The 144,179-nt window shown below is 39.7% G+C and overlaps 6 protein-coding genes across 6 annotated transcripts; 3 read left to right on the top strand and 3 right to left on the bottom strand.

Annotated features, from left to right (window-relative positions):
• Nucleotides 1-88,009: 88,009 nt before the first annotated feature.
• On the top strand, nt 88,010-90,065 carry LOC122052892 (probable glucuronosyltransferase Os03g0107900). Its single transcript, XM_042614631.1, has 3 exons — nt 88,010-88,823; nt 89,144-89,388; nt 89,466-90,065. Exons 1-3 carry the CDS (start codon nt 88,257-88,259, stop codon nt 89,947-89,949), a joined length of 1,296 nt encoding a protein of 431 aa, XP_042470565.1. The 5' UTR covers nt 88,010-88,256; the 3' UTR covers nt 89,950-90,065.
• A 497-nt stretch (nt 90,066-90,562) lies between these two features.
• LOC122052893 (protochlorophyllide reductase-like) lies at nt 90,563-92,411 on the top strand. Its single transcript, XM_042614633.1, has 5 exons — nt 90,563-90,703; nt 90,776-90,877; nt 91,082-91,604; nt 91,685-92,043; nt 92,109-92,411. The coding sequence occupies exons 1-5, from the start codon at nt 90,653-90,655 to the stop codon at nt 92,262-92,264; spliced, it is 1,191 nt and encodes a 396-aa protein (XP_042470567.1). The 5' UTR covers nt 90,563-90,652; the 3' UTR covers nt 92,265-92,411.
• Nucleotides 92,307-93,737, bottom strand: LOC122050794 (ethylene-responsive transcription factor RAP2-13-like). The gene has a single exon (XM_042611671.1). It carries the CDS (start codon nt 93,735-93,737, stop codon nt 92,736-92,738), a length of 1,002 nt encoding a protein of 333 aa, XP_042467605.1. The 3' UTR covers nt 92,307-92,735.
• A 924-nt stretch (nt 93,738-94,661) lies between these two features.
• LOC122052894 lies at nt 94,662-97,288 on the bottom strand. Its single transcript, XM_042614634.1, has 3 exons — nt 97,048-97,288; nt 96,751-96,956; nt 94,662-96,652 (listed from the first exon to the last, which is right to left on the bottom strand). The coding sequence occupies exons 1-3, from the start codon at nt 97,246-97,248 to the stop codon at nt 96,391-96,393; spliced, it is 669 nt and encodes a 222-aa protein (XP_042470568.1). The 5' UTR covers nt 97,249-97,288; the 3' UTR covers nt 94,662-96,390.
• A 149-nt stretch (nt 97,289-97,437) lies between these two features.
• On the top strand, nt 97,438-111,610 carry LOC122052891 (vacuolar-sorting protein BRO1-like). The gene is made up of 8 exons (XM_042614630.1): nt 97,438-98,253; nt 99,272-100,222; nt 101,149-101,238; nt 102,125-102,193; nt 102,810-102,950; nt 103,720-103,768; nt 110,586-110,689; nt 110,879-111,610. Exons 1-8 carry the CDS (start codon nt 97,585-97,587, stop codon nt 111,377-111,379), a joined length of 2,574 nt encoding a protein of 857 aa, XP_042470564.1. The 5' UTR covers nt 97,438-97,584; the 3' UTR covers nt 111,380-111,610.
• Nucleotides 111,611-113,636: 2,026 nt separating this feature from the next.
• LOC122052890 (protein TIC110, chloroplastic-like) lies at nt 113,637-131,555 on the bottom strand. The gene is made up of 15 exons (XM_042614629.1): nt 130,973-131,555; nt 130,635-130,694; nt 129,920-130,043; nt 129,750-129,818; nt 129,587-129,685; nt 128,172-128,238; nt 125,552-125,616; nt 123,331-123,425; nt 121,547-121,674; nt 121,367-121,467; nt 119,810-120,026; nt 117,632-117,786; nt 115,240-115,365; nt 114,173-115,138; nt 113,637-114,032 (listed from the first exon to the last, which is right to left on the bottom strand). Exons 1-15 carry the CDS (start codon nt 131,488-131,490, stop codon nt 113,784-113,786), a joined length of 3,039 nt encoding a protein of 1,012 aa, XP_042470563.1. The 5' UTR covers nt 131,491-131,555; the 3' UTR covers nt 113,637-113,783.
• Nucleotides 131,556-144,179: the final 12,624 nt, after the last annotated feature.

Here is a 144,179-nt window from a genome sequence, read left to right as displayed (position 1 = left end):
TTGGGAAATGATATTACTTATAGTGTGTGTTGTTGATTATAGAAGGAATCTGTGTCCTAGTTATCTAGGTAGAGAATGTCCCCAAGAGGAGCTCATAAGGATTGTCATGTTAAACCCTGCAGGTGGACCTAGTCCAACATGATAATAAAGTTGAGTGGTACCACTCTTGGAGCTAGATATTAATTAAGTGAGTTGTCAGTAACTTACTTAATTAGTGGACATTCGTAATCTTAAACACAGGGAGACTAACACACTCATGATAAGAAGGAGCCCATAATGTAATTTGGGATTGGTGCGGTAGTGCGATAATAACTCTTTAGTGGAATGAGTTATTATCGATGAACTTGAGTTGTGTGTTCAGGGTGAGCACAGGATACTCAAGCTCATCGGAAGGCCAAAACCAATTTCTCCTCTAGGTCCCTGTCGTAGCCTCATTATAGCCTCAAGTCCATCCAAATGTAAGGCTCTTCTTGGTGTCCAAGAAGGGGGTCAGACCAATGCTTGATGACCAAGCAATGGTCGGCCACATCCTCTTATAGGGGCCGACCCTATAGCTTGGTGACCAAGCTTGTAGGGGTCGGCCAAGATTAATTCAAATAGGAGGGGTGTTTTGAATTTTTAAAATCTTCTCTTTGAAGAAAACTATAAGTTTTAAAAGAGAGATTTTAATTTTTAAAACTTTCCTTATTTGAATTAGGCCACATGTTTTAATAGAGAGTTTTAAAAGTTTTAAAACTTTCCTTTTTTAACCATCCTCATGGTTTAAGAAAAAAAAGGGAAGATAAGTTTTAAAATTAAAATTTTCTATCATCATGTTAAAAAAGGAAATTTTGTTAGAGAAGTTTTAAATTTTTAAAACATGGTTTTAATTTTTTAAAACTTTCCTTTTTTAACTCTAGGAAAGAGAGCATGTAAAATTTTATAAGAGTTTTTCTTCTTGTAAAATTTTATTAAAAAATTATTATTCCTTTCCTAAATATGGTGGCCGGCCACCTTGCTTGGTGCCCAAGCAAGGGGCCGGCCAAGCTTAATCCTAAACCAAATAGGATTGATCTCAACCATTGATTGGTGATTGATTAAATCAAGAGGAAAGAAAAAGAAAAATAAAAGGAAAAAGGAAAAACTCTTGGATGATTTTATTTTTTGTAAAAGGTTTTTCCTTATTTGCCTTGGGCAAGTAATATAAAAGAAGGGGTGAGGGGGCTTCATGAGATACAACTCTTATTCTTTTGCTTGGGTGATCTCTTGGTGGTCGGCCCTCTCCTTTCTCCCTTTCCCTTTGCTCTCTTCTCCTTGGTGGTGGTGGTGGCCGAATTCTAGAGGAAGAGGAAGGACTCTTTTGGGTGGTGTTCATCTTGGAGGATCGTCGACCACACGACGTCCAAGGCGAGGTGAGGAATACGGCAGAAGATCTTGAGGTCATTAGCTTACAAAGAGAAGGTATAACTAGTATTTTTCTTCCGCATCATACTAGTTGTTTTTCTTTGTATGAATTCTAAATACAAGAGGCAATTAGATCTAGTTTAATTGAATTTATTTTTCAATTTTGTGTTTTATTCTTTTTTGAATTTGTGATTCGATTGTTCTTTTTGGTTAACCTAGAGTTATTTAAGAAAATAAATATTAGCTTTCCTTAAAAGGCTTTGCCTAGGCGGTGGTGGTTGCTCCCATATCCAAGAAGGTCATGTGCCTCGCCATGCAGTCCTAGAAGTCAATTTTGGAAATTAATATTTATGGAATTAATAACCTAGGTAAATTTGAATCAATAGTGTTAAGTTCCGCTTGCGATTCAAATCTAAACTATTAAGAACAGATAAGTTAAATTTGGAATCAATGATGTTAAGTTCTGTCTGCGATTCCTAATTTAACTTCTAAAGAACACAATAGGTTATTTAAGGAAAGGTTCGACACTTGTACAAAATTTTTGTACAGTGGAACCGATACATTTTCCTAGGATTAACCAATAATTGGTATCAGAGCTAGGGTTTGCCTCTGTGTATTTTTAGAATTCAAATAGGTTATGCACATGTCATATATAATTTAGGCAGGAAAATAGTAGAATGTGCTAACTCTTTGGTTGCAGGCTCCAACTATTATGGTTTATTGATATTGTGTGTGATTGGACCCTTGGACATGTCAAGGGCATTATTTGTGTGCATGATTGTATGTATAAAAATACAGCAAGAGCTGTATTATTATTTTTTTTAGAATTTTATTTTTGTTCGATTTAGAATACATGTACATTTCCTTGTGGAATATAGGATTGATATATGTAAAATTCTATTTTTGTTGCTGATCAGATTCTTGCGAGGCGTGGTACTTTTGGAGCACCGGAGGCGCAGCGGAATAAGAAGCAAGAAGGATGCGACAACTCGACCCGATGGCGGTGGCTAAAGATGGCAGCAGCTAGGGTTGGAGCATACTAAAGACAATGATGGAAAAGGCCATAATAGTTGGAAAATTAATTTCCAAATTTATTGCTTTTATTTACTGTGATATTTATATGCATGTAATGTATGCTAGGATAGCTTGAAAATCCTCATTTTTAAATAACTAAGTGGGAGAGGGATTTTAATAAATCCCATAGTCTCCATTACTGGTTTGTAAGTGATGCAACAAGCCTGCGTGTTGGCTCTGAGTGCCTCCCTCCACAACGGATGGGTTTGTTGCAGATCACTAGATCAAACTTCCTTTTATGGATGGTTATAGGAAATTATTTAGGAGCGTGTGATCTTCTCCAACTGAAGGGGCACAATCCTATTTAATGGACTTAGTATCAAGTAATGGTATACACTTAGACGCAGTCAATAGTATCCTCCCCAACGGAGTCACTGCTATTGTCTTGTGTGACCAAAGTGAAACCAACTATTAATTTTATTTATCATAAAGTTAGGATGACAAGATAATAAAATTAATGGGTCACACCCTCCTCTTACAAATGATGAATTTGTATACGTCCACACTAACGTAGCATGCAATATTCACGGTGATTTGAGGTGTTGATTAATTTAAAATAGTATTGTTTGAGGAATCAATATTATTCTAAATTTAGAGTCTTGACCAAAGTTTATTTTTGTGATTCTTAGGATGACTTTCAACCCACTAGCCATTATACTGAAAGAGAACAAACTTACTGGTCCCAACTATATTGATTGAAAAAGAAACCTGGACATTGTTCTTACTGCTGAAAGCTATAAGTTTGTACTGACTGAACCTGACGGTGACTCTACCCCAGAGGAGATTGAGTATCATAAGAAATGGGTAAAAGCTGATGAGATGGCGCGGTGTTACATTTTGGCATCTATGTCAAATGTATTGCAACATTAGCATCAAGATTTACCAATAGCTTATGATATAATGAACAATCTTAAAGAACTCTTTGGGCACCAGAGTCAGACTGCTAGGCAAGAGGCAATGAGGAAGCTAATGACAACCACCATGTCTGAGGGGACACCCATAAGGGATCATATCCTCAAAATGATGGCTTATCTGAATGATATACAAGTCCTTGGAGGAGAAATCGATTGGGAAACCCAGGTTGATATAATTCTCCAAACGCTACCCAGAAGTTTTGAGCAGTTCCGCCTGAACTATAACATGAACAAAAGAGAGTATACGTTGGCGGAACTTCTGACAGAACTACAGGCAGCAGAAGGAATATTTCGTCACAGTTCTCAGATTCACTATGCTGCTACTTCTAAGTCGAAAGGCAAGCGGAAGAAGAAGAAACAGGTCTTTTCAGCAAAGAGTGAATAAACCTCGGTGACAAAAGGCTGGAATGAAGAAGCCGAAGGGCAAGTGCTTCATCTGCAAGCAGTCTGGACATTGGAAAGCGGACTGTCCTCGTAGGAATCAGAACAATAAAGGTATATCTCATACTCTAGTAGTTGAAACATGTTTAGCGGTGTTATCTACCAACACCTGGTGTGTAGATACGGGAGCCACTGATCATGTCTGCAATTCTTTGCAGGGTTCCAGGAAACCCGGCGACTATTTGATGGAGAGATAACTGTCTACATGAGAAATGCTACTAAGGTGGCGGCTGTTGTAGTGGGAGACATCTACTTATCTTTTGATAGGAATAGAAATTTAATTTTAAGAAATTGTCTTTATGTACCCAGTTTTAGAAAGAATTTAATTTCAGTTTCTAAACTGTATTTGGATGGATATTCAGTCTCTTTTAGTAACAATGTCGTTATAAAGAGAAATAAAGTGATTATCTGTTCTGGTGCATTGGTTGGCAATTTATACACTTTAAATCCAATTTCTCCCACAAAGCAAAATATGGAAATAAATAACACATCTTCTAACTCTAATAAGAGAAAAGAACCTTCGGAAATGAATCAAACATATCTTTGGCATCTAAGGCTTGGACATATTAATTTAAGTAGGATTCAAAGGCTTGTAGCCGATGGACTATTGGGTTCATTAGAGTTGGAAAACTTTCCAACATGTGAATCCTGCTTAGAAGGTAAAATGACCAAGAGACCTTTTAAGGCCAAGGGGTATAGAGCCAAAGATGCGTTAAAACTGGTTCATTCTGATTTGTGTGGTCCTATGTCTATCCAGGCAAGAGGAGGTTATGAATACTTCGTCTCCTTTATAGGCGATTATTCAAGATACGGATACATTTACCTGATGCACCGCAAGTCTGAATGCTTTGACAAGTTCAAAGAATATAGGGCTAATGTGGAGAAACGTTTTGGTAAAAGTATCAAGACACTACGGTCTGACCGTGGTGGCGAATACCTCTTTGGAGAGTTTAGGAATTACTTATCAGAAGTCGGGATTCAATCCAAATTGTCTGCACCTGGTACACCCCAGCAGAATGGTGTGGCAGAACGAAGGAATAGGACTCTTAAGGAAATGGTTAGATCAATGATGAGTTATTCAGAATTACCGAATTCGTTTTGGGGATATGCTTTAGAAACAGCAGTGTACATTCTGAATATGGTACCTTCTAAAACAGTTCCTTCTACTCCCATGGAATTATGGAATGGGCGCAAGCAGTGGCTTCGGGCTGTACCAGTCAGAATTTCAGACTGTGAGCTATGTGTAAATCTGGTAGTCCTCGCCATGCAGGATTTCGATATCATTTTGGGTATGGATTTCCTCAACAAGCACAGTGCTTCAATGGACTGCCGCAGAAGGAAAGTGATCTTTAGTCCAGAAGGTGAACTATCCTTTGAGTTTACAGGGGTGCCGAAGAGGAAGACCCAGAAGTTCCTTTCTTCTCTCACAGCTCACCAATGTTAGCTAAAGGGTGTGCTGGTTTTCTTGCGCACATTGTGAGTACAGAAGAACAAGAAGGACCCAAGCAGGAGGAAGTTCGGGTAGTCTGTGAGTATCCCGAGGTATTCCCAGAAGAGCTACCTGGACTACCTCCCAACAGAGAAGTAGAGTTTGAGATTGAACTGGTTCCTGGTACCGGTCCAATTTCTAAAGCTCCATACTGCATGTCTCCAGCAGAGCTAAAAGAGTTACAAGAGCAACTTCAGGAGCTACTTAACAAAGGCTTCATTCGCCCTAGTCACTCACCTTGGGGAGCTCCTGTGTTGTTTGTCAAAAAGAAGGATGGATCTATGCGGATGTGCATAGATTATAGGGCTCTGAATCAAGTGACCATCAAGAACAAGTATCCACTGCCCAGAATCGACGACTTATTTGATCAGTTGAGAGGGGCAACAGTGTTCTCCAAGATAGACCTGCGCTCTGGGTACCATCAGTTGAAAGTGAAGGAAAGTGACATACCCAGGACAGCTTTCAGGACTAGATATGGATACTACGAGTTCGTAGTCATGCCTTTTGGTGTGACTAATGCACTGCGATTTTCATGATGAACAGAGTGTTCAGAGAATACCTTGACAAATTTGTCATTGTGTTCATCGGCGACATTCTAATCTATTCGAGAAGAGGAGCATGACACGCACTTGAGGATAGTCTGCAGACTCTTGACAAAAGCGACTTCGCTAAATTCTCAAAGTGCGAGTTCTGGTTAGATCAGGTGGCATTTCTAGGTCACATAATTTCTAAAGAAGGCATCCAAGTGGATCCAGCCAAAATAGAGGCGGTCAACAACTGGAGTAGACCCAAGAACGCCAGGGAGATCAGAAGCTTCCTTGGTTTAGCTGGGTACTACAGAAAATTTGTGGAAGACTTTTCCAGAATAGCCTCTACACTAACAGCCCTCACCAGGAAGAACAAGAAGTTTGAGTGGACAGATAAATGTGAGCAGAGTTTCCAAGAGCTCAAGAAGAGACTGACCAGTGCTCCTATCCTGACAGTTCCAGAGAGTGACAAGAGTTTTGACATCTACAGTAATGCTTCCAAGATGGGCTTAGGAGCTGTACTCATGCAAGAAGGAAAAGTCATAGCCTATGCTTCCAGACAACTCAAAGACTACGAGAAGAACTATCCCACTCATGATCTTGAGCTGGCAGCTGTGGTTTTTGCACTGAAACTCTGGCGACATTATTTGTATGGAGTTCAATGTAGAATCTTCATAGATCATCAGAGTCTTAAGTACTTCTTCACTCAGAAGGACATAAACATGAGACAGCGCAGGTGGCTGGAGTTGGTCAAAGATTACGACTGTGAAATCCTCTACCACCCAGGCAAAGCTAACAAAGTGGCAGATGCACTAAGTAGAAAGTCCAGTGCATCCCTGATGTCTCTGTCATCATTAGCCCTGCCACTGCAGAAGGAGTTGTCAGATTTTGGACTTGAAATTATTTATGGACAACTCTCTGCATTGACCTTAGAGTCAACCCTGCTTGAGGATATACAAAGAAAGCAAAGTGAAGATCCAGATATCCAAAAGATCAAGCAAGAGATACAAGAAGAAGGAAATTCGGAGTTTCGAGTATCAGATAGTGAAATTCTTTATCAGGGGAGCCGACTTTGTGTCCCCAATGATGAAGAGCTGAGAAAGAAAATTTTAGAAGAAGCTCATAGTACACCTTATTCCATGCATCCTGGTTCTACCAAGATATATCAAGACGTGAAACAGAGATTCTGGTGGTCTAGACTCAAAAGAGATGTAGCTAAATATGTCAGTACTTGCCTGACATGTCAGAGGGTCAAATCAGAACACCAGAGACCAGGAGGAGTTCTACACCCTCTTCCTATACCAGAGTGGAAGTGGGAAGACATATCCATGGACTTCATAACAAGTCTCCCAAGAACCACAAATGGATATGATGCGATATGGGTGATAGTGGACAGATTGACCAAGTCTACTCATTTTCTAGCCATCAAGGTGTCCCACTCTATAAAGCAGTTGGCACAGCTGTATGTTAAAGAGGTGATCAGACTTCACGTAGTTCCTAAATCTATTGTTTCTAATAGAGATGGGCGCTTCACTTCACTGTGTTCGGACCGCACTAGGCACCAAACTCAAGTTCGTAGACCTTCCATCCTCCTGATGGACAGACAGAGCGAGTAAATCAGATTCTAGAAGATATGCTCAGAGCTTGTGCACTAGATTTCAAGGAAAGTTGGTGCAAGTACCTGTGCTTAGCTGAATTTGCCTACAACAACAGCTATCAGGCCACCATCAAGATGACACCTTATGAGGCGTTGTATGGTAGGAAGTGCAGATCACCCATTTGCTGGCAAGAAGCAGGTGAAAGAAAAGAAATGGAAGTGGGCTGGGTATTGACGGGCGATAGATGAAACTACTCGGACTATTGGAAGATCGACGGAAATCGAGGCGCAGAGTAGACAAAAGAGTTATCTTGACACATCTGTGAGGCCACTTGAATTCCAAGTAGGGATTGGTCTTTCTCAAGTCGCTCCTATGAAGGGAGTGATGAGATTTGGCAAGAAGGGCAAATTAAGTCCTCGTTATGTAGGACCTTACCTGATCACAGAAAGGATTGGGAAAGTAGCTTACAAGCTGGATTTACCACAAGACATGTCAGCAATACATAATGTATTTCATGTCTCCCTGTTAAAGAAGTGTCTCCACGACCCTAGCCAAGTGATTCAGCCTCAGTCAGTGCAGATCCAAGAGGATCTTAGTTATGAGAGCAGACCTACACAGATAGTGGACAGAGCAGTCAAGAGACTAAGAAATAAAGAAGTGCCACTAGTGAAGGTTATCTGGCAGAACCAGAAGCACGAGGAAGTCACTTGGGAGCAGGAGGATAGTATGAGACAGAAGTATCCAGAATTATTCTAAGTTCGAGGATGAACTTTTTATAAGGTATGGGGGATTGTAACGACCCAATTTTCCCTATTTCGAGTTCTAAATGTCTTCAAAAATATCTGGAAATGCTTTTAAAATGTTCTAGAGATTTTTAGAAATTTTTAGAGTATTTTAACATAATTTTTGGAGTCGTTTGGTATTTTTACAAAACGAAGAAGTTTAGACAAAAATTGTGTAAGCCGAGATTCGACCCTTAGACCTCGGACAAGTCATAAGCATTAAGCAAAGCGAGGCAACCAAGTGAGCCGCGGGTCTTTTGTGAATATATATATGGAACGGAATGTATATATATGCAGTAGTTGGAACATTTAAAATAAATCGAAATAAAAATGGCGTGGCTGAGGGATTGAAGCCGAGACCCTGGACTCAGTTAAAACCCAGCCAACCAACTGTGCTAGCGGGCGTTTCTTATTAAAGAAGGAGAAATATTCTAGTTAATCAGTAGTTAATGATTAGAGAATAAATAGGAAGAAAAAATGGTTGCAGCCGAGACTCGAACCCGTGAGCTGCGCCTTAAGCAAAACGCAGCCAACCAACTGTGCCAACGGCTATTGTTAAATAAGGAAAGAACAGATTATATTTAAGGTATAGTTAGTAGTCGAATATCCTAGTTATAAAGGGAGTTTTATTTTCTCCCGTGACCTAACTTTCTTCTCTTCTCTTCTCTTCTCACGCGACGGCGTCGACTCCTGCTCGGGCGAAAACGCAGCACCTCCTAGGGCTCTGTCTCCGGCGCCGGCGAAGGGCTTTTCCGGAGGATCCTCAACCGTGTGCGATCACCATCGTCGAGGAGGATCTGTGGGCACAAGAAGAAGCCGAAAACTCAAGTTATCCGAACCCTAGAATCCTTCATCTTCTTCGGTTGTAAGTTAAAGAAGCAAGGTGAGTTGCTACTCACCTGCAGTAGGAGTAGTTCCGCGAGTCCTGATTTGCGAATGAGCTCTGATTTGGTATTTCTGCGCCTTCCTGTTGTTCGGCTGGTTTCCTTTGGGTTCTTGCGATTTTGGTGTTGCTGCCGTGGGTTTCAAAGAAGGAACAAGAAATGGTTTAGTTTAATTGAGCATCTAGATTGAATTAAATAACAAGAAATAGTTGCATATATATGTAGTTATATATAGTTCTGTATCTTATGGAAATGAATCTGCAAATGTTTAAATGCCATCTTGTAGCTTCATTCTCAGATTGAGATGCGGACATACTTCAAAATAGGTTGTGATTAACTTAAATGAATTTTAAGTTCATGTTTACCTTCGACTTGGGTTTTGTAAGCCTATAGCATTCAAATTGTCAATTAAGGTATAAGCTATGAACAAATGGAACAAGTTTTACATAAGTTTGAAGATCCCAGTAGGTTTTAGCTTGAGTTGGAGCTTGCTGTGAGGTTTCGGTTTTCTTGTGAATGCTGAGCAGGTAGCAACTTTATTTTAATAATTTTGGACATCCATCTTTAGAATAGCCTTTCTGTATTTCTTTCAGTGACAGCTTCATTAGCATAGGCAGCCCTCCTCCTTGTGTAGTTTTCCATGTTTCATTTAGTTCCTTAACAATAGCCTATGTTTGTTATCATGTATACGTGTACAGAAGTTTTCATTGCTATCAGTTGAGAATGTGCAGCATCTTAGTTTTGATTCCTCCTTGCTAATTATCATACATGAATGGCCCCTTATTTTGAGTAGATAGTTTAAGAAGTTTGTTAGTATTAACAAGTATGAATAGATTCTTATTATGTTAGTATGAATAGCATTTTAGTTAAATGTTCCTTTGCAATTAACTAGCACAAACAACAATATTGTACATTACAAGTTTGGTTTTCTTGCTGGTTTACTAAGCATGAACTAGACAATTTGTATGAAAGTAAGCAGTTTAGGCTTCTTTAAGTTCCAGCAAGTTAAATCTTTTGTTACCATGCTAGTATTCAGTTTTAAGATCTTATTTTTAGCCATTTAATTTTAAGCAGGCAGAATTAGATTTTTCTTGCTACTACACAAGCATGTTAAACTCTTCTAGAAGATTATGAGAAGTAATAAGTAAGAAAAGACCAAGGTCTTAAACCTGATCCTAAATTCCAGCATTTGAGGATTAGCAGCACGCAAGGTGCTTGAAGAAATGCCAAGGCATTTTATATTAGAAGAGCTAAAAGAATAACAAGTATAAGGAAGTTATAGTTAAAAAGAAAATAAGTATTTTATTTTTAAATGGCATGTAACGGACACAAGGTCCATTGGGTGGGCTCCTAGATCGCCCCTAGGCACAAGATCGCCTAGAAGTACCTTAGTAGTTTCGGGATTAGCTACCTCGACTCTTATTAAGGATGCGCGTAAATTGGTACAATGTCGGGCCCAAGAGAAGTTTATTATTATTTTGAAGTATAAAAGTATTAAAGTATAAGTATTAAGCGAGTGAAATAAAATACAGAAGGTGTTTAGAATTCAGTAAGTTAAGTTCTTTATGCTAGCATGATAGTATAGACTTGCCTTACATGTTTAGCCTTTCAGTATGTTTCTTTACTATTAGAAGAGCATGAGTTAGCTTACTGTTATTCACTATTTATGAGCATGATTAGCTATACATGTTTAGTATTTCAGTTAGTATGATTCCTTTATTGGTTTATGAGTATGATTAGCTATACATGTTTAGTATTTCAGTTAGTATGATTCCTTTGCTATGTATGAGCATGAGTAGCTTTACATGTTAGCATTCAGTTTTACCATGTTTTTATTTATATACATGCATATCGAGTTTTTTGTGAGTTAGATAGCGCTCACTAAGCTTTATGCTTATAGTTTGCATTTTCTCCTATTGCAGATAAAGGAAAAGCTAAAGTATGAAAGGAAGGCGACAAGGTGGTGGTGATGAAAATGTGTGATGGTTGGACTATGGGAAGATCAAGAGTTTGCTAAGGAATTGTCAAGACCTTTCTGTTTAGAGTTCTTTTTGGTTTTCCTTAAACGCTATTATGAAGTTGGGACTGTAATTGAGTTTATTCCGTACTTGTAGGCTGATATGTCCTATTGTTGGAGTTATATACTTGTTTACCATTGCTAGAATAGTTTCCTTTGAGTTATTGTGTTATTATTACTGCGTGGTTGTGAAAAAAATGTGTTCCAGCCACCTGTGGCTGAGTATATATTATTTGTATTGTTGATTTGGTCACCGGTACAAGGGAGACTCTGCCGAAATTTTTCGGTAGGGATTCCTCGTAGTTAAGTAGCGTACCGGTTAAGTAGGGTTAGTAGTTAGGTAACGGTCGCCCTTAGAGAGTAGTAGTAAGAAGGGTGGTCGTTACAGTTGGTATCGGGCGTGGTTGCTGGGTGCCAGGCAGCGACCACCATGCCTGCTCTCAGAGGCAGGCTGCTGAGCCTGGCACCCGATGTATCTGATTCGGTGCCGGACCAAATCAACAATACAAATAATATATAAGCGGCCGGAACACATTTTTCACAACCACGCAGTAATAAATACAATAACTCAAAGGAAACTATTCTAGCAATGGTAAAGCATATATAACTCCAACAATAGGGACATATCACCACAAGTTTAATAAACTCAATTCAATCATAATAGCTTTTATGAAAAGAACTCTAATCGCAGGTCTTGACAATTCCTTTAGCAAACTCTCGATCTTCATAGTCCAACCATCACACATTTTCATCACCACCACCTTTCGCTTTTCATACTTTAGCTTTTCCTTTATCTCTAATAGGAATGCAAACTATAAGCATAAAGCAGTGAGTCACAAAAACCTCGATATGCATGTAGTAAAACTGAATGCTAACATGTAAAGCTACTCATGCTCATACATAGCAAAGGAATCATACTAACTGATGTATAGCTAATCATACCATAAACCAATAAAGGAAATACTAAACATGTATAGCTAATCATGCTCATAAATAGTGAATAACAAGCTCATGCTCTTCTAATAGTAAAGAAACATACCGAAAGGCTAAACATGTAAGGCAAGTCTATACTATCATGCTAGCATAAAGAACTTAACTTACTGAATTCTAAACACCTTCTGATTTTATTTCACTTGCCTTTAATACTTTTATACTTCAAAATAATAATAAATCCTCTTGGGCTAATCCCGAAACTACTAAGGTACTTCTAGGCGATCTGTGCCTAGGGGCGATCTAGAGCCCACCCAATGGACTTGTGTCCCAGACATGCCATTTAAAAGTAAAATACTTATTTTCTTTTAACTATAACTTCCTTTATATGTTCTTTTGCTCTAATAAAATGGCATTTCTTCAAGCACCTGTGCGCTAATCCTTCAATTTAGGATCGTTTAAGTCGGTCTTCTCATAATCTTCTAGAAGAGTTTAACATGCTTGTGTAGTAGCAAGAAAAATCTAATTCTGGAAATTAAATGGCTAAAAATAAGATATTAAAACTGAATACTAGCATGGTAACAAAAGATTTAACTTGCTGGAACTTAAAGAAGCTAAACGCTACAAATTGTCTAGTTCATGTAGCAAGAAAACCAAATTTGTAATGTAATGTTGGTTTAAGAATGAGGAACATCTAACTAAAATGCTATTCATACTAACATAATAAGAATCTATTCATGCTTGTTAAAACTAACAAACTGTTAAACTATCTACTCAAAATAAGGGGGTCGCTCATGTATGGTATACATGATAACAAACATAGGCTATTGTTAAGGAACTAAATGAAACATGGAAAACTACACAAGGAGGAGGGTTGTTCTATGCTCCAAATGAAGCTGCCCGTATCTGCAGAAATACACCAAGGAAGGCCATTCTATACTCCAATTGGAGTTGTCCATATCTACTGCAAATACCACAGAAAATAAGACTGTTCGTGCCCCTTTCACAGCGCAAACCGAAACCTCACAGCAAGCTCCAACTCAAGCTAAAACCTACTAGGATCTTCAAACTTATGTAAAACTTGTTCCATTTGTTCATAGCTTATACCTTAATTGACAATTTGAATGCTATAGGCTTACAAAACCCAAGTCGAAGGTAAACATGAACTTAAAATTCATTTAAGTTAATCACAACCTATTTTGAAGTATGTCCGCATCTCAATCTGAGAATGAAGCTACAAGATGACATTTAAACATTTGCAAATTCATTTCCATAAGATACAGAACTATATATAACTACATATATATGTAACTATTTCTTGTTATTTAATTCAATCTAGATGCTCAATTAAACTAAACCATTTCTTGTTCCTTCTTTGAAACCCACGGCAGCAACACCAAAATCGCAAGAACCAAAAGGAAACCAGCCGAACAACAGGAAGGCGCAGAAATACCTTGCTTCTTTAACTTACAACCGAAGAAGATGAAGGATTCTAGGGTTCAGATAACTTGAGTTTTCGGCTTCTTCTTGCACCCACAGATCCTCCTCGACAATGGTGGTTGCACACGGTTGAGGACCCGCCGGAAAAGCCCTTTGTCGGCGCCGGAGAGAGAGCCCTAGGAGGTGAAGAGTTAGGTCACGGGAGAAAATAAAACTCCCTTTATAACTAGGATATTCGACTATTAACTATACCTTAAATATAATCCGTTCTTTCCTTAATTAACAACAGCCGCTGGCACAGTTGGTTGGTTGCGTTTTGCTTAAGGCGCAGCTCACGGGTTCGAGTCTCGTGAATCATATCCGGATATAGGGTAGTCCAACACATGTGCTGAAGGGAGATACTAACAAATTGGAATCACGTACAGAAGTTTGTCTGTTTGTGGGATATCCTAAGGGAACGAAAGGTGATTTGTTTTATAATCCTAAAAATCAGAAGATCATTGTTGGCACCAATGCTCGATGTTTAGAAGAAGATTATGTAATAAACCATAAGCCCATGAGTGAAATAGTTCTAGAAGAAATTAGAGAGGACACGTCAACTTCAGTACCAACAGTACAAGATGAAGTACCACAAGAGACTGCAACACGTGTTACACATGATACACAACCACAGACGGTGCCTCGTAGTGGGAGGTTGTAAGGCAACTGAGAGATTCATGTTTTGGGAGAGTCTTCGGACTTGATCCCTGGTGAAGATCCCCGGACATATGATGAAGCACTCAGGATATAGATGCATTATCTTGGCAAAAGGCAATGAATTACAAATATAGTCTATGTACTCTAATAAGGTCCGGAGCTTGTAGAACCACACGATGGTGTAAAGTTGTTGGATGCAAGTGGATCTACAAAGGAAAAGAGGGATGATGGGAAGGTAGAAACCTTCAAAGCAAGGCTTGTGAAAGGGTATACTCGAAAGAGGAATCGACTATGAGGAGACTTTTCACGGTATCATGCTTAAGTCTATCCGGATACTCTTGTCCATTCTTTGCTCATATGGATTATGAGATTTGGCAAATGGATGTCAAGGCGACTTTTAACGGAAGTCTTGAAGAAAACATCCATATGAAGCAACCAGAAGGGTTCATTGAAAAAGGCAAAGAGCATCTAATGTGAAAGCTTAATCGGTCCATTTACGGATTGAAGCAAGCTTCAAGATCTTGGAGCATCCGGTTTAATGAAGTAATCCAGTCATTTGGATTTATTCAGTGTCCGGATGAGTCTTGTGTATACAAGAAGTGTAACGGAAACGTGGTGGTATTTCTTGTACTATACGTAGATGATATTTTGTTAATTGGCAACAATGTCAAGGTATTATCGGACGTAAGGGTATGGTTGTCCAAACAATTTGATATAAAGGACTTAGGAGAATGTGCACACATTCTTGGGATCAAAGTTATAAGGGATCGCAAGAAAAGAATATTGTGTCTATCCCAAGCTTTATATATAGATACAATCTTTGCTCATTTTAGCATGCAAAACTCCAAGAAAGGTTTCTTACCTTTTAGGCATGGAGTAGCCTTATCAAAAGAGATATCCCCGAAGACATCAAAGGAGATTGAGGACATGAAGGCAGTTCTTTATGCTTCGGCTGTAGGAAGTCTTATGTATGCAATGCTGTGTACGAGACCTGATATCTGTTTTGCCGTGGACATGGTTAGCAGATATCAGTGTCACGCCCCGGGGGAGTCCCTGTCCGAAGAAATTTCGGCAGCACCTCCCCTGTACGAGTAACAATCTGAAACATTTATACAAAGCCCTCAGGGCCACATATACCTCGGCCAACAAGGTCAGAACAATAACAGTAATAAAAATATAACACAAAGTCATCCACGCAGTTTATATCATCAGCCTACTCGGCTGGAACAAAAATCTAAAACACAACAGAAAACTATAGAAAACCAAAATACATGACATGCTAGCCGGCTAGGCTTACACCACACCACAAAACACCACTCCGGAAACAAAATCGAAACACAAGCTAGATACGCAAATACCAAAGTACCAATGGACAACAACGAAGACAGATCTTCTGAGGTGACATGGGACCAGCAAGCAGGATACTCCAAGAGACACCAAAACCAACCTGGTACCTGAAAAAGATAGTGTCCACGGGGGTGAGTTCAACAACTCAGCGAATATCAATAGACATGCCTAGTAAGATATATCTAACAACAATAAACATGGAATACAGCTTCCTAATCATATATAGGAAATATGCAAAACTGAAAGGTAATTGAGGATGTTGTACTCACCAGGAACTCCTATCCAGAACAAAAAGGTCGTCAAACCAGATACACAATATGCCTCCTGTATGCATGTCAAACAAATGCATCCACCAAAATGCAGTATATAAGTGCAGCAATCACAAGCAAATAAATGCAATAAATACATATGGTGCCAATGACATGGTCACCCATGACGTCAGTCAGTCATCTCACACACAATGGTGAGACTGAGTGGGTAGGGTTGTGACAACCGTGCACTCTGACATCACTACCCCTGATGAGTGGCCGAGTGGACGGGATGCTGTCGGAGTACACACATACTCCTACCCCAAATCATAAGTGGGGGAGCGCAATGCTCTCATCTCTCGGTACACCATGACGGAGAGGGATCTCTAACATGTTACCACGCTGCGTCACACTACCCATGAGCGGACCAACGGAGCACCGAACAAAGCAAAACTGACGTGCTACCACGCTGCGTCACGCTACCCATGAGCGGACCAACGGAGCACCGAACAGTGATGAAACTGGCGATATGCTCTACAATAATGGAGCAGCCTATCGCGCAGCATCCAATCATGCGAATGGTGCATGAAACTAAGCATGACAATATCCTGAACCAAATCCACATATATATATATATAAATGTGTACCCTAGTACAAGTAAGTCAAATCCACAGATCTAGGGTATACAGGCCCTTTATGGTATAACAACCTAGGTCCTGAACATATCCACCTCCATAAAATATGTACCAACAATGTACATGGATCAAAGCAAAAGGTCTAGGTACACAGATCAGGAATGATATAAAAATATAAATACATATGTCAAATAATAAAAATCCAGAGTCTAGTCCTAAACTCAGTAAAGCATGGTATGTCACTTACTCTAGGAATTAAGGTAACCATGGCAATAATCATGAGGCATAAACATGGATACATAACAAACGACAAAAACAGAACATGCTATGGGTACCAAACCGTGACATACCAAAGGCAAACATGATCATTGCTTGTAGCTATAAAATACTATGCATATCCAAATGACAATATCATAAAAGATAAGTCAAGAGGTACCCGCCTCAAATAGAAGGGTCCAATCCAGTCCAAATCTGACGTCGAGATGCTCGTCTCAAATCAGAGTCCTGCGTCAAACAACATATAAATATTTTATTTAGCTAAATTCATAAAAATAGCTAAATAAAATCCCTAAGACTAATTTAGGGTAAAACCTTAATGACCTCACGATTGACCTACCTAAATTAGATCAAATGCTTAAGCAGGATTAATTACCCTAATCTCAATCAATCTATTAGCTTAGAAATCGAAACCTAAATCCACTACACATAAACAACTAATTAAAACCTTTAATGTAAAACATGATCTGCCACCTGTTCTAATACAATTAACCAACCATACTAACCATCTAATAATCCAAATTTATCCCTAATTGATACATAACACATACCTCAAGCTCAACCCAAACGTGTACTGCCTAAAGGAGGTCCAGTCGAATCCAAGGTGCTGCTGGATTAAAGAGCAACCCACAACACAGAATCTTGCTAAAATCTTTCCTCACCGATATCAACCGAATCAAACAGGAGGTCACTAATCAAGCAACCACCTTCTAGTCTCTGCCCGACAGCCCAAACACACCCCACTGATCAAAACAAAACCTCACTGGAAATCAATCGATGGAAATCACAGATCAACCAACAAACCAAAATCAAACAAGATCCTTGAATCCATAAACTTCTTGTCCCTACTTTACCTTGAGGATCACTGCCATGGCACGGGAACACTGGCGATGGACCAGCAGTGGCACGCAGAGACAAAGGAAATCAGACGATCGTGCGGAGATGGCTAGGGTAGAGAGGAAGGGAAGAGGGTGATGGCCAGCCCTAGGTGGCTGCGATGCCAACTCCTCTACGGTGGCGGTGCTGGGGTTCTGTGGTCGACGACACTTGGGCAGAGATGAAGAGAACGGTTGCCAACGTTAGGCAGAGGGGAATCAGGAGGTTCGACGGCGCCGTCGTGATGAAGAATGGATCGGAAAGGTGGCTCGACCGGCGGGGGCACTGGATCGGTGTCGGCGCTAGAGCACAGGGGAGGCCGGAGGAAAGCTAGGGCACGGGATACTTGCCAGCGGCCGGCGCTCGGGAGAGGAAGAGAAGGAGAGGCCGGCGGTAGACTGATATCTCTGCGGCGATGAGACAACGGCAGAGGAGAGGGAGAACTGTCGCGTGCGAAAGGGGACGGCGTCGCATGGGTTAGGGCACAGGAATAAGAGGAAAAGAAAAAGGAATAAAAGAAAAGGAGAAATAAAACTTTTCCTCTTTAAAATAGGGTAGCCTAAACAGGCTTTTCCGGACCCCGTTTTTATCCCCGTTAACTCGTCCGTACGAGCTCCGAAAAATTCCCGAAAAAATTCTAAAAATTCCGAAAAAACCCCTTATTATTATTCTCTATTTTCCGGTATTTTACAATCAGAGTAACCCTGGACAAGGGCATTGGACTGCGGTAAAGCATATATTAAAGTACCTGAGAATGACTAGAGATTATATGATAGTTTACCAAGCAGACGATTTGCTTCCTGTGGGTTACACGGATTCGGACTTCCAATCAGATAGGGACAATAGTAAGTCAACATCAGGCTATGTGTTTACTTTAGGAGGTGGAGCCATTGCATGGAGGAGTGTTAAGCAGAAATACGTCTCGGACTCAACCATGGAAGCTGAGTATGTTGCAGCCTCTAAGGCAGCAAAAGAAGTCGTATGGCTCAGGAACTTTCTAATGGACTTAGATGTGATTCCTGGTTTGCCCAAGATCATCACAATTTATTGTGATAATAGCGGTGCAGTTGCAAACTCAAAGGAACCACGAGCTCATAAGGCAAGTAAACATATAGAACGCAAGTACCACCTGATACGAGACATCGTCAAGCGAGGAGAAGTTGCCGTCGCCAAGATTGCATCAGAAGATAACCTAACAGATCTTTTCATAAAGGCCCTTCCGGCAAAAGCTTTTGATCGGCATGTGGAGGGGATGAGAATCAGATGTAAGGCAACAGATATGGCAGCTTAGTCTTTTAGTATAAGTGGGAGATTGTTAGAGTGTATACTAAAAGTCTAGCTTTTGTAAACATTTATTTGTTGTAATAAAAGAATCACATTGGTCAATTTCTGCATTTATTTGTTAAATGTAATTGTTCAATTAATTTATATAGTAGATAACATGGAGTATGGTGTCACACTCAGAAGATCATGTTGTCGTTTCTCTATGAATTATAAATAGTTGCTCGCGACTAAGATGGAAAGTAACAAATCATCAGTATAGTCGTAGTGTAATTAAGTATTAGTTTATCTTGACTAATAAATTACACTGATACACTTTAAGTGTATTGAGTAGGATCATTTAGGTAAGTTTTTTTTGTACAGACTTAGTAAAAGAACTAAACCTTAGTTATTATGGAAGTGTGTACTCTTAATCCTAATATAATAAACAAGCACATATATTTAATATTTATTTCTTTGACTTATCAAAGGGTGAGGTTTAGCTCGATAAATCAATATGCCCGATAAGTTGGGAAATGATATTACTTATAGTGTGTGTTGTTGATTATAGAAGGAATCTGTGTCCTAGTTATCTAGGTTGAGAATGTCCCCAAGAGGAGCTCATAAGGATTGCCATGTTAAACCCTGCAGGTGGACCTAGTCCAACATGACAATAAAGTTGAGTGGTACTACTCTTGGAGCTAGATATTAATTAAGTGAGTTGTCAGTAACTTACTTAATTAGTGGACATTCGTAATCTTAAACACAAGGAGACTAACACACTCATGATAAGAAGGAGCCCATAATATAATTTGGGATTGGTGCGGTAGTGTGATAATAACTCTTTAGTGGAATGAGTTATTATCGATAAACTTGAGTTGTGTGTTCAGGGCGAGCACGGGATACTCAAGCTCATCGGAAGGTCAAAACTAATTTCTCCTCTAGGTCCCTGTCGTAGCCTCATTATAGCCTCAAGTCCATCCAAATGTAAGGCTCTTCTTGGTGTCCAAGAAGGGGGCCGGACCATTGCTTGGTGACCAAGCAATGGCCGGTCACATCCTCTTATAGGGGCCGGCCAAGATTAATTCAAATAGGAGGGGTGTTTTAAATTTTTAAAATCTTCTCTTTGAAGAAAACTATAAGTTTTAAAAGAGAGATTTTAATTTTTAAAACTTTCCTTATTTGAATTAGGCCACATGTTTTAATAGAGAGTTTTACAAGTTTTAAAACTTTCCTTTTTTAACCATCCTCATGGTTTAAGAAAAAAAAGGGAAGATAAGTTTTAAAATTAAAATTTTCTATCATCATGTTAAAAAAGGAAATTTTGTTAGAGAAGTTTTAAATTTTTAAAATATGGTTTTAATTTTTTAAAACTTTTCTTTTTTAACTCTAGGAAAGAGAGCATGTAAAATTTTATAAGAGTTTTTCTTCTTGTAAAATTTTATAAGAAAATTATTATTCCTTTCCTAAATATGGTGGTCGGCCACCTTGCTTGGTGCCCAAGCAAGGGGCCGGCCAAGCTTAATCCTAAACCAAATAGGATTGATCTCAACCATTGATTGGTGATTGATTAAATCAAGAGGAAAGAAAAGGAAAAATAAAAGGGAAAAGGAAAAACTCTTGGATGATTTTATTTTTGTAAAAGGTTTTTCCTTATTTGCCTTGGGCAAGTAATATAAAAGAAGGGGTGAGGGGGCTTCATGAGATACAACTCTTATTCTTTTGCTTGGGTGATCTCTTGGTGGTCGGCCCTCTCCTTTCTCCCTTTCCCTTTGCACTCTTCTCCTTGGTGGTGGTGGTGGCTGAATTCTAGAGGAAGAGGAAGGACTCTTTTGGGTGGTGTTCATCTTGGAGGATCGTCGCCTACACGACGTCCAAGGCGAGGCGAGGAATACGGCAGAAGATCTTGAGGTCATTAGCTTACAAAGAGAAGGTATAACTCGTATTTTTCTTCCGCATCATACTAGTTGTTTTTCTTTGTATGAATTCTAAATACAAGAGACAATTAGATCTAGTTTAATCGAATTTATTTTTCGATTTTGTGTTTTCTTCTTTTTTGAATTTGTGATTCGATTGTTCTTTTTGGTTAACCTAGAGTTATTTAAGGAAATAAATATTAACTTTCCTTAAAAGGCTTTGCCTAGGCGGTGGTGGTTGCTCCCATATCCAAGAAGGCCATGTGCCTCGCCATGCAATCCTGGAAGCCAATTTTGGAAATTAATATTTATGGAATTAATAACCTAGGTAGATTTGAATCAATAATTTTAAGTTCTGCTTGCGATTCAAATCTAAACCATTAAGAACAGATAAGTTAAATTTGGAATCAATGATGTTAAGTTCCGTCTGCGATTCCTAATTTAACTTCTAAAGAACACAATAGGTTATTTAAGGAAAGGTTCGACACTTGTACAAAATTTTTGTACAGTGGAACCGGTACGTTTTCCTAGGATTAACCAACAAGACTAAGTACACCTGTAGGGTTTACATGGCAATCCTTATGAGCTCCTCAAAGGGACATCATCAACCTAGATTACTAGGATACAATTTTATTCTATAATTAACAACATGCCATATAAATAATATCATTTCCCAACTTATCGGGCCTATTGATTTAACGGACTAAATCGCACCCTTTGATAAATTAAAGAAATAAATATTAAGTATACGTGCTTGTTATTATATTATGATTAAGAGTACACACTTCCATAATAACAGAGGTTATGTTCTTTTATATAGTTAGTATAAAAAGAAACTACCTTAAATGGTTCTGCTCAATACACTTATAGTGTATTAGTATAATTTTATAGTCAAGATAAACTAATAATAAATTACACTACAACCACTTCAATGGTTTGTCTCATTCCATCTTGGTTGTGAGCTACTATTTATAATTTATAAGGAACTGATAACATGATCTTCTGTGTGTCTCCTCACACAATGTTATTTATAATATAAATTAAATGGACAACTACACTTGGCATAAATGTAGACATTTGACCAATGTGATTCTTATTTCAAAATAAATGTTTATACAAAAAGCTAGAATTTTAGTATACACTCTAACAATCTCCCACTTATACTAAAAGATTATGCTGCCATAAACGCTGTCATACATCTGATTCTCATCCCCTCAACATGTTGATCAAAATCTTTCGCCAGAAGAGCCTTAGTGAAAGGATCTGCCAGATTACCTGCTGATGCAATCTTGGTGACAACAACTTCTCCTTTCTTTACGATGTCTCGTATCAGGTGGTACTTGCGCTCAATGTGTTTACTCACCTTATGGGCTCGTGGTTCCTTTGAGTTTGCTACTGCACCACTGTTATCACAATAAATTGTGATGATTTTGGGCAAATTAGGAATCACATCTAAGTCCATTAAAAAGTTCCTGAGCCATACAGCTTCTTTGGCTCCCTCAGAGGCTGCCACATACTCAGCTTCCATGGTTGAGTCTGAAACACATTTCTGCTTAACACTCCTCCTTGCTATAGCTCCACCTCCTAAAGTAAACACATAACCTGAGGTAGACTTACTATTGTCCCTATCTGATTGGAATTCAGAATCCGTGTAACCCATAAGAAGCAAATCATCTGCTTGGTAAACCAACATATAATCTCTAGTCCTTCTCAGGTACTTTAATATATGCTTTATGGCAATCCAACGTCCCTATCCTGGATTACTTTGATATCTGCTAACCATGCTCACAGTAAAATAGATATCCAGTCTCGTGTATAACATTGCATACATTAGGCTTCCTACGGTTGAAGCATAAGGAACTGCCTTCATTTCCTCTATCTCTTTTGATGTCTTAAGAGATATCTCTATAGATAAAGATACTCCATGCCTAAAAGGTAGAAAACCTTTCTTGGAATCTTGTATGCTAAAATAAGCTAGGATAGTATCGATATATAAAGCTTGGGATAAACACAACATTCTTTTCTTGCGATCCCTTATTACTTTGATCCCAAGAATATGTGTGCATTCTCCTAAGTCCTTCATATCGAATTGCTTGGACAACCATACCATTACTTTTGACAACACTTTGATATTATTGTCAACTAACAAAATGTCATCTACGTATAGTACAAGAAATATCACCACGTTTCCATCATACTTCTTGTATACACAAGACTCATCTGGACTCTAAATAAATCCATAAGACTGGATTACTTCATTAAACCGGATGTTCCAAGATCTTGAAGTTTGCTTCAGTCCATAAATAGACCGATTGAGCTTACATACAAGATGCTCTTTGCTCTTTGCCCTTTGCAATAAACCCCTCTGGTTGCTTCATATGGATGTTTTCTATAAGACTTTCGTTAAGGAAAGCTGTCTTGACATCTATTTGTCAAACCTTATAATCCATATGAGCAGCAATAGATAAGAGTATCTGGATAGACTTAAGCATAGCTACTGGCGAAAAGATTTCTCATAATCCATTCCCTCTTTTTGAGTACACCCCTTCGTAACAAGCCTTGCTTTGAAGGTTTCCACTTTCCCGTCTGGCCCTCTTTTCCTTTGGTAGATTCATTTACATCCAATAGCTTTTACACCATTTGATGGTTCTACTAACTCCCAGACTTTGTTAGAATACATAGATTTTATTTCTGAATTCATTGCTCTTTGCCAAGATGTTGCATCTTTATCTTGGAGTGCTTCATCATTTATTCGGGGATAAGGTTCATGTTTACCTGGGATCTATTGGTGCAGTTAGCACTAACGATCTAACTCAGGTTTTGATGAATGACAAATCAGGTTAAGTTAGGTTTGTCGTTATCTAACACTCTGACCGAGTGTGCAGGCGAAGTCCAGACAAGTCGACGGGTTGACCAGATGTCTGGCACAAAGTCCAAATGGGTCGACGGGCTGACCGGACATTTGGCACGAAATCCAACCAGGTCGACGGGCTGACCGGACGCTTGGCACGAAGTCTAACTAGGTCGACAAGCTGACCAGATAGCTGGCGAGAAGTCCAGACAGGTCGAAGGGCTGACCGGACATCTGGCAGGTGAGTAAAGGTAAGTCACTGGAAGGGAGTGACTGTAAGGACGCGTTCTCGGGAAGAAAACATTAGGCGTCGATCCGGCTTAGATCCATTTCGGATATCTAAGTCGAGATCGTGACTAGATTCCGGTCTCGGAAAGACGGAATCTAAGTCATACTCTTGATATTGAATTTATAAAACTGTGCTAACACTTTGTTTTGCAGGAAACATATTATATATTTGCCTCGGACTAACCTTGCCTTGCAGGAGAAGGAATCTCTGGAGAAAGGTGGTCCAAGCGCCTGGAACAGGTTCGAGCACCCGGGTGGCAATTTTATCCTGATCACGTCGTCGCCACATGGAGCTCGCTGGGTGGACCTGCCACGTCTCACCAGGGCGCCCAGAAGGGATCCGAGGCGCCCCGAGCCTCATATAAAAGAAGAGTCAGGGGTGGAGCTCAGATCAACAATTGACAAGAAGATCGTCTACTGCTTGCTCTGCTACTTTGCGCTCTTGCAACGCTAACGAAGCTCCGACAACGCACTTTTTTCCTTTTCGTTTTATTCCTTTATCGGTATTGCTTTTATTTTCATTAGCATTTTCTGTACTTAGTTTGTAATAATTTTTGAACTGCTAGTGATTGTCCACAGGAAGCACTCAATGAGTGCGGGCCTTGGAGTAGGAGTCGACACAGGCTCCGAACCAAGTAAAATTGGTCTGTGTTAGCATTGCTTACTTTTTCCGCTGCGCATAACTCTTTTCGAAATAATTTTTCGTAATCGATATTCACCCCCCCCCCCTATCGAAACATCACGATCCAATAAGTGGTATCAGAGCAGGTACCGCTCTGATTTGGTGCAACCACCAATCAGACAAGGGGTGAAACATTTATTTTAATTTTTTTTGGCTTTCAGCTTTTCGCATATCTCCAAACTGGTATTATTACCTTTTTGGAAAAAAATTTCGTTGTAATTAAAACTAAATTGGTGCAACACCAATTTAGCTCTTTTTCATTATTCTTAATTCTTCCCGCACTACTAATCCAAGACCAAGTATTGGGATATCGTGTCTATTTGTTGATTTGTGTACAGGGAAATTATGTCTCAATTGGAAGGCTTCAGCACAGTACGTCCTCCTCTATTCAATGGGGATGATTTTTTGAACTGGAAGAAAAGAATGGAAGTGTACCTGAAGACAGACTACGATTAATGGTTCAGCGTCACAAAAGCCTACCAAGCGCCAGTCGACAACTCCGGAAATCCACTAGACCCAGAACAGTGGACTCCGGACATGAGGAAGAAGGCATCAATGGAGAACAAGGCGATTAACACACTACACTTCAGACTAACAAGGGAAGAGCTGAACCGGGTCGGACCACATCAAAATGCAAAAGAACTATGGGACAAATTGATCGAGCTGCACGAAGGAACCAGCGACGCTAAGGTAACAAAACAAGACTTGCTTCTAAATAGAATATTTAACATAAAAATGCAAGAAGGAGAAACGGTCAGCCAACTCCACACAAGAATCAAAGATATTCTCGACGAACTCCATGCAATAGGACACCAAATAGAGAACCGGGACTTAATAAGGTATGCCTTAAACGCTTTTCCACACAACAGCTTGTGGGCATCTATCGTAGATGCCTACAAGATCTCTAAAAATTTATCAAAATTAAAACTAGATGAGTTTTATGTGAATTAGAACTGCATGAGCAAACTAACATCGGGGTCGAGAAAAGCGTAGCTTTATTTGCAGGTTCCTCAAAAGAAAAGAAGAACAAGTCTGAACCTGAAGAAGATTCTGACCAGAACTCTGAAGATGAAGAACACCTGGTGAACCTGGTAAGGAAAATGTTCACCAGGAGGAAAAGAAGCTTCAGCAAGAAGGACCTTCAAAAGATCAATTCTCCAACAGAATTGAGGAGTGTGACGTGCTTCGGATGCAACAAGAAGGGTCACTACAAGAACGAGTGCCCAAGACTGAAGATCGACAAACCGAAGCCGACCAAAAAGAAGGCCCTCAAAGCGACGTGGGGCGACTCCTCCTCGGACGAATCAGAAGCAGAAGATCAGAAGCACCAGAGCCACCTCGCGCTGATGGCCCGCGAAGCAGAGTCGGAAGACGAATCGGAAGATGAGTCCGAACTCGAATCAAGCCACGAGTCCGTACTCATTTCCGAAGGTTCCGAAGAGGTATTCCTAACCTTAAACCGAAAGTTTTTTAAAATTATTTCTTGCTTAAATAATAAGTTAGTTAAATTAGAAAATGAAAACAAATTGCTCCTAGAGGAAAATCAAACCCTCAAGGAACAAGTTGTAAATAATAAACCAACTCAAGATCTAACACTTGAGGAGGAGAATTCATCATTAAATTAGAAATCAGTAATTTAAAAAATATGTTAGAAAAATTTACTACCAGATCAAAAAATCTAGACTTAATCCTAAATAATCAGAAAGCATGTTACAATAAAACCAGACTCAGATATAAGTTGAACTCAAATAAACCTTTAAATCATTAATAACCCAATACAAACCAACGAATAAAGCTTGGGTTCCAAAAGCGTGTTTAACCACGCAAATAGGACCTAACCAATATTATATCCCTAAAGATAAAATATATTACGTAAAGTCAAATAAACCAAATCAAAAACCAGAATACAAACCTAAACAAAAAAATTTAAAATCTAAATATATTAGAACTCAACAAAACTTAAACTATCACCAAGTAAAATATAATTATAAAAGAAATAGACATAAACCTAGAACTAAAAATTAAATTAATAGCCATTAATTCAGGGGGAGGCTCTAGAATAGCTAGCACCTCCCTAACCAACCTACCCGGCAAGGTAACTAAGGACTAGTTAAAAAGGGTTCAAGTTTAACTTGAAAAATGGTACTGGTGAAATTTTGGATGATAGTACGTTAGGGAAGCTTAGTCTATGCATGTCAAGGAAGATATGACATCGACCTGGTGCATTTGGCTAAGTGGAACTGACCGAAGCTATCCTTTATAGATCCTAACCAGTTAGACTAAGATTTTGTGCTAAGTCCAGTAGATATGACTATTTGGAAAACCTTGAAGGCATGGTTACTCTAATGATGTCCGAGTGACTCACCATAGCCCAGAAGTTTATCCAGAGAACGCCTATTTGTTGAACCCAAAGCTAAACCTGAATCTAACACAAGTTAAAAACAAACCCTAAAACTGAACCTAATTCATCTTACAAAATTATAGGATTCCCTAATTGAAAACATAAATCGGGTGAGATGACTAAGGACTAAAATTAAATTAAAATTAAATTAAATTAAAAGTAAACTAAAATTAAATTAAATTAAAATTAAAATTAAATTAAAATTAAAATTAAATTAAACTAAAATTAAATTAAAATTAAATTAAATTAAATTAAATTAAAAATTAAATGTTTTTTAAAAGTAATTTTTTTTAAAAAAAATTATTTTTAAAATAAAAAAAATTTAAACTTAAATTATTTTAAAAATTAAACTTAAATGTTTTTTTAAAAATTATTTTAACCTAAAAATTTGTTTTAAAAATTAAAACTTAAATTTTTTTAACTTAAAAATTTATTCTTTTTAACTTGAATTTTTTTTAACCTAAAAATTTATTTTAAAAATTATAACTTAATTTATTTTAAAAACTTGTATATTTTTAAAATTAAACTTAATTTTTTTAACTTAAAAATAATTTTAAAAATTAAACTCAGTTTTTTTAACTTAAGAATTATTAAACTTAAATTTTTTACTTAAAAATTTAGTTTAAAAATTAAACTTAAATTTTTTTTACTTAAAAATTTATTTTAAAAAATTAAACCTAAATTCTTTTTCAACTTAAAAAATTTATGTTCTCTTAAAAATTTATTTTAAAAATTAAACTTAAATTCTTTCTAACTTAAAATTTTATCTTAAAAATTAAACTTAAATTTTTAACTTAAAAATTTCTTTCAAAATTAAACCTAAGTTTAACTTTAAAAAAAAAAAGGAAAATTGGAGTCAAAAACCAGGGGCGGGTGCCCCTGGTATACTGACCCGGGCGCCCGGAATGGATCTGGGCGCTCGGAACCCCCTATATATAGGGGGCAGGGGCGCCCCCTCCATTTGCACCACAAACCTTTCGCTTTTGTCAAGACTCCTACCGAGTTTTACTACGAAAGCATTTAAAATTAAATTTTCCCTCATTCTGTAGTTAGGACGTTGTCGCGAATCAACCGAGATCGTCAGTTCTAAAAATATTTTGGCGATGGCTCCTTGGTAAAATTCTTGTTCTCTATTTAAATTTTTTTTTTTTGCATGTTTGCTCTCTTAATTAGTTTACTGTCGCTTCATAATTTAGGAAACGTTCTAAATCTAGTGTTGGACCCTCCACTCCTAGCATTGATCCTAGGTTTCCCACTGACGAGCTTAGGATTAAGTTTGAGTCGACCATCTACATGGCCATTAGGACTAAATGTGTAGATAGAGCGTTCTTTTTACGCTCTTGCGCTCCAGCTATAGAGGCTATAACCCACTATAACTTGCGGAACCTTGTTGAATGTACTAGCCCAGTAAACATAAGTTTGTGTGCCGAATTTTATAACAACCTAGTGAAAGTAGACGACCTTACCTATACTACTAGGGCAGCTGGCACTGATATCACGCTGTCCCCTACTACCATCCGGGACTTTTTGGAGGTACAGTCATCCACCTGTCCCTTTCAGTACTATCCTCCCAGGGATCTACCATTTGGAGATCCCTATTCGCATATTACTCTTGATACGATTTATTCGTATTTTTTTTGGGGTGAGCGAGTACCCACTGTGACCCAGTTTAGGTCAGTTGCCCTTCGAGTCCAGGACTACGCCCTTTATAGGGTCTTAGTCTTTTGCATTCTACCATTGAACACTCGCGACATCGCGATGATGCGCCCATTCCACTCTTTTCTTCTCTATGCCCTGTGTCATAGGTTAGATATTGACATTAGCCTACATATCTTTTCTACCATTATTTACTCGGCCGGATACGTGACGAGTGGGCGAGTTCATATGCCCTACTGTCACATTTTGACAGCATATGTGTCCTCTTTGGACATTGATGTCACTAGAGGTGACATCCACTATATGACCGAGTTTGACATTATAGGAGCTAGGAACTTTTCCCTATCTAGTATTCATATAGATGGTGAGGGTATCATGACTTGGTAGAGGGGAGCACAGCACCAGCCTGACCCAGATGCCCAGCAGGAGGAGGCAAAGCAGGATGAGTTCTTTCTCGCACTGTTTCCTGACGAGGTCGATCCTACCCCAGCACCAGCTCAAGCCCCACGTCCCGCTCCTCGCACTCTAGCCGATCGAGTATCAGGACCAGAGAGAGCTATGTCAAGCCTCCAGCAGGAGTCCTCCGAGTTTCACCGAGACATATGGTGAGAGGTCTCCGACTTACGACGAGAGGTGCGACAGGAGGTCTCCGATCTACTACGAGATGTGCGGCAGGAGATCTCCGACCTGCGACGAGATCTACAAGAGGATGACCGGACCCGACATACTGAGCTGTTGGCACTACTTCGTTCTCTGGGTTCCGGACCACCCTTCATCATCTCAGTAGTTATATTTGTTATATAACTCTGTTATGACACTATTACAGATCTTATAGTACATCTTGATCTATTGATTATCACTTCAGATTTGATTGATTCTGCTTTAATTTAATAGACTAGGATTTTTAAAATTCAAAAACTATTTTAAAAATGACTGTTTTAAATTCTAGGTTAAAATTGTTTTTTTTTAAAAAAACTTTTCTTACTTTTAGAATTTCAAAACAATTTTAGCCTTAAACTAGAAAAATCCCCTTAGAAATCATGTTCCCCCTAGGACTAGTATTTGAGCATCTCACCAACACCCTAGGTTTACCTTACTTATGATTGACATACATAGAAAGGGGTGAGATGTATAGGCCAGTTACCTGGACTTAAGATGCTTATGTCAGTGCATCAAAATAAGTCTGGGCGTTAAATACCAAACATATATTAATCAAGTTAAGTTATTCAGTTTAGTCAACCGCTAACTGATTACAATGAACTTAACTTGACTAACCAAGTGAAAGCTGCTATCTTCTGATAGTCAGTAAGTACCTAATTGGTTAGATAGTTATTTTAGATGTCAAGTTTAGGGGGAGGATTAAATCAACACTTAGCACCAAAATTATTTTCTCCACCTTAAACATAATATATTTTCTAAATTTTTTTTTAGAAAACTAGCTTTTATAAAACTAAATTCTTCAATTAGATTTTATAAACTAAGATTTTGAATCTATTGCAAACTTAGTTTTAATCAATTTTGAAAAGTAAATAGTTTTTAAACTCAGCTTTGAAATTTTTTGATTTTTCATGTTTGAAAAGTGTTTCAAAATTGAAACTTAGTTTGAAAATTTAAACCTTAATCTTAAACCTTGGTTTTGAAAACTCATGTTTGTAAATTGTTTTAAAGTTGAACCTTATTTTGAAAATTTAAAAAAAAAAAATTTGAAATTTGAACTTAAACACTTATATATGAAAATTAGTTTGTCTAAAACTTAGCTTTCCTGAACTTATACTTGAAAATTAGCTTTTAAACTCTTTTTGAAAAATTCTTTTTGAGTTCATTTAATTTTGAAAAAAAAATTATCTTTAAAAAATTACTCAAAATAGACTAAACACTAAGTTATGTTGCTAAATTAGTTATTTCTCAAAACGTTAAAAGCTAATACTTAAAACAAGTTTTCAAAAGTTTAAACTCCCTCGAGTCAACTTAACATCATTTCTTACATTTTACTCTGTCTGAATTCTATTGGTTACTTGCTTATGTCCTTCTTTGATGAATGCCAAAGGGGGAGGGATAGGTGGTTAAGTTAGTTAAGTTAGAGCAACTAAATTCAAATTTGAAAAACTAACTTAAACCTTAAAAATCAAAAATCATGCTTGATTTTTGCATATATTTTCACTAACTTAACCAGGTTGTCATTCCATCAAAAAGGGAGAGATTGTTGGTGCGGTTAGTACTAACGATCTAACTCAGGTTTTAATGAATGATAAATCAAGTTAAGTTAGGTTTGTCGTTATCTAGCACTCTGACCGAGTGTGCAGGCAAAGTCCAGACAGGTCGACGGGCTGACCAGATGTCTAGCATGAAATCCAATGGGTTGACGGGCTGACCGAACATTTGGCACGAAGTCCAAGCGGGTCGATGGACTGACCGGACGCTTGGCACGAAGTCCAGCTAGGTCGACGGGCTGACCAGATAGCTGGCGAGAAGTCCAAATGGGTTGAAGGGCTAACCGGACGTCTGGCAGGTGAGTAAAGGTAAGTCACTAGAAGGGAGTGACTGTGAGGACGTGTTCTCGGGAAGGGAACATTAGGCGTCGATCTGGCTTAGATCCATTTCGGATATCTAAGTCGAGATCGTGACTAGATTCCGGTCTCGGAAAGACGGAATCTAAGTCATACTCTTGATATTGAATTTATAAAACTGTGCTAACACTTTGTTTTGCAGGAAACATATTATATATTTACCTCGGAATAACCTTGTCTTGCAGGAGAAGCAATCTCTGGAGAAAGGTGGTCCGGGCGCCCAGAACAGGTCCGAGCGCCCGGGAGGCAATTTTATCCTGATCGCGTCGTCGCGCACGTGAAGCTCGCTGGGTGGACCTGCCACGTCTCACCAGGGCGCCTGGAAGGTATCCGGGGCGCCCCGAGCCTCATATAAAAAAAGGGTCAGGGGTGGAGCTCAGATCAACAACTGAAAAGAAGATCTTCTACTGCTTGCTCTGCTACTCTGCGCTCCTGCGACGCTAACGAAGCTCCAACAACGCACCTTTTTTCCTTTTTGTTTTATTCCTTTGTCGGTATTGCTTTTATTTTCATTAGCATTTTCTATACTTAGTTTGTAATAATTTTCGAACTGCTAGTGATTGCCCACTGAAAGCACTCAACGAATGCGGGCCTTGGAGTAGGAGTCGACACAAGCTCCGAACCAAGTAAAATTGGTCTGTGTTAGCATTTTACTTTTTCCACTGCGCATAACTCTTTTTGAAAGAATTTTTCGTAATCGATATTCACCCCCCCCCCCCTCTATCGAAACATCACGATCCAACAGGATCAAGTCCGAAGACTCTCTAAAAAACATGAATCTTTTAGGTTGCCTCACAACCCTCCCACTACGACGATGCACTGTCTGTAGTTGTGTATCATTTGTGATATGTGTTGCAGTTTCTTGTGATATTTCATCTTGCACTGTTGGTACTAAAGTAGACGTGTCTTCTCTCATTTCTTCTAGAACAATTTCACTCATGGGCTTGTGGTTTATTACATAGTCCTCTTCTAAAAATTGGACATTAGTGCTAACAATGACCTTCTGATCTTTAGGACTATAAAACAAACCACCTTTTGTTCCTTTAGGATAACCTATAAGCAGGTGAACTTCTGTATGAGATTCCAACTTATCAGCATCTCCCTTCAGCACATGTGCTAGACTACCCCAAATCCGAACATGACTCAAACTAGGCTTATACCCGTTCCATAATTCTGTGGGAGTAGAGGGTACTGATTTAGAGGGTACCAAGTTCAGAATGTACACTATCGTTTCTAAAGTATATCCCCATAACGAATTTGGTAATTATGAATAACTCATCATCGATCTAACTATTTCCATAAGAGTCATATTCCTTCGTTCTGCCACATCATTCTGTTGAGGTGTACTAGGTGCAGACAATTGGGATTGAATCTCAACCTCTGATAAGTAATTTCTAAACTCTCCTGAGAGGTACTCGCCACCACGATCAGACCGTAATGTCTTGATACTTTTACCATGACGTTTCTCCACATCAGCCTTGTACTCTTTGAACTTATCAAAGCACTCAGACTTGCGGCGCATTAAGTAAATGTACCCATATCTCGAATAGTCATCTATAAAAGAGATAAAATATTCGAAACCACCTCTCGCCTGGATAGTCATAGGTCCACACAAATCAGAATGAACCAATTCCAACACATCTTTTGCTCTATACCCCTTGGCCTTAAAAGATCTCTTGGTCATTTTTTCTTCCAAGCAAGATTGGCAGATTAGAAAGTTTTCCAACACTAATGAACCCAAAAGTTCATCGGCTATTAGCCTTTGAATCCTACTTAAGTTAATATAACCAAGTCTTAGATGTCAAAGATATGTTTGGTTCATTTTCGAAGGTTCCTTTCTCTTATTAGAATTAGAAGATGTGTTATTAATTTTCATTTGTTGCTTTGTGGGAGTTATTGGATTTAGAGTATACAAATTGCCCACTAATGTACCAGAACAGATAACTACCTTATTTTTCTTGATAACCACTTTGTCATCAAAAGAAATAGTATATCCATCCAAAACAGTTTAGAAACTGAAATTAAATTCTTTCTAAAACTTGGTGCATAAAGATGATTTCTCAAAATCAAAGTTCTATTCCTATCAAATGATAAGTAAACATCTCCCACTGCAACAACCGCCACTTTCGTAATATTGCCCATGTAGACGATTATCTCTCCTTCATATAGTCGTCGAGTTTCCTGGAACCCCTGCAATGAATTACAGACATGATCAGTGGCTCCTGTATCTACACACCAGGTACTGGTAGATAACACCACTAAATATGTTTCAACTACTAGAGAATAAGATATCCCTTTATTGTTCTCTTTCCTACGAGGACAATCCGCCTTTCAATGTCTAGACTGCTTGCAAATGAAGCACTTGCCATTCGGCTTCTTCATTCCTGCTTTTAGTCCAGTACCTAGAGATCGATTCACTTTCTTTGTCAAGCCAGCTTGTTTCTTATTCTTCTTCTTCTTGCCTTTCGACTTAGAAGTAGAAACATTTTCAGCAAAATGGATTTGAGAATTATGACGAAATAGCCCTTCTGTCGCTTGAAGTTCTGTCAGTAGTTCTGCCAATGAATAAATCCTTTTATTCATATTGTAGTTCACGCGAAACTGCTCAAAACTTTTGGGTAGCGATTGGAGAATAATATCGACCTGGGTTTCCCCATCGATTTCAGCTCCAAGGTTTTGTATCTCATTCAAGTAATCCATCATTTTGAGGATATGATCCCTTACGGGTATCCCCTCTGTCATGGTGGCTGTCATTAAGTTTCTCATAGCCAGTTGCCTAGTACCCCAGCAGCCCGATTCTGGTATCCGAAGAGATCCTTGAGATTGCTCATCATGTCATAGGCAGTTGGCATGTCCTGATGCTAATGTTGCAGCACATTTGACATTGAAGCCAAAATGTAACTGATCCGGCGGTAAGGACAGGGGACCCCCTTTGAGGGAAGCCAATGTCATGTGGAGGTAAAAAGTCAAAAGGGTCAGCCTGAGGGCCAGCCGATCGGAGAAGAGGACCCGATGGGAAGTCGGGTTTCCAACGCTCATGATGAACAGGGTTGCCAGGCCAAGCGGGTAGCCCGCTCGGCCGAGGCGTAAAGCATCAATGCTGTGAAGGAACAGTCTCAGCCGAGCACCCGGTCGGACCGATACCTACGCCCGGTCGGACTGATGCCTCCCGAGCGGATGGACGCTCAGCTCGGGGAAAAAGGAGACAAGGACAAGGGGACATTGGGGAACATCTTCTGACAACAGGCATGTTCGACGACCAGGCCATACGCAGAATCGTACGACGGAAGGTTCTGCTATCCCATCAGAGGGGTGCTCGGACTGTAGCAGTATGGTGTCAGGCATGTTTCTCTGGTAAGCCCATACTACGGTATGGTAAAGGACACGTGTACGCCTCGACAGGTGTGCACAAGCCTCCCTAGAGCTCTATATAAGAGCCCACAAACTTCACCGGAGGTACGTAATCTCGCATCTTTGGAGCCACTTCCTCGTTTTCCTCTTGCTTGACTTGAGCGTCGGAGGGTCATAGCCGGGAACCCCTTCCCGGCCTGACTTCTTTGCAGGTTCACCAGAGATCCGTACGGCCGGTCAGAGATCCACATCATCAGTTAGAAGAGCGCCACGTGTCCAGCGTCCATCGATTCAGCATTCGGACAAGATCAAATTGGCGCCGTCTGTGGGAACGCACCTGCATCTGAGCGGAAGCGATGGACGAAGCTGGATGACCGCTGATCCGGTGGTAAAAGCCCGGGACCCCCTAACGAGGGGTCAACGCCACGTGGAGGTCAAAAGGCCAGGTGGTCCGCCGACCGTACTCATGATAAAAGGGCAAGCCGATCGGTCTGCTAGTAAACATCTGATAGTAAAAAGCGCCCCGACAGGGATCGGGGTTCCGACGCTCAATGAAACAGTAAGTAGTGGCCGAGCGGAAGGCCTAAGAGAAGGCAGGACGTAATGGGCGCCCGCCCGGCCGGCGCAGGGAATTAGGGCCGTCCGAACGGCGCTCTTCGTCGAGCCGGCCGGATGGACGTCCTGGCTGGCGGTGGGTAAATAGGGACAGGAACATCTGCTGACAGCCGTCAAGTCGTATGGCTAAGCCATACTCCTAGTCTGACAACGGGGTGTCCTGTTGTCCCATCGAAGGCGCGATGGGACTGTTGCAGTATGGCGTCAGGTAAGCTTTCTAACAAACACATACCGAGGTATGGGCTGCGGACACGTACGCGCCTCGGTAGGCATGTAGAAGCTCTTTCACCGCTCTATATAAAGAGCTGCAGACTTCGCCGGAGGTACCCGTTCTACAAGCGTTGGAGCCACTTTTTCCACCACCACTTGCTTACCAGACTTGAGCGTCGGAGGGTCGCCGCTGGGAACCCCTTCCTGGCCCGACTTCTGTGCAGGTTCGCCGGAGCTTCGTGAGACTAGCCGGAGATCTACATCGGCGACCCGGAGAGTGCCACGTGCCCAGTGTCCGTTGATTCAGCGTTCAGACAGGATCAATTTGACGCCGTCTGTGGGAACGCTCCTGCATCCGATCGGAAGCAATGGACGAGGCTGGACGACAACACATGGTGACGCTTTCGAACGAGGAACTCGACGCTTTGATCGAGATAAGGGCCGCCAAGCTCGTGGAGCAAAAACAGAAAGCCACAGCCGAGCGACCGGAGCAGCAAGCAACATCAGCGTCTGGTGGTCGAGCGGAAGCACCACCGGCCACCGTTGCCTTTCATCGAGCCCTATTCCGTACCCTTGAAGCCGTACCAGCTCATATAGATAGGGGATCTTCTTTGGATGAGATACCTAGACGAGATGACAGAAAGGGGAAAGCCCCCCGAGCGGACGCATCACCCGAGAGGATTAATCGCCAATTTTCAGAGGCTATTCTGAGAGATCCTCTGCCGAAGCACTATGTGCCTCCGACGATCGGCGAGTATAATGGGACAACTGACCCAGATGTTCATCTGGGTAAGTTTGATAACACAGCTACTCTCCATCAATACACAGATGGAGTAAAGTGCCGAGTTTTTCTTACCACCCTCTCGGGATCGGCTCAACGGTGGTTTCGGAGGTTGCCGGACGGTTCTATCACCAGCTTCAAGGACTTCCGAACCGCCTTCCTCCACCATTTTGCGAGCAGTCGATGCTATCAGAAAACGAGCGTGAGCCTGTTCGCCATCAAACAAGAAGCCCGTGAATCGCTCCGAGCTTACATCCAGCGGTTCAATAAAGTGGCGATGGATATTCCAACGGCCACTTCGGAAACCATGATGAATGCCTTCACACAAGGCCTGGTGGATGGGGATTTTTTCCGATCACTCATCCGAAAGCCGCCCCGAGATTACGATCACATGCTACACCGGGCTAACGAATACATCAATGTGGAAGAAGCGCAAGCGGCCAGGAAAAAGGAAACTCCAGCCGAGCGGGCTCCTCCGGCTGAGCGGAAACCGCACGCCGCTCATCAACCGCCTAGAGGACCAAGGGCCGAAGCAATCCGATCCCCCCACGCTAGGTCCCATGTGCAAGAGGTAGCTGCCGCCCGGCCCAAGCCAAAGAAGAGATGGACCCCGATGTTCTGCTCCTTCCACCGGACGGATACGCACAACACAAGAGATTGTCGAAGTCTTCCCTTCGTGGCTCATCCTGTGCCCCAGAATGTCGGACGACGGTCTCCCTCAGTCGACAAGCGACAGAGAACTCATGGAGCCGATCGGACGCGAGCTGATAGGCCACAGCAACAAACTCCCGATCGGCATCGTTCTCCAAGGCAGGAGAATCGCCGAGCGTCCAGAGAACGGTCTCGACCGTCCGCTCGGAAAGAGGAAAATAGAAGCAATACTTCCCGAGGCGAGATCAACGTTATTGCTGGCGGGCCGACCGGAGGAGACTCCAATCGAGCTAGAAAGGCGAGCGTCCGGCAGCTCCAGATTCATGCGGTCGGCTGTATCCGAGAACGAGCGGAAGGACCCGAAATTAGTTTCGGGCCCGGGGACTTGGAAGGAGTTGAAGTACCTCACGACGATGCTCTGCTCATCAAAGCGGTAATAGTCAATTACACTATTCACCACGTATTTGTTGACACAGGGAGCTCAGTCAACATCATATTCAAGAAGGCGTTCGATCAGCTGCAAATTGATCGAGCCGAGCTGTTGCCCATGACAACTCCGCTCTACGGGTTTACGGGTAACGAAGTTCAGCCGGTCGGACAGATCCGGCTGGCTACCTCGCTGGGAGAAGAGCCGCTCAGGAGGACAAGGACAACAAACTTCGTGGTGGTCGACTCTCCCTCGTCCTACAATGTCATTTTGGGACGACCGACGCTCAGCGAATTCCGAGCGGTCGTCTCAACCTTCCATCAGAAGATCAAGTTCCCCGTGGAGGACAAAGTGGGAGAAGTACGGGGAGATCAGCTAGCAGCTCGGCGATGCTACATCGAGATGGTCCGAGCAGAAGCCAATTCCGCTCGGAAGGCGCCCCGGATCGAGGTAAACGCCATCACCGAAAAGCCACCCTCTTTAATTTATGAAGAAAAAGAGGAAGTGCAGATTCACCCAACCCGATCGGAGGCCACGACTTTTATTGCGTCCGATCTGGAGGAGAAGCAGAAAGAGGAGCTGATCCAATGCCTCCGAAGAAATCATGATGTCTTCGTCTGGTCGACACATGAGCTGCCCGGAATTTCGCCGAGCATAGCGCAGCACGAGTTGCATGTCCGACCGGACGCTCGGCCAGTAAAGCAAAGAAAAGGGACTTCAGCCACGAGCGTAATTCCATCATCCGAGCAGGTGGAAAAACTCGGAGGCCGCCATATCGTGAGGTGGTCCCGGTTCGGGCGAACGTAGTATTGGTCTCCAAGCCGGGCAACAAATGGAGAGTATGCATATATTTCAGGGATTTCAACAAAGCTTGCCCGAAAGATTTTTATCCTCTGCCCCGGATAGATCAGCTGGTGGACTCTACGGCCGGCTGCGAATTAATCTGTATGCTCGACGCCTACCAAGGCTATCACCAAGTGCCGCTCGCCCGTGAAGATCAAGAAAAAGTCAGCTTCGTGACGGCCGACGGCACTTATTGCTATAATGTGATGCCGTTCGGATTGAAGAATGCGGGGGCCACATATCAGCGCTTGATGAATAAAGTATTCAGAGAGCAGATCGGGCGGAATCTAGAAGTTTATGTGGACGACATTCTCATTAAGTCCGTCCGAGCGGCCGATCTCTTCAAGGACATGGAAGAAACCTTCCGAACGCTACGCAAATATGGAGTCAAGCTAAATCCCCAGAAGTGCCTGTTCGGAGCAAAAGGAGGGCGATTCTTGGGGTACATAGTGACCGAGCGGGGCATCGAAGCAAACCCCAGCAAGGTGAAAGCTCTGCAAGATATGCCGCCTCCAAGAAATACAAGGGAAGTGCAGCGTTTGACCGGTCGGATAACTGCTTTGTCCAGATTCATCTCCAAAACTGCCGACCGGAGCCTCCCTTTCTTCAAAATCTTGCGCAAGGCCACTAAGTTTCACTGGGATGAAGAATGAGATCGGGCGTTCGAAGACTTGAAGGCATATCTGAACTCCCTCCCTGTATTAGCCAAGCCGACTGCGGCTGGCTTTCGCTCTGGTCCTCGCCGCTCGGCGTCTTCGTCCATACTTCCTGGCGCATACGATCATTGTCAAAACCAATAGCCCGCTCGGACGTGTTCTACTAAATCCAGAGGCATCCGGACGGCTCATCAAATGGACGACCGAGTTAAGTGAATTTGATATCCAATACCAGCCCCGCTCGGCGATCAAAGCACAATCCTTGGCCGATTTTGTGACTGAGGTGCAAAGGCCGGAGCCGGAAGCTATGTGGAGAATATATGTGGATGGGTCGTCCACTCGGCTCGGAAGCGGGATTGGAATATTGTTACTCTCCCCTCAAGAAGAGAAGATGCACTTATCCGTCCGGCTGGATTATAAAGCTACCAACAATAAAGCAGAGTATGAGGCCCTCATAGCCGGCTTGCAGGCAGCTCGGCATGTGGGAGCCGGTCGGGTAACGCTTCACTCGGATTCGCAGTTGGCCGCTCAGCAGCTCTCTGGTACCTTCGAAATCAATAATGCTCGGCTCAAGCTCTACGTTGAAGCCTTCGAGAAGCTCAAAGCTGATTTTAGAGAAGTTGTTGTCCAGAAGATACCCAGAGCAGAAAATCAAGCAGCCGATGAGTTAGCCAAACTCGCAAGCTCAATAACGTCGGTCGCCATTCAGCAGCCAATTGAAAAAGTACTGTTGGTGGCGCACGTCGACCGGATGGAAGGCCTCACATTTCCAAGCGACTGGCGGACACCCATCATAGAGTTCCTCCGCTCGGGTGTCACACCATCCAATGAGTATGAAGCCCAGCTGCTAAAGAGGAGAGCCGGTCAGTTCACACTCATCGGCGATCAGCTTTACAAAAAGGCTTTCTCACGCCCGTTGTTGAAATGCGTGAGCTCGGAGGACTCGGCTTACATCCTCCAAGAAGTACATCAAGGATCGTGCGGGGGGCATCCGGGCGGACGATCGTTGGCCAAGAGGATCCTCTTGGCCGGGTACTTTTGGCCGACTTTACAAGCAGACGCCGCTCGGACCGTGTCGACGTGCCTCTCGTGTCAAAAATACCATAACTTCAACCACCGACCGGCAGAGGAAATGAAGGCATCAACAGTTTCATGTCCGTTCGATCAATGGGGAATGAATATTGTCGGTCCATTTCCGATGGCGACCGGGCAGCGGAAATTTTTGCTAGTGGCGGTTGATTATTTTTCCAAGTGGGTGGAGGCCGAGCCGCTAGCCAAGATCACAGAACAGATGGTCAAAAAATTTATCTGGCAACATATCATCTGTCGGTTCGGCATCCCTCGTCGATTGGTTTCCGATAATGGGCGGCAATTCACAGGGAAGATGCTAGAGAATTGGTGCAAAAGCTACGGCATCGAGCAACACTTCACGTCTGTGGCTTATCCCCAGAGCAACGGTCGGGAAATTCTTCGTATTCTGCGCGCTCGGCTCGACCATTTGGGAGGAAGTTGGCCGGATGAAGTGCCGGGCGTCTTATGGGCCATCCGAACGACGCCAAAGGAAGGGACGGGCGTCACGCCGTTCCATTTGGTGTATGGCGGCGAGGTGGTCATTCCGGTCGAAGTCGGCGTTGAGTCCGTCCGGATCCAGAGCTATGGTGATGGCAACGCCGAACGGAGGAACATGGAGCTGGATTTGGTCGACGAGGAGCGAGCCAAGGCGTCCGTTCGGCTGATGGCATACCGGCAGCGGATGAAGCAAAACTACAACCACCGTGTAATCCCCAGATCATTCCAGGTCGGCGATCTCGTCTGGAAGAAAGTCAAGCCGGTCGGCGACGTCGACAAGCTTGAAGCTCCTTGGGCGGGTCCCTTCAAGGTTATCGAAAAGCTCCGCTCGGGCGCTTACTATCTGGAAGATGAAGACGGGCGTCAACTGGACCGGTCGTGGAGCGGGAATCATCTCCAGCCTTATCGGGCTGGGTTAAAGGTGCACTAATGTAACTTATTTTTGCGTATATTTTGGTCGCCCGTACCCTTGTAATGCAGGAAGCAAAATTAATTCAATGGATGGCCAATGGGTTAGCCGAGCGGCCTATCTCCCTAATGTATGGTAGCCGAGCCAAGCGCTCGAGAACGAAGGCCCCGAGCCATTCGACCGGAGGTATAATATCCGAGCCAAGCGCTCGAGGCCGAAGGCCCCAAGCCGTTCTGCCAAAGGCATGATATTCGAGCCAAGCGCTCGACGAAGAAGACCCCGAGCCGTTCGACCGGGAGTATGTTATCCGAGTTGGGAGAAAGATATCGTTTCTGAGCGACTGTAGTGAAGTTAGCCTTAAAAAGGCCGTCGAGCTCCGACGTTAAATATCGAGAGACGAGCCGGCGTCTATAAACGTCCGAGCGGAAGACCGTCGAGCTCCGACGTTAAATATCGAGAGACGAGCCGGCGTCTATAAACGTCCGAGCGGAAGACCGTCGAGCTCCGACGTTAAATATCGAGAGACGAGCCGGCGTCTATAAACGTCCGAACGGAAGACCGTCGAGCTCGGACGTTAAATATCGAGAGCCGAGCCGGCGTCTATAAACGTCCGAGCGGAAGACCGTCGAGCTCCGACGCTAAATATCGAGAGACGAGCCGGCGTCTATAAACAGCCGAGCGGAAGACCGTCGAGCTCCGACGTTAAATATCGAGAGACGAGCCGGCGTCTATAAACGGCCGAGCGGAAGACCGTTGAGCTCCGATGTTAAATATCGAGAGACGAGCCGGCGTCTATAAGAAGACCGTCGAGCCGGACGTTAAATATCGAGACGAGCCGGCGTCTTAAACGTCCGAGGCGAAGACCGCCGAGCTCCGACGTTAAATATCGAGACGAGCCGGCGTCTATAAACGGCGGCGCGGAAGGCCGCCGAGCTCCGACGTTAAATATCGAGAGACGAGCCAGCGTCTATAAACGTCCGAGCGGAAGACCGTCGAGCTCCGACGTTAAATATCGAGAGACGAGCCGGCGTCTATAAACGTCCGAGCGGAAGACCGTCGAGCTCCGACGTTAAATATCGAGAGACGAGCCGGCGTCTATAAACGTCCGAGCGGAAGATCGTCGAGCTCCGACGTTAAATATCGAGAGATGAGTCGGCGTCTATAAACGTCCGAGCGGCTCGCATTGCGAAAATCTAGCGAAAACCCCTTTGAGGTAAGGCGCGAAGTAAGAGATGGTTAATCAGAATTAAAATAGCGAGTAAGTGAACAAGTGACGTTCGCGCGCCGAGCGGCTGCTTAATTGCATAGCGAAAGGCGTTATTGAAGGCAGGCGGCTTGGGTCCACGTTAAAGCGTGGAGCCGACCGGAGGAGTTTTAAAGAACACTTTAGTTATGACGAGAGAAAAATTTCTTGCCAAAACAAAAGTGGAAGGAAAGGAAAAGATTATCTATTAAGCACAGGGCTAACTAAAAAAGTTACAGCAAAAATAAGTTTGGCCGAACGGCGGGGATACAAAAAAGTTCATAAGAAACACTCCTCATGCGTTGAAATCAAAAAGAGCATCAGGGATGGCGCCCATCACGGTCGCGAGGTCCTCGGGAGGGATGGTCAGCTCGGCGGGCAGGTGGCCTTTGGCCTTTAAGTGATCCACAGCTGCTTTGATCGCCTCTTCAAAGGTGAGGGAGATCTTGTCAGTAAATTTCTCCCCAAAGGCATCCGAGCGGACGAATGCCTTCCTCACCTCGTCGGAGCGAGCCGACTCCCCCTCTTGATACTCTTTGAGCTCGGCGTGGGCAGCGTCGCTGGCAGCTTGGAGATCCTTCAATTCTACATCAAATCTTTGAAGATCGGTCGAACGGCTCTCCTTCTCGGTGGCCAGAAGAGCATCCAGATCCTTGATGCGTTGCTCTAGCCCTCTGATCTCCACCTTCATTCAGTCCATGTCATCAATGGCCTGGCGCTTCCGGGTGATCGCCGTCTTGATCTCCTTATCTCGTTGTTTGACCATTGCTTCGAGCCGAACGACCTTGCTCGCCAGATCGGAAGCCCGTTTCCGTTCGGCTTCCAGTAATTTTTTGGCCTTCTCCAGAGCGACCGTCGACTGTTGGCTGTCCCCCGCGGCCTTGAGTTTTTTCAATTCATCCTCCAGCTCGGCCAATCGATTGCTAACAGCAATCTGCTCCACCCAGTTCTACGAGCAAAAGTGGACAGGTTAAAAACTTAATTCAAATACACGAACAAGGAAAAAGAGCATACCCCGGTGGCCTGTTGAAGGTTGCTGTCGCCGAGCTGCCCGGGAGTCATTGCTTTTATTCGGCGCCGAGCGTCTTCCCAAGCTTTTGCAAGAGGGCCCGTCAAGGTGATCTGCTGCTCGGGGACCACTGGCCGATCAGCAGCAGCCATATATTCCTCTGAGGGGAGGCGCAGGACGGTTTTAATTAAATTCTGGCCGCTCGGCTCACCCTGAGAGGCATCGGCCTTACCAGATGACCCACCGGTGGACGAGGAAGGAAGCTCGCCCAAATGCCTGATACGGCGCAAAGTTCTGGAAGGGCTGGATGGCGGCACCTCAGAGCTTGCCCTCGGAGAACCATGTGGGGTCGGGGTACTCTCTAGGGAAACCATCCCGGACAACACCGGGGCATCCGCGCCCCGCTCGGGCTGTGGCTCATCAAGTGGAATTGAGGCAGATGCGGATTCCGGTCGTCGGCGCTTCCGAGTGACTAGCGGAACATCATCGGCTGAACGGACCTCCCCCTCGGCTTGGGTAGAAGGTTCTGTGCCGCCCGCTGCCTCGTCATGAGCGGTAGTGGCTGCTAAGGCTTCAGGGGCATCCTGACTCCCCTCGCCTAATTCGCCGGTCGGATCGGCTGGATCAAGGCCCCGCTCGGCGACCTCCTTGTTCTTTACCGCCTCAATCTGAGCGGCTTTCAATTTGAGCTTCTCGGTCGCCTTAGCACGCCACATAACTTCAGCTGCAGAAACAAAGATTAAATCAATTAGAACAAAAGAAAAAGGAGGGATGAGAATCGCTTACTCATGCTGCAGGGCAGATCGGCTGGGGTGGAAGACAGGTCGAATATGTACATTACTCCTGGGAGGAGCAGCTTATCAATGTGATAGTGCTGACCCACCAACCGCTCGGCCGCATGAAGGTAGGCCGCATCGCCTCTAAATTTGCCGAGCTCCACGCAAGATCGCAGATCACCATTTGGTGCGAAAAGTTGGCACGCCGAAGCGCACATAGAAAAGTGTTCCTTCCAATGTTTGTTGGAGCTCGGCATATTATCAAAAGGACGAATCCTAGATTGGAAAATAAAGGTACCCCACTCGGCTTGCTTGGGATAAAAAAAGTAGTGAAAAATCTTAGGGTCGAGGGGGATGTTGTTCAGTTTAAAAAGGACTATCACTCCGCTCAACAGCCTAATGGAGTTAGGGACTACCTGGCCGAGCAGAATGCGAAAATAATTTCAGATTTGTAAGAAGAACTTGTGGGGTGGAAAGCGTAGCCCGGCCAAAAATTAGTCTCGGAAGAATAAAACGGTGTCGGGCGGCGGTTCATGAGGCCGATCGGTCGGTGAGGCTAACACTATTTGGTGGTCGGTCGGCAAATCATAGGTTCGAGTGACGCGCAAGGCGTCCTCCTCGTCGAACCGGCTTTCCATGGTCGAATACCAAAGACCCGGAGCACCGCCGGTCGGCTGTGAGGTGTTGGTCATGGTATAAGGCTAGGAGGGACGTGCGATGGAAGGAGGGAGAAATAAAAACAGGGAAAGAATGCGGGATGATGAAAGAAATAGCTAATAGAGAGAAAAAAGGAGAGGCGGCAAGGAAGAGGAATCCTTACGGGCAAAGAAGATGATCGAAGGGGGCTGTAGGGTCGCCGGAGAGCTGGAACCCAAGGTCGCCGGAGAAGAAAGGAGCAGCGAAATGTCGGGAGAAGATGAGGCCGAAATGCGGCGGAAAGCGGAAGTCGGCACTTTATAAGGGCGGCCGCTATTAATTTCAGCCCTCCGATCCAGGTCGCCGATATCGAGGTCGTCATCTAGCCGTTCATTTCAAATGGTGGCTGTCCCATCGGAAGTGACGCCACCGCCATACGCTGACAAACGCACGATCGCCACGTGTCAGCAGGATACTGGCCGCATTTAATGAGCTCCCCTTACCGTGCGCAGCGCACGTGACGGGTAGTAGGGGAGAGCATCGGACATGGATTCCAAGAGAACACAAGGCACGGATAAGATACCGCCGAACGGATGAGTATCCCTATGCCTGGCCGAGCGGCCTAATGCAGTGATCATTGCTCAGTCAGATCGGTAGTCCAGTCAGTCGGACTTCACCTCCTTCGACTAGACTCGAGGGGAAGGCAAGTGTAAAAGCCCGGGACCCCTAACGAGGGGTCAACGCCACGTGGAGGTCAAAGTGGTCCAGTGACCGGACTCATGATAAAAGGGCAAGCCGATCGGCCCGCCCATTAGTAAAAAGCGCCCGGTCCGACGCTCAATGAAACAGTAAGTAGTGGCCGAGCGGAAGGCCTAAGAGAAGGCAGACGACGGGCGCGCCGGGCGCAAAGGAATTAGGGCCGTCCGAACGCGCGCTCACGAGCCCGATGGACGCCCCGGTGGCCGGGCGGTAATAGGGACGGAACATCTATTGACACCAAGTCGTATGGCTAAGCCATACCCTAGTCCGACAATGGTGTCTCTGTCCCATCGAACGCCGATGGGATCGCTGAAGTATGGCGTCGTAAGCTTTCTGACAAACACATACCGAGGTATGGGCTGCGGACACGTACGCGCCTCGGTAGGCGTGTAGAAGCTCTTTCACCGCTCTATATAAAGAGCTGCAGACTTCGCCGGAGGTACGCGTTCTACAAGCTTTGGAGCCACTTTTTCCACCACCACTTGCTTACCTGACTTGAGCGTCGGAGGGTCACTGCCGGGAACCCATTCCCGGCCCGACTTCTGTGCAGGTTCGCCAGAGCTTCGTGAGACTAGCCGGAGATCTACATCGGCGACCCGGAGAGCGCCGTGTGCCCAGCGTCCATTGATTCAGCGTTCAGACAGGATCAACCGCACACCGTGATGCTCTCCCAGGAGGAGCTAGACGCTCTAATCGAGGCAAGAGCAGCTAAGCTCGTGGAGCAACAAAAACAGAAGGTGCAAGCCGAGCAACTAGAACTAAAAGCAAAGTCAGCGTCAGGAGGCCGAGCAGCAGCAGAGTTCCGACCGGAGAACATCTCAGCATGGGGCCGAGATAAAGATCCGATCGGCATTCAAGGGGAAGCACCTTACCGGGCGGGGTGAAAGGTGCGCCAATGTAATGTATGTTGTATGCTTTCCGTTCGGCTGTATACTTGAAATGCAGGAGTAAAAAAAAGCGGAAAATTAGCGCAAGTATAGGGAATCGTCAGCCGAATCGGAAGAACCGTCGAGCTCCAACGTTAAATATCGAGAGTCGCACCGGCGACTATAGACCCTCCGGTCGGAATAATCGTCGAGCTCCGACGTTAAAAATCGAGAGTCGCGCCGGCGACTATAAACCCTCCGACCAGAAGACCGTCGAGCTCTGACGTTAAAAATCAAGAGTCGCGCCGGCGACTATAAACCCTCCAGCCGGAAGACCGTCGAGCTCCGACGTTAAAAATCGAAAGTCGCACCGGCGACTATAAACCCTCCGGTCGGAAGAATCGTCAAGCTCCGACATTAAAAATCGAGAGTCGCGCCGGCGACTATAAACCCTCCGGCCAAAAGACCGTCGAGCTCCGACGTTAAAAATCGAGAGTCACACCGGCGACTATAAACCCTCCGGCCGGAAGACCGTCGAGCTCCGACGTTAAAAATTGAGAGTCGCACCGGCGACTATAAACCCTCTGGCCGGAAGACCGTCGAGCTCCGACGTTAAATATCGAGAGTCGTACCGGCGACTATAAACCCTCCGGTCGGAAGAACCGTCAAGCTCCGACGTTAAAAATCGAGAGTCGCGCCGGCGACTATAAACCCTCCGGTCGGAAGAACCGTCGAGCTCCGACGTTAAATATCGAGAGTCGTACCGGCAACTATAAACCCTCCGGTCGGAAAAACCGTCGAGCTCCGACGTTAAATATTGAGAGTCGTACCGGCGACTATAAACCCTCTGGTCGGAATAATCGTCGAGCTCCGACGTTAAATATCGAGAGTTGCACCGGCGACTATAAACCCTCCGGTCGGAATAACCGTCGAGCTCCGACGTTAAATATCGAGAGTCGCACCGGCGACTATAAACACTCCGGTCGGAATAACCGTCGAGCTCCGACGTTAAATATAGAGAGTCGCACCGGCGACTATAAACCCTCCAGTCGGAAGACCGTCAAGCTCCGACGTTAAATATCGAGAGTCAAACCGGCAACTATAAACCCTCCGGTCGAAGTGAAAGACGCTTGAAGATAAGCGGCAAAGGAAAGTAGTGACAAGTCATATGCCACCTACGTCCGCTCGGGGGGCCAAGTTGGCCGAGTTGTGTGTCATACGCCCCGACCAGTCACCCACAAGCATGCAAAGTAAAAACGAAGTTGCACAAAGATAAATTTTTCATGGAAATTAAAGAAATCAAGACCGAGCGGCCGAATTACAAAAAGGGAAGTTTTTTGGCCGAACGGCCGAAATACATAAAGACTTCTACTCCAAAAAATCATAAAGGTCCTTAGGAATATTGCTGAGGAGCGTCGCATAGTCTTGAGCCGAGATGCTGGCGGAGTCCAGAAGCTGACCATTGGACTTTAGATAGTCCGTTGTAGCGGTGATGGCCAGCTCAAAGGCATTATACATCTGCTCGCATACTTTTCTGAAAATTCGGTCGAGCGGATGTGCTTTAGCCTCAGGGCTGCGACTCGGTCGGGTTCCGCCTCTTGATATTCCCTGAAGGCAACTTGAGAAGCTTCGAGAGACTCCTGCAAAGTCTTCAGGTCATCCTTATGTTTAGTCGCCTCGGTCGAGCGGCTCGCCTTCTCGCCATCCAGCTGCTCCATCAGCTCTTTCACCCGTTGCTCCAGGCCCCGAGCCTCGACATTCTTCTTCTCCAGGTCGGCAATGGTCGTCTTCTTCCGGTCGGTGGACAGACTTATCTTCCGATCGAGCGTCTTCACCTATCTTTCAAGTTCTCCCAGAGTGTAGGCCTGATCGGCCGTCTTCTTTTGCTCAGCCGCCAGCAGATCTTGGGTCTTTTTGAGCTCTTTCTGCAGCTCGACGTATGAAGGACCCTGGGAGGGCGCGCCGCCCGAACTCCTTAACCTTTTTAACTCTGCGTCCACCATGGCCAGGCGGTTGGAGACGGCGATCTCTTCTACCCATCTCTGACATAAACAAGATCATTAATAGCCGATCGGAGAAAGTGCGTAGAAGACTTCAAAGAAAACATACTTACCCCAGTGGCCTGCTGCATATGGCTATTGGCCAGATTGCTGAGCGGAATCATTGCGACACGTGCCCGAGCGTCGGCCCACATTTCGGCTAGGGGCCCCTTCATGGTGATCATATGCTCGGGCACGGTTGGCCGATCGGACTCGGACATCAGCTCTTCGGTGGGGAGATGCAGGGAGACCCTGATGGTACGATGCCGGCCGGGAGTCGTCTGGGCGGAAGCTGGGGAAGGATCGGAGGCCGGTGCAGACAACTGGGACAAAATGGCCGAGCGTTGGACTCGGCGGGGAGAAGGCGAAAGGGCGCTGACAGGCACGGCCTCGAGGGGGGCCGCGGGCGCGTCTAGTTGGGAAGGGGTCCGATCGGACGAGATCGCCTCCACCACTGGGGCTTTGCCGCGAGAATCGGCGGTGGTCCGTTCGGACGGCTGGACCGCGGAAGTCGCCAATCAAAGTGGTGTCTCCGCTCAGCGCCTCTTTTGTCGAAGAGGGTGCTCTTCCTCCTGAGCGGAGCTTTCCTCCCGGACGGAAGGACCTCGGCTAGAAGTGGCTCCACCGGCCACACGGAGAGAAGCCTGAGCGACCGACTCTTCATCTCGCTCTCTCCTTCGTTAGAGCCGACCGGGGTGATGCCCAGTTGCTCCATCTCTTTGGCAGCTGCGGCCTCGAGCGCCGCCGCTTTCCTCTTCAAAATTCCGGCCATCACGGACTCCATGACAATGTTCGCTGCAAAGGAAAAAGGAGAAAATCAGTTAGCAATCAAAGCGAATGCACAAGTAAAATTTTTACCAAAGCCACTCGGGAGGGGGGTCCTGATCGGACTCAGGCCAAATATGTACATCACCCCTTCAGGCAAGAACTTATTGATGTCAAAATTCAGACCGGCTAGCATGTTGGCAGCGTGAAGATAGTCCGGTCGGGTCTTGAACCTCTTAAGCTCAGGGGAGATTGGCGGTCCGACCTGCCACTGGGTTCGGAAAGCGGCCCGTTCGGGAAGACGCAGATAGAAGTAATACTCTTTCCAATGTTTATTGGAAGAGGGCAGTTTATTAAAGAAGACTAAACCGGGCTGAGCCTAGAACATGTAAGTACCCAGCTCGGACTGTTTAGGGTAATAAAAATAATAAAAGACCTCCGGTCGGAGGGGAATGTTGTGGATTTTGAACAAGACAACAACGCTGCATAGAAGGCGGAAGGTGTTAGGGACTAAGCTTCCGAGCGGAATGCCGAAAAAATTACAAATTTCTACGATGAAGGGATGGATTGGAAAGCGCAGACCGGCTATGAACTGGTCGCGGAAAACACAGAAAGCTCCGCGCGGCGGTTTGTGTGGCCGAGTGGAGGGGGAGGGTAAGATAATTTCAAAATCAGAGGGGATGTCAAAATTGTCCATCAGAATATCGGCGTCGCGCCGATCGAAGCGCGACTCCATGGTAGTATACCACGGGCCGAGGGCTTGGTCTTGAGGCTGAGAGGAACTAGCCATTGTCCGAACAGAAGAAACCACAAAAGGCGAGGAAAGCCAAACGATAGAAGGAAGAAGATGACAAACAATGCAGTGACCAGAGAGCGAGAACTCGACAAAAAGCACGAGAGTAACAGAGAAAGGGGTAAGGACCTTACAAAGAAGACGAAGATCAAAGGAAGAGTGTGAAAGGTCGCCGGAAGAAGCAGCAACAAGATCACCGGAGCAGGAACGGCAAGGAAAGCTGCTGGGCACGCGAAAGCACAAATGCGGCGAGGAGGGGGAGAATGCGAAGGCTTTATAGGGTTGAGCCCGAGCGGCCTCCACCGTCGGATGCAGGTCACGGGAACCGAAGCACGCATCTGGCCGTCCATTTCAAACCGCCTCGGTCTCATCGCCCGCGACGCCGCCGCCGTACGATGACGGCAGCAGCACCACGTGGCATTCGACCACTGGAGGGCATTTAATGAGCACCTTCATGAGGCGTAGAGCGCATGCCCGGCCTTAATGTCGAAGATTGGCGCAAATTTCGAAGAGATCCGAGGAATGTTGGCGTTGACTGAAGCCGTAGCTACGCCCACACAAGTCGAGCGGAGGATGGTTTCTTAAAAGCGCCACTCGGCACTACGGGCGTCCAGTCAGTCGGACTAATCGCCTCCTTCGACTAGACTTGAAAGGGAGGCAAGTGATCCGGCGGTAAGGATAGGGGACCCCCTTTGAGGGAAGCCAATGACATGTGGAGGTAAAAAGTCAAAAGGGTCAGCCTGAGGGCCAGCCGATCGGAGAAGAGGACCCGACGGGAAGTCGGGTTTCCGACGCTCATGATGAACAGGGTTGCCAGGCCGAGCGGGTAGCCCGCTCGGCCGAGGCGTAAAGCATCAATGCTATGAAGGAACAGTCTCAGCCGAGCACCCGGTCGGACCGATACCTACGCCCGGTCGGATTGATGCCTGCCGAGCGGATGGACGCTCGGCTCGGGGAAAAAGGAGACAAGGACAAGGGGACATTGGGGAACATCTTCTGACAACAGGTATGTTCGACGACCAGGCCATACGTAGAATCGTACGACGGAAGGTTCTGCTGTCCCATCAGAGGGGTGCTCGGACTGTAGCAGTATGGTGTCAGGCATGTTTCTCTGGTAAGCCCATACTACGGTATGGTAAAGGACACGTGTACGGCTCGACAGGTGTGCACAAGCCTCCCTAGAGCTCTATATAAGAGCCCACAAACTTCACCGGAGGTACGCAATCTCGCATCTTTGGAGCCACTTCCTCGTTTTCCTCTTGCCTAACTTGAGCATCGGAGGGTCGTCGCCGGGAACCCCTTCCCGGCCTGACTTCTTTGCAGGTTCACCGGAGATCCGTACGGCCGGTCAGAGATCCACATCATCGGTTGGAAGAGCGTCACGTGCCCAGCGTCCATCGATTCAGCGTTCGGACAGGATCAGTAACACCGCGCTATCTCATCTGCCTTGACCCATTTCCTATGATGCTCAATCTCCTCTTCACTAGAATTGCTATTAGGTATATTAGGACAAACCTCCATCAGTACAAACTTATAGCCTTCAGCAGTTAGGACAATGTCCAGGTTTCTTTTCCAATCTATGTAATTGGAACCAGTAAACTTTTTCTCTTTCGGAATAATAGCAAGTGAGTTGAAAGTCATCCTAAGAATCACAAAATAAGTTTTGGTTAAAACTTAAGAATTTAGAATTGTTGATTGCTACTCGAAAAACCTAGAGGTTCCACTGTATAAAAATTTTGTACAAAGGTCTGAACCTTTTCCTAGCTACCATGTGTTCTTTTAAATTAAATTTTGGATCGCCTGCGGAACTTAACACGTTTGATCCAAAACTTAATCTATTCGTTCTTTTAGGTTTTGACTTGGGTCTCCTGCGGAACTTAACACGTTCGACCCAAATCACCTTAAGTTATTAATTCCATTAAATATTAATTTCCATAATCGGTTCCCAGTACTGACGTGGCGAGGCACATGGCCTTCTTGGATATGGGAGCAACCACCACTGACTAGACAAAACCTTTTATAGAAAGCTAATATTTAATTTCCTAAAATAACTTTAGGTTAACCGAAAAGAACAATCAAATCACAAGGAAAAGAAAAAACAAAAGAACACAACATCGAAAAACATATTCGAAATTCTAGAATCGTAAGCCTCTTGTATTTGGTATTATTTCCAAAAATAACTAGTATGATGCGGAAAGAAAAATTACTAGTTATACCTTTTAGAAAGACCTCTTGATCTTCTACCGTATTCCTCTTCTAACCTCGAACGTTGTGTGGGCAACGTTCTTCCGAGATGAGAAACCACCAATCACCTTCTTCTTCCTTGCAAGTTTCGGCCATCAAAACATCTTCTAGGATGAAGAGGTTCGGCCACCACCACCATGCTCCAAGGGATGCTAGAAACGAGGCTTGCTTTCTCTCCTTCTTCTCCTTCCTTGATCCGGCCACTAACAAAAGCTCCACCAAGAGATAAGTTTCGGCCAACAAGAGGAGAAGAGAGAAATAGGGTCGGCCACACCACCAAGGAAAAGAGGGAGAAAAATATAATAGAGTCGTTAGCCTTGAAGCCTCCTCTACCCCCTCTTTTATAATACTTGATCCTGGCAAATAAGGAAAATTTAATAAAAATTTCCTTAATTCTTTTTCCATTGAAAAGGAAAAATTATTTAATTAAAATAATTTTCTTTCTCAATTTTATTTGGCCGGCCACATAAAAGCTACAAACAAGGAGAGTTTTAATTAATTAAAACTTCCTAATTTGTCTCCAGAAATTTATAAAATTTCTTCAATAATTTAATCCCTTCATGATTGGTTTATAAAAAGGAAATTTAATAAATTAAAATCTTTCTTTTAAACATGTGGATAAAAAGAAAGTTATCTCTAAAAATTAAAATCTCTTTTAATCTACAAATAAGGAAAGATATCAAATCTTTTCTCAATCTTTTGTAGAAACTAATAAAAGAGAATTATTAATTTTAAACTTTCTTTAAATCATGAACATGGTTAAAAGAAAAGTTTTCTTAAAATTTAAAATCCTCCTTTAATCAACAAATAAGGAAAGATTTCAAATTTTAAACTCTCTTTAAACATGTAGATGATTTACAAATAAGGAAAGTTTTCCAAAATTAAAACCATCCTTTTAAACTACAAATAAGGAAAGAGATTAATCTCTTCTCTTAATCTTTGTAGAAAACTATAAAAGGAAATTTTAATTTTAAACTCTCTTTAAAATCATGATATCCACATAAGAAATAATTTTAATAAAATCATTTTTAATATTCTAGTGGCCACCTAAGCTTGGGACCCAAGCTTGGCCGACCACCTTAACTTGGCTCATCCACTTGGTCTTGGCCGCCCTAGCTTGGGTTCCAAGCTACCTTGGCCGACCCCATTGGATGGGTAAGAAGGTGGGTATGCGTGGGTATAAATCTCTATATACTAGAGGCTACGATAGGGACCGAGAGGAGGAATTTTTTGTCTCCGATGAAATTAAGCATCCTGTTCGCCTTAACACACAACTTAATTTCATCAATAATAATTCATTCCACTAAAGAACTATTATTGAACTACCGCACCAATCCCAAATTACATTTGGGCTCCTTATTATGAGTGTGTTAGTCTCCCTGTGTTTAAGATAACAAATGTCCACTAATTAAGTAAGTTACTGACAACTCGCTTAATTAATATCTAGCTCCAAGAGTAGTACCACTCAACTTTATCATCATGTCGGACTAAGTCCACCTGCAGGGTTTAACATGACAATCCTTATGAGCTCCTCTTGGGGACATTCTCAACCTAGATCACTAGGACATCTATAATCAACAACACACACTATAAGTGATATCATTTCCCAACTTATCGGGCTTATTGATTTATCGAACTAAATCTCACCCATTGATAAATTAAAGAAATAAATATTAAATATATGTGCTTGTTATTATATTAGGATTAAGAGCACACACTTCCATAATAACTGAGGTCTTTGTTCCTTTATAAAGTCAGTATAAAAGGAACGACCTCAAATGGTCCTACTCAATACACTTTAAGTGTACTAGTGTAATTATATAGTTAAGATAAACTAATACCTAATTACACTACGACCTTCCAATGGTTTGTTCCTTTCCATCTTGGTCGTGAGCTACTGTTTATAATTTATAAGGAACCGATAACATGATCTTCTGTATGTGACACCACACACCATGTTATCTACAATATAAATTAATTGAGCAACTACATTTATCATAAATGTAGACATTTGACCAATGTGATTCTTATTTCTAGATAAATGTTTATACCAAAAGCTAGGCTTTTAGTATACACTCTAACAATCTCCCACTTATACTAAAAGACTAAGCTGCCATATCTGCTGCCATACATCTGATTCCCAACCCTTCAACATGTCCATCAAAAGCTCTTGCCTTAAGGACCTTAGTGAAAGGATCTATAGGTCATCACCTGATGCAATCTAGGCAGTAACAACTTCTCCTCGTTTATACGATTTGTGGTACTTGCGCTCTATTGTGTTTACTTGCCTTATAGACTTATGGTTTCTTCGAGTTTGCTACTGCACCAACATTATTACAATAAATTGTAACAATCTTTGGACAAACCAGAAATCATATCTAAGTCTATCTTGAGGTTATTGAGTCATTCAGCTTTTATGGCTACCTCAGAGGCTTGCCATATACTAAGCTTCTATGGTGGAGTCCAGAAAAACACCTATGCTTATCACTCTTCCATAGTTATGACTTTACCTCCTAAAGTAAACACAAAACCCCGAGGTTGACTTATTATTATCCCTATCCGATTGGAAGCCAAAATCCATGCAACCCACTAGGACCAAATTAACTGCCTTGTAAGCTAGCATATAATCTCTAGTGCCTCTAAGGTACTTCAATATATGCTTTACTGCAGTTCACTGTCCTTGTCCAGGGTTACTTTGATATATGCTAACTATGCCCTTGGCAAAACAGATTTCTGATCTCGTGCATAGCATATATTAGGCTTCGATAGCCGAAGAATCTTTATTTCCTTTATCTCCTTTGATGTCTACAAAGACATATCTTTAGATAAAGTTACTCCATCCTGAAAAAGTAAGAAACCTTTCTTGGAGTTTTGCATGCTTAAAACGAGCAAGGATTTTTCCGATGTATGAAGCTTGGAATAAGTAAAATATTCTTTTCTTGTGATCCCTTATTACTTTGATCTCAAGAATATATACATTCTCCCAAGTCCTTTATATCGAATTATTTGGACAACCATACCCTTTACTTGACAACATTTTGATATTGTTTCCAACTACCAAAATGTTATCTACGATAGTACAAGAAATACCACCACGCCTCCACACCTTTTGTATACACAAGACTTATCCAGTTACTAAATGAATCCAAAGGTCCGGATTACTTTGATAAACCGGATGTTCCAAGACCTGAAGCTTTGTATCATCATAGACTGATTGATCTTGCACACAAGATGCTCTTAGCCCTTTGCAATGAACCTTTCGTTGCTTTATATGGATGCTTTCTTCAAGACTTCCATTAAGGAATGTTGTCTTGACATCCACTTACCAAATAGATAAAAGAATCCGGAGACTAGCATGGCTACCAGTGAAAAAGTTTCCTTTTCATCTAGCCTTACTTTGAAAGTTTCTACCTTCCGTCTATCCTCTTTCCTATTATAGACCTTTTATACCCAAAAGCTTTTACACCATTTGGTGGTTCTACAAGCTTCCAGATTTTAGAATACATATATTCTAATTCTGTTATTCATTACTCTTTGCCAAGATATTACATCTTTATCTTGGAGTGCTTCCTCATATGTTTGGAGATCAGTTCATGTCCTCCAGGGATCGAGTCCAAAACTCTCCCAAAACATGAATCTTTTAGGTTGCCTAACAACCCTTCCACTACGAAGACACTTCTGCAATTGTGTATCATTTGTGATACGTGTTGCGCTTGTGGTATCTCATCTTGTACAATTGGTACTAGATTAGACATGTCTTTATTATTTCCTTAAGAACAAGTTTTCTTATGGGCACATGGTTTATTACATAGTCCTTTTTCTAAAATTGGTCATTAATGCTAACAATGACCTTCTAATTTTTAAGACTATAAACCTACTTTCATTTCTAGGATAACCCACAAACAAGTGAATTCTGTCCAACTTATCATTGTCTCTTCAAAGATATGTGCTGGACTCATCGAATCCAAATATGCTTCAAAATAAGCTTACGCCTATTCAAGAATTCTATATGAGTAGAGAGTTCGACTTTGGAAGGTACTATGTTCACTTCCGTTTCCAGAGTATATCCTTAAAATGAATTTGGTAAAATAACTCATCATCAATCTACTTATTTCCATAAGAGTCCTATACCTTCTTTCTACTACACCATTCGTAGAGGTGTACCAGGTGCAGCTAGTTTGGATTGAATCCCTACTTCGATAAGTGACTCCTAAATTCTCCCAAGAGGTACTGCCACTATGATTTCACCATAGTGTCTTTTACTTTCGTTTCTCCACATCAGCCTAGTACTCTTTGAACTAATCAAAGTACTTAGTCTCATGGCACATTAAGTAAATTTATTTGTATCTTGAATAGTTGTCTATAAATAGACGAAATATTCAATACTACCTCTTGTCCGGATAGTCATAGGATCACAAATCAGAATGAACCAATTTCAACATATCTTTGACTCCATACCCCTTAGACTTGAAAGCTTCTTGGTTATTTTTCCTTCTAAGTAAGACTCGCAGGTTGGAAAGATTTCCACTACTAATGAACACAAAAGTTCATCAGCTACCAATGAATCATACTCAAGTTAATATAACCTAGCCTTAGATGCCAAAGATATAATTGGTTCATTTCCGAATGTTACTTTCTCTTAAAGTTAGAAGATGTGTTACTAATTTCCATTTGTTACATCGTGAGAGTTATTAGATTTATAAATTGCCAACCAACGTACCAGAACAGATAACTTCCCTCTTTTTCTTAATAACAACTTTGTTATTAAAAGAGGCAGAATATCAATTCTTCAATAGTTTAGAAACCGAAAACTAGTTCTTTCTAAACTTGGTGCGTAAAACAATTACTCAAAATCCATGTTTTATTCTTATCAAAAGATAAACATCTCCCACCGCAACAACTACCATTTTTACAAGAGTGCCCATGTGGACGGTGTTTTAATTTTCATTTAGTTGGTGGTGGAACCCTCAATGAATTATGGACATAATTAATGGCATCTGTCTACACTCCAGTTCTCGTAGATAACACCACTAAACATGTTTCAACTAATGAATTAAATACACCTATGTTGTTCTTAGTTTTAAGAAGACAGTCTACCTTAATGTCCAAGTCCTATTTCCAATCATTACAATTGGGACTACTAAGCCTTTTCTATAGTATGACTACTAGGGGATTGACAAATATTTAAATCCTAAGAATCACAAAAATATTTGGTCAAGATCAACTCCTTAAAATCCCTATGAATTTTGTATGCCACGATAGTGTGGACGATACAAATCGAAGAGGAGATTTTATTCATTAATTTTATTATCTCATCAACTTTACTTTATGACGAATAAAATTAATAGTAGATCTGTCTTTGATCAAATATTTGGTCAAAAACTTTTGAATTTAAAAAATATTGATTCCTCAAACAATATTATTTAAATTCACCAACACATCAAACACCGTGAATTTTGCATGCCACGTTAGTGTGGACGTATACAAATTCAACATTTGTAAAAGGAGGGTTTTAACCCATTAATTTTATTATCTTGTCAACCTAACTTTTTGACAAATAAAATTAATAGTTGGTATCATTTGGTCACACAAATAATAGCAGTGACTCTGATGGGGAGGATACTATTAGATGTGTCTAAGTGTATACCATTACTTGACACTAAGTCCATTAATAAGATTATGCCCCTTCCGTTGGGGAAGATCACACGCTCTTAATTAACTTCCTATAGTCATCCAAAAATGGAAGTCTGTTATAGTGATCCACAAACAAGCTCATCCGTTGGAGGAAGGCACTCAGAGCCAACGCGCAAGCTTGTTTGCATCACTTACAAACCAGTAATGGAGACCATGGGATTTACTTAAAAATCCCTCTCCCACTTAGTGATTTATAAATGAGAAATTTTAACTATGCTAGCATACTAAATATGTAAACTAACATGCACACACAGCACAATATAAAAGCAATAAATAGAAAATCTAATTTTCAACTATTATGGCTTTTATCTCTAGTTGTCCTCCGTGTGTTGTCATCCCAAGTTGCTGCCATATTTGGTCATTGCCACCGGGTCTAGCTGTCGCATCCATCTTGCTCCTAGTTCCGCTGCGCCTCTGGTCCTTAGAAGGTTCCACGCTTTGCAAGATTCGATCCGCGACATAAATAGAATTTTACATTTTGATCCTATATTCCATAAAAGGAATGTACATGTATCTAGATCAAAAATAAAATCCTAATAAAACTAAATACAGCTCCTGCTGTATTACAATCATGTACACACAATAAAATGCCCTTGACATGTCCATGGGTCCAATCACACACATAATAACTATAAGCCATAATAGTTGGATCCTACATCCACAAAGTTAGCACATCCTACTATTATCCCCGCCTAAATTATGTATGACATGTGCATAATTAAACTAATACCAAATACAGAGGCAAAACTCTAGCTCGATACCAATTGTTGGTTGCTACTCAGAAAACCTAGAGGTTCCACTGTACAAAAATTTTGTACAAAGGTCTGAACCTTTCCTAGCTACCATGTGTTCTTTTAAATTAAATTTTGGATCGCATGAACTTAACACGCTTGATCCAAAACTTAATCTATTCGTTCTTTTAGGTTTTGACTGCGGAACTTAACACGCTCGACCCAAATCACCTTAAGTTATTAATTCCATTAAACATTAATTTCCAGTATCGACGTGGCGAGGCACATGGCCTTCTTGGATATGGGAGCAACCACCACCGACTAGACAAAACCTTTTATAGAAAGCTAATATTTAATTTCCTAAAATAACTTTAGGTTAACCGAAAAGAACAATCAAATCACAAGGAAAAGAAAAAACAAAAGAACACAACATCGAAAAATATATTCGAAATTCTAGAATCGTAAGCCTCTTGTATTTGGTATTATTTCCAAAAATAACTAGTATGATGCGGAAAGAAAAATTACTAGTTATACCTTTTAGAAAGACCTCTTGATCTTCTACCGTATTCCTCTTCTAACCTTGGACGTTGTGTGGGCAACGTTCTTTCGAGATGAGAAACCACCAATCACCTTCTTCTTCCTTGCAAGTTTCGGCCATCAAAACATCTTCTAGGATGAAGAGGTTCGGCCACCACCACCATGCTCCAAGGGATGCTAGAAACGAGGCTTGCTTTCTCTCCTTCTTCTCCTTCCTTGATCCGGCCACTAACAAAAGCTCCACCAAGAGATAAGTTTCGGCCAACAAGAGGAGAAGAGAGAAATAGGGTCGGCCACACCACCAAGGAAAAGAGGGAGAAAAATATAATAGAGTCGTTAGCCTTGAAGCCTCCTCTACCCCCTCTTTTATAATCCTTGATCCTGGCAAATAAGGAAAATTTAATAAAAATTTCCTTAATTCTTTTTCCATTGAAAAGGAAAAATTATTTAATTAAAATAATTTTCTTTCTCAATTTTATTTGGTCGGCCACATAAAAGCTACAAACAAGGAGAGTTTTAATTAATTAAAACTTCCTAATTTGTCTCCAGAAATTTATAAAATTTCTTCAATAATTTAATCCCTTCATTATTGGTTTATAAAAAGGAAATTTAATAAATTAAAATCTTTCTTTAAACATGTGGATAAAAAGAAATTTATCTCTAAAAATTAAAATCTCTTTTAATCTACAAATAAGGAAAGATATCAAATCTTTTCTCAATCTTTTGTAAAAACTAATAAAAGAGAATTATTAATTTTTAAACTTTCTTTTAAATCATGAACATGGTTAAAAAGGAAAGTTTTCTTAAAATTTAAAATCCTCCTTTAATCAAAACATGTAGATGATTTACAAATAAGGAAAGTTTTTACCAAAAATTAAAATCATCCTTTTAAACTACAAATAAGGAAAGAGATTAATCTCTTCTCTTAATCTTTTGTAGAAAACTATAAAAGGAAATTTTTAATTTTTAAACTCTCTTTTAAAATCATGATATCCACATAAGAAATAATTTTAATAAAAATCATTTTTAATATTCTAGTGGCCGGCCACCTAAGCTTGGGACCCAAGCTTTGGCCGGCCACCTACATGGCTCATCCACTTGGTCTTGGCCGGCCCTAGCTTGGGTTCCAAGCTAGCTTGGCCGACCCCATTGGATGGGTAAGAAGGTGGGTATGCGGTGGGTATAAATCTCTATATACTAGAGGCTACGATAGGGACCGAGAGGAGGAATTGGTTTTGGTCTCCCGATGAAATTAAGCATCCCGTGTTCGCCCCGAACACACAACTTAATTTCATCAATAATAATTCATTCCACTAAAGAACTATTATTGAACTATCGCACCAATCCCAAATTACATTTTGGGCTCCTTCTTATTATGAGTGTGTTAGTCTCCCTGTGTTTAAGATAACAAATGTCCACTAATTAAGTAAGTTACTGACAACTCGCTTAATTAATATCTAGCTCCAAGAGTAGTACCACTCAACTTTATCGTCATGTCGGACTAAGTCCACCTGCAGGGTTTAACATGACAATCCTTATGAGCTCCTCTTGGGGACATTCTCAACCTAGATCACTAGGACATCTATAATCAACAACACACACTATAAGTGATATCATTTCCCAACTTATCGGGCTTATTGATTTATCGAACTAAATCTCACCCATTGATAAATTAAAGAAATAAATATCAAATATATGTGCTTGTTATTATATTAGGATTAAGAGCACACACTTCCATAATAACTGAGGTCTTTGTTCCTTTATAAAGTCAGTATAAAAGGAACGACCTCAAATGGTCCTACTCAATACACTTTAAGTGTACTAGTGTAATTATATAGTTAAGATAAACTAATACCTAATTACACTACGACCTTCCAATGATTTGTTCCTTTCCATCTTGGTCGTGAGCTACTGTTTATAATTTATAAGGAACCGATAACATGATCTTCTGTATGTGACACCACACACCATGTTATCTACAATATAAATTAATTGAGCAACTACATTTATCATAAATGTAGACATTTGACCAATGTGATTCTTATTTCTAGATAAATGTTTATACCAAAAGCTAGGCTTTTAGTATACACTCTAACAAGAATAATATTGATTTCTCAAACAATATCATTTAAATTTACCAACACCTCAAAACACCGTGAATTTTGTATGTCACGATAGTGTGGGCGTATATAAATTCAAACATTTGTAAGAGGAGGTTTTACCCATTAATTGTATTCTTGTCGACCTAACTTTATGACAAAAAAAATTAATAGTTGGTTTTCCTTTGGTCACATAAATAATAGCAGTGACTCTGATGGAGATGATACTATTAAATGCGCCTAAGTGTATATCATCACTTGATACTTAGTCCATTAAATAGGATTGTGTCCCTTCAGATGGAGAAGATCACATGCTCCTAAATAATTTCCTATAATCATCCATAAAGGAAGTTTGATCTAGTGATCTACAAACAAACTCATCCGATGTGGAGGAAGGCACTCAGAGCCAACGCGTAAGTTTATTTGCATCACTTACAAATCAGTAATGGAGACCGTGGAATTTATTTATAAATCTCTCTCCCACTTAGTTATTTAAGATGAGGATTTTAACATGCACACACACACATCACAGTAAATAAAAATAATAAATATGGAAAAATAATATTCCAACTATTATGACCTCTTCTATCATTATCCCCCGTGTGTTACCAGCCCTAGCAGTCGTCAAAACTAGCTGCCAGCCTTAGGGCTCATGTCGTTGCGTCCATCGAGCTTCCTTTTCTGCTGCGCCTCTGGTCCTCAAATAGCACCATGCCTCGCAAGGATACGATCCACGACAAAAATAAAATTTTACATATATCGATCCTATATTTCAAAAAGGAATGTACATAAAGTCTAGATTAAACAAAAATGTAAAATCCAAAAACTAATACAACTCCTACTGTATTTAATAAATAGAATCATGCACACACATAAAATGCTCTCAACATGTTCGAGGGTCCAATCACACATAATCACAATAGGTCATAATAGTTAGAGCCTGCAACCACAGAGTTAATCTATTTGCACATCCTACTATTATCCTGCCTAAAATATGTATGGCATGTGCATAATTAAACTAAAAACCAAACACACAGAGGTATAACATAGCTCTGATACCAATTGTTGGTTGCTACTCGGAATACCGTCCTAGTTCCCCTGTACAAAAATTTGTACAAGCATAGAACTATCATAGCTACCCATGTGCTCTACTAAAGTTAAATTTGGATTGCAAACGATGCTTAACATTATTAATCCAAATTATCCTTCAGAAGTTAAACTTGGATTAGAAATAATACTTAACATTTTTACTCCAAGTTTAACCGATGTGATCTTCCTAAGTTAAACCATATTACAGAAGTTAATCAAACATCTATTTCAAAGATCGGCTTCCAGGTTAAACATGGTGAGGCACTAGGCCTTCTTGGGTATGGGATCATCCACCACTGCCTAGACAAAGTCTTTCAAAGAAATCGGATATTTAACTTCTTATAGTAAACTAGGTTTAACTATAGAGACCTCAATAGAAACACAAATTGAAACATGAAATTGAACAATAAAATCGATAATAAAAACGATAACTTAAAACTGATAACCTCTTGTATTTGGTTTTTCAAGATCTATACAAAAGATGAACTAGTTATGATGCGGAAACTAATAACTAGTTATACCTTTTTTAGCTTATAGACCTCTTGATCTTCTATTATATTCCTCCCTTTCTCTTGGACGTCGTGTGGGTGACGATCTTCTAAGATGAAATCCACCCAAGCTTCTTCCTTTGCTTCCAAGGTCCGGCCACCAACTAACCTCCAAGGGATGCTAGACAAGAGAGCTTTCTTCTCTTCTTCTTCTCCTTCAAGCAACCGGCCACCAAGAGATCACCAACTAGATGCCGCCGGCCTCCAAGGAAGAAAACAAAAGGAGAAGAGAAAAGGAATAGGGCCGGCCACCAAGGATTAGAAGAGAGGAATAGAAGATGTCTTAACTCATGAGGCATCCCTCCATCTCTTTTATAATCCTTGGTCTTGGCAAAAAAGGAAAGTTTTAAACATAATTAAAACTTCCTTATATTCTTTGCCAATGACTAAAAAGGAAAGTTTTAAAATAAAAAATTAAAATTCCCTTTAATGCTTGTCACAGCCGACCATATACTTGTTGGTGCGGTTTGCACTAACGATTTAACCCAGGTTTTGATGGATGACAAATCAGGTTAAGTTAGCTTGTTGTTGTCTAACACTCTGATCGAGTGTGCAGGAAAAGTCCAGCTAGGTCGACGGGCTGACCGGATAGCTGGCGAGAAGTCCAAGCGGGTCGACGGGCTGACCGGACGCTTGGCGAGAAGTCCAGCTAGGTCGACGGGCTGACCGGATAGCTGGCGAGAAGTCAGCCGAGTCCGACGGCTGGTCGGACGCTCAAGTCGACGGTCGAGGCGCACCGGACGTCCGCGTGTAAGTCACCGGAGGGGAGTGATCTGAGGACGCGTTCCCGGAAGGAACATTAGCGCCGATCCGCTTAGATCCATTTCGGATATCTAAGTCGAGATCGTGACTAGATTCCGATCTCGGAAAGACGGAATCTAAGTCATACTTGCTTATCTATAAAACTGTGCTAACAACTGCAGGGTACATTTGCCTCTGACTAACCTTTTCTTGCAGGAGAAGGACTTTCTGGAGAAGAGGTCCGGGCCGGAGGATCCGGGCGCCCGGAGGCAAGTTTTATCCCGATTGTGCGTCGCCACGTGGAGCTAGTTGGACTGCCACGCCTCACCAGGGCGCCGGAAGGGATCCGGCGCCCGAGCTTCATATAAAAGAAGGGGCAAGGGTAGAGCTTCAACAAGAGAATCCAAGATCTGCCGCTCTGTGCTCATGCGACGCCACGAAAAGCTCTCCAACTCATGGTTTTGTTTTAATTCTATTGTCGATATTTTCTTTATCTATCAATTCTTGTACTTAACTCTGTAATATTCTAATTGATAGTGATTGCCCAACGAAGTGGTCAAGGACCACGGCCTTGAGTAGGAGTCGTCTTCGAACGAAGTAAAAACATCTGTGTCTTTTACTTTTCCGTGCGTTTAAACTCGTTGTTTTCGAATCGATATTCACCCCTCTATCGAATCTAATGGTCCTACAAGTGGTATCGAGTCAGGCCGCTCCGATTTGGTGCAACCACCAATCGAATAAAGAGGGGTTTTTAAAGAAAAATTATATATCGTTCGCTTTTAAAATAAAACCTTACGCCTTTCATTTTTTCCCCAAAACGGTTTTGAAAAATACATCGTCATCTTTTCACTATTATTTAGTATCGACAAAATATTACATTTTCAAAAATTTGAGATAATATTTTTTATTAATATTTTAATAATATTTTATTATTATTTTTTAAAAAAAAAAATTTAGTGAAATATTATTTGTTTTCCAGCACTGCTAATCCAAGACCAAGTCTTGGGATTTTGTCTTTGTTTCATTGTGTGCAAGAACAATGTCTTTTCAAGAAGGATGGAACCCCAATGAACCACCACCGTACGATGAAGATTTCAACTACTGGAGGCGAAGAATGGAATGCTTCTTAGGAAGCGTAGATATCGATTATATGCTAATATTGAAAAAACCTTCTCAGAACTCGGAGCTGAATAAAAACGTAAGTAAAATTATTTATAATATTTTACCTAACAATATTATATGCAGACTAGAAAAATACAAGAATGCATATGAGCTATGGACCCAGTTGATCAAGCTTCACGAGACGCCAATGGAGCTAGAAGATCAAGTTAAAATCGAATTCGGACTCGAGTCAGATCCAACGGAGAAGCCTGCTGAATTAGGGGTTGCGCTCAAGGTTAGTAATATTTACCAAAACACCCTTGCTAGTAGTAGTTTAAAATATGTGCATATTAATTCAGAAAATATAGAAAATACCCCTAGGATATTTTCTGATAAAACAAATATAATTAATTTAGAAAATACAGAAAATCTAAAAATAATCAATAAATCTAAAAATTTGAATTTAAACCTAAACAAATTTGAAAATTCAAACAAAAAGGATGACAAGGTCAATATTAATCTAGACATAATTAATAAATTATTTAATAATCTAGACAATATCAATCTGGAAAATTCTATCCAAACCCAAGATAATTTAATTAACAAAAAAATAAATTTTAATGATAAGACTTATTTAATAAATTCCACTAATTATATCAACTTAAAAGGTAAAGAAAATATAAGGATAAAATCAAACACTTTGATAAAATCAAACACTTTGATAAAATCAAAACGAAAGTTAACAAACTTAAAATTAAATGTTAAAGATAACATATTAAACAAAAATAATCTAGAAAATTTAAAATTAACAATTAATAAAAAGTTAAAAGATAAACCTTTAAAGAAATATAATTCAAACAATTTAATTAACTCAAAAATAAATAAAAACCTAAACTTTAAAAATAAGCTATTAAAGAAAGATAATTCAATTAACCCAATAAAATTGAAATTGAAATTGAAAGAAAATTTAAATGTTAAATATACTCTTTTAAAGAAAGATAATTTGACCAATTTAATTAATTCAAAATTAAAAACTTAAATTTAAATTACAAATTAAACATTAAAACTTAACTAAAACCAATTCTAATTATACAAGAAATCTTAAAAAGAAAAATCAATAATTTAGGGGGAGGCTCCAGAATAGCTGGCACCTCCAAAAATAACTTACCCGACAGGGTAACCCAAATAAACTAACCCGGCAGGGTAATTAGGATTAGTTAAAAAGGGACCCAGTTTAACTTGAATCACGGTACGGGTAAAGTTTTTGGATGATAGTACGTTAGGGAAGCTTGGGCATCGCATGTCTAGAAAGATATGGCTTCGATCTGGTGCATTTGGCCAAGTGGAACTGACCGAAGCTACCCTTAAACAGAACCTAACTAGTTAGACCAAGGTTTAGTACTAAGCTCCATGGATAGGACTATTCGGAAAACCTCGAAAGGTTGGTTACTTCTAATGACGTCCAAGTGACTCGCCAAGCTTAGAAGTTTATCCGAAGAATGCCTATTTGTTGATACCAAAGCTAAACCTGAATCTAACACAAGTTAAATCAAACTCTATAATTAAATCTAATTCATCTCACAAAATTGTAAGATTCCCTGATTGAAAATATAGATCAGGTGAGATGACTAAGGACCTAAAAGAAATTAATTAAATTAAATTAAATTAAAATTAAATCAATTAAATTAAAATAACACTTTCTTTAATTTAAAAATTTATTTTAAAAATTAAATTAAAATTTTCTTTTACTTACAAATTTATTTTAAAAATTAAACTTAAATTATCTTAACCTAAAAATTATTTTTTAAAAAAAAAACTTTTAAAACTTATTTTAAAAATTATTTTAAAAATTCTTTTAAAAAAAACTTTTAAAACTTATTTTGAAAATTATTTTAAAAATTCTTTAAAAAAAAACACTTTTAAAACTTATTTTGAAAATTATTTTAAAAATTCTTTTAAAAACTTTTAAAACTTATTTTAAAAAATTATTTTAAAAATTCTTTTAAAACTTATTTAAAAAATTATTTTAAAAATTCTTTTAAAAACTTTTAAAACTTATTTTAAAAATTATTTTAAAAACTTTTAAAACTTATTCTAAAAATTATTTTAAAAACTTTTAAAACTTATTTTAAAAATTTATTTTAAAAATTTATTTTAAAAATTCTTTTAAAAAAACTTTTAAAACTTATTTTAAAAATTCTTTTAAAAACTTTTAAAACTTATTTTAAAAATTCTTTTAAAAATTCTTTTAAAAACTTTTAAAACTTATTTTAAAAATTATTTTAAAAATTCTTTTAAAAAACTTTTAAAACTTATTTTGAAAATTATTTTAAAAATTCTTTTAAAAACTTTTAAAACTTATTTTAAAAATTCTTTTAAAAACTTTTAAAACTTATTTTAACAATTATTTTGAAAATTCTTTTAAAAAACTTTTAAAACTTATTTTGAAAATTATTTTAAAAATTCTTTTAAAAACTTTTAAAACTTATTTTAAAAATTATTTTAAAAATTTATTTTAAAAACTTTTAAAACTTATTTTAAAAACTTTTAAAACTTATTTTAAAAATTATTTTAAAACTTTTAAAACTTATTTTAAAAATTCTTTTAAAAATTATTAAAACTTATTTTAAAAATCATTTTAAAAATTATTTTAAAAAAAAAAACTTTTAAAACTTATTTTAGAAATTCTTTTAAAAATTACTTTTAAAAACTTATTTTTTTAAAAAAAAAAACCCTTTTAAAAATTACTTTTAAAACTTTTAAAACTTATTTTAAAAATTCTTTTAAAAATTACTTTTAAAAACTTTTAAAACTTATTTTAAAAACTCTTTTAAAAAAAATAAATAATAACTTTTAAAACCTATTTTAAAAATTCTTTTAAAAATTACTTTTAAAAACTTTTAAAACTTATTTTAAAAACTCTTTTAAAAAAAAATAATAACTTTTAAAACCTATTTTAAAAATTCTTTTAAAAATTATTTTTAAAATTATTAAAACTTATTTTAGAAAACTCTTTTAAAAATAACTTTTCACTTTAATAATAATAATAATAATAATAATAAAAACTATTAAAAATTATGATTTAGACTTTAGGCATATTTTTAACATTAAAAATTATTGTAACCTCAAACATTATTTTAACTTTAAAACTTTAAAGTTAAAACATATGTTTATAGTTAAAACTTAACATTAAAACTTTAAAGTTAATTTAGGTTTAAGACTTAAAACTTAAACATAATTCACAATTAAAATCAAACTTAAATTACCTTCAAAAACTATGTTAAGAATAAACTTAAAACTAAATAAAATTAAATAATTAAATTCAAAATTACATTGAAATATGTTGTTAACAAATAATTAAAATTTGATTAACTTAAGATTATAAACTCAATTAAATAAGTGAATAATTGAAATAAGAACTTAAAAAATTAACTTACACTAAATAGTTAATTAATTCTTAATTTAACTCAATAAATCTTAATTTTAACGTTAATCAAAATCCTAATTTCACTATAAATTAAATCATAAGTTATCCTTATTAACTATTAATTCAAATTGAACTTTAACTATGTTTAATAATTTTTTTGTACTTCAAATTACTACTAACTTTAAACTAAGTTAATCCAACTTAAAAGGAAGTAAGTGAAAAAATCGAATTATAACTAATACTTTTATTAACCAATTCAATTAATTAATACAAAGGTTAAATCATTTTAAATAAGTATTAAATTATTAAATCAAGTAAAAATTAATCGATAAATTATTGATAATGGTTAACTGTTATTGAATTAATAAAATCGTATCTTATTTAACCTTAAACTAAAGCTTACAAGCCTGAATCTAAAATTAATGATTAATCAAACTCAAATAGATAATTATACCAAGGATACAGAGATAATAATATAAGTGTTACTAGGTAGACAAATGTGTCAGGGCTTGAAATTTAACACACTCAAACCTTAGCATTATATTAAGGGGGAGTAATAAATAAGGAGGATTAATATATTAACGGAGTATCAAATTCAGGGGGAGGTTCATTTATCTCCTTAAGTGTTAGTTTTTAATCTTCTCTTTAAAATCTCTCTAGAAAATTCTACCTCAATTTAAAAAAAAAAAATTACTTTGAATATTTTTAGCAAATACTTTTAAAATTTTATGTCAAGTTCAGGGGGAGAGATTAATTAAAATTTTCCCTTTATTTAAAAATATTTTAAAATTTATGTCGTTTGAAAAATGTTTTCTTAAACCTATTTTTGAAAAACTAAGCTGTTTTACTTTTTATTGAAAATTGATTAGATTTAACTTAGTTTTTGAAAATTGAATTTAAAACTCTAGTTCTTAAAATTTGATTTTACTTAATTTTGACATTTTGATTTGAAAGTTAACTGTTACAAAAATTAGTTTTAAAAATTGCTTTGTTATTGAAAATTGTGGAAATTAGATTTCTTTCAAAACTTAAGTTTACAAACTAAGCTTCTCAAAATCATTTTCCTTAATTTTGAAAATTGATTCTTTTACAAACTTAGTGTTGAAAAATAAATTTCAATCAGTTTTGAAAACTTAGTTTTGGAATTTTGATGTTGAGAACTTATGTTTGAAAAGTTGAAACTTACTTTGAAAATTTAACTTGCAAAAACTTAGTGTTGAAAATTGTGGAAATTAGATTTTTCAAAAACTTAAGTTTACAAATTAGATCTTTTAATCCTTTTCAAACTCAGTTTTGGAATTTTTGAAAACTTATTTGAAAAGCATTTCAAAATTAAAACTTGTATGTGAGATTTTGTCTAAACTTGGCTATTTTTCTAAAATCTAAAAGCTAACGCTTTAAACAAGTTTCAAAAGTTTAAACTTCCCCAGATTATCTTGACATGTTTTTTGTTTAAAGTCTATGCTTAGTTAATCCATGCTTATTTTTGATGAATGCCAAAGGGGGAGAGTTAGGTGGTTAAGTTAGCTGAACCAAACTGAAAATACAAACTAACTTAAAAACCACATTAAATGCATGTTGTTTTATGCATATGTTTACACTAACTTAACCAGGTTGTCATTCCATCAAAAAGGGGGAGATTGTTGGTGCGGTTTGCACTAACGATTTAACCCAGGTTTTGATGGATGACAAATCAGGTTAAGTTAGCTTGTTGTTGTCTAACACTCTGATCGAGTGTGCAGGAAAAGTCCAGCTAGGTCGACGGGCTGACCGGATAGCTGGCGAGAAGTCCAAGCGGGTCGACGGGCTGACCGGACGCTTGGCGAGAAGTCCAGCTAGGTCGACGGGCTGACCGGATAGTTGCGAGAAGTCCAAGCGGTCGACGGCCGACCGACGCTGCAGAAGTCCAGACGGTCGACGCGCCGGACGTCTGGCGGTAAGTCATCGAGGGGAGGATCACAGGACGCGTTCCCGGAAGGGAACATTAGGCGTCGATCCGCTTAGATCCATTTCGGATATCTAAGTCGAGATCGTGACTAGATTCCTGTCGGAAAGACGGAATCTAAGTCATACTTTGCTTATCTATAAAACTATGCTCTTTGCTGCAGGTACATTTGCCTCGGACTAACCTTTTCTTGCAGGAGAAGGACTTTCTGGAAGAGGTGGTCCTGGGGACGCCCGGGAGGCAAGTTTTATCCCGATGCGTCGCCACGTGGAGCTCACTGGTTGGACCTGCCACGTCTCACCAGGGCGCCTGGAAGGGATCCGGGGCGCCCTGAGCTTCATATAAAAGAAGGGGCAAGGGTAGAGCTTCAACAAGAACTTAGAATCCAAGATCTGCTGCTCTGTGCTCTTGCGACGCCACGAAAAGCTCTCCGACTCAGTGCTGGTTTTGTTTTAATTCTATTGTTGGTATTTTCTTTATCTGTCAATTCTTGTACTTAACTCTATAATATTCGAATTGATAGTGATTGCCCAACGAAAGTGGTCAAGGACCACGGGCCTTCGAGTAGGAGTCGTCACAGGCTCCGAACGAAGTAAAAAAATATCTGTGTCTATTTTACTTTTCCGCTGCGTTTAAACTCGTTGTTTTTCGAATCGATATTCACCCCCCCTCTATCGAATCTAACGGTCCTACAATACTTGTGCTCTAAACAAGGAAAGTTTTAAACATAAAATTAAAACTTCCTTATTTATTTTTGATAAGAAATTTTAATTAAAAAATTTCTCTTTTAAATCCCTTGTTGGTTATAAAAGGAAAATTTTATAAATTAAAATCTCTCTTTTAAAACATCTAGATGGTTACAAAAAAAAGAAAGTTTTATCAAAAATTAAAATCTTTCTTTTAACTACAAATAAGGGAAGATATCAAACCTTTCTCTTAATCCTTTGTAGAAAATTATAAAAAGAAAGATTTTAAAATTTAAAACTCTCTTTTAAAACCATAACTTCCACAAAAGAAAAGATTTTAAAAATTAAAATACCCTTTTATTTTAATGTGGTCGGCCACCTAGCTTGGGCTCCAAGCTTGGCCGGCCATAAACTTGGCTCCAATCTTTGGCTTGGCCGACCCTAGCTTAGGCTCCAAGCTTGGCTTGGCCGGCCACCATAAGATGGGTAAGAAGATTAGTTTTAAGTGGATATAAGACTTTATAAATAAGAGGCTACAACAGGGACCGAGAGGAGGAATTGGTTTTGGTCTCCCGATAAGCTTGAGCTTCCCGTGTTCGCCCCGAACACCCAACTCAAGTTCATCAATAATAACTCATACCACTAAAGAGTTATTATTACACTACCGCACCTGTCACGCCCCAGGTAGTCTCTGTCCGAAGAAATTTCGGCAGCATCTCCCCTGTACGGCGGACAATATGAATCTCAGTATACATATATCTATACCTCGGCCACACTCGGCCGGAACAATACAATACAAATAAGAAACAACCACGCAGTTTATATCAATATTCCACACAGCTCAACATATAATCAGTCCACGCAGTTTAATAAGGAAGAACGATATAAAACCAACGAAGATATACGTACACATCCTACTCCACTACAACGAAGAAAACAAATCCACGAAGTAGTGTGAAAATCTGCAGCGGAAAACAAAAGCAGCAAACCCAAAGGTTCGACATAAAGTCCACAATACAAACCCACAATACAAGTATACGTATAAAAGCGAATACAGAAAACGATATCTAGAAATCCTCGCGACCAAGGGGCTAGCGACTGGAATCTCTCCTGACGGCCTCAACCTGAAAAATAGTAACAACGGGGTGAGTTCAAGAACTCAGCAGGTAAACCAATAGACATGTACAGCAATATATATCCACCAGTAATAGCCTAAGGTACAGTCTCCTAAACCATGGGATCAAGAGTACAGTTCTCTAACCATACAACCTACGGTGTAGTCTCCTAACAGAATAACAGGTATGCATAGCTGAATAAACTGTAATGAGTAACCAGAAGCATGTAATACAGTTTACAGCAAGAATAATAAGCAATGCATAACTGAAATAAACTGTACTCACCTGCGAGGCTTGGGCGAATGACTGTGGACATACACAGATAAAGATAGTCAGGACAAATACGCATGTATCCTGTATGCATGTCAATCATATGCAGTCACCCAAGTGCATCATCCAATATGCAACAATCACAATAAATGCAATCTGTGCATATGATGCGATATGACATGGTCACCCCTGACGCCAGTCAGATCTCACACACAATGGTGAGACCGCGTCTGTGCACTCTGCCATCACTACCCCTGAAGAGTGACCGAGTGGACGGGATCTTGTCGAGTACACCTATCCTCCTACCTCAAACATAGTGAGGGAGCGCAATGCTCTCAACTCCCGGTACGCGATGACGGAGAGTATCGTGTTACCCATGAGCACCCCGGTGCACCAGCGAGCAACCCCGCCATACACCGCAGTTAGGACTACCCTGAAACACTCATGAACCTCGTGTAGATAACACCACCACTTAACTTGGAGCCCTTCGCCATAATCAAAACTCAGGTACGATCATCTGGTGCTCATTGCACCAACATACGTAGGTGCCAAAAAGGTAAACGCAGATATATAACAGAGATATAAACAACATGAATCCAACAATATATATATATATCAAGTATCTCCAGCCTCTAATCATGGGTAGATAAGCACTATAAGTAATCATAACCACGAACACATATACACATGGTAGAGATAAAAGTAAACCAGACTAATGTAAAGCATCTAACAGTAGAAGCATGTGATAGGTATCAGCTAAGCTAAGACCAGGGAAGAAATAAATCTACCATCTATCACTAGTAACTATATATAAACTATACATATCCTAAGACAGTATCAAAAGATAAGTCAAAGGGTACCCGCCTCAAATAGAAGGTACAATCCAAATCCGAAGTCAACGTCGAGACGCCTGTCTCAAATCAGACTCCTGCGTCAAACAACATATATAGTTTATTTAGCTAAATCCACATGAATAGCTAAATAAAATCTCTAACACTAAATTAGGGTAAAACCCTAATCCACAATCTCAACTTACCAATTTAAATCTAACGGTCGATTAGGGTTAGTTACCTAATCCCTAATCACCAATTAGATTAGAAATCCAACGGTTGATTAGGGTTAATTACCCTAACCCTAACCATTTCATTAGATTTCTTCTACACAATTAAATCTACACACATGCATTAACTAATCATGGATTAATCCAATGCATTTCTAATCCAATACATGAATCAAATTCATCTAGAACAGGATCATCAAACAAATATCCAATTTCAATACATGATCTACAACAAGATCCATTATCCTATTCCTTACCTCGAATCCAAGGTGATCACCAATAGATCACAACCAAAGGTGTAGCTGCCGGTTAGGGTAGCTGCTGTTGGAACCTAAGATCACATCCACAAGATAGTACCTCTAGCTCACAACCATGCATACTAATCCACAACACTCAATCAAAAGGAACAGAGCCTCCTCTCTGCCCGGATCGAGCTGCTGTCCACCACCAGAACAGCACAACCTACTGGAAACCATCTTACGGCTTGAATCAAGAACAGAAGATCCAAATTCATCCACACTAAGATCAATCATCTAAAACAGGACAAACCCTACACACCTTACCTCAAGCTCACAGCCCCTGTTGATGTTGGATCAAGAACACCACAGCACACAACCTCATCACCTGCTGGAAACAACTGGATCACGAAGGAATCAAGCAAGGACCACAGATCAACAAGAAATGGAGAACTCTAATCCAACAATACCTAATTCCAACCAGAACCTACCTCCAAGATAGGCGACAACTAAGAGACGAGAAGGAATCGGTTGCTTACCTTCAAGGCCGGCAACGACACTGGAACAGAGCTAGGGCTTGGCAGGAACAATGGGATAAGATCAAAGAGAATCGGGATGAAGGAAACCAGAAGAGGGGAAAGGGAAGGTCTACCGGTTGAAGAGGATGCAAGATCCGGCTCCTCGCCGTGCCCTAGCCACCGAGAGGTCGTCGGACCGTCCGCGAGAGAGAAGGTCTGCGGCTGGACCGAAGCTCAATAGATGAGGAAAGATCGCCGGAGCTGGAACCCTAATCCCGTGGCATCGCTCGTCCGCGGGAGAGAGCACAGAGGAGAGATCAGGAGGAAGAGAGGGGAGAAGGGCGCGGCTTCGAGCAGGGGAGATCGGGGAGGTCGGGAGAGGAATGAGTTAGGGATCGGCGATTTTGGGAAAGAAAAGGAAAAGAATTTGAATTTATAAATAAAACATCTCCTCACTTAAATTGGTATCCCAAACAGGCTTTATCCGTACCCGTAATTGATCCCCTCAAAACCCATCGTACGAGCTCCGAAAAATTCCCAGAAAATTCTTAAAATTTCGGAAAACTTTTATAAGGCTATTTCTGTAATAACCCTATTTATTTTATTTTTCCGAGATCTCACATCCTCCCCTACTAATAAAAATTTGGTCCCCAAATTTCGCTATAACCAACAGCAAACACTGAAATATAACCATGCAGTATAAGTGCTGAAAGGAACTCTAACCCACATACCTCAAGTAATAAGATGAGGGTATCGAGCTCGGATCGTATCCTCCAGCTCCCACGTAGCCTCCTCGTCAGAATGATGCTGCCATCCGACTTTAACCAGCCGGACAGTCTTGTTCCGCAACTGACGCTCTCTATGGTCCAGAATCCGCACCGGAACCTCCTCGTAAGTAACATCAGGCTGAATAGGAACAGATATATCTGACAGAACATGTGCCGGATCGGATACGTATCTCCTCAGCATAGATACATGGAATACATCGTGAATGCCAGCTAGAGATGGTGGTAGCGCTAGACGGTAAGCTACTGCTCCAATCCTCTCCAAGATCTGGAATGGTCCAATATATCGGGGAGCTAGCTTACCTCGGAGACCAAATCTCTTCACCCCTTTCGTGGGTGAAACTCTAAGAAATACATGATCACCAATGGAGAACTCCAGGGGTCTCCGTCTCTGATCAGCATAACTCTTCTGACGGTCCTGGGCCTCTGACATCCTCCGTCTGATAGTGCGAACTAACTCTGCATCCTGCTGAGCTCTCTGAGGTCCTATCAGCTGGGCCTCCCCAACCTCTTCCCAGAGGATGGGTGTCCGACAAGGCCTACCATACAACGCCTCAAACGGTGCCATCTGGATAGCCGAATGATAGCTGTTGTTGTAGGCGAACTCCACTAATGGCGGGTGGTCCTCCCAACTGCCTCCGAAGTCCATGACACAAGACCTCAGCAAGTCCTCCAATGTCTGAATAGTCCGCTCTGACTGCCCATCTGTCTGCGGATGGAATGCCGTACTGAAACGAAGCTGTGTGCCCAAGGCCTGCTGCAGACTCTGCCAGAATCGGGACGTGAACCGTGGGTCTCTATCAGATATGATGCTCAACGGAACTCCATGCAATCTGATAATCTCTCGACAGTATAACTCAGCTAATCGATCCAGAGAATCAGTCTTCCGGATCGCTAAAAAGTGTGCGGATTTGGTTAATCGGTCAACGATTACCCAAATCGCATCATGACCTCGTCGAGTCCTAGGCAATCCTACCACAAAATCCATAGTGATATGCTCCCACTTCCACTCTGGAATAGGGATCCTCTGAAGTAAACCAGCAGGTCTCTGGTGCTCAGCCTTCACCTGCTGACAAACAAGACATCTAACTACAAAATCTGCGATGTCTTTCTTCATGCAGTTCCACCAATAGGAACGTCTCAAACCGCGATACATACGAGTCCCACCTGGGTGGATAGCAAATCTAGAACGATGAGCCTCCTGAAGTAACTCCTCCATGACCGGGTGAGACTGAGGTACACATAATCTGCCTCAGAAATAAACAATACCCGCTATCTCGTAAACTCGTCTGTCCTAAGCTATCTAGCCGCTAATGAATCAGAATGCTGATCTCGGCTGGGCCTCTCGAATCCTCATCCCGATCGACGATCGAGCAACCATGGTAACAAGAATACCGCCTGTCAGTCCACCTCGCCTCAAGGCCCAACTCGCGAATCTCGAATCAAGTCCATGATCAGAATCGATGACAAGCTAAAGTCCTCCGACTTCCTCGCCAGTATCAAGAACCACATTAGCTTTACCGGATGGTAGCTAATAGTACAATCATAATCCTTCAGGAACTCCATCCATCTCCTCTGTCGGAGATTGAGTTCCTTCTGGGTGAAAATATATTTGAGACTCTTATGATCAGTAAGAATCTCAAAAGTAATACCATAAAGATGATGTCGCCAAATCTTCAAAGCAAAGATAATAGCGGCTAGCTCTAAATCATGTACTGGGTAGTTCTTCTCATGCTCCTTCAACTGACGAGAAGCATAGGAGACTACCCTACCGTGCTGCATCAAAACAGCGCCCAAGCCCTGAAGAGATGCGTCTGTGTAAAGTATGAATCCGTCATCACCAGAAGGTACAACCAGAACTGGTGCTGATACTAATCTCCGCTTCAGCTCCTGGAAGCTGGTCTCACAAGCCTCTGACCACGTGAACTTCACGCCTTTCCTAGTCAGACGTGTCAACGACATAACAATGCTGGAGAAACCCTCAACGAATCGTCGGTAATATCCAGCCAAGCCCAAGAAACTATGGATCTCCTGGACTGACTTCGGCTGCTCCCAGCTAGTGATAGCCTCGATCTGCTGAGGATCTACAGAAATACATCGGTTTGACACCACGTGTCCTAGAAAACCAACTGAGGAAAGCCAAAATGTACACTTGCTGAACTTCGCATACAGATGATGTCGTCTAAGAGTCTCCAAGACTATGCGAAGGTGCTGCGCATGTTCCTCCTCGGAACGCGAATAGATCAATATATCATCGATAAACACAATAACAAACTGATCTAGGTACTCCAAAAAGATACGGTTCATCAGATCCATAAATACTGCTGGAGCATTGGTAAGCCCAAATGGCATTACCAAAACTCGTAATGTCCGTATCTGGTGCGGAATGTTGTCTTCTGAATATCAGAATCTCTGACTCTCAGCTGATGATATCCAGACCGCAGATCAATCTTGGAATACACTGATGTATCTCTAAGCTGATCAAATAAATCCTCAATCCGTGGCAAGGGGTACTTATTTCTGATAGACACTGCATTCAGCGGCCTATACTCGATGCACAACCTCATAGTACCATCCTTCTTCTTGACGAATAGTACTGGAGACCACTAAGGTGGAATACCGTGGGGTTCTCCACAAGGATACCGGAATGCTCCTGCCCGTGCATGCCATATGCAGCTGCTACAGGGGCAGTTGTCCTCTGCTGACGATGCGAAGATTAGCCTTTCGGCCCCCCTCGCGAAGTCCCGGACTGACCAAACTGTCCTCCCGGAATATAAATCCCGGAAGCTACAAGCTGAGCCTTCAGCGAACAGTCTTGGCTCAAGTGCCCAGGCAGTTTGCAATAATAGCAAACTGACTGTCCCAGAGTGCATGCAGAGATGATGTGATCTCGGGATCCGCATCGGGTGCAGTGAGAGTCACCGGTGGACTGTTTCTGGTTCTGCTAAGAAGACCAGGAACGTCCTGATCGTCCTGACTTCTGGTGTCGGCCAGATGACCCAGAAGTATCCTGACCCGTCTGAGTACGACTGCTCTGCTGCTGTCCCGTAGTCTGTGGCTGATGGCTCTGTCCGGAAGTCCGATCAGTCTGCTTCCTCTTCCTATCTGCATTCACTCTCTGATGAGCAGACTCAATCATAAGCGCACTATCCAGTGCCTCTGTGTATGATACTATACCGAGACCAGCAATCTTCACCTGAAGATGCCCGTCCAGTCCCTGGACAAACTGAAGCATACGAGATCTATCCTCGACAATTAACTCAGGACAGAATCTGGCCAACCGATTAAATTCGGCATTATACTCCATCACTCAGCGGTTATTTTGTCGAAGACTCAGAAAATCCTGCTGACGTGTTATCTGATACGCCCAAGGAAAATATTGACTCTCGAATGCCTCCCTAAATCTCATCCAGGTAAAATACTGCTCGCCTATAATCGAGTGCTGCGTGTCCCACCATATCTCTACCTCATCTCGTACCTCAAGTACGCAGTAGTAGGCATGACTGGAGGGAGTGCCGGGTATACTGAAGGTAATACCACTAATGGTACAGTCGAGGTAGGTACCTCGGAAGTCGGAGCTATCGGGGTCTGATAAGCACCTGTACTCACAATGACCTGAGGAGTCTGCCCCTGACAGACAGGCTCAACCCTAACAGACCTCTCTGAAGACTCTGTCTCAGGAGAATCTATCGCCCTCTTACGTGTGCGACCACGTCTCGGTGCCGGTACACGTGTAGGTGGCATATCTGTAAAGAAAATGTTACCCAGATATCACTACAGGTATAAGAACTGAAAAATTACCTAAATTACCTATTGGCCGTCTGGAGATATCCTGTCGCTGCTTAGCGCCCCAAATAGAACCAATAAAACCTCGGAATTCCGAAACGAGAAAATCGACGAAATCCGTACAAATCCGAAAATATCCAGATACGCTCGCAAACTCCAGGACATAAAAATCCGAAATCGGAGCCTAGCTCTGATACCAAATAAATTCGTATCAGATAAAAAGAAAACACAGAGCATCGTAACCCATGCTCTGATACCAAATAAATTGTCACGCCCCAGGTAGTCTCTGTCCGAAGAAATTTCGGCAGCATCTCCCCTGTACGGCGGACAATATGAATCTCAGTATACATATATCTATACCTCGGCCACACTCGGCCGGAACAATACAATACAAATAAGAAACAACCACGCAGTTTATATCAATATTCCACACAGCTCAACATATAATCAGTCCACGTAGTTTAATAAGGAAGAACGATATAAAACCAACGAAGATATACGTACACATCCTACTCCACTACAACGAAGAAAACAAATCCACGAAGTAGTGTGAAAATCTGCAGCGGAAAACAAAAGCAGCAAACCCAAAGGTTCGACATAAAGTCCACAATACAAACCCACAATACAAGTATACGTATAAAAGCGAATACAGAAAACGATATCTAGAAATCTTCGCGACCAAGGGGCTAGCGACTGGAATCTCTCCTGACGGCCTCAACCTGAAAAATAGTAACAACGGGGTGAGTTCAAGAACTCAGCAGGTAAACCAATAGACATGTACAGCAATATATATCCACCAGTAATAGCCTAAGGTACAGTCTCTAAACCATGGGATCAGAGTACAGTCTCCTAACCATACAACCTACGGTGGTCTCCTAACAGAATAACAGATATGCATAACTGTAATAAACACAGTTTACAGCAAGAATAATAAGAAATGCATAACTGAAATAAACTGTACTCACCTGCGAGGCTTGGGCGAATGACTGTGGACATACACAGATAAAGATAGTCAGAACAAATACGCATGTATCCTGTATGCATGTCAATCATATGCAGTCACCCAAGTGCATCATCCAATATGCAACAATCACAATAAATGCAATCTGTGCATATGATGCGATATGACATGGTCACCCCTGACGCCAGTCTGTATCTCACACACAATGGTGAGACCGCGTGGGTAGGGCTGTGACACCGTGCACTCTACCGTCACTACCCCTGAAGAGTGACCGAGTGGACGGGATGCTGTCGGAGTACACCTATCCTCCTACCTCAAACATAGTGAGGGAGCGCAATGCTCTCAACTCCCGGTACGCGATGACGGGGAGGGATCCCTGTCGCAACCACGCTGCAGTCACACTACCCCCGGCGGTGCACCACCGAGCAACCTGCCATACACACCCTGAGTGCTGTGCCACTACCCATGCAGTAGACACGTTGTGTGCAGGCCCTCATGTAGCCGGCCGACGAGCTCAACAATAATGGAGTCGTCCATCGCCCAGCATGCAATCATGCGGTATGGTGCATGCGGCTACAGAATGTCATACCTGAACGTATCCTCCTCCATATACGTAGGTGCCAAAAAGGTAAACGCAGATATATAACAGAGATATAAACAACATGAATCCAACAATATATATATATATCAAGTATCTCCAGCCTCTAATCATGGGTAGATAAGCACTATAAGTAATCATAACCACGAACACATATACACATGGTAGAGATAAAAGTAAACCAGACTAATGTAAAGCATCTAACAGTAGAAGCATGTGATAGGTATCAGCTAAGCTAAGACCAGGGAAGAAATAAATCTACCATCTATCACTAGTAACTATATATAAACTATACATATCCTAAGACAGTATCAAAAGATAAGTCAAAGGGTACCCGCCTCAAATAGAAGGTACAATCCAAATCCGAAGTCAACGTCGAGACGCCTGTCTCAAATCAGACTCCTGCGTCAAACAACATATATAGTTTATTTAGCTAAATCCACATGAATAGCTAAATAAAATCTCTAACACTAAATTAGGGTAAAACCCTAATCCACAATCTCAACTTACCAATTTAAATCTAACGGTCGATTAGGGTTAGTTACCTAATCCCTAATCACCAATTAGATTAGAAATCCAACGGTTGATTAGGGTTAATTACCCTAACCCTAACCATTTCATTAGATTTCTTCTACACAATTAAATCTACACACATGCATTAACTAATCATGGATTAATCCAATGCATTTCTAATCCAATACATGAATCAAATTCATCTAGAATAGGATCATCAAACAAATATCCAATTTCAATACATGATCTACAACAAGATCCATTATCCTATTCCTTACCTCGAATCCAAGGTGATCACCAATAGATCACAACCAAAGGTGTAGCTGCCGGTTAGGGTAGCTGCTGTTGGAACCTAAGATCACATCCACAAGATAGTACCTCTAGCTCACAACCATGCATACTAATCCACAACACTCAATCAAAAGGAACAGAGCCTCCTCTCTGCCCGGATCGAGCTGCTGTCCACCACCAGAACAGCACAACCTACTGGAAACCATCTTACGGCTTGAATCAAGAACAGAAGATCCAAATTCATCCACACTAAGATCAATCATCTAAAACAGGACAAACCCTACACACCTTACCTCAAGCTCACAGCCCCTGTTGATGTTGGATCAAGAACACCACAGCACACAACCTCATCACCTGCTGGAAACAACTGGATCACGAAGGAATCAAGCAAGGACCACAGATCAACAAGAAATGGAGAACTCTAATCCAACAATACCTAATTCCAACCAGAACCTACCTCCAAGATAGGCGACAACTAAGAGACGAGAAGGAATCGGTTGCTTACCTTCAAGGCCGGCAACGACACTGGAACAGAGCTAGGGCTTGGCAGGAACAATGGGATAAGATCAAAGAGAACCGGGATGAAGGAAACCAGAAGAGGGGAAAGGGAAGGTCTACCGGTTGAAGAGGATGCAAGATCCGGCTCCTCGCCGTGCCCTAGCCACCGAGAGGTCGTCGGACCGTCCGCGAGAGAGAAGGTCTGCGGCTGGACCGAAGCTCAATAGATGAGGAAAGATCGCCGGAGCTGGAACCCTAATCCCGTGGCATCGCTCGTCCGCGGGAGAGAGCACAGAGGAGAGATCAGGAGGAAGAGAGGGGAGAAGGGCGCGGCTTCGAGCAGGGGAGATCGGGGAGGTCGGGAGAGGAATGAGTTAGGGATCGGCGATTTTGGGAAAGAAAAGGAAAAGAATTTGAATTTATAAATAAAACATCTCCTCACTTAAATTGGTATCCCAAACAGGCTTTATCCGTACCCATAATTGATCCCCTCAAAACCCATCGTACGAGCTCCGAAAAATTCCCAGAAAATTCTTAAAATTTCGGAAAACTTTTATAAGGCTATTTCTGTAATAACCCTATTTATTTTATTTTTCCGAGATCTCACAGCACCAATCCCATATTACAATATGGGCTCCTTCTTATCATGAGTGTGTTAGTCTCCCTGTGTTTAAGATATTAAATGCTCACTAATTAAATGAGTTACTGACAACTCACTTAATTAATATCTAGCTCCAAGAGTAGTACCACTCATCCTTATTGACATGTTGGACTAAGTCCACCTGCAGAGTTTACATGACAATCCTTATGAGCTCCTCAAGGGGGCATTATCAACCTAGATTACTAAGACATAGTTTCATTCTATAATCAACAACACACCATATAAATAATATCATTTCCCAACTTATCAAGCCTATTGATTTAACGAACTAAATCGCACCCTTTGATAAATTAAAGAAATAAATATTAAGTATACGTGTTTGTTATTATATTATGATTAAGAGTATGCACTTCCATAATAACAGAGGTTTTGTTCTTTTATGTAGTCAGTATAAAAAGAAACTACCTTAAATGGTCCTGCTTAATACACTCATAATATACTAGTGTAATTTTATAGTCAAGATAAACAAATACCAAATTATACTACAACCACTCCAATGGTTTGTGTCATTCCATTTTAGTTGTAAGCTACTATTTATAATTTATAAGGAACTGATAACATGATCTTCTGTGTGTCTCCTCACACAATGTTATCTACAATATAAATTAAATGGACAACTACACTTAGCATAAATGTAGACATTTGACCAATGTGATTCTTATTTCAAAATAAATATTTATATAAAAAGCTAGACTTTTAGTATATACTCTAACATGAAGTTGTATGTCAAAGTGTGGGCGAGCACCTCTTTTATTGAGCGTGAAAGGTGCTTTCCAAGGCATTTAAGGCACCTCCAATGGGATAAATCTGATCCCAAAACTTGCTGAAGTTTATCGTCGAGAAGGTCAAACTTTATCCTGTGGAAGGTGCCTTCCATAGCATTGAAGGCGCTTTCCATGAACAGTGTGAAGGCGCCTTCAAATACTTGAAGACGCCTACCATAAAGACACCTTCCATCTCTTGGAAGGTGCCTTGGGTGAACAGTACCCTAGGCCTTTTGTGCTTTTCTTACTCTGCAAAATGTGTTAGTCTAATAAACCTGTAAGAGAAATGTTAGCACAATAATAATAAAAAGTAGTAATTAGATTATGTCTCACCGAGACCGGGATCTAATCAAGGTCTCAATTTAAGTTTTCGAAATAGACTTAAATCAGATCGACGCCTATTATCCCTTTGAACGGAAATGCGTCCTTACTTAGTCATTCTCCTCCAATGACTTGCAGATCCTTTTATTAATCCAATAACTAGAGAATTATTTAAAGAAGATGTAAAGTCTTTGGGACTTCATAGAATGTAATAATATTGTAATAATAATCAGATATTGTGATTTGATTATGTGATTTATCATAATTTATTCAGTATATATAATTTTGTTACATTTATATAAGATCTCGGTGAGCATATTAGCAGGTTGAGAATGATCTACTCACATGAATAATTATCTTTGTTTGTTGAGTACAAATAGAGGTAAGACTGTTACTTATGGGACAGGTTACGTAGTTGTGAATAGAGATAGGTCCATAAGTTAAGGTCGCCTTGATAATTGTGTCAAGTTGAGATCAGTTATGTGTTAATAATTATCGATGTAAATGAACCCTCCATTTACTGAATCTGTTGAAAGCCAGATTGGAATTGATATGTTGAATTCAGGGTTAGACATTAAGTATGTCTAGATCAAAATCTATACAATATTAAATTTAAGGAAAACATATACTCTTTTTAGTAAAGAGAATAACATCGTAGCATGTGATTCATACCGCATGTGCTATTATAACAATAAAGGTAGTAGAAGAATGGACCCCTGTTTCTCTAGTATGTGAGACCTTTGGGATTATAAGTTAATCTCAGTTTTTGTCTTTAGTGACTATTTAGTTGTTTACTTGAAGTTTTAATCAGTGTTTACTACTTTAGCATGTATCCTATGGCTATGGATGACTCGGTCTATGGAGCATAACTAGGAAAGCAATTGATTAGGATGAATAGATTCTAGATAAAAAGGAAAATTAAATAAATTTACATCTTTTGATGTCATTCACTGGTTGACTCATTTCTGTTATGTATAGAAATGATTGTGAATATTTGAATATGGAGCATGCTCTTGATATAATAGTCATGATAAAGTATTAGAGATGTTCATATTGATGTAAATGAAGATTATTTAATCTGAGTAAATAACAAGACATGGATATCTCCAAGGTAATGGCTATGTGACACCGGGAGATTGGATGTTTTCTGAATAACGGATATGTACCGCTAAGAAAGAGGTTATGTGCCATGATGAGTATGTCTCTAATTCATTTGGAAGAGCGACTAAACAAAGTATAACAACTTTGTTAACCATTGATTGCTCAAAAAGCGGCTATGTAAGGTATAACAATCTTCTTAGCAACTATCGCTCAGTGTACTTACTTGCTATCGCACGAATCATTTTCTCTAAGTATGAATTGGATGTTCTGATATAGTTTTTGTGACAAAACTTTTTATATAGTCTATGTGACTTATTTAATCTTTGTGACTAACTGGTTTTAATGACTTACCTGGATGAATTAGTCTCAGTGACTTACCTTGGACGAGTGGGAGATGTAGGAAATAGGAACATGGACTTGCCCACGTTGTCTACTTTCTTAAGGAAAAAAGTCTCTTTTACCCCTGGGATAATTCTCATTATAACAGGTGCGTCCAAGGATAATTCACGTAGAGGTGTGGAAGAATGAAAGGAAGAAAAACATCCGAAACTGCAAGATTTGGTTTGTGAAATCGTCGAGAAACGTTCATTATTATAACCTTCTTGCAGACGACATGAGATGACTTCTTCCATCCAGCGTTTTACGCCTCCTTTGAATTTCACTGTAACAAGGTATGATTTATTATTTCGTATAGTAAATTTCAATTATAATTCTTTCATGATCAATTTAGAGGCTTGCTCAATCTGATCAAATTATCTAGTCTGGATTGGGTTAGCCCTCTGGATTGTTCGAAGCAGGAGAATTTTTTTAACATTCTTAATTTAGTTAGCCAACAGCTAGCGGTTAGTTAGCATGTTAGTCAAGCTAGTTAAGTGTAGCTATCCTTCCTCATTCCTAACATTTGACTAGTTAGATTGCTTTAGTTCTACTAAGATAATGGCGATCAGTATCTTAATCACTATTGGAACGAACTATCTGGTGGATTTTTAACTTACTAACAACTAAAGGTTTCTTTTACGTGACTCGTTGTAAAATGATTTTGTTTCCTAAACCAAAAGTTTCGCATAACTTTCTTGCAAAGACCACCGGCCGTGCAAGGAACAAACGTAACTACTGCGATTTTTATTTCAAAAGGCACTCCGTCGTACTCTTATTCTTCCGTCTGCCAAACGCTTACGCATCCATTGGTAAACTCTGAGGTCTTTCTATTTTCAGTTGTTTACCAAACCATCTAGCTAAGTTTTAAAAATTATCAAATAAATCATATAAGTTAGTTTTAAAATTATCAGGATATGCTTTCTATTTTATCCATAATATTTAAAATTATCAGGATATGCTTTCTATTTTATCCATAATAATGGACTGATAAAAAAAAAAAACTTAATTGAATTATCACATATCCATTTCTCATTTTACCTCTAATCAGTTGGCTAATAAAAAAATAGTTAAATCAATTTCTATTTAAAAATCAATCAACTATTTTTTAACATCAATCAATCGAATCAATTTCTCTTCATCCTGAAGTTTTAAGTAAATCGGTCGACTGATGATGAAAATCGAATCGATTTACTTCTGTATTAAAGTCTGTTTTAGACTAAATTGATTGATGGACCAAACAACTTCAGATTTATATACAACCAGTTCTTTTGTGTTCGGTTAGTTCTCGTGATTATATTCATGTCCTCAAACATCAATTTAACCTATAATATTGAGAATAATGATTTTTTTTAATACAAATATATTTGAAAAATTCAATTCACGGTTCATCAGTGATTTTGGACAAAATCGGCTTATACACCAAACGTCCTCGGATTAACATGAGACAAGTTTCTATATGTTCGGCTAGTTCTCTTAATTATATATGTCCTCAAAAAATAATTTGACCCAATATAATGAGAAAAATATTTTCTTTGAACACGAATGATTCGAAAAATTTAATTCATGTTCAAAAAATCACTACTCTCAATATATTGAGTCAAATTGATCTTTGAGTGTATGAATATAATCAGGAAAACTAGCAAAATACATAGGAAATAGTTTCATATCAATTTGAGTACATTTGATTCATAAGTTGGTTTTGCCTAAAATTAGCTAATGAGTCAAACGACGTCGGACTGACAAGAAACTATCCCTATGTATTCGGCTAATTCTCCTGATAATATACATGCACTCAAATATTAATTTGACTCAATATATTAAGAGCAGTGATTTTTTGAACATCAATATGTTTGAAAAATAATTATTATCAATATATTGGGTCAATTTGATATTTGAGAGTATGTATATAATCAAGAGAACTAACCGAACACATAGGAATTAGTTTCATGTCAATCAAGAATGTTTGTTCCATCGGCCGCTTTTGTCCAAAACTGGATGATGGACCATGAATTATATTTTTTCAATATAATTCAAAAAATCATTGTTTTAAATATACTATGTCAAAGTAATATTTGAGGATATGAATATAATCAAAAGAATTAGTCAAACACATAAAAATTAGTTTCAGTCAATCCAAGGATATTTGGTCCATTAGCCGGTTTGCCCAAAATCGGACTGGTCGATAGATCGTAATTGAATTTTTTGAGCACATTCATGTTTAAAAAAATATTGTTCTCAATATATTAGGTCAATTTGATGTTTAAATGTATAAATATAATCAGAAGAACTAATCGAACATAAAAATCGTTTAGTATATTAATTGATTTTATCCAAAATCAATTTTAATATAAAAATTAAATCGATTCGATTGATTTTTATTATCAATAAACTCATTTACTCCAAAGTTTAGTAAAAAAGAAATTGATTTGACTGGAAAATTAGTCAGCTAATTTTTAAATAAAAATTGATTGATTGATTTTTTTTTTTATCAATCGGATGATCAGAGGTAAAATGAAAAATAATATATGATTTGATAATTATATAAAAAACCTAGCGAGCAATTTGATAATTTAAAAACTTAGTTACGTTATCTGGTTCAAATCCTTTGTCTCTATTTTTCTTTATCCTCATGTCTCATTATCGATCGGACAGATTAGATTAAATCTCAAGATATCATGACATCTTTAAAATATATGCAGTATCCTCGTGATATACAAAATATCATTGAGATTTAATCTTATCTGTCCGATCGACAATAGAATACAGGGACAGAGAAAAATGGGAACAAAGGATCTGAACTGGATTTTGGATTTTCTTGATCTACTTCACCGTCATTTGTGTTAAACTTGACGGTTGTTTTTTGTTGGATAGTTTTAATTTCTATAAACTGCCATGAAATTTACCTTTTGATTCAATAATGATGTAGAACTGCAAGGTAATTTTATAATATATAAAAATCATGGAGTAATTGCAATAAATTTATGATAGATTCAGAATGTAAAATTTATATTAGATTTAAATTATTCAATAGTTATTATAATGTGTAACATATTTAGTGTGAATTTAACATTTAATTTAAAATTTATAATATCCGAATATTATTATATCAAAATAATTTCTATAACAATTTTAAAATTATTTTTATAAAATTTAAATAATTTTAATCAAATTTTAAATAATATATTAATATAATAATATTCAGTTATTTTAAATTTTAAATCTTAAACTCACATTAAACTCATTATAATACTTACTAGAAATCTACTATATATTATAGCAACTACCAATTAACAATTATAGTTTTATATGATATAATTTTTAAATTTTAAATTCATTCTAAATATATTATAATAACTCTAGAATAGATTCAATACATTGTAAGAGATACCGAGTAATTTCTACCCATATAAATTATATTCTTAAACTCATCGTAATCATATTTTAACAGTTGGTGATTAATTTTTACATATTATAATAATTATATGGTAGTTTTTATACGTTCTAAAAGCTATTTGATAGTGTTGCTACCTGTGGTAAAAGTTATCTAATAATTTTTACAATAACGACGGGTCAAAAGGTAATTTTAAAATAAAATTACGAATGTGGTGTCCATTTATATATTTTTTTTAAAAAAACTTCTCTTTATTTTTGCCCTTGAAATTTTATTAAAAAAATATTGAAGAAAACAAAATAATATTAATAATTAAACTCACCCAACTCTGTTTTTGGTCAGAATGCACTTATTTTGACAAAGCATCTCGTAGAACGCGTCACACGATTCCAATGCTTCACCCCCATCTCCATGGCCGTCGCGTCATCTCCATTATCTGCTACCTTCCTCCAACCTCCATGGCCATGTCTCCCTTCACCTCCACTCCACCTTCAGCTACCTCTTCGATGAAAGCGCCACCGCACCTCACCTCCTTCTTTAACCTTCTTCAATTTCCTTGGCTCAAATGATCAAGAATCAAGAATCTCTTCCATGGCCAGAAGAGCTCAAGTCCCCCACCACACCCACAAAGCTCTCTCCCTCAAGAAGCACTACAAGTGGCTTCTCTGGTTCTCTCTCTCCGTCTACCTCTTCCTCTCCACCACCTCCTCTTACTCATCCTTCCTCTTCCTTCACCCCCTCCGCCTTAACTCCAATCTCCCAGCTCTAGCTCTAATCGAGCCCAAAAATCCATCTTCCCACTCTTCTCTGCCCAAAGTGTATGTCTACGAGCTGCCTTCCCGGTTCAACACCGACTGGCTCGCCAACCAGCGCTGCGGCACCCACCTGTTTGCGGCGGAAGTGGCGATCCACGAGGCGCTGCTGCAGTACGCCGGCCGCGCCCTCGACCCGGAGGAGGCGGACTTCTTTTTCCTCCCTGTGTACGTGTCCTGCAACTTCAGCACCGTTAATGGCTTCCCTGACCTCCACCATGCCCGCCCCCTTTTCGCAGCCGCCATCGAGCTGGTAACCGGCGAATTCCCCTTCTGGAACCGCTCCCGAGGCCGCGACCACGTCTTGGTGGCCTCGCACGACTACGGCGCCTGCTTCCATGCCATGGTAACTGAAACGACCCTGCCTTTTTTTCCTTTTTTTTTTTCTTTTGGGGCTTGATTGCGTTTAGTTCCATTCACTCAATTCGTCTCTATACCGATCGATTTCGTGGAATAGAACAACAAATTAGCAAAATTTGCGAGCAGATCTGCGCTTCCTTTCCCAAATCCCTCTTTTTCTGTATGATCTTCCTAAGTTTACCCCCTTTTCGTCCATATACTATCATGCAGCTTATCTGTGTTCTTCCACTCCACGGTGATCACTCGATTACACGCATATGTAGTTTGATTTCGGGAATTAAAGCAATAACAGAGCAAAATTTGCAGGAAGATGTAGCGATCGCCGACGGGATACCTGAGTTCATGAAGAATTCGATCATCCTGCAGACATTTGGGTTGCGGCGGCCGCACACGTGCCAGGAAGCAGAGCACGTGCTGATTCCGCCCTACGTGCCGCCGAGCATCGAGGATGAGTGGCCGTTACCGGAGATGTCAACGCGCGACAACTTCGTGTTCTTCCGCGGCAAGATGGAAGTCCACCCCAAGAACGTCAGCGGCCGCTTCTACAGCAAGTGATTCTTAATTAGCTTGTTGATTTAATCGTCCGGCGTTGAACTCCTGTAGCAGCGCTGATTATTGAAGTTTGCAGGAGGGTGAGGACTGAGATCTTACGGAAGTACGGCGGGAATCCTCGGTTCCGACTGGAGCGGAAGCGGTCTGGCGACTACCGGAGGGAGATGGCGCGGTCGGTGTTCTGCCTTTGCCCGCTAGGGTGGGCGCCGTGGAGCCCGCGGCTGGTGGAGGCGGTGGCGCTAGGGTGCGTGCCCGTGATCGTGGCGGACGACATCCGGCTTCCTTTTACGGAGACGGTTGGGTGGCCGGAGATATCATTGACAGTAGCGGAGGCTGAGGTCAACCGGCTGGAGGAGATCCTTGACCGGGTGGCGGCGACGAACCTGTCGACGATCCAGCGAAAACTGTGGGAGCCGGCGCGGCGCCGGGCGCTGCTCTTCCGCCGCCCCATGGCTGAGGGAGATGCCACGTGGCACGTGCTTAGGGCTCTCGAAGGGATGCGGCTCCGCCAGCTTCGGCGGCCGAGAGACGGCGGTGGCGAAACCGACACGTGGAGGTAGTGAGCTCCATGAGATGAGATGCCTAATTGCCTATTCCGTAGTTTTTTTTTTTTAAGAAAATAATTATTTTGTGAGAAATATAGAAAGAGAAAATGGGAAAAACTGAAATTTTGCTACGACTTTTAGAATCTAAGTTTATTGTGGAATTTTCCAGCCTTTCGGAAGGCAAGAAAATAAAATAAAAGGAAAGTAAAAGGTGAATAAGGATGAAGACGGAAATAAATTATGGACGATTATTAATTTTTAAAATAATAATTAAAAGATATTTATTAAAGATTATTATATTCATATTTTTTTAAGAATATGTGTCAAAATTAATAAATTTATCATCCTCTAACTGATTATTCACCGGGACTCTTAACTAGAAATTTAAACTCGATTATGGACCACTAAAGCCAGAACAACTCCATCACGAGGTCTCCATGCTTCATTATTGAGTTGGGTTCCAGGTCCCTGCGCAAACCCTAACAAAATCCAAGCTCTATATCACGCACTGAATCTACCAATCGATGGATACAGAATCAACTCCATCAATAATAAAAATCCCTGTCGGGGGAAATCTAAGTGACGACTCCCTATTGGCCCAACCCTCGCCACGGTGGCTTCCCCGGGTCCACAACTCTATCCCCTTATCCTCGCCCCCCTTCGTTATAAACCTAAACCCTGAACTCTTCCTTGTCCGACGACTACCGCTTTGCCTTCCATGGCTCTTCAGGCTTCCTTCCTTCCTTCGGCTCTCTCAGCTCACAAAGAGGTCAGCCGGCTGGTTCATTTCGTATTCCCTTTTCCTTCTCCAGGGTTTGGTTTCTAAAAGAGGGGAATGCAGGGGAAGGCTAATGGAGGACTTAAGGAGTCGGCTTTCTTGGGGCTCTCTCTTTCTGACCACTCCAAGTTCGAGTTTGGTTCTTCGGTTCTTAGGAGCAACAAGGTATGTGTATGCGAGGTTGTTCAGGGCTCAAGATGGTTTTTTTTTTTGAGCTAAACGTTGCAAACCCCTAAAAGGAGAATTACTTTTTGTATTTTTAATGGATCGCTTTGTTTATTGCCAATGGATTTGTAATTTCCATGCTTGAAAAATTGGATTTTGGAGTTCTTTTTGGTGATATGTGAGAAGGTTGGATTTTCTTGACAGAGGTTGAATCTTTCGGTTGGAATTCGAGCCCAAACGGCGGCCACTACCCCGGCCGTCACCCGCGCCGCCCCGGACACCAAGAAGACTCTCCGCAAGGGGAACGTGATCGTGACGGGAGCGTCGTCGGGGCTCGGGCTGGCGACGGCGAAGGCGCTGGCGGAGACGGGGAAGTGGAACGTCATCATGGCGTGCCGCGACTTCCTGAAGGCCGAGCGAGCGGCGAAGGCGGCGGGCATGCCGCGGGAAAACTACCAGGTGATGCACCTGGACCTGGCGTCGCTGGACAGCGTGCGCCAGTTCGTGGAGGCGTTCCTGCAGTCGGGGCGGCCGCTGGACGTGCTGGTCTGCAACGCGGCGGTCTACTACCCGACGGCAAAGGAACCGACCTACACGGCCGACGGGCTCGAGATGAGCGTGGGGGTCAATCACCTAGGACACTTCCTTCTCGCACGCCTGCTCGTCGACCACATGAAGGCCTCCGACTACCCCTTCCGCCGCCTCATCATCGTCGGCTCCATCACCGGTAATACCCTGTTTCTTTTCTCATTTTACTGAATCGAAGTCAGACTCAATTATACACAAATTGGAAATTGTTTCAATCAGGAAACACAAACACCCTGGCCGGAAACATACCACCGAAGGCGAACCTCGGCGACCTCAGAGGCCTTGCCGGCGGACTCAACGGACTCAGTGGATCCACCATGATCGACGGCGGCGAATTCGACGGCGCCAAGGCCTACAAAGACAGCAAGGTGTGCAACATGCTAACAATGCAGGAGTTCCACCGGCGGTTCCACGAGGAGACAGGCATCACCTTCGCCTCCCTCTACCCAGGTTGCATCGCCACCACCGGCCTCTTCCGCGAGCACATCCCCCTCTTCCGCCTTCTCTTCCCGCCCTTCCAAAAGTACATCACCAAAGGCTTCGTCTCCGAAGAGGAATCCGGCAAAAGGCTTGCACAGGTACTGAGACTTTTGTGCGATTAATCGTCGACACGAATAATAGTTGGGTCTTACGATTGATGCAGGTGGTGAGTGATCCGAGCTTGTCCAAGTCGGGAGTGTACTGGAGCTGGAACAGCAACTCGGCGTCGTTCGAGAACCAGCTGTCGGAGGAAGCCAGTGACGCTGAGAAGGCCAAGAAGGTGTGGGAGCTGAGTGAGAAGCTGGTTGGGTTGGCTTGATTAAGAGTTCTTCTGGGTGAGCAAATTGGTTGTGTTTCAGTCTAGTTGAGTTGTGCCATGTGAAGCTTTCATTAAGTGTTTGGAGAAATTGCTTGTAAAATTTTGAGGTGCAGAGGGAATAAAAGGTTTGGGATGTTGAAGCATTGAGTTGATTGAGGATGTTTATTGATATCTTGTAATCTCGTTGGATAAACAAACCCACTAAGTACTCGACTGGAGCTACGCACTGCTCACCATTGATGTGCCCTGCTTCATATCATGCAATGCCTAGGGCTAGAAAAGAGAAATGCACCTGATTCAAACTACAGGATTGAAGCACTTGGAGAAATCTCGACAACCAAGAAGAGTTGGAGATGAATTTATTACTCATGGTCAAACAAAGAACTAAATATGTGACAAATAATGATGGTTTAATGCTTAATCTCATGCAGTAGTTGAAGTCATTGATTCGTATAAATGCAATGCAACGACTCACTTCTTCCACAAAACCATGGAAGGAGGAGGAGGAGAAGAGGTGGTCGTCTCCTGAGTGGCCGGCGGCGGCAATGGCAGTGTGGAACTTGAGGGCGGATCAGTTTCCGGTGCCTCAGATATGGTGGCGAGCCTGGATTGGAAGAGTAATCTGCTGGCTCCATCGACGTCGTCCCAAATGGAGCTCCCCGGCCCCCACGCGTTGAACCACGCCTCCTCTTGAACGCTCTCCCATGACATTTCAGGCATCTCCGGAAACATCGGAAATGGTGAAGCTGGCGCCGAGCTTGGAGCTAAGCTCGGGGCCTTGGCAGAATCACGCGGAGAAGAGGAGGACGAGGAGGAAGCCGCGGTGCTGGTGGAGGAGGTCATGGTGGAGCACAAAGCTACGTCTCTGCTTTCCCCGTGAAAAAGATTGGGGAAGTTGAGCTTCGCGCTCTCGCCGCGCAGCTTGAAGGCCTCGCGGTCGTAGGCGAGAGCGGCCTCCTCGGCAGTGTTGAAGGTGCCGAGCCACAGGCGGCTCCGGTTGCGGGGAATGCGGATCTCTGCCACCCACCTTCCCCAGTGCCGCTGCCTTACCCCGCGGTAGAGCTTGGCCCGGGCCAGCGAAGGCGCTGCCGGGCGCAGGAACAGAGGACCGACGCCATTGAGCGCTGCGTTCCAGTAGTGGTACCTGAGGAGTTGCTCGTGGTGAGTCTGCCGATGATCCGACGTTGCATACATCAGCGGCGATTGCTCGACCGCCGTTAATGGAACAGAGTTAGTGTGAGCTGCAATTCTTGGGGCGACAGCAACAGGAACAGAGCTGCCAGAAGCAAATGGAAACTTAGGCTGAGAGTTAAAATCAGGAAGAAATCGAGGAAACGATGGCAGTGAAGCAGAGGAAGATTCATGGATTAAATTCGGACTTCGAACTCTTTTTGAAGGAAGCAGGGAATGTTGCTCTTGCTGAAGCACATTCTTCTGTTTCCCTCCTCGATCACTGTTTCCTTCTTCTTCCATGGCTTCCTTCGATGCCAAGAACAAGCAAAAGACCAAATCTTTAAGAGTTTGATTGGAAAGGAAAACAGAGTAGAACGAGTAACGAAAGAATCCACGTATGAATCAAATTGCAGGGATAAAAACGGAAGGATCAAGCTTTCCGTCTTCAAACTGAGAATCGAAAACAGATGGAAAGCGAGAAATCACGAACAATGGAACAGTGAGCAATTCGAAAGATGGAAAGGAAATTGGATCGAGCGTCTAGATATAGAAGCGTTGGTAGATACAGAGAGACGCGTGGATGGATTTAAGAGCAGGGAAAATATTTGGAGGGTGGCTGGTCGGTGTGTGGGTCCAGATCGCGCCCTCCGTTGGACCTTGTTGGCAATACTCCGCCGCCCACGTAGACTTTGAGATCCCCAGTCAAGCCGGGTCGGTTGCGGCTTACACCCCCAAATTCGCTCGACTTTTGGGGTACAACAATAATCCTGTCGGTATGTACATGCCATCAGATATTTTGTTGTTTTTATTATTTATTATTTATTATTTATTTTGTAAACGGGACCGATCCATAAAATTTTCTAATCAGCCATCAGAAAGAATCAGCAAAATTAGAGGGTCGAGGTTATGTAGTTCTGCTTTTCCTGAAGCATCTTTTGTGACGTTAGAATTTTGTGGGTTGATGAATTTAGCTCTTTTAATGTAGCATATTTATGTAACTCTTTTGTATGCAAACTCATATTCAGAGAAATAAAAATGTTTTATGTAAAATGTAGCGAAAACTAAATAAGTAACTAGTGTATAAAAATTAGATTGATATAATAACTTTTTGTGGTTAGGAGTCATAGGACCGTGAAAGTGAGTCATAGGTCGTACGTATTCGTCTTTTGTCATCATGAAAGTGAGTCGTAGAATGAGTAGAGGGGCGGCGATGAACAACATTTCGTAGGATGAGTAGAGGGGCGGCTTAAATATAAATCTATAGTCTTAAAATGTTATAATAAGATCAATTAAACACAATTAGATGTAAAGAAAATTACACAAGTAAAATCAATGCCAATAATACTGATATAATATACTTGGAATGTTTATTCCTATTCCAGGTCTATAACACTTCAACAAATCACTACTCTTGAATCTCTATTATAATTTTTCCTTTGTCGATGCTGCCTTATGGAAAAAATTTCATACAAGTCTTACGCGAAGAATAGGAACAAGCAAAGGCAAATAAAACAAACTAGAATCAAGATTATAAACAAGGAAGCTCAAAACAATATCAGAATATTTGCACAAGTTCGCTAGGCCTCAAGAGCTCTTCTTATGAGTTTGGATCATTTGTCCCCAAATTTCTCTGTCCTCGTGTCCCCTTGTCAATCGGACGGACCAGATTACATCTCAAGGATGCCTTGTACATCACGAAAATACTGCACACATCTAAAAGATGTCATGATGCTTTGAAATGTAATTTGGTCCGTCCGATCGGCAGGCGACACGGGGACAGAGAAATTTGAGGACAAAGGATCTGAACTACTCTTCTTATATATATAGCTTAGTCTGTTCTACTATCAATATATTGTCTACCATTTTATTGATTATTCTCACGATCACTTTAGCCTCCAGTTTGCCAATGGATCTCTAAGTCGATTAGATTTAGTTTCTCCCTAGTCAATTGTTCTCTTTGGTAATGTCAACTTGTATTGACTAATGTCAACCTTAGTTTGATTGTCCAACCTAACCACTTTTGCCAATTGACAGTTGCAACTTTCCTCTGTCGATGATCTTCTTTCTAACTCATGTTAAGGGATCAGTTAACTGCAACACTAATTGGCTTAACTCATTTATGCTATTGTCTAGTCAACTAGCTTCGAACAAAAATATTCTTATTTCTTAGCCATTGAGCCTTGGATGCTTCATTTCATCCTTCCCTAAACTCCATTGCCCCAGGAGTTACTAAGTTAGCAAACCTAATTATACCAATGTTTCTTGACTTGCGGTCTCTCAACCTCATGCAATCCTTCTTTGAACTCTATCGGACCATATCGAGCATCTCTCCTTGGTCGTGCCAAGTCATTATCCACACTTGACCTCATCCAGTCACAAACTGTGACTTCTTGAACTCAATGTGTGTCCTACCAAATTCACACACATCAAATAGGTAAATAAATTGTAATTTAAACACTTTGCCCAAGTATAAAATTCATAATAAGCTCGACTACTTATAACATAATTACATTATTCATGAGTGAAAGAATATAACGATCTTTCTCCATGGTTATATAAATTCCACAAGATAGAGTCAAGGATGTGTATAAGACTAGTGGTAAATAATGCAAAAGAAGCTAGTTCACGATGGAGCATACCTTTGGGCTTCGAGAATCAAACGAACTAATAAGACAACATCTCATCAAGATCAAGATATCTTGAGTTTGTAAGATAGGTTGAGCCTGCCTAAAGTCCTAGCACAACCAAAGTTACTACTCCATGTTAGAAGTTCAATTTTGTCACACCTATTTTAGATAATGAATAATCTCACATGCAATATATTAGATTTTTTTAAATCAGTATACGAAATTCAAATCCTATCTTCCTAATGAAAACATCGAATGTTTTTTGAAAAAGAAAAAAAAGAAAAGAAAAACTGAAGGAAGAAATGGGTGTTAAAAAAAAGGATCTTTTAGCTCAAAGAATTCATTCCAATGGCCGCCTCCTCCTCGGCGTAGGCGTAGCCAGAATTGCTAGCGCTACCGTACAAGAGGTAGTAGGATACGGAGAGCGTTGCAGTGAGGAAAGAAAAGGCAGCACCGGAGGCGAAAACACCTCTCCGCAACACCTCACAGGATGGGTCGTTCATATAGTAGAAGCCCCGGTAAGCGGTGTGGTAGGCGTTCTGTACCGATGCCGCAAGCAATAACATCTCCGCCACCAGAAAGGTCAACCTTCATCAACGAGAAACCAAAAAGGTCAAAATTGACCATCGCATTGCAAAATCGAAACAAAAGGGAAGGGGGTGGGGATTAGGGTATATTCGAATTACCAGCAGCACCAAAAGAGGGAGACGGTGCAAGAGCGGGATTTGCCGCGTCTGATCGAGGGGCCGCAGAAGTAGCACCTGGTGACGGACATGATGAAGACCTGACTCGCCAACAGCAAGAGGAAAGCGCCGACGCCAAGTCCAGTCGCGATGCCGGAGTCGTACGCGCAGTGGGTGTACTCCTTCTCGTCGTCCGGAACCACCTGGGCCTGCATAACGGAAGATCTCCGAGGTCAAGAATTAGAATGCGAAGTCGGATTTGGGGATTGAGATCGCGGGAAGGATTGCCGAGATACTTACCGTGCTCCGTCGCAGCTCGGCGGCGATGGCAAGGGCGAACGCAGTAACATCGAAGACAACCGCGACCGGGAGGACTACCTTGGAGGCCATGGAGGAGGAAGAGGATGGCTGGGGAAGGCGAAGCCGCATCTCAAGGGATCCGAAGAGCGTGAAGAAAGGGTTTCTTCCCCCTTTTTTCTTTCTTTTTTTTCTTGAGCACATGACTCGCTGTATCCGTGTTTCGGTGAGTATTAGTGCGTTGGACCGAAGAGCTTAGGAGGTGATTTGTTGACCCTTTTTTACTTAAAAATAATAATTAAAAAATAAAAAATTAGAAATCGTTTGATGCTTAATAATTGGAGCAAACTGCAAAAGTGCTCCGGTCCTCACGTCGACACGCATCTTAAGGCGCTTACCCCAGGGTCGATCACCTTCCGATCCTCAGCTGCATTCTCCCTCACCCGGCGTCCCCGAATCTCTGCTTCGCTTGCAAGTAAACTCCAAATCACGAAACTACATCATACGTCACGATCATAACCGCCAGTGGCGCGATCGGCGATGTCGTTTCCGACGGCGGTGAGGGTGATGCTTGCGGTGCAAGAGAAGAAGCCGTCCGCCGTCGACATCTATCGGCCGCTCCGGCAGTACATCGTCACCGCCTACGGAGAGCTCGAGGCCCAGGCGGCGGAGGACGACCTCGACGCCGTCCGCCAGCTTCGCCTCGATCTCGAGAAGCCCCCCGACGCCGCTGCGACCCCAGGCCTCCGACGAGATCTGCTCCTCTCCTACTACCGCGCCCTCTCCGTCATCGAGCCCCGCTTTCCTATCTCTCCTGACCGCGCCCATGTCCATTCGCTGACCTTCACCTGGTTCGACGCCTTCAAGCCCAACAAGAAGGCCTCCCAGCAGTCGATCCACCTCGAGAAGGCCGCCGTCCTCTTCAACCTTGGTGCCGTTAACAGCCAGATCGCGCTTTCCGCTGATCGAACTGATGCTGCGGGCCTGAAGCACGCCTGCAATGCCTTCCAGAGTGCCGCTGGGGCATTCGCCTATCTCAAGGATCATGCCGCGGGCAGGGCGAGCGCCGGCGGAGCCACTGTCGATCTCTCCGTCGAATGCGCTGCGATGCTGGAGAAACTGATGCTAGCGCAAGCGCAGGAGTGCTTTTTTGAAAAGGTCATCGCAGACTCCAAGCCACCTGCCCTTTGCTCTAAGGTTGCTCGCCAGGTGATGATCCCTCTAGGCTTCCTTCTTAGTTTCAACTTTACATGATATTCTATCTATTTACATTTTCTTTTATTTTGATCTTTGCTTAGTTTTCTTCGAATTTTAGATTTGGTATTTTTATCTTGAACGTATATTCTTTAGATTGTTATGAGTTGATGTGTACTGTTATTAAATTTATATAGTTCGTAAATAGAGCTTTGACTATGATCTTGTGGTTTTCTTGTGCCGCATGACTGAATCATACATGAAAATGCCAAATACTTGTACTTGTTCTTGTTCGGCATAACTTGAAATGCCGCATGACTGAATCATATAAAGACACTAATTTCCTGAATTGCCGTCCTGGAATTTATACTTTGTGGCCATCTAGTACGAGGTTTTGTTTATTTTGTAAATATCTATTCATTTTGATCCTAGGATAACATGGTAAAACTCTCTTTATTTTATCAAATCATATTAAGGAACTCATGTTTTTAATATATTTTTGTGTAATTATTAGCATTTCTCTAGATTGTAAGAATCACAATTCTTAAATCACTACAAAATACAATTTCCATGCATTTGAGATTGTCATTTTATACACCACTATCATCCACATCACAGAATTTACTTGCCATTCACACCCTTGTTTTGTCTATAAACTCCTTGTTGTGGTTTGTTGCTCCCTGTTGATGTAGGTGCCACATAAGCAGTTTGTTGATGTTGGGTGCCTCATAGTTTATATTGCCATATAAGGTCCAAACCAATCACATATTAGACTAAGAATACTAATAATTTTGTTTTCTGCTCCTGTGGAGAAATTCACATGTGGATAATGATAAGGTAAAGTGCTATCGAAGGAAAATACAGGTGGGCAAAGTGACATAATGATATAATGTGTATGAAAGTTTAAAATGGCCATATTGGTGGGTACAATTCACTTTACTGTATTTTAATTCTTATCAGGGCATTAACCCAATTACGGTCTTGTTCGAGATGACACAAATAAAATTATTTCACACCTCTTTTCTTGTTGCAGGTTGGCCTCTATTATGAGGAAACTTATGCAACTTTAAATTCTCCACTGCTTAACCAGCACTTAGATCGTACATGGATCTCTCATGTACAACTCAAGGCAGCTCAGTACTATGCAGAAGCTTGCTATAGATGTTCGTTGGATCTTCATGAGAAGGAAGAGATTGCTGAAGAGATTTGTAGGCTCAAGATTGGGATTAATGCTCTTGCTGATGCAAAAAAATCTATAAGGGGTGTTCCCCAACCTTTGCTTGATGCTGTCAACAAATTAGAGACCAATATGAACCAGAACTTGGAGAGAGCTGTGAAGGAGAACAATCGGGTTTATTTGATGAGGGTTCCTGAAGCGAGTTCCTTGGCTGCTTTACCTGCAGCCTCTCTTGTCAAACCTATTTCGATGGCTGAAGTATTAGATGCTAGCAAGGAGACATTATTCTCTAGGATAGTTCCAGACAGCTGCACAAGGGTTCTTTCCAAGTACACTGATATGGTAGACAACATTATTCGGACACAGGCAGAAAAGTTGCAGCAAGGAAGTGAAATAACTAGAGTTAAGCTTAAAGAGATGGATCTTCCTGAGTCTATCTTAGCCTTGGAAGGTAACTTTAGTTTGCCTGTGGAACTTAAGGAAGATGTTGAAGCAGTCCAGATAAGCGGTGGCCCTTCTAGTCTGGAAGCTGAGCTACAACAACTCAGAGATTTGACACGAGTTAATCAGGAACTCTTGGTCCAGACTGAAGAGTTGCTGCAGAAGGAAGCAAATGAGGATGCACAATTCCGAGCCCAATTTGGAACAAAATGGAGAAGACCTCAGTCAAGCACCTTGACAAAGAACCTGCAGGACAGATTGAATAAATTCACTGCAAATATTAAGCAAGCTGCAGATAGTGATGCCAGGATAGAACGGTCCATAAGCGACAATTTGGAACTGATGGCAATTCTTAACCGCAGACCGGTAGGTTTGTTTCTTTAAATGCTGGGTCTTTAAATACTGGATTCTGCCTTTTTTTGGTGCCGGTTCACTTTTGAAAAACATAAGCTGCATTTTGTTACTACAAACCATAAGCTACAAGAAAGGTACTACAAACATGAGAAACTTTATGAAGTTATTCTGTTTTTGTTTGTATAAAAAATGCTTCAGAACTTCATGTCTCTTAGCTGCATTTATTCTAATAACATGACACAAAATTATTAAATCTATTTTTCTTCTTTTAGATGTTCAATGAAATTCAAATCTTATAGGAATATAGGATGATGATGGTATGCTTACTCTACGTCTTATTTATTTCTTCTTTCAAATTGATTATGAGTACACACATAATATCACAACTATGATTAAAGTGTTGAGTAGATACAATCTTGTTATTTTCTCATGTGAAACTTAATCATCTTGCAAATTATACCTATTGGTTTGTGGTCTGCTTGTCTCATTTACCCTTGCCTTTTTTTTCTCCCATTTTTCTACTGTTTTCGCCACTAGTAGGGAGATTGTCGTAGTGTTGCATTAATGGGCTCATTAAATTTTTCTTCAGATGTTCTCTTGTTTATTAAATCAATATTAATTTCTTCATTAAGTTAGCAAATTGGACTTTTATATACGCTAGTTAACAAGCAATTATTAGTTTTTACAGCTACATTTTCCGAGTAATTATTTTTTTCAGTTGATCAAGTTGAGTTTTGGGCAGAACCCTTGAACAATTAGATCTTTTGCTGTTTAATGTTTACATTCAATATATTCTTAATTCTGGCCGTTGCTAGAGTTCTTTTTCATGCTATTGTTCACTTTAAAGATGTTTTCATTATTACGTTTTTCATCTCGTGTTTTGTCTATTTCTGAATCTCAACTTTTGTTGGCTGACAATATAAAAACATATTTTTCAGATTGAATCTGCATTACCTAGTCTTGCAAGGCCTATCATGTCTTTGGATGGCAATGAAGATGCTATTGTGGGAGCACTTAAACAGAGCTTGGTATTATCTGACTAAATATTTATCTTGATAGTGTTCATGGAAAATTGCAGAATTGTCTGATTCTAACATCAATTTGAAGAGTTGGTTGTTTTCCATATATGAATTATCCTTCTACATTCTTCGTTTTTTGTGTTTTTGGTTACCTTAGTTTGGTGCAGTAAATATCATAATTAACTTGCAAATCAGAAGTATTTGCAGTTATAGAATTTTAGTAAACTTAGAATGTCTTTTATTGGGGTTGCATTTGGATTCATAGTATTCACATATTGGGATTGTGCATTCTCAGATATTGAGATGATATAGCTACCTGTAAACTAGTACTTTTTTTTTTACTTGGTAGATGTTCAGTTGAACTAGTTTTATTACAATTCACTATACAACAACCAAACTTTATCCCACTAGGTGGGATCGGCTTTCATTGAATATTGCCCAACAACCTAACACGCAACCCTCACCCTTTTTCATCTAGGATTGGGACCGGCATCAGTGTTTTTTTTTTAAATCATAATTCACTATCATTTACTTTATTCTCTATTAACTCTATAAGGAAGGAGTTTGGCCATTTTATAGCACCAATCCATTATCATAACCTGATTATTAAAATGCCAGTGTATTAAATTGAAACTCAAAGCTAGACGGGTGATTTAGTTACAGCTATATTTTTTTCTAAAAAGCTGTTGTGATGTTATAAAATTTATTTATTCTCCTTGACTGTTGTTCAAGATGTTATTCTTTTTAGCTTCAGATATGAATCTAAAAATATTTTGGAGTATCTTCTATTGTTGTTGTTGTTATTATTATATATTTTTATTTATTTTATTTCACTTATTTTTTATACCCATGATTTGTCTCATGATTAACAGACGTATTACGTTTTCTTATTTAGAGGCAATTGGAGAATTTAGGCGCACAGAGGGCAGGTCTTGAAGACATGTTAAAAGAGATGAAGAGAAAGGTGACAATATTTGTTGTTTCCCCTCTCATGTTTATAAGGCTGGAATCTTAATTTTTCATCTTTCTTGGATCATCTAAATGAACTTAGTTACCATTAACCTTGCCCTGAAATGATTGATACCTCCACTAGGTTTATCTTATGCGAGAAGACTTAAAACAAGTTAGTTGCTTAAATTCTGGAAGTAAAACAGCAAGGTTGATGTTGGAAATTGTTGTTATGTGTAGATTACTTCAATGTATGAATTTTATAATCTCAATAATAATGATTTTATGCAAGTTAGTATTTTTTTTGGTTTTTCTAGGTAACCTTACTCAGTTATGTATCTTCTTTGTTCTTTGGTATTATGAATTACGTTTTTGTTGATTGATGGATTGTCATAAATCGTTGGATCGTATCAAGTTGTCAACAAAACTTGTATGGACTGTCCCATTAAACTATACAAAAACGAAAATGCCACCAATCTTTTAGACTTAAGGTGATTCTTGTATTCTGGTCACTAATAGTGCCATTGTGGTGAGTGATGATCATACCCTTAGGATATGCAATTGCTTTCTGACTTACCTATATCTTGCTAGTTGTTCTCAATTCACTATTATTAGTTTATTACCTCTTGCAGGATGATATATTACCAAAGTTGATGTCAAGCACTGGATCACAAGAAGATCTCTTTAGGAAGGAGATATCCAAGTATGATCAGATATGTGGAGAAATTGCTCAGAATATTGAGGCGCAGGAGCAATTGTTGCTTCAAATTCAGGTATGGTATCATCAATATTCAGGAGGTTAACTATGTTGTATTGATCAAAAACTAGGAATCCCTTGTGCTTTTTATGGTCTGGCTATGATCTGTGTTCTCCTTTGACATAGGGCCATCCAACTCAGTATCTACTTGCTATGCATGGTATTTTGGTTTTTGCTAGTGGTATGCAGGTCTTTGTCATTTAATTCAAATTCATGTTTTATGCCATGTTCTGACTCTGGTCTTGTGAAGTATGATGTTGCATGACTGTTTCAAGCATCTTTCAATGAACAATTGTACAGTTGATCTGTTAGCGAGAATTGTGGTAGTTTGAGTAGCACAGAATAATTACTTGAGTTTACATCTTTTTCTGGTTATGTCCTTTATAGTTGGTCTATATCTATCATAAAGGGCAGCCCGGTGCACGAAGCTCTCGCTATGCGGGGTCCCGGGGAAGGATCCATTGTACGCAGTCTTACTCTGCTTTTTGCAAGAGACTATTTTCAGGATTCGAACCCGTGACCTTTTGGTCACAAAGTAACAACTGTTGCACCAAGGCTCCCCTTCATAAAAATGCAATGATAGTAATTTTCTTTTCATTTCTTACATAACAAGAAATTTTTAATTCGTTCTCAAAATGCCATTGTAACCTTTTTCACTGCTAACGTTTACTTGCCATCTATTGGCTCGAAATGGATTTTTTTTTAATTAACAGAAATGTTTTTCCACTTTATCCTGTATCGTCTATATCTATAAGGATAGTTGTTTCCTTCATTGCTCTTCATAGGCACAGAACGAAGAGTTTTCTGCTATTTTCAATCTGGAGGACTTCAAAGGTATTTGTCTTTACTCTTTAATCTCTCTTTCTTAATTTAGTTTATTCGTATGGTTTTTTTAAAATTATTCGATTTGTTGGTGGATCATTTATTAATGAAGCACTTGAGTGGTTGTGAAATTTTTTCCATATTGGTCATGGATTCTCTTCTCTTTGGGTTTTAAATATTTTCTTGATTATGTAACTTGTAGGCCAACATACATTGACCCTATCATAGTGCAATTGGCAATTCTTTCAAGTGTATATTGCTATGTCAACTTGTCATAATCATGTGATTCATTTGTGGCAAAAGGTGATAACGCTTACCCCAAGCGACCCAGTATCGCCGACCCCTCGACTAGATACAGGCAAGTAAATCATGGGGGATTTCGTCTAACAAAGTAGTGCATGCAGGGGTTGAGGTAACCCGCGGGACTTCCACATCCATTGGGAATCGACCCAGACTTATCTGTGGTAACATTATTGTATGAATTATCTGTGCCACCCATGGGGACCAGAATCATGTGATTCATGACTCATATCCTTATGATATGATTTATTTGTAAAATTATATTCTTATATATAAATTCGAAATGAAAACGGTTACAATTAAGTCCAATTCAACACAATTCTTATTTACAATTCTAAAAATAAGAAAGAGAGCACATTAAAAAAAAGCTAAATCTAACCAATTCAAATAAGTTTTACCCATAAGAAATTACATTAAACTTGATACATTGGATATTTATCCAGACTATTTATAAAAGAAAGCATGAATTTTATGTCATATGAAAGAAGTATCAAGATCGAAGAAAGAAGAATCTCAAAGTCAAATATAACAGTGTACGAAAATTTTGCCAAATGGAGATAGAGTTGATGATAGCCCTGGTGAAATCGACAATTATTACCCAAAGAATAAGTATGGTTTGTCACTTTGATACACATAATGATAATGAGGTCAACATATGGCATACAACAATAACAACAACAACAACAACAAAGCCTTTTCCCACTAGGTGGGATCGGCTGTATGAATCCTTTTACACCATTAAGCTTTATCTCCTACTATATCATCATCTATATTTAAATAAATTTTATTTTGTTTTATTGCTGCTAACCAAGTCTTTTTTGGTCTTCCTCGTTTGATATGCATGTTTATTATAGTTTCACATCGCCTAACTGGAGCATTTATTCGTCGTCTAAGTACATATTCGTATCATCTTAAACATGTCTTTCGGAGTTTTTCCTCAATAGATGCAACTCCGACTTTCTCTTTAATGCTTTCATTTCTTATTTTGTCCATCCTCGTATGTCTACACATCCACCTTAACATCCTCATCTCTGCAACTCTCTTCTTCTGCTCATGTGTTCGAGTCATAGTTCAACATTCAGCTTTATATAACATAGCAGGTTTAACTGCGGTTTTATAGAACTTACTTTTAAGTTTAAGAGGTACTTTACGGTCACACAAAACACTCGACGCTCCCCTCCATTTCACTCATCCTGCTTGTATTCTATGCAAGACATCTCTCTCAATTCCCCAATCTTTTTGCAAAAATGATCCTAAATATTTAAATCTCTCGATTTCGAGCAACTCATCCTCTTCTATCTTAACAATTATCTCATTACTTCTAATATTGCTAAACTTAAATTCTATATATTTCGTCTTTAATCTACTACGCCTAAAACCTTTCTCTTCTAGTGTTTCTTGCCAAGATTCTAGTTTAACATTTACTCCTTCTCGTGTTTCATCTACCAAAATAATATCATCTGCAAATAACATGCACCACGTTACTGTGTCTTGAATGTGCGCAGTGAGTTCATCCATAATTAGTATAAAAAGATAGGGACTTAGAGTTAATCCTTGATGTAACCCTATCTTTATTGGAAATGCTTTAGTTACTCCGCTTGAAGTCTTTACTCTGGTCGTTACATCCTCGTACATATCCTTAATTAGGTCAATATAAGTTACGCTAACACCTCTTTTTTTCTAGAATTCTCCATATAATTTCTCTTGGGACTATATCATAAGCTTTTTCTAAATCAATGAATACCGTATGTAGATCTTGTTTTTGCTCCCGATATTTTTCGATTAATTGTCTAAGAAGATGTATAACTTTTATTGTCGACCTTCCAAGTATGAACCCAAATTGATTTTCGATCACTATGTCTCCTTCCTTAATCTTTTTTTTATTATTTTTTCCCAAAGTTTCATAGTATGACTCATTAGTTTAATACCCCTATAGTTTGCACAATTTTGTACGCCTCCCTTGTTCTTATATAAGAGAACTAGAGTACTTATTCTCCATTGATCAGGCATTTTTTTCGTTTTTAATATCATGTTAAATAATTTTATAAGTCATTCAATACTTTGTTTCCCTAGGCATTTCCATACCTCTATTGGAATATCATCTAGTCCAACAGCTTTTCCATTGTGCATCTCATTTAAAGTTTGTTTTACTTCTGAAATTTACATTCTATGATAAAAATTAAAATTTCTATGCTCATTTGACCTACTTAAATTACCTAAAGGTTAAATTGGTCACCTAAACCTTCATTAAAAAGTTGATGAAAATACCTCTTCTTCTGCTCTTTTATTTCTCCATTGTTTACTAATACCCTATTACTTTCATCTTTAATACATTTTATTTGGCTAAGATCTCTTGTTTTCCTTTCTCTCACTTTAGATATTATATAAATGTCTCTTTCCCCTTCTTTTGTAACCAATTTTTGATATAATCGTTCAAAAGTTTTATTTTTTGCTTCACTCACTATTTTCTTAGCTTCTTTCTTGGCTATTGTATATTTTTTTTAAGTTTTCCTCGTTCTTACAAATATATAATTCCTTATAAGTTATTCGTTTTTCCTTCACTTTCTCTTGTACTTTCTCATTCCACCACCAAGGTTCCTTACTTAGTGGTGCATGTTCCTTTGACTCACCAAGTACACTCGTAGCTACTATTTTCAACTTTGATACCATCTTATCCCATGTTGTATTAGAGTCATCTATATTTCACCTAATACTTATACTTCTATCTTCTCCTTAAATATATTTTGCTTTCCATCCTTTAACTTCCACCACTTAATTCTAGAAATCGTATATATTTTCTTTCTATTGATACTATGTTTGAGACATATATCCAACACTACTAACCTATGTTGGGTAGTTAAGCTTTCTCCAGGGATGACTTTACAATCTTTACAAATCTTTCTATCCTTCTTCCTAACCATAAGAAAGTAAATTTGTGATTTATTATTCCCACTTTTGAATGTGACTAAGTGTTCTTCTCTTTTCTTAAAAAACGTATTAGTTAATATAAGGTCGTATGCTATCGCAAAATCTAATATAGTTTTCCCTTCCTCATTTCTCGTTCCAAACCCATAACTCCTATGGACCCTCTCATATTCCTCATTTTTCATTCCGACATGCCCATTTAGATCACCTCCCATTAAAATCATTTCATTTAGTAGAATATTTTGTAATATTTCATCAAAGTCTTCCCAAAACCTTGATTTAGTAGCTTCATCTAATCCTACTTGTGGTGCATATATGCTAATTATGTTCATAGTTTCTTTCGCCACGATTATTTTAAGAGCTATAATTTTATCTCCTTTTCTTACTACTACAACTTTATCCTTTAACAAACTATCTACAATAATACTCACTCTATTTCTTACTTTACTCTTTTCAGTGTACCATAACTTAAAACCCAAGTTCTCTATTATATTTGCCTTCTCGCTTATCCATTTTGTCTCTTGTACACACAAAATACTAATTCTTCTTCTAATCATCATATCTACTACCTTCATTGATTTACTGGTGAGAGTTCCTAGGTTTCATGTTCCAAATCTTAGATTATTAGTTTTCCCATCATATTTATTTTTATCCAACCTATGGTGTAAGAACTCTTACCTATTTAACACTACACCCAAGTTCTCATGGAGATGTAGCGGTCCTTGATGAGACGTTACAGTCGGACCCTATAACGTGAACTCTTGCATATTTAGCACTACACCCGAGTTCTGGAGATATAGCGGTCCTTGCCGAGACGTTACAGTCAGACCTTGCAATGCGTTCCTTTCGGGAAACAACTTAGCATTAGCACAATAGTTTAATTGATCCATTCATTGAATATTTGCCATAGTTTTGACGTTGGCTGACAACCTAACGCAATCCTCCTCCTTTCTCCGGGCTTGGGACTGACTATGACAAGTCGTCATGGGCGTAGTTGGTCAAAATATGGTATAATGTTTAGAAATCATGTCATATTAAAAGTCATCTCCTGTTAGATGATCATGATATTTTTTTATGTCAAGCATTCAACAATGAGATTTCTTGTTCATTTAATTTCAATTTTTAACGAGATGAAATAAATTATATTTTGTAAATATCGACCTATATATTTTTGTTATGAATGAAGGGGATTCTTGGCGCAATGGCAAAATTGATGTCATGTGACCTAGAGCTCACGGGTTCGAGTCTAGGAAATAACCTCTTGTAAAGTAGGATAAGGATGTTTACAGGCCTTAATTTTCCTACTAAAATATTACCTGTTTCTACCCAAGATCCCAGCATCATAACTCCATTTTTGTCTAAATTGTGGAGTAAATGAGCCTTTAGATGTGGTATTTCCCTAGTGAGTCTTTCATGTCCTTGGTTTGTATATGAACCTGAATTTCATATTTCTGGATGTGAAAAGAAGTATAAATATATTTTTGTTATGAATCAATATCAAATTTCTCCATTTCTACTGTTATAGATGGAACATTATAATTTTTGGATATCAAAACTATTTAATAAAGTAGATTTTTAAATATATTTTATATTTTTAATCAGAACCTTGCTGTTCACAATTCAAAAATTCACCAGAACAATTTTCAACATGAACGTTGGTTCGACAACCTTGAATTTGAGTTCAGATGAACAAGTTTGATTACAACATATTTTTAGATAAAAATGAAAGGAGAAAAAAGGTCAAAATTGACCTGGTTCACTTGGATTTGGTTGGACCTGGTTATGTTGGTTGTTGTCTGGGTTTGGCAGGGTCTCAACTTTTGTTGAGTTTGGCTAAAACAACAATCACATTGTAATCTATAAAAGCTATCATTTTGATGATCAAAATGGAGAGCAGCCGCACAAAATAGCAACACAAGTACATAGATTTGTCTATAGCCATGTTGAAGTCAGTTGACATGTATAGTTATGTATGTGTGTGTGTGTAATACGTAAATGTATGCATATCTATGTATGTATCATTTCAATGTGATTCTAGTGTATGTGATCGATAGGCATTGCTGCTTTCGACCATATCTTACGGATGCAAACATGTTTACTACTCTCAGGAATCTAAGTCTTTTAATTATGAAACATGAGAAAGTTTAATTCCACAGTTGAGTAATTAGCAGGGATCTGAGAGATCAGATATGACTTGTTATAATTTAAGTGCCTATGTGATTTAGAGGGGCATTCGTTGTTGCCACATTCAGAACTTCAATACCCATTGAAATTGCTAAGCACACTTGCGCAATTATTAAACATATTTACTCATAGCAACCAAATCTCACTTGGTGAAATAAGAATAAGTGTTAGAATAATCAAACAACCAGCAATATATGATGAGCATTGATGGAGATGAAGTGCAGCTAAATTGTGCTGAAGAAAGAGTTGTTTCTGTCAGTTTGATAGTCATGTCTTTTAGCATAGCAACTAATATTGAAAGGAGTTAAACCAATTAGTTACTTTGTTATAGGTTTCTGTCAATGGATGATTCCAAAACTCTTTATCTTTTAAGGATTACTATTAGATGAATTTACTAGTCATATTCAAGTTAAATATCCATGTTGTATGCTAATTATGGTGCTGATTGATGATACTTTATTTACTATGAATTTGGAATTGAATTCTGAAGACAAACATAAAACTACATTGGAACTTAATATATAAAATTTAGCTAAAAATGCCATCTCGCCTGGCAATGCAATCATGTAACTCCTTTAATATGATGGATTGCCATCTTGTTCTAAAATGATAAAAATAAATAAATAAATAAATTAAAAAAAAAAAAAAACAGCACAATGCACGAAACTCTTGCTAATACGGGTCTGGGGAAGGGTCTATTGTATGCAGCCTTACCAACACATGACCCTTTTAGGTCATACGGCAGCAACTTTATCATTACGCCAAGGCTCCCCCTTCTTGTTCTAAAATGATTACACATGTAATTCCTTATTAAAATCCAGACCCCAATGAGTTGATTTGGTATGATTTGTCCCAACGAGGGAGATCTGGGCCTGGGCTTATATATGCCTAGGGTTCTGGTTTTACGGCCTGTACCTAGAACAACTTCTCAATATCCGTGTGGTCTGGCCATCCAAACATAACTTGCGAGATAATGGACTAATTTGTGCTCAGTCTGTACCTAGCCCAGGCACAACCCACTAACATCCCTAGTTCCACTAAGCCTCGGAAAATGATTAAAATGGAGAAAATGTGTAAAGATGGGATGAACATATTTAAAAATTACTGGTAATCACCATATATAGAATTATAGACAAGTGAATCGATTAGATTTGATGATGTGGGACTGAAAAGGTTATAAAGGAAATTAAGTTTATATAATGTATGAGGTTTAAAATGACCTCATTATCTATGATTACATAGCCAGTGGGATAACATCCATATATCCCTAACTGTAAGTAGTTGGGGTAGCATATGACTTGATCTAGCCACCTAGCTGTAGCTCCAAGTTGTGCTTTAACTCATTTTGTATAAGATGTCTTCTCTCAGAATGTTGAAGACAGTCCTGAATCTTTTTAAATATCCCTATCAATTTTGACAGTTGCTCGTGAGAGGAGCTATAAACAGATTGCTGCTGCAGTAGCAAAATATAGAGAAATCAAGGAGAACACTAATGAAGGGCTGAAGTTTTATGTGACTCTTCAGGTATGCTAGTTTCATTAATCAGACTATAAATACTCTTCTGAACAAAAGGAGAGTTCTGACTAAATTTTTTACATCCATAACCATGAATCAAACTTTGGGAAGTTATGATGAGTACAGAAGGCCTTGTTCAATAAATTTGTTTTTGTTGCATTATGGAAAAACCAGAAGTAATCTTCCTTTGTGTTTCAGGATGCAATAACAAATATAAAGCAGCAATGCAGTGACTTTGCGATGACCAGAAGCATTCAGTGTCGGGAAATGATCGAGGATGTGCAGAGGCAGTTACCCGGACTCAACTTCAAAGCTGATGGGAGGACTGGTTATAGTTATCCTTCAGCTGATCAAGCCAGTATGCAGAGGAATGCTTCTCAACAATCGGAACAACAGAGCGCTTCACAACATCCTCAGGCAGCCTTCCATAACCCACCAGGGGAGCAGCCCGGATACTCTCATCCCCACCCTGCTTATGCCACGGCCCAGCAGGCCCCTTACCCGGCTCCAACTGCTCAATATCAGGACTTGCAACGGCCGCTGAGCCATCAGTACGGGCAACCAGCATATCCAGGATGGCATGGATCGTACTACAATGCACATCAACAGCCACAAGGTTCACAACCTCCACCTCCATATATGATGCAATCTCCTTATCCTCCCCCACCTCACCAGGGAAGCTATTATAGACCTCAATGAAGTATCGAGCTGATCAGCAAATGCAGCCCCATTTTCTACTCCCCTCGCTGTTGCGATCAGTTATGTATAGGTGGTATACGATATGTCTCTTGTAGTACAGGATGTATTTTCCTTGATTAGTATGCAGAAACATGTCCAGTTTGTTTTATATCATCATTCTATTTGGAATAAATGGAGAACTCTGCAAAATGATGTGTGAGGAATGTACTTATATCCGAGTTTTAACTTAAATATCATTTTTTATTGCTATTAAATTGGCCAACTTGCCGTCAGACATGAGAATGCTTATTGCAGCAACATGATAAAACAAAGAATTAAGGCTACGTTTGATTGAATGTAATGTAATCTAGCTTGTAATGTAGTCAAATTTGTAATATAATATTGATTACATTACTACAATGGGTAATGTAATGTATGTAATCTTTGATTACAAGGATGATTACATTCTTTTGTTTGATGACTATTATTTTTTATAAGCAATGTAATTCGTATTATTATAAAATGACAAAAATATCCTGCGACCTCTACCGATGGTTGTACCACCTCTGGCGGAGCTTGCGGCAACCAGCGGCCGTCGTCATTGGCCTCCTCCGTCGATCGCCGTCGTTGGCCTCCTCCGCTGGCCACCTACAACCGACGACAGCGACAACTGCGGGCGGCGACGGTCGACGGTCGACGGTCGGTGGTGGCCGCCGGCGGCGGTCGGCAGTGGCGGCGGCGACAGCCGCGACGGTCGGCGGCCGGTGGCGGCGGCCGACGGTGGTCGCCGGCGGCGGTGGGCGGTCGATGCACGGCCGACGACGGTGGGCGGTGACGACCAGAAGTGGCGGCGACGGTCGGCGGCCGGCGGCCGGCGGTGGTCGCCGACGGTGGCGGCCCATGGCGGTGAGCAGCAACGACCGGAAGTGGCGAAGGCCGCCGGCGATGAGCGACGATCACGATGGACTAAGGGTATATTCACCTCTTAATGTAATTGGATTACTTATTATTTACTTTGTAATCCAGATTACAAAATTTTACTACCTTTTGTAATCCATATTATATTATATTACAAGTTTAAAACTAAATCAAATAAAATAATCAATATTGTAATGTAATCTTTATTATATTACAAGACAGATTATATCCTACCAAACGTAGCCTAAATTTAATTGCGTAGGAGTTACATATCAAGCAAGCATAGACAACAAAGTTACAAATCAATAGACACTTGATACTGCCCAGATATGTAGTAACAAAATACCATCAAGTTCGGAAATTGCCATTGTTCTAAAAACGGCTCGAGAACTGAGAAGCATTTGTAGAGGATGTAGCTGTTTCAAAAATCTGGAGCCATTCTAAATTTGTACAAGATTGCAAACCGAAGTTTAAATTTAGATGAAGATCAGGCACTAAAACAGCAGCCATGGTAATTTACCTGATGATGTTCATTTATTTCCATCATTGGTGGTTGCTACGCATTCCATTTTTGTCTTCTTCACTATGTTGCCACATGAGAAGATGAACCATGAGAAAAGCTTGTTTCTCAAGATTAAAAAAAAAGGAAGTTGTTACCATTTTATAATTGCCAAATATGAATCAAAAGCAAACGTAAATGTTATGAGAAGTCTAGTTTTTCTTAAACAAATCTGCTTTTTTAGTGCTACAGAGTTAGCCATTAGGGAGCAAATTCAAATCTGATGTATTAGTCGACACAACTAATTTCTCGATGATAAACAACAGAAACGATCATCGTGAAAGTAACTTCAGAAAGAATAATGAAGCCAAAATGGTCCAGGCATGGGAGAAACCCTAAAGAAGAGAGATAAAGCTCAAAGAAAATAAAAAATCAAGATCCAACTAATTCAAATAACGTTTTTGAAGGATCCAATTAGAAATTTCACCTCCGAGAAACCAAGGATCATCAAAAAGCTAAACAACCTAGGAAAAAGAGGGTTTTACACAACCGGAAACTAAGAAAAATTTGGATGAAAATGGAAAAAAAATTGAACCATTTCTAAAAGCTAACCAAGAAATCGCTAGCCTTTAGGATTAACAGAGCCCAAGTAGATTACAAAAATAAAAATAAAATAAAATAATAATATTAATAACGCTAGGACCAAGTTGAACAATAACAAGCTGGTTAAATTTAGTAAAACATATAAAGTATATATTTGGAGGTCAGCACGACCTGGAGAGATTATAATAAACCCTCTAGGATAGTAGTTTTTGTTGGATTTATTTTGGAGATCAATGAATGTAATATAGAGACTATATATATAGAGAGAGATGAAATTAACTGAATTTCGTAACCCTTGTGTGATTAGCTTGTCTACTGTACAACATTCAAGCTCTTCAAAAATGTCTACACCCTCTATTCATATAAAATCTTATTATGATAAATTTCGGGTTGCAAAATAAATTCTTAAAACTCAAACTTTTCTTCATCTTCATCTTCTTCGGGGAGTGCTCCTCTCTCTGCAGTATCTCTTAGTATAGTAGCAGTCGCATCACTGATGCCGAGGAGGTATTGCAGCCGTGCAAGCTTCTCCGGTTTGGGGATGCTTTTCAGATACGCACAATATAAGTCGGCCAGTTCTTTAGGAGATGACCATGTAAGGGGGTCAGCAGGCACCGCCGTGTCACAAGCCAGCATGTCATTGAGAGAGGATACCTGTGTATGAAAGTTACATTTAATCGCCATTACCAAGAGCAAGGTTAAAGAAAAATATTTGCTACCGGTGTCAAAGCAAATGTAGCAACAATTAAGAGCCTATAGAAATTCAACAAATATTGAACCCTTGAGTTCCATACCACTCCATCCCGGTTTTTCTGTCTGAGTTGTGCAACAGCTTGGACCAATGTGTTTGCCAGTCTGCTCTTTGCATGCTCCTTTACTATCGCTTTGGCTTTTTCTGCATCTATGCTAAGATCTGAGGGGATCCTCTCGTACACCTCCACTTCTTCAAATACACCTGTGCCAGATGAAAAAATCTCTTCCACTGTTTTTTTGAATAGATTCTCACGCAAGCGTTCCGAGATCATGTTATCCAGGTCAATATTAGCTTCTTTTAGCTCCCGAACCTGTTTAATGCCTATCCTCCCTTGAGCTACGGCAGTTTCGATAGCACGAGACATCTTGGTTGTTGTTATGTTCTTAATTACTTTCTGTGCGTACTCTGCAGGCAATCCCACCTGCTTCTGCACCTCATTGAGCTGCTCGATCCTCGCTTTGGTTAACTGGCCATCAGCTAGAATAATTTCAGCCTGTTTCATGAATGCTTGTTCTGCAAAGTTCCGGTGGACCTCCACTATTTCCTTATCACTCATTCCCAATATTCCCCCTAGCTGTTTTAGCAGTTGGAATTCTGAATTGTCTTTCTTTGTAACAATCTGAGCCCCAAATGGTACTGCAGTAGTTTCCCCGGTTATGCAGAATAGCAAATAGGTTCTGTAGATCTCAGCCCTGTCTCTTTCAGGCAGGTCATCTCCGAGTGTTATTTCTGTCTGAACCGGCTTGCTTGATTTTGCATCCAGCTCTTTGCTTGGCTTTGTCTTTCTTAGTGTCTGCAGTGACTCCCATTCATCTTCTTCATCTACCGGTTTAGCTTCAACATCGATAGGCTCAGTTGGTGCAACATGCTCTCCTTTAATGTCAGATACCAAATCTGTGACCACCAAGGCATTGAATGCTATTAATTTTTTAAGCTCTTTTGCAGCTTCAGTACGACTGCCGGCACTTTTTGATCGTTGTATGTAGGTGAGGAAGACTTTCCGAACCTACAATAGTCAACGATTTAAAATAAGTGAACTGTAGCCTACAAGTTTCTAACTCAAATGCATCGCTATCATTTGATGTCGTTCATTGTAAAAGCACATACCGCCTTGCTAGCAATGGCCATGGCAGCTTCAGTTGTAAGGCGCAGACCTTGAGAAGCTTTTCTCACAGAGTTTCTCATGTCATCATCATATCCATCGACGCCTGATGCAATTGCATCTCTAACAGCCTGGCAAGAATAATATGATGGATTGACTATAAATAATAATGTACAGAAAGATAGCTATAAAATGTATTTTAACAGATTGCAAAGATGATACATTGACACAATCACAATGGTTGCTTCCGAATTGTTAACCAATAGCAAATATGAAATATTTCACTAGACTATAACCTCCAAAAAACAGATATGCAACAAATGCTAGACTATAACTGTAATAAAAAAAATGGATGGCTAAACTTAGGAGGCATGGCTTACCAAACATAAACATTAGAATCAACTGATGAAATTTATTTCCTTTGATTTTCAATCTGGCACCAAATGCCATAAACACTAGAGTCAACAGATGATAATTAACTTCCAAATTTTCACAAAATGCTAGTAAATGTATCTTGCAAACTTGGCCCCTTTCAGGCAGTATGTTAGCCTGTTAGGAAAATTTAATCCTTGCTTTAAGTAGATTTTTTTTTTCTGATCCTCACCCACCCGGAACTGAAAGTTAGGCAGTCTCTGGATATATGCATCTAACTCAGCATAAGTATGCCATGGAATGTTTCACAAGTTGCCTCATGTAACTCTAGTCTTGATCCTGCTTCACTTAATTGTTATTTGAACAAAAAGATCAAAAGAAACTTTTGGTAAAAGTTATGTCTTGGTCATGTCAATCAAGTTTTGATAAATCCAAACATCTCAGAAATAGATATAAAGATAGGAATTTGTCATATGAATCACACTCCATATACAACAGGAGCCCATTGATGAAAAGAGGCTAGCAAAAGCTTGAACCCACTTTCAAGAACAAGTTAGAGGACAAATAGTTTCATTATTCAAGTAAATTTGTCAAAGGCATAAAAGAAGCTGGCAAGCCATGCTAAAGTGGTTTGGCATATCAATGACACTGTTTGCCACTGGTGCAAACAAAATGATGTAAGACAAGTAGATGAATCAAGTATGTTTCAACATCAAAAGCATAACCTCATCAGACACTAAAAGGAACATCATGAAATCCTTCTTGTCCAACTACAGGATGCACAGTATGCTAAATGGGAAAAAATCCATTTACTCTAATCGACATTCAGTGTAAGATAGGTGAACTTAACTAAAATGTTGATTAGTATCTATGAGAAATAATTATGTTATAATTAACCAAAAGAACTTTGAATCGAGGAACCAGAATGGTGTTGGACTTTTTGGGAGCGGAGCAACAGCAGGTGCTAAGATTTCTCGAATTAGAAATTAGACATTCAGGAAAGCTTAAGAGATAATTAAACAGCCAAAGAACCCTCCCTAGGCTGAAACCTTGGCACTTCAGGCAGTTATGCTCAAGAAGATAGAGATGAAGCATATTTGCTAACACTCCTACGTTCTGTTTCAGGTGTGCCTGAAAGAGAACAAATAGTTCATTGCAACTCCCTTTTGTTACTAGGACTAGGGTATCAGTATCCATCACAAATGTAGATCCAAGTGTCCAACATGATTATTTGAAGTCAAATGATCTATGGGGATACTAACTATACAGTTGGAGTGTAGGTTTCCAATTGTTGGTATCCAACATGGATAAAAAGAGGGTAGAAAGTAGTTAGATGAAATGCCCAAGTACCAAAGTGAAATGTAATTATTCTCTTATACTCTGTTGCTGTAACCTCCTCTAAGTTTACATTTTTTACATTTTCACCGTATCTTCATGACCATCCAGGGATGGTCAAATGTTGATTTGGCTAAATCCAATTTATTATAGTGCCTTTAGGTGATGCCACTAAACGAGGAAGGAGTGTGTTAAGAGTGTAGGCAAAGTTAGAGTAGGGATGACAATTTTCCCTGTGGGTTCGAATACCCACGGGAAAATCCGAAATGGAGCGGGTTCGGGAAGGCATTATCGGGTTCGGGTTTAGGGATTTTTTTAAAATCCTCGCAGCAGACTAGGGCGGGTATGCGGATGTTATCCCCATCCCTGAACCCGCCCCGATATATCCAATAATAATAATTATTACCAAAATAATCCCCAGGGATGGGGATTTAATCCCCGGGGTTTGGGGATTTGCCCCCATCCCCGCCCCAGTGTCATCTCTCCAACGGGGATGGGGATAGGGATGAGGGTTTAATCCTCGTGAGTTCGGGGATGGGGATTCCCCAATTAGCTAGAGACGAGGATGGGGACCGGGATTTACTTCGGAGATGGGGATGGCAAATCCGTCTCCGCCCCACCCCATTGCCATCCCTAAGCTAGAGTAACTTAAATGTGAATCAAATGGTAAAGATGTGGAACAACATTTACCTTCTCAAACAAACGTCCACATATATCGGCGTGTGCAGCATCAACAGTCTCCTGATGAATGCAAAGAAGAACCCTGTAACGCTGTAGTGAAGCAACTTCCTCATCACTCAGTTCACCATCTTCTACGAACTGTTGAAGTTTCTGCCTGTAAATCTCTGCAAGATTAAAGTAGACAGAATCAAATGGTCAAACAAAAGAAAAGTCTGAATAAATTGCCAAGGATCACATACAGCAGCAAGCCAAGCATTCAAACTATATATAATACTGATTTAGTGCACCCATTTTAATCATAGCATCTTCTGAAAGAATTGTTTTTGTTTAAACTGCAGATATGAAAAACTAGGTATATTGTGCAGATTAACATGGAGTTCCAAAAGTAAGGATCCTGATTCACACAATCAAATTAAATGCTTCACAAATAAAATTAAATATGATCTAGCAAGTATAGTCACTACAGAAAGACATCTCGCAGTCAAAGGACCACCAAAGCAATGTATTCTGCATGCCAATATAAAGAAAGAAATCAAGATTTATGGTGGCAAAGATATCCATCAACTTTTGCTCCTTATAAAGATTACCTAGGAACTTGAGAAGCTCAGTGTTCATTAACAAGCAATACACATAATTTGTATTTCTACTAAGAGTTTTTCAACAAAAGAGAAAACTAAATCATTTCTTGTTGAAGCTAGTATGCTTCATGCTCATCCACAAGCAATTAATTGTCAGGATGAAATAAGTTCCACCCACTTCACCATTTATCAGGCTCCTATCACGAGTCATGAGTGTGAAAGGGCATGTTGAAGCTAGGATGCTCCAGGCATGTCAGGCTGAAAGCCCACATGGACAAGTAATGACTAGTCAGTTTTAGGATTAAATGTGTCTAGCACAAATAACCTTGATAATCTTGCATCATACTTGTGGCTTCAACACTCTGGAAATTTTTCTTGTCCTGCCCAAGGTTTAAAATTTCGACCCATGCCGAGGTTTCGGTCCTGGACCGGAACGATATGGTTTCGGTACTGTATCGTACTGTGCCGATATAGTTTCGGTATTTTTTAAATATAAAATATATTAATTAAAAACTAAAATATTTAACATAAATATTTAAAAAATAAACAAGATAAAAAATAATCTTTTAAAAAAGGAAAAGATATGAAAATAGATAAATAAATAAATAAAAATTTTATTATAATTTTTAAATTAAAATAAATAAAATATAAAATTAATTAGATAATTTTATTAAGGTTTTTAATAAAGTCTCTTTAGATTATCTCCACTATAACTAGGAGTTGATTAAAAAAATTAACCTAAGTTTAATTGAAAAGAATCTTAAATCCGACACCACTTGCTAGCCCACACGACTTCGGTGTTATCCTAGGGTTGCGCGACCAGCCATGGCCGTGGGGATTGCATGACTCCTTCGGCACGACCACGTTAGTCGTGCAACCCCTCTGCAGTGACTGTGGTTGCACGATGCCTCCATGGCGGCAGCGGAAGGATTATGCGACCTCTCCGCTATTGTTGCAGAGTCGAGTGACCCCTTTGTTATGACCACAGGGTCGCGCATCACTTCACACCTGTCGTGAGTCTGGTGCCGGGGTCGTGCCGGTATCGGTCGCCAAGCGGAACGAGACGTTTCGCCCGTTTCGGCACGGCACTTTAAACCATGGTCCTGCCTATCCTTTCTTAGCAATGTAGCTTAACTAACATACTATAGAAACTATAGCGATATGTAATTTTTTTTTAAAAAAAAGTAATTTATAAATTAAGAAAATGATTATGCCACATCATATAAATTTCCAAAAACTATCAAGTGAAAATCTTAAATAATATTATAATAGCAATAAACACACGCAACCGTAAACTTACCATGCAAATTAAATTAAATGAAACAAAACTATCCCATTTGTATTAGTGACAGATTTTTTTTAAAAAAAAAACCCAGCATATAAATCAATATTTTTTAACCAGACAAGTTTCATACAACATATTATGGAATGTAGAAAGAACAGAGGCAAGGTCGTGTTGCATGCACCGCAGTCCACCAAAAGGCCCACACCAATAAGAAGAAATTCAAAGAGTATATAAATAAAAGGCAGAAAAAAAAAAAACCAATCCTATATAAACTAACATCACTGTAAGTAGAGAAATCTGGAATTAATAAATTAATTCAATTACCTTCATGAATCTTGCTAGCATTATTTGGATCAAAATGTAAATCTTCACAAAGGTTTTGAAGGTAGGCAGCTTTGCTAGGAGCTGCATCCAGATCACCACCAGAAAATGCTCGAGCAAGCCTCCTACGATAGACTCTAGAGGTTACATCCAACATAATGTTCTCTGCCTCACGTTTCCCTAGACCAAATATATTCCTCAACTGGTTCAAAGCTGCAAGCTGCAATTTTCCATCACAGGGAACAACAATAAAGCAAACCAATATGTTTTAGGCACAACAATAAATTTTGAACCTGAAAGCAGCAAAAAAATTCAAGCAACGTAATTCTGTAGTGATGGTTTTCTTATGTCCAAGAAATACTACATTAGAATTTTTTGTTGGAGTTGAGAAAATTAATGTTACACGGAATTCAAGTAATTAATACTGCACCCAGAGGACTGGAAAAATATCAAATGACAAATAGCTTGAGTAGAATTACACCCATATAGTATAAACTGACAAAAATTTAAATGACTAAATATCTGCTGTGGAATTACACCCATATTACAACACTCATATAGTAAAAACTTAATCCTTCCCCTCAAGCTGGAACATAAATAGTAATTGATGTCAACTTGTTTTACAAACTAAAAGAAACCCACAACTGGATACGAAAGTTAACAGAGATGCAATACTAATTCAATGGTTGAGACTTGTAAGACAATTACGCAACACACTAGAGTAAAGTAGATTACTATCTTCAAATGATACTTTGATTGAGTTGATCTGGAGTAAGTGCCAATTTGTTATCTTCAATTCACAACTCAAAAAGGGCATTGTGCAACTACAAGCACGAATGATGCTGATGGATATGTCGTGTGGATGCTTCATGCAGAAACTCAAGAGGTTGTAGATTTTCAGAAGCAGGTGACACAACAAGATGTTCTTTGCTACTCTTCAACAACAGAACATCAACATAGGTTAGATCTCTCCTGCGTATTCATCCCCAGCATGTCCAGTGTTGCTATGTGTAGTGCAAGAACAACAATGCCATAGTAGTCATCAACTTGATGTCCTTCGTTAGAATAGATGTCATCCCATCTCAGGATTCTTTGTGTTTCACCGTCTTTTATTTACTTTTGACAAGTTCTTAAAAATCATTCAATTAACTATCAATTCAAATTTATTCTCACTCATCCTAAATATATTTCTTTCAATTTCCGATTATTTCAATGGATTGACAGATTAAGCATTGAACCTATTTTCTTGGACTTCAAACCATAGCAGTGTCCTCCAGTTTGAATCCAAGACAGCTGATCCAGATGTGAAATTGTCACTTTTTGTACACAAAAGCCTACTGAGGAGAGTTGTTCATCCAATTGTGTTAGAAAATTTGATTTGAATTATATTAGTATACATTCTAACAGATTAAATGAATAAGAAAGAAGGTTTGCAAGCCTCCATTCGATGGAAAAACAAAGTAGGGTAACAGAAAGCTTAATTCAGATGTTCAAAAGTTGCCTCATATTGACGTTTCAAATTAAACAAAAAATACTTTACTGATTAATAGCTATTCGAACCTTTTCTTCTTGGAGACGACCATCTGGAAAAGATTCTTCTGCATAACTTCTATAAAGAATCTTTAAATCATCAAACTTTCTATCACCATCGTATTCCCCACCTGATTGGAGACTGAAAGAGTCACGACTACTAGATCATAACGGATCCAATCACAGGAAAAAGGATGAAGCAGAAAGTACCAAGTAAGGATATAGGTCCAACACCAGGAGCAAATTGACCATTTTCATGATGCTTGCTTAGTGATATAAGAATGTTGTTGAATTCCAAAACCTTATCCAGCTCTTGAACAACGTGTGCTATTCCCGTGCTGCAAGTATTTGCATATATAGAGATTTTAATTGAAAGCAGAATGAGAAACACCAAAAAATATACTAATTTTTAAGAAAAGATATCACATTTAGAACTCCATAAAAAAATCATCCAATAAAGGAAAAACAAATTTGTAGGCTTGTCTATGTTAGCCTTTCAGGTGGAAGGCGTGTATGTCTTATGTCAACTGGAAGAAAAATGAGAGAAAGAAGCTAAAAAAAATGATTGTATTTTACAAGAACTCCGCGCCATAAACCACTTGACTGCTACAAATATCCTTTGACAAACTTGCTAAGGACACATACCAGATATGATCATAGCATTACAATAATAAAAAAAAAAAAAAAAAAAAGGAAAATGGCATCCATAGGCTGTCCAGAGAATCAAGAAAGCCGACAAAGTGGGCAGGCCAGATGACCAGGCAGACAAGCAAGTTAGGTAAGTCAGCAAGTGAGCAGATCATTAGACCAAACAAACAAAGCAAACTTAGGTGAATTGCAGAGACCAAACAAGATTAGGAACTATTTGAGTTGAGTAGAGCAAGTGGATTGAGTACACAATGAGCTAGCAAACCAAATGGGCAGGACAAGTTAAGCAGAATACTTCTTATATTACTATCTATTACTTGCAATGTCCCAACAAATCACATAGGAATAAGAATGAATCATCTATTTCATTCCAAAAACAAATTAAGAAATATATGTTCTTATTTCTCACATATTTAATCCCTTAGGAATAACTCTTTCATTCCCTATCAATTCATTCCATGATCTAAATGAATTATTAATCTTCTCAACTTATCCATTCTAATCTTTACCCCCCCCCCCCCCCCAAAAAAAAAAAAAAAGTGTTCGTATATTCTAAGTCGTTAACCAAATCCTATAACCATGGACTTGTGTCTTTACTTGCATTTGCACATAACATTGCGAGTCCTTTGTTATTTTGTAACATGTTTGGATGAGGCATATGATGCACAAATGGATTATAGTTAACCTTATCCAGCTCTTGAACAACTGGTGCTCTTCCCCTGCTGAATGTTTGGATTGTTAAATTAACACACATTCAAATAAAAATTTTACAACTGGAAGCATAGCAAAGGCTAAAATAAAATCCTCAAATTTATCATGACATGGAGTAAACAGGAAAACTAGGAATGGAATAACAAATTTTATCAGTTTAAATCAAATTTGAAAAGTCACTATAATGATTCAATTTTAAATAACCTTCGATGTGTAAAAGAAATGGAGCTAATATCACTTCTGACGTAGTGATGTTACCCATACTCCTGTCTAACCTTGAAATTTACAGTATTAGGCTAGTGGCTATCGCTGAATCAGTGGAGCATTAAAGTCAATATGATTACTAGTACAAAAGAAATTTCCTCTGATGGAAGCACATGAAACTAGTTCATAGTTGTTGAAAGCGTCTGATTTATTTACTAAATTAAAACTGATAATCAAAAAATCTCTTTCATCAATTGATTGGCTGGCTCATGTGCTGAAAATTGAAAATAGAAATAACTGGACAATAATATACAGTGCATAGTCAAATAAATCTTTAGAATAAACTATCTACAAATTTTCATGACAGCTTCATTAATATAAAAGGTGTGGAGGAAAAAAAAAGAGTAATATCACATAGAGAGCAATCATACGTAGCATGTGTGCGAGACTTCAAAATAAAAAGTGCTGATGAAATATTTTCTTCAACCAACTTTCTTGTATGTTCCCTGAACATTTCGCCTGCAGTCTGGAGAAAATCATAGTCAAATATTTCAAAATCAAAAGTATAATAAAAAAACACAACAACACTCCAAGAGGGACAAATATCTGAGGCTGCATATGCACCTTATGATTAGTTCTGGAATCAAAAAGGTTGTTGACAAAAATATCCCATGTGATTGGCATAGACACAACTACTTAATGCCTAATTACTTGGAAAGAGAGAATAGAAGATAAATTAGAAGAGACGACTTAAAAAAATCTTGTTTATTCAAAAGGAAATTTAGACAAGAAAGGAATTCGGACAGAACAAAACCATGAATATTCTTCCAATTTACTCGTTCCCTAAATGGGAAGAAGGTGGAGGGAAAGTGATTTAAAATCGATTAACATCATGGGTAAAATGGTCTTTCTACAATTTCTATTTCTCTATTTTCTTCCCATGTAAACAATACAACAGTACAAAATCTTAACATGAGGTAAAAAATGAACTTCCTTCCTCTCCAACTTATCTCCTTGTTTCTATTTTCCCTAGTTTTTCCTTCCCGACAAAACAGGCTAAGTGTGGCTTATAACTTGATAGATTTACGTATTTAGGGGGCATTTGGTTCTTTCCTAGGAATAGGAATCGGAATGGGAATCATTGTATTGTGGAATGGGAATGGGTATGAGCATGGATATCACTCTTAAAAACAATGTTTGGTTAGTTGCATATTTTCTATCGGAATAAATCAAAATTTCCTTTTTTACCCTTAAAGGAAAATAAGAGAAAAAATTATATGTGAGAGAAAGATGAATATGAGAGAAAAATATGATGAAAGAGAATGATGAGAGAAAAAGTGTGATGACAAAGAATGAAGAGAGAGAAAATGTGATGAAAGAAAATGAGAAAAGAGAGTGTGATAGAAGAGAGCATGATGAGAGAAGATGAGAGAGAAAATATGATGTGAGAGAAAGTATGATAAGAGAGGATGAAGAGAGAGAAACTGTAATGAGAAAAATGAGGAGAGAGAGTGTGATGAGAGAAATTGAGGAGAGAGAAAATATGATGAGAGAGACAATTTGATGAAAAAAAAGAGAACAGTAAGTGTGATGGGAGATATTGAGGAGAGAGAAAGCATGATGAGAGAGAAAGTAAGTGTGATGGGAGATATTGAGGAGAGAGAAAGTAAGATGAGAGAGAAAGTAAGTGTGATGGGAGAGATTGAGGAGAGAGAAAATATGATGAGAGAGAAAGTGTGATGAGAAAAAAAGAGAAAAGAGTGTGATGGGAGAGATTGAGGAGAGAGAAAGTATGATGAGAGAGAAAGTGTGATGAGAAAAAAGAGAATAGTGTGATGGGAGAGAGATTGAGGAGAGAGAAAGTATGATGAGAGAAAAAAAGGAAGAAAGTGCGATGGAAGAAATTAAGGAGAGAGAAAGTATGATGAGAGAAAGTATAATGAGAAAAAAGGAAAGAGAGTGTGATAGGAGAGATTAAGGAGAGAGGAAGTTTGTGAAAAAATAATGAGAGGGAAAATATGATGAGAGAGAACAAGGAGAGAGAAGTGATATGAAAGAAAAAATAAGTAAATATATTTTGATATTTGATATTAAGGGAGAAAATTTTAATTTTAGGTTAAGGGTATTTTGGAAATAAAGGAATATTTTGATTGATGAAAATAGGGTCATGGCTCATTGAAGGGGAGGTACATAGGAATGAGTTATTACCCAATTTCAAGGATTCATTCCCTTATTTGTATTCCTATTCCTATAATCCAAATATTAACAATGGCAATCAATGATTCTCATTTCCATTCCTCACTCCTATTCCCCTAAACCAAACGCCCCCTTAATCATGTTCATCTTTAATATATATAAAACATCTTTCACATATGTGCTTATACTGAACATACAAGTGAAAAATAAACATCAACATAAGAAAAAGTTGAAACATTGCATATACAAAATTTATAATCTTCAGTCCAAACACTTGTCGCAAATAGCGAGTGGCAATATTAAGATTAAAATGAATTTGCATCTTTTGTCCCCTTAACAGATATCAATTATAGTAACGCTACCCAACGACCATGTTCAAAGATATTATTGGCCAAGGTAATTTAATATTTTAAGCCCCCAAAATGGTAAAGGCTCATCTAGCATCATTGTACATACCTGATCAGAAAGCTTATACAACAGTTGTGACTGTCTAAGATCAATGAGTTGCTTCTCGTCAATATCTACAGATAAAGCATGACACAATAAGTTTCTAGCACTGAACAGCTAACTAGTAAGCAAATGAGTACAATTATCAGCAATATTCAAAGTTCAATGATAAAATGATCCTTGTCCACAAAGTAAAATTTTCAATCATGATTACTAAGGTTACCCAAAAAATGGATAAAAAAAATCTCAGTCTAGATCCCTAAACAGATAGGTAGATAGTTTGGATAATAACTTGTAGAAATCCACCAGATATGAATCCTGGATGACTGTAGCCATTATGCTTGACTTGCGACCCTGTTTGGTAGTTTAAAATTGAGTGAAAATGGGATGATTAATTCCCTCCACAGTTCAAGTTTTAATGTCTGGATGGACAATTCGAAGTGGAAAAATCATTCTAAGAATGTCTCGTTCTGTTGATTCTATAGTTTAAGTGGAACATTTCATTTCACCACTATGAAAGCATTTCTTATCATTTCGCATATGCAGATAAATAAGACTGATGGAGCAGATGAGCCAACCTAATCAAACAAGCCTAACAGGCCAAGAGGATCAAACGGGAAGGGGATCAACCAGGCAAGAAGGATGGGTAGAGCAAACCAAGCACGCCAAATGGGCCAGTGATTTCTGATGTGTGAACCAAGTGAGTCAAATCACAAATGAATCAGGGAATACTGTTGGATGAATTAAGTTAGCAGGATAGGGTGACCAACTTGGAATAGATTGGTCAAGCAGTTTGTATGAACCAAGTGGCCCAGCGAATTGAATGGACTCAATACACCAGTCAGATTGGACAGAATTAGTGGCTTGAATTGGTTGAATGGATGACGTGCAATGTTGGTTGAGCAAGATGGGTAACCAAGCAGAACATGCAACACAAGCAAAGTTGGCAAGCCGACAAACTAAACTAGAGCTGTGAATGAATTGGGTCAGGGCGGTTTGTACAAAAATATGACCCAACCCGATTTGATTCAAGTTATAAAAAAAATCTCCAGATCCAGATCCATTCCCAAAAAAAAAATTAAAACCCCAAAACTAAAATTTTCAATTTGTATGGTTTAGATTTCGGTTAAAAAGATTTTATATTTTTTGAGTATGATACGTAAAAAATATATATATTATACAAAGACTCTAGCAATATAATTACAAAAAATATATTAGAATCTATAATATAAAAATTATACAAAAATTACACAATTGAATGCAAGACCTATAATTCATAAAAACTATATACATTAGAACTAAGAATTGTGCATTTAAAACAAAATACAACATCTATTACCAGGTTGTTAGGTTACAATTGCAGGCTACCATAAAAATAAAGTATTCAATAATTCTACACCTCGTATGATTGTGGAACGGTATGAACTCAGGAAGTTGAATGAGAAGCAATGCAAATCATAACTATGTAACTTCTCTAAATTAATTATGCTATTAATTAATCTAATAAAGGATTCATATTTGAGAATAAATAACATATAAGATATGCAACTCTTAATTAGCTAAATGAAATATAAATTAATTGATATAATATATGATATACATTACAGAATCCTGGTTTGGATCAGGTGTTTTGAGGTTTTATATGAAAACTTGAAAACCAAACCAAAACCCGAAACGCAAAATATTGAATCTATGAAACTCGAAAAAAATATGATTTTTTTCAGATCAGTTCAGTTTGGTTTTCAGTTCAATTTGGATATATCAGTTGTTTTTCCCACCCCTAGATCACATTACATGGAATGCACAACCATGTGGCCTTGGCAATCCAACCAATTGTGAAACTAGGTGGATTAGGTGGGTTGAATGAATTAAACATGTTGGTAGACTGAAAAGACCAAGTATGTCAAACTGGTTGAATGAGTGAAACATAGAATGAATACTGTCACTTGTCATACCATTACATTGTAACCAAATAAAAGAATACATTGCATGTATCATTCTATTCCATTCCATTCCCTCCTACCAAGCATAGCCTAAGTGAGGCTATGAATGTTACACAAACATCTATCCATCAGTAAACATTTGTTCTAAATACAAAAACTATCTGATAAGAAAGTTTCTGTTAGCATGAGAGGCTAAACCAAGATGTCATTATATGCAATAGATACATCAATAAGTGCAAGGTGATATTTCAGAATAGAGAAACTTAGGTCATTTACCAAACTAACCATCAATTAGTGGCTGGACGTAGGACAAGCACAAAGTTACTAATATTGATCCATACACCTTGCTAGTTTTATGTACAAGATGGATTTTCAGGTTTTTAACTTCTGCTTGTTCACCTTATGATGATAAATGATATGGGAAGATGTACAACTCTGTATCTCAGTAACATATTAGGCTAATAAATTGTCAAAATTGTACCTGACTTGTCCTTAAAACTTTATTCAATGCTGCAAAGCAGTTTCGACAGTGTAATAGAGTAGCAATAAAACTAACCATATGACATCCAGACAAGTGAATGAATAAAAAACAGAAAACTGAAGCAAAATTATTAAAATTTTCAAATAAGTGATCAAAGAAAGAGATAAAGCCAAGAATCAATAAGTAGAAATCTTGAATGTGTTACCTTGTCCAATTGCTTTTAGCTTTGAAGCATACAATTTTTGAGCATTGTCTCTGATAGCAATTTCAATCTGGCATTAAACCAAAACATAGGTCAAAACATTAGCTAGCCTAGGAACTACTCAGAAAGATGGGAAAATTAAAATAAGCTGCAATGGCTAGAATCAATCTTTATGTCACACTCATACAACTAATTTCCACTACTTAGCATACATGCACATCCTTTGACAGTAATAGACAAGCGGAAATGCTCAAAAAAAAAAATGATGTAGGAGTAGAATCTTGAGAAGATAATACAGGAGGTTAGAAGACAACAAAAGTGAAAAAAAGGGTAATTGATTGAATAAATGATCTAAGATAACTTCAATTCATAAAACATAACTTAATAGGTTTTGCACTAAAAAAAACATCATGACTCCTCAATTGATGCATACTAACCTCCATTACATAAAATAAAATGAATCCTGAAAAAGTTCAAGATCTTGAAATGATATCTTCAAATGTTAGATAGGAAAAAGGGTAACCTACCTCAACAACATGAAAAAGTTCAATGCAAATGTTAAAAACCAGAAGATGATGAAAGATCAATGGGCATTATTAGATATATAGGAAACCTAGTCTAAGGCATGCCTAACTATTGGGGCAGTGATTCCTCCTTTGTAGTTGGATGTTATTTTTGATGATTTAGCAATACAACTTATGTTAGATGTGCTTTTTAATTTGGTACATCAAGAATGCAAGATTAGCCTTGTCAATTCAACTTAAAGTTTGGACCTGGCAATTGTGAAGATCAAGGATTAGAGGGTTGAAAGGTTGGATTGAGTGGAGTTAGAGCTCATGGAGAGCTCGAATCAAGGAGATGTTTGGACGGCTCGAGGGGCAAAGCCTGGATCAAGGAGCTGAAGAGTTGAAGACATGTGAAAACTCTGACTAAGCATGGGTGTGATATTGAGTTTGTTTTTAGGCATGTAAAATAAAATGTATTTGATGTCATGATTGCTTAGTAATGGGTAAGCTACCAACTACCAAGTACTTCGTTATTGAAACCTTACGATATTAGGATGTTCCCAAGTCATTGTTCATTGACTAGCTCAAGTACTAGAGCTTGTAGAGGCTTATGATTGGCCACGTTTGTTGGAAGCATGCTAATCGATTGGCCAAGGGCTAGTAGTCAATTGGATTAGGGTTTGGGCAAACAGAATGCTTCTGATTGATCCAAAATCAATTGATAATGTTTTACTTAATGATCGAGCAATCGACTAGATGACTTTTTCAGTTATAGTCGTTCGAGTTCAATGTTTGACTTGGAGCATACCAACTCGACTAGAGGTTTTCTCCAGTCTATTAAAGGCAGCCAAAAGAAATTACTCAATATTCTGACTTCTAGACCAATTTTGAAAGAATGAGTTTATGAAGTACCTGGGAATCAGTAACATTGAAAAGGCGTTTCCAAGGCAGCAGGAACTTCGATGCTTCTCCAAATACAAGTGTTGAAACATAAATAAGCTTCTGGAATGCCTGCATAAACAATTGATTAGCTTTCTGTGTAATTATACAGTATTTTTAAATATAAAAAATTTACCTTGCGTTGCTCTATGTCAGCCTCACGGTCTCCTGTTTCCAACCTTTGCCTGTAAATGTGTCTACCGATCTATGATATAAAAAAAAACATGGCTCATGTTTGTCCAAATTGTTACAGATATACAATTAAATAACTTGATGAATCGAGGGGAATACTTAAGAGAGTATTACTTCAACATGAACTAATGCAGCATCTGGATCATCAATGCCAAGAGCGTCTTTAAATTTAATTATAGTCTCAGCTTCATTTCCTTTGAGGTTTTCACTTCCAGGTGGAAGAATAGAAGAAACAAACCTAATATGAAGCACGAAACTATTAGTTTAACAACAAGAATGAATGTCATTACAAATTCAAGAATTATGAACATTCAACTTCTGTTAGGTTGATATTGCAACATTTGTAATATGCAGAACTACTACACCAGAGAGAATGCACTTAAGATTAATCAACCTCCAATGAAACAAATTGGTAGCAGATGCAAACTTATCATGGATTCCTTCCATTCTATAAACACATGTGGGCTCTACGCTTGCCAATATTTTTTTACATAGTCATAAACACTGACCGCCTAAGCTTGCATCATTTATACTTCATTTTGCAATAAGAGATTCAGTGAGGCAATTGTCATAATGATCACCATGTTTTTTGGCAAGCATTTTGTCGTTACATTTTGCCAACATAAGTCTTTGAGAGCAGAAATTTTCTTCATGAAATATAGTAGTGCAGTATATGGGCCAAGTAGAACTCTTTGCAGAAACAAATTTTGCACAAAAGTACGGACAAACAAATTTTACACAAAAGTACGGACATAAAGATTTGCACATTTTAGAGGTTACAAGATGGTCTTAAGGATTTGCACGCTTTAGAGGTTACAAGATTGCTCACCTACTATACAAGTCACGGAGCTCTGCTTTAAATGCATCATCCTGCTTACTAACGCCATATCTGCAGCAGTATATCGAGAATAAAACATAGGATAGTGATTGAATCAGCTAGATAACAACAAAAAGAAAGATCTTCAAGGTTTACGTTCCTACAGACCAAAAAAAATTATCGGATGTACACACGGTTTCTCTAAAAACCTTAAACCTTGTTCTTCAGCAAAATGATTCAGGATTGAAAAATTCTAACATAAGTTAAGATTACCCAGATCCATCTCAAGAACAACTTCTTTCAATTAGACAAGAACAAGGAAACGAGGACTGAAATCTACAATGACTAACTTCTGCACAATAGCTTCGACTTCGTCCTTCCTTAGATCTGCCGGATCATCATACCCAACCACCAAATTGTGCAGGCTGACCGCCGCAACCTCAGGGACTTTCGAATTCAGTGAATAAGCTGCCGCACCACTGGCAGCTCCAAGGGCCGCCGCCACACCAATCCCCGCAGCTTTAGTTCCTCCAAGACGAACACCTATACCAAACCCGGCGGCAATAGCGATGGCAGTAAGGACAATGGACGACGCAAGCCTTGCTGGAGGAGGAAGGGAGCTAATGACAGCCTGAGGGCCGGACAGCTCCTTCGGACCCCCAAATACAGACGGATCAACGGAAGTCGCAACTGCGGGTGCTTGAGAGACGTAGCAACGCGGAAGGGAGAGGCGGCACCGACGGCAGCGGAGGAGTCGGCGAGATGGTAGGCGTGGGAGAAAACGGCGGGGGGAGGCGAAGGCGAGGCGGGACAAGAGGAGGCGGCGAGATGGAACAGGAGGCGTAGCGATCAACAGTGAGGTTTCCATCGCTGCTTCTCCGTGTTATCCGCCTGCCTTCGGAAGGATAACAGGAGCGGGCACGAGTATACACTGCCGAGTAACAGGCCTCCTAAAAGCCCAATAAGAATGCAATTCTTGGTGAACGAAAATGTTCTAGTAACTTCTTTTTGGTAGGATGAAATTGAAGAGAGTGGAATGAAAATGAGAATAGAAATTAAACGGATTAAAAAATACAACAATTGGTCTTGCATTATGGTATGATGTTAAGATTACGTTTGGTGAGGGTAATCAATAATGCAATTAGGATTATATTATAATATTTATTATTTTATTTGGTACAGTTTGAAAATATAATATAATTTGAATTGATTACGAGACCAACCACACGTAATTCACATATTACATTTCAAGTTTAATATTTAACTAAAATTTAAATACTAAATATAATCTTAACTCATTTTCTATACCAATTAGTCATCGACGCCATAGCCGTTGACCATCGCCTGTCACTTGCCACTCGTCTTCTTCACCGTTGTTGCCGTCATCAGTTGCTCGGCACCACCACCGCTGCTACCGGTCGCCCGTCGCCCACTGCCACTTTTTTATCATTTTATAATAATACGATTTATATTCCTTATAAAACAATAATATACACCAAAATGTAATCAAAGATTATATACAAGTCTTTTATCAAATGTAGTAATATAATATGTTGGGGTTCAATCAAAGTCCCACATTAAAAATATTTGAAAAAGTTCATAGGGTTAAAAGGATATAGGATATCTTTATTGAAATGAGGCCTTTTGGGAAGAGCCCAGGAGAAAATTAAGTCATGAGAACCTAGGCTCAAAGTGGACAATATCATGTCATTGTGAAGATATGTGAACATTCTTTAGGCATAATAATGGTATTAGAGCTATAGGTTTTGGCGGATTTCTTCAACATGTCAGGGAGGACTTCTATGAAGTTTGATATGAATTGAGAAGAACTTCAGGCGAAGGCAGTAGCAACAATCAGGTTTTATCTTATAGATGATGTGATGTACCATGTCATGAACGAACGGGGAGTCATCAGTGGTAGTTTGGCAAAAGCTGGAAAGCCAGTACATGTCAAAGCATTGACAAACAAGCTGTATCTCAAGCAGAAATTATTCGGGCTGAAGATGACAAAAAGAATCAATCTGAGCTAGCACATCAATGTATTCAATCAGATTGTAAGCGATCTGAAGCGGATTAATGTGAAGATCGAAAACGAGGACAAGGCGCTGATGTTATTGAATTCTCCACCTTCATCTACTACGTACAAGAATTTGGTTACTACTTTGATGTGGGGTAAGGAAACTCTTAAATTGGAGGAGATTACAGGTGCGTTGCTAGGTTTTCACCAAAGGAAGAAACACAAGCGATGAAGTTTCTCAGGGAGAAGGACTTTTGGTAAATACCAACCAAGAGCGTGGTAGGAGTAAATCTCGACATGGATCAGGTAACAACAACAATATTCGTTCTAAATTGAGAAAGAAGAAGGTGGTCACATGTTATGGTAGGAGTAAATCTCGCATTGAATCAGGTAACAACAACAATATTCGTTCTAAATTGAGAAAGAAGAAGGTGATCACATGTTACAAGTGTGAAGGCAAAGGTCATATTAAGAGAGATTGTCCAGAGATAAAGAAACATGTTACGGAGAACAAAGGTAGTTCGGCAAAGTCTACAAACATAGTTGAAGAAGAAAATTCAGAGAGTTATGATGGAGATATGCTATCAGTTATACCGAGTTTGGAGCAGCTGACAGATGCATGGATTTTAGACTCTGCATGTTCTATCATATGACTCCAAACAAGGATTGGTTTGACATCTATAGGGCAGTGGATTATGGTTCAGTGTTGATGGGAAATGACGCGTCATACAAAGTTATTAGCATAGGGAACGTCAAAATCAAGATGTTTGATGGTGCTTGGTTACAACCGATGTGGTTGTTAATCCAAGGAAGGTTAAGCGCACTAGCTCGGTCGCACCTCGTGTCGACCTTCTTGCTAGCTACGTCTCTTGCTCCCCGAGCAATCTTCCGCTTCGGCTTTCATCCCTCGGAACCACCGCACGCTTCCTTCTCGTCCGCCGGTGTACTCTTCCGCAGCATCTCGTCCCTCAAACGCACCGCGTGTCGTCCTTCTCGCTAGCTGCGTCTTCCGCTCGAGTACCTATGCTCCTAAGCTCCTGCACACTTAGACACAAGGTTAGAAACAACACAGGACCTAACTTAACTAGTTGATCACCAAAACAACCTTGGGGTTCCAACAATCTCCCCTTTTTTGATGTGATCAACCCAAGTTAAGGTAGGGTAAAAAATAGACATGAATAATGAAATAATTTATATTGTAATAACATGCAACAAGATAGAAAAAATTAAATTTTAAAAAATTTCAATTTTCTACCTCCCCCTAGACTTATACTTTTTCTTCTCCCCCTTTGATCACATAAAAAATTGGGGTTGTAAGAAAAATCTAAGGGTTGACACTTAGAAAAAAAAAGATCTATTTCAATTATTTTCTGGAAAATATTTCTAAGTCAAGGAAAATTTCTAAGTCAAAAAAAAAATTCTAAGTCATTAATGTTAGGATGTATACTAAAAGCCTAGCTTTTGGTATAAACATTTATCTAGAAATAAGAATCACATTGGTCAAATGTCTACATTTATGATAAATGTAGTTGTTCAATTAATTTATATTGTAGATAACATGGTATGTGGTGTCACACACAGAAGATCATGTTATCGGTTCCTTATAAATTATAAACAGTAGCTCACGACCAAGATGGAAAGGAACAAACCATTGGAAGGTCGTAGTGTAATTAGGTATTAGTTTATCTTAACTATATAATTACACTAGTACACTTAAAGTGTATTGAGTAGGACCATTAGAGGTCGTTCCTTTTATACTGACTTTATGAAGGAACAAAGATCTCAGTTATTATGGAAGTGTGTGCTCTTAATCCTAATATAATAACAAGCACATATATTTGATATTTATTTCTTTAATTTATCAATGGGTGAGATTTAGTTCGATAAATCAATAAGCCCGATAAGTTGGGAAATGATATCACTTATAGTGTGTGTTGTTGATTATAGAAGGAAACTGTGTCATAGTGATCTAGATTGATAATGTCCCCAAGAGGAGCTCATAAGGATTGTCATGTTAAACCCTGCAGGTGGACTTAGTCCGACATGACAATAAGATTGAGTGATACTACTCTTGGACTAAGATATTAATTAAATGAGTTGTCAGTAACTCACTTAATTAGTGGACATTCGACATCTTAAACACAGGGAGACTAACACACTCATAATAAGAAGGAGCCCAAAATGTAATTTGGGATTGGTGCGGTAGTTCAATAATAGTTCTTTAGTGGAATGAATTATTATTGATGAAATTAAGTTGTGTGTTCGGGGCGAACACGGGATGCTTAATTTCATCGGGAGACCAAAACTAAGGGTGGCAATTCGATTCGGGTTCGGGTTGACGGGTTCAGGTTGGCAGGTTGGCGGGTTGGAAAATGACAACCTGAACCCGACCTGATTATGAATTCGGGACAAACTATTCAACCTGAACCTGATCTGTTTATTTTCACTTGACCCGAACCCGACCCGTTTAATCCGTTGACCCGTTTAACCCGTTTGACACGTTTAACCCGTTTGACCCATTTGACCCGTTTGATCCGAACATGACCTGAATTAATAAAGAAATTTTGCATATTAAATAAAAAATTAAAAATAACATTTATCTACATAAATTGAAAATCCATATCATAAATGATAAATCATTGCAACATTGCAATCAATAACACATATCTATGTTTAGGGTTTTTAACTTTTTTAAATTTGTAATTTTAGTTTAAATTTATAATTATAAATGGGTTCGCGGGTTATAATTGGGTCATTTAAGGTTGACCCGAACCCGACCTGTTTATTAATTGGGTCAATTGGGTCGACCCGATTTCGACCCGAACCCGAAACTACCCAACCCTAACCTAATTTTTTCGTGTTCGGTTCGGGTCATGTTTTCGTGTCGGGTCAAAAATTGTCACCCCTAACCAAAACCAATTCCTCCTCTCGGTCCCTATCGTAGCCTCTTGTATATAGAGATTTATACCCACCACATACTCACCTTCTTACCCATCCAATGGGGCCGGCCAAGATAGCTTGGAACCCAAGCTAGGGTCGGCCAAGACCAAGTGGATGAGCCAAGTTGGTGGCCGGCCAAAGTTTGGGTCCCAAGCTTAGGTGGCCGGCCATTAGAATATTAAAAAGTATTTTTATTAAAATTATTTTTTATGTGGATATCAAGGTTTTAAAAAGAGAGTTTAAAAATAAAATATTTCCTTTTATAGCTTTCTACAAAAGATTAAGAGAAGAGATTAATCTCTTTCCTTATTTGTAGATTAAAAGGATAGTTTTAATTTTTGGTAAAAACTTTCTTTATTTGTAAATCATCTACATGTTTAAAAGAGAGTTTAAAATTTGAAATCTTTCCTTATTTGTTGATTAAAAGGTGGATTTTAAATTTTAAGAAAACTTTCCTTTTTAACCATGTTCATGATTTAAAAGAGAGTTTAAAAAAATTAAATATTCTCTTTTATAAGTTTCTACAAAATATTTGATATCTTTCCTTATTTGTAGATTAAAAGAGATTTTAATTTTTACAGATAACTTTCTTTTTATCCACATGTTAAAAGAAAGATTTTAATTTATAAAATTTCCTTTTTATTAACCAATCATGAAGGGATAAAAATTATTGGAGAAATTTTTTATAAATTTCTGTAGACAAATTAGGAAGTTTTAATTAATTAAAACTTTCCTTGTTTTGGGGAGAAGAGTGGCCGACCAAATAAATTGGAGAAGAGAAAATTATTTTTAATTAAATAAATTTTCCTTTTCATGGCAAAAGAATTAAGGAAGTTTTTATTTAAATTTCCTTATTTGCCAAGACTAAGGATTATAAAAGAGGGGGTAGAGGTGCCTTCATGACGAATGACTCTATTTTATTTTCTCTCTCTTTTCTTCCTTGGTGTGGCCGACCCTTCTCCTTTTCTCTCTTCCTCTTGTGTGGCCGAAATCCTTTATCTTTTGGAACTTGGAGGAGGTGGTCGGATCTAGCTTGAGGAAGAAAGAGAGAAAGCTTGCGTCCCTTGGAGCTTGGTTGGTGAAAAAAGTTCTTCATCCTTTAGAAGATATGCTTGGCCGAAACTTGAAGGAAGGAAGAAGAAGGTGCCTTGGTGGTCCTCGTCTCGGAAGATCGTTGCCCACACAACGTCCGAGATTAGAAGAGCAATACAGTAGAAGATCAAGAGGTCATTATCTATTAAGTAAGGTATAACTAATATTGTTTTCCGCATCATGTTAGTTTTATCTCCATGTAAAAATACCAAATACAAGAGGCATGTGATTCTAGTATTTCGAATTAGTTTTCGATGTTGTGTTCTTTTATTTTTCTTTTCCTTGTGATTTGATTGTTCCTTTTGGTTGACCTAAAGTTATTTAAGGAAATTAAATATTAGCTTTCCTTAAAAGACTTTGTCTAGGCGGTGGTGGTTGTTCCCATATCCAAGAAGGCCATGTGCCTCGCCATGCAGTCCTGGAAGCCAATTTTGGAAATTAATATTTAATGGAATTAATAACCTAGGTGATTTGGATCGAACGTGTTAAGTTCCGCAGGAGATCTAAGTCTAAACCTAAAAGAACAAATAAATTAAACTTAGGATCAAACGTGTTAAGTTCCGCAGGCGATCCGAGTTTAATTTAAAAGAACACATGGTAACTAGGAAAAGGTTCAGACCTTTCTACAAAATTTTTGTACAGTGGAACCATTAGGTTTTCCGAGTATCAACCAACAATTAAGAGCTTTTAGAAAATTTTGAGAACTTTGAAAATTTTACAATAATTTTCACAAAAGCAATCTCAAAATATCAGAGAAAATTTCTAAGTTAAAAATAACTTTTGGAAATTTTCTAAGTTTTCGTCATGAAAATTAAGAGTTTTCTCAGTAGAAAACTTTATACATAAAAATTTTTTGGAACATATAAAAATAATTAAAAAAAATTCTATACATTTATTTTAAATTTATTTTAATTTTTTTTATGCATTTATCAAAAAGTTTTAAATTTCCATTTTAACTTATTACAATTTCTCAAATTTGAAGTAAGAAAATTTGAACATGCGAAAAATTGTATCATGTTAATAGTTTGTCGAGATACTTTGTCACGCCTCGGAGGAGTCCCTGTCCAAAGAAATTTCGGCAACATCTCCCCTGTACGGCGGATAATCTGAAACTTTCTACATCGCCCCCAGGGCCACATATACATCGGCCAACATGGTCGGAACAATAAATAAACAATAATCACACATCCAACATCCACGCAGTTTAATAGTGAACAACTAAGAAGCAATGATAAGAAGACTCAAAAACAACCCTACTCAACTACACTCATAAAGCACAAAACTGATGTCCTACTCCACTACACTTATAAAGCTCAAATCCGATGATAAAATCAACATACCTTTTCTGCCGTCTAGGCAAGTGTGTAGTAAAACAAATCTAAATAAGCTCATCGACAGTATCCATAAGGTAAACTAATACAAATCCAGATAGTGCAATAAGAGACATAACAAAAAGATCAAATAACTCTGGGTCTTCAGGGGACTAGCAACTGGAACTCTCCGGACAGCATCAACCTGAAAATAACAACGGAGGAGGGTGTGAGTCCAACACTCAGCGGGTAACAACTGATATACATAATAAACAAAATAACAACCAGCACTAATCATGTGTACAGTCTCCTTGTTGGTTGCTACTCGGAAAGCCTAGAGGTTCCACTGTACAAAATTTTATACAAAGGTCTGAACCTTTTCCTAGCTACCATGTGTTCTTTTAAATTAAATTTTGGATCGCCTGCGGAACTTAACACGTTTGATCCAAAACTTAATCTATTTGTTCTTTTAGGTTTTGACTTAGATCTCCTGCGGAACTTAACATGTTCGACCCAAGTCACCTTAAGTTATTAATTCCATTAAATATTAATTTCCATAATCGGTTCTCAGTACTGACGTGGCGAGGCACATGGCCTTCTTGGATATGGGAGCAACCACCACCGACTAGACAAAACCTTTTATAGAAAGCTAATATTTAATTTCCTAAAATAACTTTAGGTTAACCGAAAAGAACAATCAAATCACAAGGAAAAGAAAAATAAAAGAACACTATATCGAAAACAAATTCGAAACTCTAGAATCGTATGCCTCTTGTATTTAGTATTATTTCCAAAAATAATTAGTATGATGCGGAAAGAAAAATTACTAGTTATACCTTTTAGAAAAACCTCTTGATCTTCTACCGTATTCCTCTTCTAACCTCGGACGTTGTGTGGGCAACGATCTTCCGAGATGAGAACCACCAAGCACCTTCTTCTTCCTTGTAAGTTTCGGCCATCAAAACTTCTTCTAGGATGAAGAGGTTCGGCCACCACCACCATGCTCCAAGGGATGCTAGAAACAAAGCTTTCTTTCTCTCCTTCTTCTTCTTCTTCTCTAAACTTGATCCGGCCACCATATGAGTCTCCACAAGAAGGATGAGGTTCGACCATCAAAGAGAATAAAGGAGGAGAGGATGGCCGGCCACACCAAGGAAGAAAAAGAGAGGAAAAATAATAGAGTTGTTACCCATGAAGACACCTCTACCCTCTCTTTTATAATCCTTGGCCTTGGCAAATAAGGAAATTTAAATAAAAATTTCCTTAATTCTTTTGCCATTGATAAGGAAAATTTATTTAATAATTTTTTCTCATCAACAATGTGGCCGGCCACTTTAAACCAAGCAAAGGAAATTTAATTCAATCAAGAATTAAAACTTTCCTAATTTGTTTCCGGAAATTTTATAAAAAATTTCTCTAATAATTTTCCCTTCATGATGGTCAATAAAAAGGAAATTTTATAAATTAAAATATTTCTTTTAAACATGTGGATAAAAAGAAAGTTAAAATTAAAATCTCTTTCAATCTACAAATAAGGAAAGATATCTAATCTTTTCTTAATCCTTGTAGAAGTTTTATAAAAGAGATATTTAATTTTTAAACTCTCTTTTTAAATCATGAACATGATTAAAAGGAAAGTTTTTACCAAAATTAAAATCAACCTTTTAATCTACAAATAAGGAAAGAAATTTAACTCTTCTCTTAATCTTTTGTAGAATCTTATAAAAGGAAAGATTTAAATTTTTAAACTCTCTTTTAAATCATGTTATCCACATAAGAAAATTAAAATTTTTTTTTATTTTAATAGGGCCGGCCACCTAAGCTTGAGTTCAAGCTAGGGCTGGCCACATGAATTCACCCATGAACCAAAACATGGCCAGCCCTAGCTTGGTCTCCAAGCTAGCTTGGCCGGCCCCCTATAGGATGGGTAAGAAGGTGGGTATAGGTGGGTATAGTACTCTATAATTAAGAGGTTACGATAGGGACCGAGAGGAGGAATTGGTTTTGGTCTCCCGATAAAATTAAGCATCCCGTGTTCGCCCCGAACACACAACTTAATTTTATCAATAATAATTCATTCCACTAGAGAACTATTATTGAACTACCGCACCAATCCCAAATTACATTTTGGGCTCCTTCTTATTATGAGTGTGTTAGTCTCCCTGTGTTTAAGATAACAAATGTCCACTAATTAAGTAAGTTACTGACAACTCACTTAATTAATATCTTAGTCCAAGAGTAGTACCACTCAACTTCATCGTCATGTCGGACTAAGTCCACCTGCAGGGTTTAACATGACAATCCTTATGAGCTCCTCTTGGGGACATTCTCAACCTAGATTACTAGGACACAGTTTCCTTCTATAATCAACAACACACATTATAAGTGATACCATTTCCCAACTTATCGGGCTTATTGATTCATCGAACTAAATCTCACCCATTGATAAATTAAAGAAATAAATATCAAATATATGTGCTTGTTATTATATCAGGATTAAGAGCACACACTTCCATAATAACCGAGGTCTTTGTTTCTTTATAAAATCAGTATAAAAGAAACGACCTCAAATGGTCCTACTCAATACACTCTAAGTGTACTAGTGTAATTATACAGTCAAGATAAACTGATACCTAATTACACTACGACCTTCTAATGGTTTGTTCCTTTCCATTTTGGTCGTGAGCTACTGTTTATAATTTATAAGGTACTGATAACATGATCCTCTGTGTGTGACACCACACACCATGTTATCTACAATATAAATTAATTGAACAACTACATTTATCACAAATGTAGACATTTGACCAATGTGATTTTTATTTCTAGATAAATGTTTATACCAAAAGCTAGGCTTTTAGTATACACTCTAACACTCCTGATACAAGAAAGATAAATGCAACTAAAACAAATAGGAGAAAATTGTACTAACCAAGACCAGGGTATAAGTATAACAGGATCGTCAGACCGAGAAGTATCAAAATTCTATATGCATGTCAATCATATGCATCCATATAAATGCAGCAAGTAAATGCAGCAAACACAAGAAATAAATGCATCATGCATATGATGCAAATGTCATGGTCACCCCTGACGCAGTCAGTCATCTCACACACAATGGTGAGACCGAGTGGGTAGGGCTGTGATAACCATGCACTCTGCCATCATTGCTCCTGATGAGTGACCGAGTGGACGGGATGCTGTCGGAGTACACCTATCCTCCTACTCCAAATTAAAAATGGGGGAGCTCAATGCTGTCACGCCCTAGAGGAGTCCCTGTCCGAGAAAATTTCGGCAGCATCTCCCCTGTACGGTGGACAATCTGAAACTTTTCTACATCTCACAAATACCTCAGCCACAGGCGGCTGGAATAATAACAACAAAATAAAACATCACCACGCAGTTATATATAATCTATTCAGCCTCTGGCTGTCACAACCACGCAGTTAAGATAATTAAACAGTAAAATAATACTCTGACTCGAAATCCACCCTACTCCACTACACTCGTAAAGCTCAAATCCGACGAACTCACCTCTTCTGCCATCCAGGCAGGCATGTAGTAGAATAAAATCCAAATCCAAATCCATCGCAATAATAAAATCCATACAATATCCATAAGCAGAATAATCCAAAACATATCATGTTCAAAACAGTCTAGAACAGAAAAGAAACCAAAGAAAACCAAACATATCCTCGAGGTCTGCAGGGACCAGCACTACGTGTAGGCGACTGGAACTCCCTTCTGACAGCATCAACCTGAAAATAACAACAATGGAGGCGGGGTGAGTCTAACACTCAGCAGGTACAATTGATATGCAAAGTAAAGAAACAACACCTAGCACTAATCATGCGTACAGTCTCCTGATAAGAAAGATAAAAATGCATCTGAAGTAAACAGGAGAATGTTGTACTAACCAGGTCCTGAGTATAAGGTCAAACAGTCCGAGGGATAGGGAAGTCCTGTATGCATGTCAAACATAGGCATCCAAACAATATGCAGCATATAAATGCAGCAAACACAAACACAAGCAATAAATGCATCATGCATATGATGCCAATGATGCGTCCTGGTCACCCGCGCGATCGATCATCTCACATAATAGTGAGGCCGGTGGGTAGGGATGACAACCGTGCACTCTGTCGTCACTACTCACGATGAGTGACCGAGTGGACGGGATCTTGTCGAGTACACCTATCCTCCTACCCCAAATCATAGATGGGGGCGCAATGCTCAACTCCCGGTACACGATGACGGGAGGAATCCTGGGATAACACGTTGTGTCACACTACCCATGAGCAGACCAACGGTGCCCAACAGAGTCCCTGCTGCAACACACTCTGCCTGAATCGACCACTAACCCATGAGTGGTGGTGTGTGCAGATCTATGTAACTGGCGATGTGCTCAACAATAATGGAGCGGACTATCGCACAGCATGCAATCATGCAAATGATGCATGGCAATAACCATATAAACATCCTGACCTAATCCATATATATAGAAAAGTGCACCCTAGGTCAACGAATCATATTGAATCAAAGGTACACAGAAGGTATAAAAACCTAGGTCCTGAACATGGTGAAGCATGGTATATCACTACCCCCTATAAGCATGTATAAACAGGTAAAATATACATGAGATGCAAATCAATCAATCAATCAAGCACGTACCAAGATTTGGGTAGTGATTAACCGAAACAGATAAGAAACACAATTTATGCAATATGTTAATTTCATTACTAAGCATATCAAAGACAAAAATTCAAAAGTACCCGCCTCCGATAAAATGGTCCAAATCTGACTCCGAGATACTCGTCTCGCGTCAAGGTCCTGTATATTAAACATAAGGTCTAGTTTAGCTAATTCTATCATACCACAATTAGCCAAATTAAATTCTAATCCAATTTAAGAAGTTCTAAATTGGATCCAACTAATCCATCCAACAAAATTAATGAACCCTAATTAAATAAAATCAGTGGATCCACCAGGGTTAGTTCCTTAACCCTAATCATAACATGAGATTAAAAATCTAAAGCTAATCCAATCTACCAATCTCCAACATATACCTAATCAATATACACGAAGCTCAAAAACCCTAAACCTTACCTCAAATTTTTCGATGCCTCAGTGCTGCTCAAATCCTGAAGAACTTACTGTCGAGACCCGGAGAAGTTGCTGTGGGAAAACAGTGACAAGTACCATAGTTATCAACCAACAAATTCAGCACAGGATCCAAATCAAAAATCCAAATACCCCTTTTTGCCTTACCTAACTCGCTACCCCCTGTTCTCCTCACTGCCGGCGGCTGGTGGCGAAGGAGGATCCGGTGGTGAGGTCTAGGGCAAAAATGTTTGGCCGGCTAGGAAAAAATTCCAATGGCTGGCAACCGAAGATCGGCAGGGCTCATCTAGGGCTTGCTTCTGCCGTGAATAGGGCGTCTCCGAGAAAAAGGAGGCAAGGCCGGCTGTGAGCTCAAACCTAGGGCACGACAGAGGAGGAGGTTCGGTGGTGGCGAGAGGTGGCTGTCGGAGAGGGTGCCAGTGCTTAGGCTCGGCGTCGGGTCGGAGTGACGGCGACGCGGCTAGAGCCCGGTGGACCTGGTGGCCGGCGCTCGAAGAAGAGAAGGAAAGGTCGGCTGCCGGCGCTAGGGCACAGGTGACGGCTATAGAAGGGGTGGCTCCCGGTGGTGTTGCGCGGGCACAAGCACAGAGAGGAGAAGGCGTCGGCTTCTCCCTTGGTCCGAGGCTTATGCACGCGTGGGAGAGGAGAATGAACCGTCGCTTGGTGGCGGTTAGGGCAAGCCGTCGGCGCCGGTTAGGAGGAGAAGACGGCGTCGAAGGTTTAGGGCACGGCACGCGCGGGGAGAGGAAAAGAAACGGAGAGGAAAAGGAAAAATAAAGGAAAAAGAAAAAGGAAATATAAAATAAACATTTCCTCGCTTAAATGGGTCGCCTAAACAGGCTTTTCCCCGGTCCCGTTTTATCCCCGTTAACTTGTCCGTACGAGCTCCGAAAAATTTCCGAAAAATTTCAAAAAATTCCAAAAAAATCCCTTATTAATATTCGCCTATTTTCTGGTATTTTACATTCTCCCCCACTTATAAAAATTTGGTCCCCAAATTTCGTTATCTACCATCAGCAATTACTAACAACAGATATAGAGTATAAATGCTGAACGGTAAATAAATCACATACCTCA

This window comes from Zingiber officinale, chromosome 3A, assembly GCF_018446385.1.
Source record: "Zingiber officinale cultivar Zhangliang chromosome 3A, Zo_v1.1, whole genome shotgun sequence".
Taxonomy (NCBI): domain Eukaryota; kingdom Viridiplantae; phylum Streptophyta; class Magnoliopsida; order Zingiberales; family Zingiberaceae; genus Zingiber; species Zingiber officinale.
The sequence above is the reverse complement of the archived record's forward strand: the minus strand, read 5'-3'. Positions and strand labels throughout refer to the sequence as shown.

Coding starts and splice junctions, on each gene's coding strand:
- LOC122052892 (XM_042614631.1), top strand. CDS start 88,257: ATGGCCAGAAGAGCTCAAGTCCCCCACCACACCCACAAAGCTCTCTCC. Junction 88,824..89,143: donor GCGCCTGCTTCCATGCCATG/GTAACTGAAACG, acceptor CAAAATTTGCAG/GAAGATGTAGCGATCGCCGA. Junction 89,389..89,465: donor AGCGGCCGCTTCTACAGCAA/GTGATTCTTAAT, acceptor TGAAGTTTGCAG/GAGGGTGAGGACTGAGATCT.
- LOC122050794 (XM_042611671.1), bottom strand. CDS start 93,737: ATGGAAGAAGAAGGAAACAGTGATCGAGGAGGGAAACAGAAGAATGTG.
- LOC122052891 (XM_042614630.1), top strand. CDS start 97,585: ATGTCGTTTCCGACGGCGGTGAGGGTGATGCTTGCGGTGCAAGAGAAG. Junction 102,951..103,719: donor AATTGTTGCTTCAAATTCAG/GTATGGTATCAT, acceptor TGCTCTTCATAG/GCACAGAACGAAGAGTTTTC. Junction 110,690..110,878: donor AGTTTTATGTGACTCTTCAG/GTATGCTAGTTT, acceptor TTTGTGTTTCAG/GATGCAATAACAAATATAAA.
- LOC122052894 (XM_042614634.1), bottom strand. CDS start 97,248: ATGTGCTCAAGAAAAAAAAGAAAGAAAAAAGGGGGAAGAAACCCTTTC. Junction 96,957..97,047: donor CCGAGCTGCGACGGAGCACG/GTAAGTATCTCG, acceptor TCCGTTATGCAG/GCCCAGGTGGTTCCGGACGA. Junction 96,653..96,750: donor TCCCTCTTTTGGTGCTGCTG/GTAATTCGAATA, acceptor TCGTTGATGAAG/GTTGACCTTTCTGGTGGCGG.
- LOC122052890 (XM_042614629.1), bottom strand. CDS start 131,490: ATGGAAACCTCACTGTTGATCGCTACGCCTCCTGTTCCATCTCGCCGC. Junction 130,695..130,972: donor GTCGAAGCTATTGTGCAGAA/GTTAGTCATTGT, acceptor ATACTGCTGCAG/ATATGGCGTTAGTAAGCAGG. Junction 128,239..129,586: donor TCAATGTTACTGATTCCCAG/GTACTTCATAAA, acceptor GTTTAATGCCAG/ATTGAAATTGCTATCAGAGA.
- LOC122052893 (XM_042614633.1), top strand. CDS start 90,653: ATGGCTCTTCAGGCTTCCTTCCTTCCTTCGGCTCTCTCAGCTCACAAA. Junction 90,704..90,775: donor CTCTCTCAGCTCACAAAGAG/GTCAGCCGGCTG, acceptor AGGGGAATGCAG/GGGAAGGCTAATGGAGGACT. Junction 92,044..92,108: donor CCGGCAAAAGGCTTGCACAG/GTACTGAGACTT, acceptor CGATTGATGCAG/GTGGTGAGTGATCCGAGCTT.